This window comes from Aphis gossypii, chromosome 1 (genome assembly GCF_020184175.1).
Source record: "Aphis gossypii isolate Hap1 chromosome 1, ASM2018417v2, whole genome shotgun sequence".
Taxonomy (NCBI): domain Eukaryota; kingdom Metazoa; phylum Arthropoda; class Insecta; order Hemiptera; family Aphididae; genus Aphis; species Aphis gossypii.
Window position 1 is genome coordinate 77,990,334 of NC_065530.1, and position 144,179 is coordinate 78,134,512.

The 144,179-nt window shown below is 30.7% G+C and overlaps 9 protein-coding genes and 1 long non-coding RNA gene across 15 annotated transcripts; 6 read left to right on the forward strand and 4 right to left on the reverse strand.

The window, feature by feature from the left end:
- Nucleotides 1-885: 885 nt before the first annotated feature.
- On the forward strand, nucleotides 886-4,062 carry LOC114127989 (protein arginine N-methyltransferase 5-like). Its single transcript, XM_027992382.2, has 2 exons — nucleotides 886-1,227; nucleotides 2,117-4,062. Coding segments are annotated over exons 1-2 (1,776 nt in total). The 5' UTR covers nucleotides 886-1,225; the 3' UTR covers nucleotides 3,891-4,062.
- A 521-nt stretch (nucleotides 4,063-4,583) lies between these two features.
- On the forward strand, nucleotides 4,584-11,054 carry LOC114128000 (cell-death-related nuclease 7). 2 transcript variants are annotated; one of them, XM_050198192.1, is made up of 8 exons: nucleotides 4,584-4,794; nucleotides 7,745-7,924; nucleotides 8,354-8,531; nucleotides 9,510-9,753; nucleotides 9,823-10,020; nucleotides 10,189-10,294; nucleotides 10,363-10,507; nucleotides 10,588-11,054. In XM_050198192.1, the coding sequence occupies exons 2-8, from the start codon at nucleotides 7,800-7,802 to the stop codon at nucleotides 10,690-10,692; spliced, it is 1,101 nt and encodes a 366-aa protein (XP_050054149.1). In that variant the 5' UTR covers nucleotides 4,584-4,794; nucleotides 7,745-7,799; the 3' UTR covers nucleotides 10,693-11,054. The 2 variants fall into 2 exon arrangements, with proteins under 2 accessions (XP_050054149.1, XP_050054148.1); XM_050198191.1 differs by lacking the exon at nucleotides 4,584-4,794 and having other exon boundaries at nucleotides 7,484-7,924.
- A 1,501-nt stretch (nucleotides 11,055-12,555) lies between these two features.
- Nucleotides 12,556-19,861, reverse strand: LOC114127948 (cytosolic 10-formyltetrahydrofolate dehydrogenase). The gene is given in 17 exon segments (XM_050198188.1): nucleotides 12,556-13,189; nucleotides 13,338-13,410; nucleotides 13,486-13,685; nucleotides 13,773-14,023; nucleotides 14,775-14,894; nucleotides 14,963-15,156; nucleotides 15,230-15,423; nucleotides 15,506-15,840; nucleotides 15,971-16,250; nucleotides 16,343-16,554; nucleotides 16,683-16,717; nucleotides 16,720-16,906; nucleotides 16,964-17,068; nucleotides 17,288-17,453; nucleotides 17,516-17,750; nucleotides 19,259-19,400; nucleotides 19,464-19,861. Coding segments are annotated over 16 exon segments (2,766 nt in total). The 5' UTR covers nucleotides 19,518-19,861; the 3' UTR covers nucleotides 12,556-13,189; nucleotides 13,338-13,354.
- A 782-nt stretch (nucleotides 19,862-20,643) lies between these two features.
- LOC114127966 (RNA 3'-terminal phosphate cyclase) lies at nucleotides 20,644-24,696 on the forward strand. Of its 2 annotated transcripts, XM_050198194.1 has the most exons (11): nucleotides 20,644-20,686; nucleotides 21,703-21,797; nucleotides 21,970-22,087; nucleotides 22,698-22,830; nucleotides 22,888-23,011; nucleotides 23,080-23,138; nucleotides 23,194-23,353; nucleotides 23,756-23,868; nucleotides 23,951-24,104; nucleotides 24,212-24,316; nucleotides 24,391-24,696. In XM_050198194.1, exons 2-11 carry the CDS (start codon nucleotides 21,759-21,761, stop codon nucleotides 24,466-24,468), a joined length of 1,083 nt encoding a protein of 360 aa, XP_050054151.1. In that variant the 5' UTR covers nucleotides 20,644-20,686; nucleotides 21,703-21,758; the 3' UTR covers nucleotides 24,469-24,696. The 2 variants fall into 2 exon arrangements, with proteins under 2 accessions (XP_050054151.1, XP_050054150.1); XM_050198193.1 differs by lacking the exon at nucleotides 20,644-20,686 and having other exon boundaries at nucleotides 21,411-21,797.
- A 5,481-nt stretch (nucleotides 24,697-30,177) lies between these two features.
- On the forward strand, nucleotides 30,178-39,624 carry LOC114127958 (ATP-dependent DNA helicase Q5-like). 2 transcript variants are annotated; one of them, XM_050211074.1, is made up of 12 exons: nucleotides 30,178-30,748; nucleotides 31,643-31,767; nucleotides 31,829-31,993; nucleotides 32,079-32,255; nucleotides 32,341-32,541; nucleotides 32,602-32,707; nucleotides 32,774-33,125; nucleotides 33,216-33,422; nucleotides 33,500-33,701; nucleotides 35,068-35,253; nucleotides 36,281-37,565; nucleotides 39,003-39,624. In XM_050211074.1, the coding sequence occupies exons 1-12, from the start codon at nucleotides 30,604-30,606 to the stop codon at nucleotides 39,098-39,100; spliced, it is 3,249 nt and encodes a 1,082-aa protein (XP_050067031.1). In that variant the 5' UTR covers nucleotides 30,178-30,603; the 3' UTR covers nucleotides 39,101-39,624. The 2 variants fall into 2 exon arrangements, with proteins under 2 accessions (XP_050067031.1, XP_050067032.1); XM_050211075.1 differs by having other exon boundaries at nucleotides 39,006-39,624.
- A 1,982-nt stretch (nucleotides 39,625-41,606) lies between these two features.
- Nucleotides 41,607-44,204, forward strand: LOC114127992 (60S ribosomal protein L39). Its single transcript, XM_050197188.1, has 3 exons — nucleotides 41,607-41,766; nucleotides 41,926-42,029; nucleotides 44,039-44,204. Exons 1-3 carry the CDS (start codon nucleotides 41,764-41,766, stop codon nucleotides 44,085-44,087), a joined length of 156 nt encoding a protein of 51 aa, XP_050053145.1. The 5' UTR covers nucleotides 41,607-41,763; the 3' UTR covers nucleotides 44,088-44,204.
- Nucleotides 44,205-47,915: 3,711 nt separating this feature from the next.
- LOC114127979 (nucleoside diphosphate kinase homolog 5-like) lies at nucleotides 47,916-49,523 on the reverse strand. Of its 2 annotated transcripts, XM_027992370.2 has the most exons (4): nucleotides 49,177-49,523; nucleotides 48,677-48,995; nucleotides 48,391-48,553; nucleotides 47,916-48,321 (listed from the first exon to the last, which is right to left on the reverse strand). In XM_027992370.2, coding segments are annotated over exons 1-4 (780 nt in total). In that variant the 5' UTR covers nucleotides 49,474-49,523; the 3' UTR covers nucleotides 47,916-48,320. The 2 variants fall into 2 exon arrangements, with proteins under 2 accessions (XP_027848171.2, XP_027848170.2); XM_027992369.2 differs by having other exon boundaries at nucleotides 47,917-48,553.
- An 11,619-nt stretch (nucleotides 49,524-61,142) lies between these two features.
- Nucleotides 61,143-61,750, forward strand: LOC126549239 (uncharacterized). Its single transcript, XR_007603384.1, has 3 exons — nucleotides 61,143-61,213; nucleotides 61,293-61,417; nucleotides 61,491-61,750. It is a non-coding gene; the product is annotated as an uncharacterized LOC126549239 (long non-coding RNA).
- A 19,103-nt stretch (nucleotides 61,751-80,853) lies between these two features.
- LOC126555880 (uncharacterized) lies at nucleotides 80,854-82,672 on the reverse strand. 2 transcript variants are annotated; one of them, XR_007606990.1, is made up of 3 exons: nucleotides 82,473-82,672; nucleotides 81,214-82,009; nucleotides 80,854-81,131 (listed from the first exon to the last, which is right to left on the reverse strand). XR_007606990.1 is itself a non-coding variant. In XM_050210820.1 (2 exons), the coding sequence occupies exons 1-2, from the start codon at nucleotides 82,603-82,605 to the stop codon at nucleotides 81,351-81,353; spliced, it is 792 nt and encodes a 263-aa protein (XP_050066777.1). In that variant the 5' UTR covers nucleotides 82,606-82,672; the 3' UTR covers nucleotides 80,854-81,350. The 2 variants fall into 2 exon arrangements, 1 of the variants encoding a protein (XP_050066777.1); XM_050210820.1 differs by having other exon boundaries at nucleotides 80,854-82,009.
- An 8,793-nt stretch (nucleotides 82,673-91,465) lies between these two features.
- On the reverse strand, nucleotides 91,466-93,457 carry LOC114127973 (centrosomal protein of 78 kDa). Its single transcript, XM_027992360.2, has 2 exons — nucleotides 92,825-93,457; nucleotides 91,466-92,260 (listed from the first exon to the last, which is right to left on the reverse strand). The coding sequence occupies exons 1-2, from the start codon at nucleotides 93,202-93,204 to the stop codon at nucleotides 91,510-91,512; spliced, it is 1,131 nt and encodes a 376-aa protein (XP_027848161.2). The 5' UTR covers nucleotides 93,205-93,457; the 3' UTR covers nucleotides 91,466-91,509.
- Between the last annotated feature and the right edge of the window lie 50,722 nt (nucleotides 93,458-144,179).

Genomic DNA, 144,179 nt, shown 5'->3' on the forward strand with positions numbered 1-144,179 from the left:
AACCAATAGGTAATAAGAAATTTTTAAAAATTCACACATTTACAAGTCAAAGCGGTCAACAGAAAGAACAGATCAAGAATAAAGTTCTGGGCAGGATCTGATGAAGTAGAGATAGACCCCCCTTGTATTGGTAGGAAATAATGCTAACCACGGACTAAGATGTATTATAAACATTTTAGTCCGTGATGCTAACATTGCTAACTTTAGAGTTATAAAAATATGCAAACCCTTCGCCCGTGGTGTATGCAAGAAAGTATCAAGCACTATCCCTATAATCATAATTTGGCTTTTATGATGATTGTAGGTAACACTGGATACCTTCTTGCTGACTTCTTGAGGTCTTTACTAGATTCGTAAGTCCAAAACCTACAGCCCACTGTTCAGTTGGTGGTAATAAACTCAATATCTACTATGTTTTTTTTTAGTGTAATAATATATACTTGTATATATTATGTATTAAATATTGATGCAATATGACAGATCTCAGACTTTCAGTATATTTCAAGCCCATAAATTACACTACTTTTTATTACTACTCATTGAGTAAATATTACTAAAAACAATAATAATAATTAAAAACACATTACCTATATTGTTTATGAAAATTTATTTTATGATTCATTTTGTCGGACCCTTCCCCCCATGAAAAATTATGCAACTGTTACTCGATGATCAAAGACCGATGCGTGATCACACCCTATGAATTATGAATTATGATAGTAGGATGTACTAACTACTAAGTAATGTCTATTTTTTGTCTTTTTGTCTTTATAATAATGTAATATTGTAGTATAATTATTGTACTATTTATACAATAAATATTTATTTATTATTATTATTATCTAAGACTGTGTGTCATATTTTGTTCGTACTATCTTACGACGACTACCGAACTCAAGCGATCTACCATCTGTATTGTTTATTAGTACAACAACTAAATATATGTAATCAATGGTGGCACCTTGTATTTCCACACATCGTCACATCAACATCAACACTTGTCAGTTGTTACTTGTTAGTTCTACGTCTACCTTCCATGGTAGTGGTAATGTAGTATTGTGCGTGTGCCGAGTCGTATGACGTATAGTCTATAGGTGCCTAGAGCGCACGTGCGTTTTCTTGAACTTCAACGATCGGCAACTAGCAACCTCTGTTAGTTTACCGAGAATATCAAAAACTTTACAAAAATTAAAACTCAATTGACGTTTCTTATCAATTTTGGTGAATGTAAGTATCTTTGAACGATGAAAAATATACATTTACAGATTCTTATATTAATTTTAAATTAATTTATTTGCATTTTGTGTGAAAAAAAAACAATATTTTCGACATTAAATTTTAGGAATAATTAATATTCTATCATATTTTCAGTATCTTCCTATATATTATAAATTTAAAGTTTTTTAAATTGGTGAAATATTATATGAAAACCATGGTTACCTATTTGTTTCGATAATAAATAATTATAGAACAGACGGTTTTTTGAAGTCTGTATCATGATAATTACTTTATTTTTGATAAATATTGGGCATTTCTATGAGTATTAACTATTTATATATGCCATAAATTCTAGTATAATATAAATAAAATCTTATACATTATGATCTAACATGACATTTATTTTAGCTGTATAGTCTTAGTCTATTATTCAGTGTTTCAGTTAGTAATTTCATTCTTCACACTGCATATTACATTACTACATTAGTACATATTTATAAATTATAAACTATGGATTAGACAGATACTTCATAATATTGATGAAGTTTAATATACTTATAATATACTATGATATATTATATTAAATAAATTAGATGTTTAATTAATTGAAAGCACTGAAAGTCTCTTCAAATTCTGAAAACTGTTTTTTCTTGATAGATTTCATACTTATTACGGTCTTGTTCATTGTTCATTTAATATTGTAACGTATAAAGATAAAATAATTTTAAAAAAAATATTCAAATAATTTCATAATTAATGTTCTGAGTTTATGATAGACATCTAATTGAAAAATTATATTTTAATACATTATTAACCTATTATTATTATTGGTATGTTTTTTAATTTAATTTTTTATATAATTAAATGTAATGACTGTATATTATTTATTTTTTTATAGGATGAATAATAACAGTATGTCTAATATAAATAAATTTTCATTAATAACATCGAACATTCCTGTTGACTTGGCATTTGATTTCATCTCCAAAATTGACGTACAGCAGTGTTTAGAATACCTTACAGCATGGTATTGTAAAGTGGGCTGTATCCAATTATTTGACCAAGAGAAAATTTTAAGTCTGGATACAATACTAAATCAGGATTTATTAATAAAAGTAATAGCAAAATTGCCAACAGTAGATTGTGAGGATTATAAACTTCAAAATGATATGGAAAATCAATTTCATCAAAAACTTATTGCATTGTATAATTTCAATATTAAAAAATTTCTAATTGATTTTAAAGTACAAAACAATTATGCTAATTTGGCTCGAATAATTTGTAAATATTCAAATAAACCAATTATGTTTAATTTTAATGTACCAACATTAGAAAATGCTTGGGACTCTTGGAATACTTTTAGGAACATGACTGGTTATAGTTTACAAATTGGCATAGTTTTATGCCTCACTAAATATGTACCAACTCATGATGAGATAAATCGGTGGATTGGTGAACCCATATGTGCTTTATCTGTTAGTACAAATCTTTTTATTTTAAACAAAAAAGGATATCCTGTACTTAGTGAAGATCATGAAACTATTTTGAAAATAGCAATACAACAAAAATGGACAATAATTTTATCAGGCGAACCATTACCAAATATGAAAGATTATTTTTATTATATAATATTTGTTGCTAAGAACATTAATATTCCATCTCCAATATTAGAGTGTGATGATCTTCTACAACTGCCCTTACAACCACTAAGAGATAATCTTATGTCTTGTGTGTATCATGTATTTGAACAAGATCCCATTAAATATACACAATACCAAAAAGCAATATATTTAGCAATTATAGACAAAGAGGTAAAAAATATTGTTATAGCTGTTATTGGTGCTGGTCGAGGTCCTCTAGTTAAAGCCAGTTTGAGAGCTGCAGATTTAGCAGCCGTTAATGTTAAGATATATGCAGTTGAAAAAAATGAAAATGCCATACCAACACTTCTTATGTATCAAAAAAACGTTTGGGGCGAATCTGTTGATGTGGTGTTTAGTGATGGACGAGAGTGGGATCCACCCGAAAAGTGTGATATAATGGTGTCTGAACTTCTAGGATCATTTGGTGATAATGAATTGTCACCTGAATGCCTAGATGGAGCTCAGAAATGTTTAAAAGACGATGGTATCAGTATACCTTGTGAATATTCATCCTATTTAAGGCCTTTAATGTCACATAAATTATTTAGTCAGACTATAAAAAATGAAGCCATCGATGAGTCATGCTTATCAAATTCAAAAGATGCTGCATTTGAACAGTCATATGTCGTTTTACAGCCCAATAGTTATAAGCCAACTAAAACCAAAAAATTGTTTACATTTAATCACCCCAAAAAAACATTAGAAAGCAATGCTCGGTATAAATGCCTTGAGTTTGAAATAACTTCTAACATGCAATTGCATGGTTTTAGCGGCTATTTCGATGCAGTACTGTATAAAGACATTATGATAAGCATAGAACCATTAACTGAGAGTATTGGTATGTTTAGTTGGTTCCCTATTTATTTTCCAATCAAAGATACCATGCTAGTTAAATCAGGTAGTGTTATATCTGTTCATTTTTGGCGGTGTTGTGATGAATATAAAGTATGGTATGAATGGTGCGTATCTTCTCCAAACCAAACACCTATTTATAATTGCCAAGGAAAATCAAATTCTATAAGACTGTAACTTATTAAATACTTTATTTTTATTATATTTGTAATATATTTATATTGTTGACGGATGTTGATCTTTTAAATTTTAATAGTCAATTTTTGCTATTTTAATGTAATAATTAAATTTAAACATATATAACTGAATATAGTTATTCAATAAATGTCATTAACTATTTATTATATTATACACTTTGTACATATTATTAAAGTAATTTAAAAATTGATTATAGAAGAAAATTATGGCACAATAGTAAAAAAAATAAGAAATTAACTCAAAATAAATTTTCATTTAAACACTTGCATTTTTTAGTAAATTATTAAAAGGTTAAACTAATTTTATATTTGTTTAAATATTATTCTTTGCCTTTAATTTTGTTGAATTTTATGTTGCCATTGTTTTAAGTGATAACATATAAGTATTTGAATAATTCCCTAGTAATTTTGAAATGGTTTGTCATTCCTACTAAGGCTCTATAATATATATATATATAGCTCTCTAATTCCTACTACTTGGCCACATTAGTATCCAATATCACCTGAGAAAATATTTAAAATTAGAAGAAAACGCTTTAATTTATCGTTTGAACATTGAAAATTATATGATATGACAGGAAACACCACATTTCTTTATTCTGTATTTCATCAATTTTAATCTTAAGTAAAAAATAATAAAAAAAAATTTAAGACAAGTAGGTGCATATTTATTTTTATATAACCTTAAATTTGAGTACATAGGTATCTGTTATGTGATAAGTAAAATCACAAGTATAACAAATGGTCGGATGGTAGTCGAGATAATAAAGAACTAAAAGAGGGAGTCCTGGAGCCCAGTGGATAGGGGTAGTTGAGATTTCAAGACTACTAAGATAGTGTTGTACATACATTTTGAACATTTTGTCGTCTTTATACTCTACACAGGTAGGTTATTAAAATATTATTTCTGCTTTAATTAAAATAGCGTATGGTGTAAACAAATAACATCAATTTTTATAAGAAACTTAAATCAATACATATTGCAATTTTTTAATAATTAAAAAAATAGTTGATTCCAAATTAATTACGTACCTACCTACCTATATCTACGTTGTAATAAACTAATTAGGTAGGTACATATTATAATTATATTTTTTTGTTTATTCCTGTATTAACTGCAAAAAATTAATCGAATTTTTTTTTATATATATTACTATTATCTACTTGTTTAATGTTCTTGGAAACATCTTAATTTTTATATTTTATAAATGTACACCAGTTAAATACAATTATTATTGGTACCTACTTATACAATAATTTATTGAAAAAAATCCTGCACCTATTTTCGGTATCTTCGGTTGACATAGAGAGTTGTGACCACTCAAATCTACGACGAAACAAAAAAATTAAATAATTTTATTATTTAGCTTTATCAAGTAGACAAGTAAAATAACTTTTAATGTATTTACTTTTTAGATTAGGTACCGAAATTTATAAATTCCAGACTCTATAAAGGTAATTAAACCCCATACACTGCAGTGGTAGCGGTAAAATTGTGTCCGGACTCAATTTAACGCTAAGTACCGCTGCAGTGTGTGGGCACCTTAAGTTAAATTACATATTATACCTATACTTATTTAACAAGAATCTAATAGCGTACATTATTATATAGGTAGCTAATTGCTTTTGAACATTCCTATTAAATCGTTGAAATTCTTCAAAAATGTCAAATTGATAAGCTTGTACCTAGTTTGAGTAAATGATATAATATAATATAGATTATATAAATTAGTGAGATATACACCGATGTACGTAGGTATATATATACCGCCTATATTCTATAGTATAGGTACTCGTTTAAAAATATAATTATAATTTTTAATTACCAATATATCTTATACCTATTCATTTAACGTTAAAAAACTGTTAGATATGGTATCATAGAATATATATATACATACATATTATATAAATAACACAATATTTTGAAACTTAGTGATGGAAATAGGTAGGTAGGTATAAAATTGTTTATAAAAAGTGTTTTGCACGTATATTTGAGATTTTTATGTTGAAGTGAGAAAAATTTATGAAAATCTATAATAACTAACACCAAATCAAAAAAATATTTAATTTTTAATTTTTTTAAATTAGGTAGGTACTAGGTACGTCGTACGTCAATACCTACTCAATATATTTTATGGTCGTTAATTCATAATTTCATTGCGAATAGGGACAAAATTAACTTGACCGTTATTTGGTCGCGAGTCACCAACATTTGAACGAAATTTAAAATAATAAAACTTGAATGTATTATTAGGTGGAATTGTGGAAATAGAAACGACTTCTTCAACTCTTATTTATTCACCACCAGCGTAATTGTTATCAAACTAATAGGTATAATATTACATAGTAAATTGTGTTATTTGTCTGATACATATTCTGATAGCGATTCAGTAGCTATAATATAATATATATAGGCGGATTTAAGGAGGGGGCCAGAGGGGCCTAGGCCTCCCATGGCCATATAGGTAATAATATATTTTAAAATACCATTATACTAATATAAGTGTTTTTATAAAAATATGTACTAATGTAAAAAAATATTGCCCCCCCCCCCCAAAAAAAAAACAACAAAATCCTAGATTTACCACTGAATATATAAATAATTGGATAATTGGAATAAATTACATTATGTTATTAAACCATTTTCAATATGATTGAAAAATCATCATTATTTCAATAATTTGATATGATCATTAAATCATATTTATGTTAATACAACAATTTTGGATTAAATGATAAAGACAAACATACATTTTAGCATTAAAACATTCAATTTTTAAAGATTTTATTATTGTCTATTACTTGATAAAATTTCCAAAATATTGGAGTCGGATTTAATCCTATAATTGGCTTAATATTTTAAATAAATTAATGTATTTATTTGATAATTGAATAAGTGAGTTAGGTACTTCCCAGAGTTTCAACAAATATCATAAAAATTTGAGAAAAATAGCTGGAACAATTTTTAAATGTATCTACCATCACAATAGGTACTAAACTTAACTGACTTTACTGAACAACACCGAATAGTCCATAATGTCGTGACAAGACTACCTATATTGTGATCTAATATAAATAGGTACCTATATACTATATTATCCTCGTGCTCATAACAGTCACGTCTAAATGACTTATCAAGCCACAATCATTTGTTCTAAATTTTATCCGCGATCATTATTATAATACAGTACCTACTACCTAATTAATATAAATTCTAATCTCGTAATTAATTAAACGTTGAAGTGTAAAAATTCATTTTGATGAAATTGGATGTATTATTAACGAAAAAACATTGTTTTTAAAAAATTTTATTATTTAGCATATATTCAATAATTAGTTTAAGTATTAATTATAGTAAATGGATTAGGTATATTTATTATCAATGGTTTAAGCCTGTAAAATGTTATTATTTAAGAGATAAGCAACAATTGACCGAATTCATAACCTAAGACAATAATATTAATATTATGGTAATTTATAATGCGCGTAATACTCGTATTTAAATTGAATCGCAATACTTTTACCGTAATGAATAGACATGATTCTATAAAACTAATACAGGAAACTTTACTTTAACGAAATGTTATTTAATTATATTAAAAACAATTGTTTTTTGTCGATCATATGACTCTATATAGTATGAAAATTCGGAATTCCACTGTAATTGTTAATTGTTGACCCTTGCATGTCAGATAAGAACGTGCGATTTTGTTACCTTTAGATATAATTTTTATTATATAACCTATACTACCTACTATATTAGTATTAGTATCTGCTGTGACACTATAATGTTTAGACTAACTCTATTTTTTTTTTATCGTTTATGAAAAGGCTTACGATTGCTGGTCTCATTGCTGAAGTCGTCAGTGTGACTGTTTCAAAATAAATGTCTAGTCACAAAATGGAACGAGCATTTTCAACATTTGTGGTTGTCTCGATGACGGTCATTATTGTGATGGCGTCGGGCGATCGACTACAATGTAAAGACCCGAATGGACAATCGGTCGACTGGTAAATAAAACCGATTAAGTTTTTAATTATTTTAGGTAACTTGTATAATTTATTATAATAATAGTGTATATATGCAATATGGATTAATTTCTATCCATGTTGAACATCGATGAAAATACATTGTATGATATGTTGACAATATTGAGTGGCGAAGAGTGAATTGCACATTTATAGGTAATGTCACACGATTAAAGTAAAAGTAAAAATCATTATAAATTATATAAAAAAAAAAAAAAAAACCATAGTCAATATATTATTTCAGTATAATATATGTATAGACGTGAGTGTCATGTATGAATGGTATACCTACTCAAAACATTAATAAATAATGCTAATACCAACTAATAAAACGTTTTACCGAAATTAATTTCTTATACTATATGCGTACTTATTAATTTTTAAACATTTATTTTAATTTATTAAAAAAAGGTTTACCGCTATCAAGCTGCCAAAACTCAAGTCAAGCTTGTCAAATGGGACCATTTACATCTATATGGACGCCAAGAACCCGGAATGGACCTACTCTACAGGGATCGTAACCAAAGAAAAGTCAGCTATCGGACACACTGTGTCGCAGATGTATACGACCAACCAAGCCTATAACGAGGTAATTTTCTCAATAATATAATAACTATTATTATATTTATTTTTCATCTGTATGCATTTATTATTGAGTAAAGTTTCGTATAGCTACGTAAATCAACAACTTAAATACGCGTTTTTGGCATGTAACTTATAAGCAAGGCCGTAGCCAGAGGGGTTTAGGGTTCAACCCCCCCCCCCGAATTTTTTTTTAAAATAAGACTGAATAGTTAGAATTTCATACTTTATTACATAATTATATGACATATTAATACATTAACCCTCTTCAAAATATTTTTCTGGCTACGGCCTTGCTTATAGGTACATATTTCATATACAAACACAAAGTTTAAGGGTATTTGATTAACATCATAATAATTAATTACAATTGGATTCTGCCGATTCTGGTGATAAAAAAACATCAAGTATAATTGTTTACACATTTTTGTTTTGAAAATATTACTCAATTTTCTTATATCATCGGGTTTGCGATCAAAGTTTATACTGTCATAAAATGTCTTTGAGTATATCTTTTTGATATAATAAATATCAATCGATGTATAAGATTGTATTTTAATCTGTTTGATATTTATTCAACTATATACGCATAGAATGTCTTTTAAATATATTTTCTAGGATATGAGGTTTGTGAATCAATAATTTTGAACCATTTTACAGTTTTTAATTGGTTCTTACGATTGTTCACTTTGAATCCTTTTTTATACCTATTTGTATGATGAGCTTTACTACCTACTCTAGAGTTTATAGTTAATAATTAGGTAATATATTTTATGCACGTTTGGTGTCAGATTTAAAGAAAATACACCGAGTATTGTCATCCTTTTTGTTTAATTACCTATTATATGTTTTGAAATTTATAAAATTACACGATGTCGTCACCCTCGAGACCTAGAGTTAGAGATACTTATTATTTTTGGATAAATTCAGTATCTACCTATAGTATAGGTCCCATACTATACCAGCACACCCGTATATTTTCCAGTCGATAATGTGGATTGTGTACAACGATGAGCCGACAAACGGTCCCGCGACGTTCACAAAGGGTCACAGCAAAGGTACGGTGGTGGCCGACAAAAGTTCGGGCTTTTGGTTAGTGCACAGCGTGCCCAAATTTCCGCAGTTGCCTTACCAGAATAACAACTCTTATACGTATCCCAAGACTGGTATTAAATACGGCCAAAGTTTTCTGTGCATGTCCATGACGGCTGAGGAATTGGACAAGGTAGGTGAGTATTTATGCCCATTTTTATCATTACATATTTGGACGGTGACTTTGTATTTTATTAACCCTGCAGGCAATCAGTTAATTAACAACGAAGTGATGGTTTACGGCAGTCACTTCGGAGGCGATCTGAAATCGACGTACCCGGACTTGTACAATGCCACTCTGCCACACAAAATTGTGAAAAATGGCGGAGTAAGGTTACAACCTCTTCGCTCTATTGAGGGCTTTGAGTTTTTATCCATTTCTAAGAACAGACATTTTGGAAAAGGTAAACTATGCATGTGTCCACTTCCTATATTATGTTATTTTAATATGTTTTAACTTTATTAATATACAGAACAAAAACCACAATCTATAAATAGCAGTCTTATTAATAATTAATGTAAAATCGTTTATTTCATCACACAACTACTAGTTATTTTTTAAAAAATTGTAGATTTATACGATGGTTATATCACTCAGATGGCACAGTCAAATGTGTACACAGAGACATGGTTGAATTCGCGTGATAGGTTGAATTCATCGTGTTCCGGCCACTACAAGTAAGTTGAGGTAGAAATACACTAAACGGATAGTTAGATTCATTTTTCCAAATAATAATGGTTTTAAGGACTATGAACATTAAGTCGTTGATCACGAAGGACATAAAAGGGTTGGAAAACGTATCGTATAAGTCGGCTTTGGACCATTCCAAATGGGTTGTGACCGGAAAAAGTTCTGTACCTTGGACTTGCATTGGTGACATCAACCGAGCTGTATGCTTATATTTTAAATATGTTATAAATATAAATTTATTAGCACCTATTATTTAACTTATAAATGTTAATGGTTTTAGAAAGAACAGATGAAACGTGGAGGTGGAACAGTATGCATAAAATCAATGCCTATATGGAATCAGTATAAACAACTGGTATCAAGTATTGAAAAGTGTAAAGCTTAATGCTAAATAATTATGTGACTCTTGCCAAAGTATTACGACTGTTATTGAAAATGTCAACGTTTAATTTCTTAAGTATACTATTTCAATTTTTTTTTCGCTGAATATGAACAATGGTCAATGATTATGATTTTTAAATCATTTTTAAAAATTAAGTTTCATAAAATATTATGTATAGGTACATATAGGTTAGGTATGGTGTATAAGTAAACAAATAATATGTATATTGTGTTCATTTCAAAAATATACTTAATAATTTTTTATTTACATTTAAGAAATGTTTAATTTAAAAAACAATTTATTCAAAATTATGAGCTAATGTTTTTTGTAATAAATTGATCAAATATAATATTGTGATTTATTAATTTTTCTGTTATTCAATTATAGTGCCTTAAACTAACAATGCTATATGCCTATATATATGTATAAAATAAACCGTGTTATGGACACACTTCTTGTGTCATTGAAAAAAATGTCAGAAGTTTATGAATTTGGATCATGCTTTAACAGATCAGTTGAACTGAGGAATCAAGGATGAAAAAGCGGTTAGGTATTTTAAGATGAGTGATTACATTTTTTTTAAATTGTGTTAAATGTAATAGTGTCCATGACAAATCAGATCTTATTTGTCTTGGTAGGTAGTGTCGAAAGTGTCGTAATAGCAGCTACCAGGTGGTAACAAATTACGTAAATCAATTTCAAAATCATATTAAAGTGTTATACTGTTACTGTTACATCAAGAACAAGATCTAAGTGTGAGTTATCTAGTTATATTCAACAAGTTGTCAACAGCTGAATTCATCTTAGTCTATTTCACCGAGATAGGCCAGAAACGCTGAACACAGCATCTTCTTTGTCATTAGTCCGGGAGGTGTGTCACACAGAAGCATGTTCAGCTAAAATGCAATTACAAAGGCGTTGAGGGTTCAAAATGTAAAAAGCAAGGCTATTAAAAAAAAAAAACCTATACAAAGTAACATTTACTGTAATAAACGTTGAATATGATGAGAATTGTATTGAGAAATATTTATTTGATTTAGTTCTATTGAAGGTTAATTTTATTGAATCCTATTATTTTTTAAGTACAGCGACGAGCGTAGAACATTATAAACTTATAACAATTATAACACATTGCTATATAAATTGTTAGGTACTTATATACGGTATACGAATGACCTTTGTAATAGGCCATTTGCACACAACTCGCTATAAAAAAAAAAAAATTGTAAATCATTAAAACAATATTAAATAATAGTCTTTTGAATAATTTCGTTTATTATTTATTATTTACAATAAAAAAAAAATTATAAAAATATATTAAATTGAAAATTCGAGTAGGTATTTATTGTATGATTATTAATTATTATCTTTTTATACCTGAGCCAGTGTAGAAAATAACCAATAAGTTATACAATAAATGCATGCAAGTGATAAACTATTATATATATATGTAGGTACCTCGATGGCTTGATACCAATATTAAGTACAGCCAAAGTTTTCTGTGCACGTCCATGACGGCCAAGGAACTGGGCAAAGTAGGTTATATCAATTTTTATTAAAATATGTTTAAATGACAACTGTGTTTTATTGTTTTATACTTTACTGTCTGTAGGTAAACATTTTATCAACAATGAGGTGTTGGTATACTATGGCAGTTACTTTGGAAGCGACCTGAAATCAACACACTCTGGAGGTTCATATAACATCACTACAACTCAGCCGCACAAAATTCCAGGAGTGCAAAATAATGGAAGGTTACAGTCTTTTAATACTACTAAAAGGTGTTGAGTTTTTATCTGTTTTAAAGAACAGATATTTTGAAAAGGGTAAACTATGCAAGTATCTATATATATTATAAACTATCTATTATGTATTTATAGTGTTTTAACTTTATTAATAAATGGAATGAAGATACAAACAAAAACAATAATAATAAAAAAAAAATTATATAAAAATAAAACACTTAACAAAAATTTTATTCAATAATATGTACTTATAAAATGAGTTGAACTGAATCCAAGTATGACCAAATCAATGTTATGAATGAAAAATTATAGGAATGCCCAGGTAACAAATATAAGTGAATGACTATTTATATGATGATGTATTTAATTTTTTCTTATTTTAATCTGTTGATTACATCACACAACAGTTTTAATGTATATAATATACAAAGTTATACATTTGTACAGATTTAATAATATATGTGACACAGTCCGTGTGGACTTAGTTAAATACTAGAGCTCAGTTCAATTCATCATGTTTCAGTCAGTACAAGTAATTTGAGGTAGAAATATATTGAGCATATTGTTTTATTAAATAATAATGTTTTGAGGGTTATGAATATTAAACTGTTGACTATAAAGGACATAAAAGGGTTGAAAAACGCATGATTCAATTTGACTGTGGACCATTCCAAATTGGCTGTGACTGGAAAGAGTTCTGAACACTGGACTTGCATTGGCAACATCAATCGAATTGTATACTTATATTTTAAACACTATAATATGAAAAAAATTTTAATATTATTTAACATAAAAATATAATGGTTTTTAGGAAGCAGTGACATGAAACGTGAAGGTAAAATGGTATGCATAAAATCAATGCCAATATGAAAACAACATAAATAAATAATAATTGACACTCACTTGACAATGACTGTCATTTAATATTCCACTGTTATGCATTTAGTTTTTAAATATTCATTCAAAGCTTCTTCACCTAATGCAGACAATTAATAAAGTGTAAAATATATTAAATAACAAATTAAGCTAATTCAAAAAAGGAAAAACATACCTAAATCTTTACCAAATCCAGACTTTTTGAAACCACCAAAAGGTGCGGCAACATCAGTTTTATTATAAGTGTTTATAAATACAGTGCCAGCATCAATTTTTTCAGCAAATCGTAATGCTTTGCTTATGTCTTTTGTAAATATGCCGGAAGACAGACCATAATCAGTTGAGTTTGCTCGCTTGATAACTGCATCAAGATCACTAATAGATAAACAATATATTGAATTACAATTTAATATTAAAAGATTTTTATACTGTTCTATAAATATACAAAACTTCTTTTTATACCTGCTACTAAATTTAGTTATAGCCATAATGGGTCCAAATGATTCTTCTTGAGCAATAAACATATGATCTTCAACTCCTGTGAACACAGTCGGCTCAAAATAGTATCCTGGTCGATCTAGACGTTTTCCTCCAATTTTCAGTTCAGCTCCTTCATTCTTTGCTTTATTACAATAGTTAATTAATTTTTCCAAATGGGCCTTATGATTTTGAGGTCCATGATGAGTGTCACGTTCTAACGGGTTTCCAATTTTCTAACATAGTATAAAAAACTATTAAACTATATGCATTATCATAATTCATAACTAATATTAAATGTACTAAATTAATTGCAATAAAATAACTGAAACCAATTTTGATTAAAATTTTTTTTTTTAAATATTAAACCTCAAAGTTACTTATTATTCATTAATAATAAATAATATTAAGTACGTACACTTTTTAAATTTACTTTAAATATAATATGGAATATTTTTATACAGTAATATGTTGAGTATTTTGTTTTAATATAAATTATAAAATTGAGTTAAAAGTTGCTTAAGTATTTTTTAAATTCTTTCTTCATTTAATCATCTATTAAGAATTTATTCTTTTTATTATTACTATTATAAAACAAAAATTGCTATATCTACTTTCTTTACACAAAGCATGTGGTGGGAGCACAGAGTTATAATATGTTACATATATTGACATAACATTAGATTATAAATATGTATAGAGCAAATGAAAACATTTTTTTTTTTACAAATTACAAATTTACCAACTTAAAAATTTAAAAGATAAAAATAAAATTTTAATAAAAAAAGATTTAATCTTATATTTTAATAGTCAAGATTAATTAATTATTATCAATTTAATCAAATGATGTATTTATATTTTTATTCTAAAATTGTTTTCGGATGTACCAATTTTGAAAAAATATTGATTATTAACAAAATAATCATGTGCCTAAAAAGAGAATTTAGGGTACTTTACGTTAGTTTAATAATTTTCTGACGAACTTACAATTTTTTTTACTTCTTCAATAACTTTTTCGACAAATTTGTCATGTATACTTGAGTCAACAAAAACTCTACCTGCCGCTATACAATTTTCTCCTTTATTGAAGAACACTCCTCCCATGCTCTAGTAACAACAAAAATTAACTGCTTACAAAATGAATCAAACGCTTTCAGAGAAACAAAGAAACATACCATTCTAACAGATTTGTCCAAGTCACAGTCGTCGAGTATAATCAGAGGGGATTTTCCACCAAGTTCTAAAGATACTTTTTTGAGATTTGATTCTGCTGATGCTTTCATGATCGCATGGCCGGTTGCCGTGCTGCCAGTGAATCCCACTTTTCTGATGTCTGGATGTTCAGCTATTGCTCTACCAGCCTCAATACCTAATACACCGTAAGTGTTATTACATTACAATTATAAAACAGAATTATTCACTTAAATCTACTGTAATAATACCAAGTCCAGGAAGTATATTAATAACCCCAGCTGGAAAACCTGCTTCAACAGACAATTCGGCAAACTTTAAAGCGGTGAGGGGTGACACTTCTGTTGGTTTCATTACCACTGTATTACCCGCCGCTAAACAGGCTGCCATCTTCCAGGACAACATCATTAAAGGATAATTCCACGGGGTAATTATTCCACAAACACTATTTTCAAACAAAATCATAAGATAATATATAATAATATAATATCATAAATACTTAAAGTTGCCATTTTAAACTAACATACCCAAATGGCTCTTTTTTTGTAAATGTCAAATTTCTATTGGGTCTAGCATGTGATATTGGTATTGTTTGCCCATGTATCTTATCTGCCCAACCGGCAAAGTATTTCCAAACATCAATAGACATGCCAATATGAGTTTTTAAAGCTAATGTGTACACTGCACCAGAATCAATGGACTCTATTGTTGCTAATTCTTCTCTGTTTTTATCTAATAAATCTGCTATTTTATACATGACAGCTCCGCGATCTCGGGGACTCATTTCAGACCATTCTCCTTCAAATGCCTTACTAGCTGCAATAACTGCTTGATCCACATCAGCTTCAGATGCACATTGAATCTAAAATAATACATGTTTTAATAATTTAAACTCAATAAACTCTTGTGATTTATAATATGAAATAATACATTAAAAAAAAAAAGTTAATAATATTCACTATTTATAAATAAACATTGGGAGCAATTCTTACTGAACAAATAACAGATTCATCAGCAGGATTGATGCATTCCAAGGTCTTTCCAGACTCTGAGTCTACAAACTGTCCATTAATGAATAACTGTTTTGCAAACTGTAATTTCATATTGTTGACTTCAACCACTACTGGATCATATTCTACACGAATATTGTCATCGGTTGAACCTCTAGACCTCTTTACCAAAGTATTACAGAAATCAGAGAAAACAGGAGACATGTATACATCATCATTCTTGAGTGTTAATTTCAATTTATCTTTGATCTCTTCAATTAACCTAAATTATTTAATCATGGAAACTGAGTGGTTATTAACTAATAACTAGTTACAATAGTTACATTGTAAAATTAAAATTACATAATTTATTACCTCACAACGTCCATAGAACCTGCTCCAGATTGAAAGAAATGAGTATCCTTTGCAATGTCCATGTTAAGGATATTTTTCCAAATGGTTTCCACTACAGGGATGTATGCTTTCTCTTGATCTGTATAATCAATAGTTTCTTGGGCTGTATCTGCATTACCGTAATTTGATGCGGCTATCATTTTGCCATCCACAGACAACCTCTCAATGTTTATCTAATAAAATAAATTGAAAAATTGCATTCAGTGTATAATAAAAATGCATTGTATTAAAAAAAAAAAACAATTTTTTAGGAAGATAAAGTTAATGCCTTCTATTAAATAATAAATAATATCATATTTACTTTTAGACCATCATTGCAAGTAATCAATAAACCTTATCATGAACAATAGCTGGAATTTGAAGTGTATCAACAGTTACTTGTTTACCAGTAGGTGATTCATTTTTCCAAATAGATGATTTGAATAATTTTACTTCTGTTTCATCTATGATAGTCCAAGCACCTGGAGAACTATCTAACCCTCTAATAAAGTTCTGAATATCTACTCCACTTTTGGACCAATCTACCTAAAATTAAAAGTGATAATAAATCCTTCAAAACTGTAAAATGTATGAGGGTCTTACTTTCTGTAAAGCCTTTTTTCTAACAGATGGTTCAAAAGAAGACCCTTCTGTAGATTGGGGTATAACTGGAGCTGTACCATTAGCCACCATATCAACAGCTTCAGCCTAAAAAAATATAATATAATTTCTTTGTGTCAAATAAGTCAAGTACATCAATTATTAATTGACAGTGTCCACACAAATCCACAACTGTTTATTATTATTAAAAATAATTGAAATAGATAAGATAATAATATCATAGTTACTATTGTGTAGTCTAGTTTAAAAAAAAAAATAATAGAAAAATCCATTATAATTTTTTTTTTTAATAAAACTCATAATTACCATACTTTTGATGCCTTCAGGATATAGAAATCGATTATACAAAGAATCAACAGTGTCGTCTGGTAAAACTGGGCATGATTTTTGAGACAATATTGGACCAGTGTCAAGTCCATCATCAGCCCAAAATATAGAAAACCCGGCTTCTTTGTCTCCATTTATCAATGTCCTACAACATTATATATTTAATTATAAATAAAAAAAAAAAAAGAACTCATTATACTATCATACCAATTTATAGCGCTAACTCCTCTGTGTTTAGGTAAAATTGAAGGGTGATAACATATGCTTTTATGTTTTGGATGTTCAATGACCTCCATAGGAATAAACTGTGAACAAAACGGTAGCACATTCAGTTCAGCGTCAACTTGTTTGTACTGTGCAACAATTTCAGGTAATGCATTTTCACCTTTACGCCATGATTTAATTTTAAATACTGGAGTATTGTTTTCAGAAGCAATAGCCGCTAATTAAAAAATAAAAATAACAACAGTGAACAATTATGTATGAAATTTAAAAAAAAATTTCACAAACACACACATATGTATATTTGAACCATTAAAAGCAGTCTTTATTTAACAACCAACTACAAAATTATAAATATAATTAATATAGATCAACTATAACAATCATACCTATACTTATACTACATAATTTAGTGTTTATTTGCTATAGTACCATAATTTATGATATTAATCAGTAAGTCAGTACCTACATTCAGTTTTTGATTTATTTATTTTAAGAGTAAGTCTAAAGGGATAAACCTTAACAATAACATTAAATAAATATTGAGTAGAGTTTAATATTTAATCACATGTTGTAAATCAAATTTCATTTTTTAAATAATTTTCTTTTATATCCAATCTTTTTATAACATGAATATATTATGAATTTTTCTTTTTTTTTATTTAAGTTAATAATTATGTATACAAATCATGTAACTACTGATAACTGATAAGTATTCTATTTTGTATGCAATACATAATATATATTACTCACATGTTGTGAGTCTAAGATATTGAATTTTATTTGTAATATATTTACACTAGTATTCTTTGTTGAAATAAACTAAGTTTATTATTTTAAAAATTAAACATAATTAATTTTAAATAGTTTCTATAATTAATAACAATTATTCCTATTAAAATTATAATTGAGAGTAGTTCAATTAAATCTAACTATGTAATATTTCTTCATTGAAACAGAACAATTTAAAATTGAATTTAAATTGTCAACAATAGTTCAATAATACTGGAGGATTTATTTTATATTAGCATTGATTAATATTTATAATCACTGACAAGTGATATTGGTTCTTAAATGAAACCAACTAAATTTATTTTATACTTTTATACTTGATATATTAAATATTACTAACTGTAAAGATATTTGTTAAATTTAAGTTTGAACTAATTGAACTAAATTATCAATAATGAGTAGTTAGTACAAAGTTTAACATTTGCAATTTAAATCTAAATATATTAATACTATAATCTTTGTAGATATTAAATAGTACTAATAGATAAGCAAATAATTTTTTTTTTATTATTAAATTTATTTAACTGTTATCAGACAAATAGAAAATTATTCCTGAGAAAAATTTAGATAGAAATAGCTTACTTATTTTATATGTTTAAAAAAACCAAACAAATTTAATACTTAGTAGCAAAATAAAATTAATAGGATTAGGTACTAACTTTTTGTAGTAACATTAAATGAGAAAAAAATTAAATAAAAAAAAATTGTTAAGTAGGTTATTAAATATTAAACTTGGATAATAAATATATATTATATTTTTTGCAAATAATTTAATAGGTACTTTGTATACCTGAATAATAATGATATTCTTTTTTTAGTTTTTATACTTTCACACAAATAATTATTAATAATATATAAAAATAAAAATAATTCCTTATTTTTTTTGATAATTTAAGATCAATATGGCATAACTATATGAAATTAGTTGATACCTACCCAATGGATCTTGCCGATTGCCTTTGTCTAATATGGTAAATACACCAACTACGCGGTGACCGTTTTTCAATAACAATTTATACACTTCAGCTGCAAAAGTACTCTGACCAATTATGGCAACATTTAGGTCTCGTTGGTTGATCTGCAGAGAACAATAGATCATTAGAATAATTGAGATGACTGTTATTTGAAAAATCATACTTACAAGACCAAAACGGCTTATTGGTCGACATTTTACAAATTTCTTGAGCATCAGCATACTGAAAATCGCTAGCAACCACAATGGCCCAGATAAGTACTCAACTAGTCTCAACTAATAACTATTAAACTGTTTTTAAAAAAAATTATATAAGTTAATTAGTTTTTTTACTTAATCCTAAAGAAAGTGTACTTTTACAAAACTACTCACACGTCAGTGGTAGTTTCTAAAATCTAAATACTATATCTTTTTTTATTTTATTACTATAGTATTTTAATAATCTAATTTCAAAGAAGACGACCGAGTTTAAACTCTAAAAGTCGGCATCCGGCACTGACCACTGACCAGTTGTGGGCACTGGGCAGTGACCACCGTTAGTGCCTTAGTGGATAATACGATTACGATAAAGAAGATGCACATGATCTAACTATAAATATAGTTATAGTTATAGTACTTATTAAATTATCAGGACGCACACGTGGATGTGTGATTATTAGATAAGGTTTATCAATTTATCACGACGAAGACTCACGACTTAATTTAACTTCACATTTCGTTAGCTTTTGGAGACAGAATAATTAATAAATAATAATACATTGTTATAAAAATGACTTAGCGATGAACGACTGTGTTAGATCATGGCAGTAAATAATCTATTTTGAGCTACTTATTTTGTTTTAAAATTATTCAAAATTCTTTAACCCGCGAAATTAAATTTTCGAAAAAATGTCCAGAAATTTTCTAGTATAAAATATAATTTGGTACTTTTTACCAAATTAATTCATTAAATAGTTAAAATATGTAAAATTTTCTACAGATTATAATTTTCAAACATGTTTTGTTTTTGAGGTAGGTATTTATAAACATTTAAAGTTTTCGTTTTTTTTTTTTTTTTTTATGAATTTCAATAAAATTACTTTTACAGGATCAAATAGAAAACATAATAATAGGTTCCTCATAACCATAAGATTTTATTTACCAATTAAAAATAACGTCATAACGAAAATAGGTATATAGTAAAATAATTTTTTTACAAACTTAAAGTTTTAACAAAATTTGTAAGATCTCGAATATTTTCAAATTATTTTGTAATTAGATATTTATAAAAGTTTTAGGTTCTGAACGGAGCTATGAATGTAATGATTTACAATGTGTGTTTTATTTTTTTTATCTTAGTTATCACCTTTAATAAATACCCAGTAAAAATGCTTCGATTTTTAATAATACAGGTAAGTTTCACGTAGAAAATTGGATTTAGTTAGATGGTTTTATGGGTAATTAAAAGTAAAGAATTATCAGTACTTTTTTTTTATAATCGGGTAAAACAAAAAATAATTAAGGTAAAACTTTTTTTTTATGAAAATCCAACTTTTGAATTTTGATAACATTTTCACCAAACGTTATATTATTATTTACTATTTGCATTATCTATCACTATTTGCGAAAAAATTTTTCAAAATATTCGACTTATTTTGAGCTATTTATAGACATAACAATTTTCATTTTATAAAAATTGTTTACTATAAATGTCGATTAAAAATCATTCAATATTTCAAAAGCATTGAGAATTTTATTTCAAAATGTAACATAAGTAAATCTTACATCAGTTATATCTGTATAAAAATATTGAAAATACGTAAGCACAATTTGTATTAAGAATTATATCAAAAACCACAGGGTGACATAATTTTGATTGACCAACTAAGTTAAGATTTCAAATCTATGAATTTATTTTACATTTAATGATTATTTAATTTATTTATAATATATTTAGTACTTTAGTAGTAATAGTAGCATATTATTTACAATCGTTATTCAAATATAAAAATTGCAGTAGAAAATACATTTATCTGATTTTAAATGAAACTTTAAAAGATAATGAATGGTAATGTTGTGATAAAAGATAAAAACACCGCTAACAGTTTAATGTTATTGATAAATCATAAACAAGTTACAAGATTGAAGATTAATAAATTTCAAATATTTTCATTCATAGAATTTAGTATTTACTAAATACTTAGCTACTTTAATTATAGTTTTAAAGTTATAACTTATTGTAAATTATTAATAATAAGCGTACTTATAGAATTATAGATTATTGTTAATAACTACTGTGCCTATATGAAATTAAAAAAATAGTTCCGATTCTAGAGCTGTATTGTTGTAATTTTGGTTCACTGTTCAAACTGATTAATCATCATTGAAAACTTAGTTTTTATTCCATATTTGTTGTTTTGGTTGACAGTGTTTTCCAATTTTGATCACTTGAGTAAAGATATTGCTCTTGTATCTGAAAGTAATATGTCAGTGAAAATAATTGATGGCAGTGTATTAGAAGGTGTAAGTGATTAAAATACTATCTATTTATTATTTTATAATACATAGTATTATTACTTATTAGTTTGTTAATTACTATTTTAGAATTTAATTGTTGATCACTAATTTTTTCTCCAGACCCAAAAAATCAATCTTACCTATTTTTGTATTATTTATATTTATAATATTTTAATAGGGTGGCCAAATTCTACGATTATCTGTAGCATTTTCATGTCTTTTGGAGCAACCTATATTAATTAATAAAATAAGAGCAGGTCGATCTAATCCTGGTTTGAAACCTCAACATTTAGCTGGTAAGTGTTAATAAATAAACAAAAATTCTTTTTAACATTAAAATATTGGTTTGCAGAATAAAAAATTATTAGTAAATATTTATTTTATAGTATGATTAAAATATAGATAACCCCTAGGTGCAAGAAGGCTTTTAATTCTTCAATTAGATTTCTTTATTACTTTTTTTTTTTTCGTTAATATTTATAAAATCACTTAAATTTAAAAAATAAATAATTTGCGACATACCTACCAACTTTTTTAAATTTGGCTTGCATATAAAAACAAAAAAAAATTGTCCGACTCAACTTAAGATCTAACTATAACTAATTACCAGACTTATAAAAAAAAAAAATGTTGTTAATTTGTACCTATCTATACAGTTGATACATTGATAATCCATAAGTATTCTTGGATAATTAAATTAAAAAAAATATTTTTAAGAGTAAGATACGGTATAAGATTAAATGCATAATTTAAACCTATTGACTTTTAACAATGAAATCAAATCATGATATTGGTTAGTAGATTAGTTAAACACCTAACTTAATTAAAATATGTATTGTTAAAATATGTATACATTTTTGTAATTTTTAATCAATATGACAATATTCAAAAATAATTATATTATAGGAATCCAATTAGTTAAACAAATGTGCAATGCAACTACAAATGGTGACCGGCAGAACTCTTGTGAATTAACATTCCAACCAAAAACTCTAAAAATGGGAAATTTCAATTTAAACGTCAATTCTCAAACTGCTGCGTATGATTAAAAAAATATTTTCAAATAAATTTGTAATTTTAACCATTTATTTCATAGGAGTATTCCTTTGATGATACAGTCGGCTTTACCTGTAGCAATATTTAGCAATCATAATTCCAGTATAACTATGAAAGGAGGAACTGATGTTAGTTTTTCTCCTTCGATGGATTATGTTAAAAATGTAATACAAAGAATTAGCTATTTCTATTTCTATTATTTAATTTTAATGTTATAAATTTTGCATAATAGGTTTTATTTCCTATTTACAAGCTATTTGGTGTTCATTGTGAAGCATTTATAACTAAACGGTAATATATCTTTAAGAAATTATATTATTTTAATTTAATTTATTATTTATTTTAGAGGATTTTATCCCAAGGGTCGTGGAGAAGTAATATTGACAGTAAATCCTGTTAATGAATATTTAAAGCCTGTTGAAATTAACAATTTTGGGGGTCATCCGTCTATTAAAGGATTTGTATTTATAGCTGGACCAAAACATCAAAGTAATAAAAATAACCAAGTATGTAATATTATTGTTATATTTTATGCACATTTGTAGGATTAATATATAATTTTTTTTATAGTAACCATATAGGTAATTACTACCAACTAATAACTTTTTTGAGAAATTTTTATAAAAAATATTGTTTCATATTTAAATATTGCTATGTTGCTGTGTAAAATATTGTTTTTTTTATAAGAGCAAAATCTAATCTATCATAGTATATGGTTTATGTACCTATAGTTAATTCAAGTAAAAAATAAACATAGACTAGTTGCACAATTGCTTAAACTATTTTTTTTTTTATAGAAAAAATCATTATGTTCCATTTAAAATAATTAATTACCTTTGTTTAAACTTAATAAAGTAAATTATTTGAGAACATGTTTTTAATTTAATAGTAATATTACTAATATTTAGATAGTTCAAGATATAGCAACAGCTGTCAAAAATAAATTAAACCTATCTGGTTATCATAAAATTACAATTGAAACGGAGGTTGGAGATTCAGATGGCTCTGGTGGAAGTTTAGTGTAAATTGAAGAATTAAATTAAAAATTAACTTTTAATATTTATGTTTTTTATTTTATAAATTAATATCTAACATATTTATAGGTTGGTTGCCGACTCTGGAACCTGTTTGATTGGTTCATCTGCTCTATATGATATGAGAAAATCAACTGTAAATAGTATCACTGATGAAGCTTGTGACAAACTTTTATTAGATTTGGAAGTCAAATCATGTGTTGACCCAAATGCATTGGATAATGTATATATTTCTTAAATACTTATCATTTAGATATATTAGTCAATAGTCATAATATTTTACTTTAAGGTTAATGTTTTTAAAATATTAACTTATGTCTTTTATTAAAGCTCATTATTTTTATGGCACTCGCAAATGGGAAATCAAGAGTAAAATGCCGAGAAATCACCCTGCACTCTAAAACTGCTATTTATATTGCTGAGCAATTTACTGATGTAAGTTAAATTATTGATTTGTAGTCTATAATTTCTTTGATATATTAGTTAATATTATAAGATTAATTTTTCAGGCTAAATTTAGTATCAACAAATTGGATGATGGTTTAAATGAAATCATTTGTGAAGGTATTGGATTGAAAACTTTCTAATTCTTAATTTCATAATAAAATAATGTAATTAATTAATAATTTACAAAATATTCTATAATACTTTTATAATTCAATGCTAAATTTTAATTATTCATAAACTCTACAGACTATGTTAAAGTTTTTGTTGTACATAAAATAAGTACTTTTGTATTTTATTATTAAAAAAATATATAATATAATAGAACTTGAAACAAATTTGCTTAAAAATAAATTTATTATTTAACATAATTTCTATCAGATTTTTGGTTTTTTAATGTCTGTATAAAAATTTGGTCTCCAAACAGTAGTACATTTGTAGATCATATCAAACGAAAAATGTATTGATTTTGTGGAAAAACATCTTAGTAGTAAAAATATATTTAAAAGAATCCCATTGGTCCAATTGTCCGTATCCGCAAATGTAAATTGTTTATTAATGATGAAAACTTTAAGATATATTAAATCCTGGTTATTACATTATTAGCCAACTATGAATTTTACGATGTGTAAATATTAGGTAGAAGTTATATTCATATCATTATATTATTATATTTTGCCCGGCTACCTAGTTAGTGTATGTTTTGTAATTTAAATAATATCTTTGCTATTATTTTCTTCTTATTACCTATGATTTAAGTTTAAAGAACTTGGCACAGCAATTTGTGGTCTTTTACAAAAGTACATTTAATTGAATGACAAATTTATGTGAAACTAGGACCCAGAAATAAATAAAATACCTACAAGGTGTATTATTTCCAGTCATAAAGATATAGGATGTAGGAAATTAATTGTAAAATAGGTATGTATTTTATACACAATAACGTCAATAATTTCATAGAATTAACCAATCAACTTGAATTAGTTCTATTGTTTTTGTTATCATAAGGTACCCTGATTTCTAAAAATCCTTAGTACCTAAATAGTTGCCAATTAATAGGGCTTGGGTTTTAGAACATGCTTTTTAAAAAAAAAGTAATATGAGATATAAATCTAATTTTTATACATAAATTCGTTTCGCTTCATTCTGATTCCAAATAACCAATTTTTATTTTTGCTTTTTTTCAATCATTAGGACTATGGATTTTTATATGTTTATTATGTTATTGTAATAAAAAAAAAAGAAAAAATAAGAAATGTAAAAACCTAGAATGCGGAATAAACGGTTATATTGGATTATTATTGTTTTCGCTATCGGCTTGTTTATTAAATATAATAAACGTATAGATTATCGATTTACATATTATAGCCTGCATTAGCAGTACCTATACAGTCTATACAGTATACAGTCAGTATGCCTTTAACATCGATATCGATCGTTTAAAATTTAAGATTTAGTGTTATAATTTGAAACTTCTTGTATGAAGTATGTACCGATCACTTCAGTGGACATACAGAGTTCGTTTTTTATGTATAAAAATATTCTGTCGGACAATAATCAGTTTCACTTCTGAAAATCTAGGGAAATTCATGGTAGTTAATCCTTTTTTTTAATTTAAATTAATTTTTCAAATTTTTTTATTCATGTTAACTTTTGGTTATGCATTTTTAAAAAATAAATATCCTTCTCTTTTGTTCTTTTTAAAACAACCGTGAGTTTTTTAAGTTGCTTATTATGCTTTAAAATCCGAGCCCCAGTGCCCTACTTATAAGTACTGAACAGTTCTCGTTTAGAATGTTATAAACTCCGTGATATTTCGAAATCAAAATAAGTAGTATCATTAAAATGTCAAGCAACAATTAGTAAGGGCTTAAATGGCTACAACGTCTATTCTATTCATAATAGTTTATTTTCTCATCAGATGAAACCTGAAGGAATATCAGAAACGCGATTCGCGATACATAATATAGTGATTTACGATATAGGTATCTGAGATAAATTATATCATATGCTATCTACCTGTACTTTGATCGCGTTATATGTTATCTACCTTTCGGGTGATATCTACTTTGTTCGGAGATCAATATTGGCTATGTGCATAAAACTGTAAACCACCAGCTCCACTTTATTGATCCAGAAACAGGGGCCAATTCCCTATCTATAGAGTCTACCGTCTACGTGGAGACGTGTCAAATAAAATATGGCATAAAAACTAGTGGTGCCACTAACTTATTGGAACGGCAGATGATGGAAAAGTGGTGGCGTTCACTCAATGCACCAAAGAATCTTTTTGACCAGATTTTTGAAGACATTAAAAAAAGTTCTTTAACGTAATAATGCGCAGATGCCCAGACGACACCTACAATCTACAGATTGCGGGGTGGAAAATTGTCGATAATATACAACGCCAACGCACAATCGTTGTAGAATGGTATATATATATATTTCATGTAGATAGCATACGACGCGAATCCCTAAATATTTTATCGTGGACGTAATACTGTAGTCTGCAACAGTGTACAATACCAATACCGTTATTGTCCCGTTGTTACAGGGGTAGTGGTTTATGGTTTATGGTTACTGCTGGTTACTTTTGCCAGGGACCGAGGGTTCGCTGCTATTATTATGTACGATTATACGAAAATTCATTTGTACCCCATTCAGAACATGAAAGTAGTTATTTATTACTTGTTATATAGTTAATTATTTTACGAGGTTTTCCTATGTTAATATTACTAAGTATTATCTAAGATTTTAAACGGAGTGTTGAATGTATTGATTTTACAATGATGTAGTATGTGTGTGTGTACACTGAACACGATCAATTTTCGAAAAAATGCTTCAAATTAAAACTATAGTCGTGGTTGCCGGTAGAAAATTGAATATCTTTGGTGCATTATAGCGGTCAAAATTAAGAAATTTTCAGTAGTTTTCAAAAGCATCTGAAAGGCCAGAAAAACCACAAACAAGTGACGGAAAAACGGAAGTTTTTACTCAAATTCAAATATTTATATTCTAGCTTTTATTGAGGTATTTATGTAGACAACAATTTGATTTTTCTAAATAATTTTTTTTGAGAAGTCGATAAAAAATTTTGGATGCTCAAAAAAAATTGAAAATTTAACACTATAAGTTTCTCATAAGTTGTTTTATTGCAGTTTAGAAAAAAAATCGTACCTAAGTCATTATTTTATTTTATAAGTTCGGAATTCAAATTTTTTCGAAATCGCGAAAATTTACAAGTAGTTTTGTAGTTGAAAATGTATACAATTTTTAGTATTTATATCTAAGGTTGAAAATTCAATACAAAGTTTTCCCATAAGTTTTCTTTCATATATAAAGAAAACTCGAGCATCATTATATGGAAAAATTATGGTGTAGTCTAGTCGTCTAGAGGGCAACAAAGTAAGGAGCCTTTTCTCTTGAAGCTACATTGTTAATTGTATTTTGTTTTATGTATAATATTTTTTTTTCTTTTTTTTTATCAGTTTTTAGGTTGCATTTGATGTCTTGGAAAAATGTTGAAATAAAATATATAGCCTATTGCATTATAACTTACAGTAGCCAGTAGGTATAGATTTTTAGTTGAATAAAAATGTTTTTAAATAGTTTCATGTACCTACAGAATTTTCAAACATTTAATATTTTTCATTCTCATAACTCACTAAAAATAAAAACATCGTAAAGAGCCAACGACAGAACACAGACACAGTCACACAGATAATGTTCTTACTAAAAAGTTTGTTGATTGGATCAACACTCTAATTTCAAAATTCAAATCACACTATATTGAAACTATTGAACAAAAAATAAACTACCTATGTCGTGACGGAGACAACACATGGGTCGATGTCCTCATAAGTACTTTATAAAATATACATCACAATGGTTGTATTGAGCGCTGCTTATAGTGCTTACGAATTGTATCCCATATAAAAAGGTTTAATACTAATTGCTTTCCGGGTTTTTCTCGAGCCCGGCTGTATTGAGCTCCCATTCAACCTATACTTGTGATATCTAAAATGTATAAAGGCAAAATTATTGATTATTATCAATTATTTTAGTATTTTTGATTTAATAAAAACGATTACGTTAAATTTTTTTAAATGTTAATATTATAAAATATACCTACATACAAAACCAAATTTTGCCAAAAGACAATAACGACAATATTTTTATACAGTAACAATTACAATTAATGCAATAATACAATAATAATATAAAAAGCAAAAACAATATTTTTAACCTACTTATTACTTATAGTACTAGTAATAATTATTATTATTACATATAGTTTTAGGTCTGTATAAGAATCGGAAGGGAAATATTGTTTAGTTTTTAAAATATACAGGACGTAATTATTATGTATTGAAAAAAATTCGGGACGCAACTGTTATGAGACAAGTATGACCCTAAAAAATGCCCGGGACGCAATTCGGCCAGTGACATAGCCAGGCCTGTCTCAAGGGGTAGGCAACATAGGATCACACCTAGGGTAGCATTTAACATTTTTGTATTGTAGCTAAAAAAAAAATATTTGATCAAAAACCAAGTTTGCCTATAGGTGTGTTTAAACACTTGAGCCGGTCCTGGGTGTAGCACTGTAGTAGTTAGACACTTTTTCTTGGATAGGATCGATATTTTGATGTAATAAGGATTATCAATGAATATTTTTATTAAATAAAAAAATAATACGATATAAAACATTCATTTTTAGAGAAAAGTGGGTAGGCCCTACTAAAGGCCTAATTTGCTGGCTACGTCACTGAATTTGGCAATTCTAGCTTTATTGTTGCCACGAAAGTTCCAATAGGTGCAACTAGGGGGGGGCTTTGGGGGCTAAGCCTCTCCTCCAAAATTACTCGTAGCCCCACCAAAAAAAAAAAATATATTTTACCTCTGGTTTAGTTTTGAGGTGGGGATATAAACAAGAATAGCCCTTCCTAAGACTTAGTACTAGTTGCGCCACTGCGACAGAACTCAATAATTCATAAGCATCCGTAGACCGTATTAAGAAATGCTTATAACTTATAAGGCATAAGCTATGGGTGTTTCAAACATTTTTTGGGGAGTAATAGGTATAAAAGGTAAAATTTACAATCATGCCACTGAATTAGACAAAAATAATTAATATTATATATAAATATTTAGAATATTAGTTCAAATTCAACATAATTATTATATCATCTATTCATTTCAATGATCTACAACAGCTCTACTCAACCTGTGGCACGCGTAACACTCATAAGTGGTATGTGAAAAAAATCACCCTTTATAAAAAACCATAAACGTATACATTATTAATAAGCAAATAAATGGTCAGATACTCAGGTGGCACGTAAACATTTTCCAACTGTGTAGGTGGTATGCGAATATAAAAATGATCTAAAGTATAATGCAGGTGTAAGGTGTTTACTGGTTTCATAAGTACCTATTAAGATTTTAGGTATAAATATTAGAATAGGTACCTATAAAGTATAAATAGGTACTAGGTACCAAGTAATAATAGGACCACAGGGGGTCTTCAACCTTTTTAGGCAACGGACCATGGATTATTTTTTAAAAAATCTCTCAAGTCGTATTAGTAATAAAAAAACATTCACTAAATGAGTAAAATTTATTTTACACAATAATGTATTCAAAAACACATAATATGCAGGTATGACTCAGTATGAGGTATGCTTAAAATGTATTCCCTCCAATAAAGCCGATCCGGCCGGTCAAAAACCACAGCTGATGTATAAATGTAAATAAAACATTATAAAAAAAATACAATACAATACACACAATACACATAATATGTAGCTTCTAGAAAACATAATAAATACTGAACAAAATAATTGCATTATTTGTATATAAGTATAAATTGGTTGCCGACAAGTGCTTTAATTTAAAATTTTAAATTCGACTTAGTTGACATTAGATATAGTGACTCTAATTATCAAGGTATAACTCAAGTATCTCATACTACTTTTCTTTATCATTCAATATAGCCCTCAACAAACGTATTTTATAATATAGGTGAACATTGTGATAAAAGTAGTGATGATCGTGTTTTCGTTTTGAAAAATGTAGTTTTTATTTTAACAAAATTGATTTTAATTTTGCTTATTACTAAATTAGGTCTAAGTAAATAATTGTAACATGAATTATATTATTTGTCTTAGATTAATGAGAATCGTACAAACCATTTGAGGTTTGAAATCAGTTATCAATTGATTTGAGTATTATTACAAATAAATTAAACCAAACACCTAGGTAGTAGATAAAATATTAAAATGTCGGAGGAAACACGAATAAATTCTGAACAAATGGTGTCGAAAATGAATCTTCATACATTGCTTGAAAAATTGAAGCATTATTTCCATCATCAGGCCTTCAAAAGTGATTTGCAACAGAATGCCATTATTACAATATTAACGCGTAAGTGTATCACAATTATTATTTGTTGTTAGTTAAATTAATTTCAATAAGTATGAAGTTATAATATTTATTAGTTATTACATCCAAATAATATAATAAGATTAATTTGTCATTATTTTTACATAGCGTGTACACATATACATTAAGGTAGGCCTACTACTTTTTTAAAATCAAATTTAGGTTATTATAAATTTTATGACATTAGGTACTTTATTCTAAAAAAATGTTAACACTAATAACACTGGTAATAAGTAATAACTGATATTATTATTTGTTGGTACCTGGTTAAATTGTTAGTTAATTAATTATTAGATCCATGCTTAGGTTTACGTTATATTCAGAATCTCATATCATCATTTGGTAGAAAAGTATGTAAATGTAAGACTATAATACAATAATATATTAGTTTAGAAACAATATAAGTAATATTATGATAAATATTTATGGAGGTATTGTATAATATTACTATGGTAAATGGACAATTTCCCTTGGCTGTTTTTTATAGAATAGGACATTTTCCCCTCAATTTTTTAAAAAATATATACAGAAATTTAAAGGAGAGACATGTCATACTACTCGACTAAAAATTTCTGAGGAAAAATTGGCTTACATTCTACAAGTATAATAGGTATGGTGTTGTAAACATTTATAAGTATTATAAATACAAAATGTATGTAAATATTATTTTTATTTATAATTATTAATTATAAACAATTATAAACAAACATCAATAAATACTATATTTTAAGTACTAATAAAATTACACTGAAGTAGTAAATATAATTAAAAAGCTACATATAAGTTCACCGATTCATTACCATGAAAAATAACATATATTATCTTATCATCAGCTAACACTTAAAAATTTAATGTTTGATTATATATTTTTTATAGGAAAATGTGATGTATTCGTATCAATGCCAACTGGATCTGGAAAGTCATTATGTTATCAACTACCTGCTGTACTTCATTCACCTAAAGTTACAATAGTTTTTTCTCCTCTTATAGCTTTAATGAAGGTATAAATCTATTTTCTTAGATACGTTTTGAATGAAATCACAATTTTCTAAATTTTTACAGGATCAAGTTGATCATTTAACACGTTTAAAAATTCGCGCTGAAACAATTAATTCAAAAATGACTGAATCAGAACGAAAACGTGTTATTAATGATTTATATTCTGTACAGGTGTCTACTTCATTACTTTATGTAACCCCTGAACAAGCAGCTACTGACTTCTTTAAGGTTGGTAAATTAAATGTTGTAACAATTTATATTATTTAATAATTTAATAATAAATAAAAATTATCAATATAAATTTAATTTTCAGGGTTTATTATCCTATTTAGTACGAAAAAGTAAACTTGCTTATATAGTGGTAGATGAAGCACACTGTGTAAGCCAATGGGGTCATGACTTTAGACCTGACTACTTGAAATTGGGAGTGTTAAGGAAACTTTATTTGAATATTCCATGGATTGCACTTACAGCAACAGCTAGTGCAGATGTAAATTATAAAAATAAATATTTAATGAATTGAATAAACTATTCTATAATACATTCTAAAAACAATCTTAAATTTATTTGTTTAGGTCGTTAAAGACATTATGGATGTATTATGTCTTAAAAATCCAGTTGCAAAGTTTACTACACCATGTTTTCGATCAAATTTATTTTATGATGTTATATTTGACGATTCTATTGGAAATTCCTATCAACATTTGAAAGACTTCATTGATCAATGTTTATGCGATGATTTAAATTGTTTGGAAAATACTCCAAACATAAATCCGGTAAATATATTTTTAAAAGTATAATTATTGAAATAAAATATTAATTAAAACATATTTTAGTTGAATCAACCATGTGGTATAATATACTGTAGAACTAGAGAACTAACCGAAGAAATAGCCACAGTTCTAAGTCGGAAAGGTGTTTCCATTGCCCCGTATCATGCTGGTAAAAACATATTATATCATGTTTAATTAATTAAAATACTTAGGATACTATTATGATTTAATATAGGGTTAAAAGATAAAGAACGACTTGCGGTACAAGAAGCATTTATGAGTGGACATATTCAAGTTATAACAGCAACTATAAGCTTTGGAATGGGAATTGATAAAGCAACTGTGAGGTTTGTGGTACACTGGGGTATACCATCTAGCATTCCAGCGTATTATCAAGAGTCTGGTCGAGCTGGAAGAGATGGGAAATTAGCTCGATGTCGAATTTACCATTCAAAACAAGCAAAAAATTCATTAGATTTCATTTTAAAATCTGCAATAACTCAAGCTAAAACTCAAGATAAACAAAAAAAAGCTAAAGGAAGTTATAATATGTTTCTTAAGATGATACAGTTCTGTGAAAGTGTACAGTATGTTTTACAGTGTATTTTATATAATTTTTAAAAACTAAATTATTTACGCATTTTAATAATTGTTTAATTTTTTATTTGACGAGCTAGATGTAGACACGAGTTTTTTGCTGATTATTTTGGAGATGACAAACCCCAATGTATCGATAAATGTGATGTATGCTCAAATAAAGAAGCTGTAAAAATAGATTTGGATGTATTTATGTATGGAGTAAATAACAGGAATTATACAATTGCATCAAATGAACAACTAGTATCTAGTGATTTTTATGGAGGAGGACGCCGTGCTGTTAATGAGTATATTTTACTCCTTACTTCAAAGTTTTCAATCACTGATCTAGTTTTTAATAATATTATTGTATAACTTTGTCCAGGGAAAATGAAGAATATGCACGTGAAGGTGAAAGAGCAGAACACAATAAAAATTTAGAGTTAGAATTAGAAATAAAACGACAGTTTGAAATTAGACGAGCTAATATACAAAATATTATTAAAGAAAATGAAGAATTGGTAAAAAATTCAAAAGTTAGAGCAGCTGCGTCTACAATAAAAAAAGTTAATGGTTTGCAGCTATCAGTAAGTATTTTATTTATTCTCTTAACATTTTTTTATGAAAATATATAATATAGTATAGATGTATTATAATAATATAAAAATTTAAAGTATGATTATAATTTGAATTTAATACACAATCTTAGAACAGGCTATAGACACTGTGTGATGTTGGCCAAATCGGGTAATTTTGGCCTTGAACACGGTCTCCAGGAAGAAGCGGCATACATTATCACTTAAATAAATCATATTTATATTATCACAGAACAATAAATTTTTATAATTTATAAAATTATAATATTATTTTTTGAGCAATAAACTAATGTCAAATAACAATAATACAGTAAAATGCAACTATTGCAATTTCAAATTTACCCATTTTTAGCAATATTAGATGATGTCAGATATGACGTTACCGGTGGTCAATGGATTATTTTCGTTTTTATAATACCGTAACAAATAGGGATTACCAACATCTAGTCAGATTACAGATACGGTTTTAATTTTTAGAATCCAATATTTCATACCGTAGGGATACAGTAGACCAATTAGCTGATTGAGTGTCGCTTCTATATTGTTCTGTGCTTATAATAAATTCTTTTAATTCTGAAGGTTAGAAAAGTCAATCATATTCTAACTGTATTATAAAAATCAATTTATCTATGTATTTTATACTCCTAAACGTTTAAAACGTTAATTACTTAATTCTCAATAATATTATTCTCATCTGAATAAATATAACTAATGTTTGTTATTTCTGACGATTTATGAGCAATTTATTAGAGGTCATTCTTGAATGGTTTTTAAAAGTATGTAGTAAGCGTCATAGTTATTCCTTTTAAAAAAATATTCTAAAAATGTAAACTTAACTTTTATAAAAGAGAATATATCTATTTAACAAAAATATTTAAAAAAAAAGAAATTCTTCACAACATTTTATTTGAAATTTCATTAAGCTTGCCAATTTTACCCCTCATTTAATATAGTCTTAATTAATTTATACTTAAAACTGTATATTCTTTTGATCTTACTTTTGATGACATGTATTTGGAGATTCAAACTTATGTTATTATTTTCATTGCTGTGTACCTAGGTGCAAACTTGTTTTTCATAAATTATTAAGAGTGAAATCCATTAAATGTAATATAATGAGTATTGTTTTAAGTGAAATGAGTCATTCTGTGATTGTAATTGAAAACTAAGAACCATTAAAATTTACTGTTAATTTAAATATTAAACTAACAACTACTTGTACGTAATTTAAAGATATGATTTTTTAATAAGGATAAATTATTTAGTTAATAACTTAATTATAGTTACCATTTGTTAATATTAGTCTATAATTTAATGTAATAATTTATATCTATATATATGAATTTATTTAATTAAGGTAAGAGAAGAATTATTGAGGTTCATTGAAGAGTATTTGGAGAAAAATATTGAGGCATGTTCTTTATTTGATTCAATAACAGAAATAACAAAAGATGATGTTCATAATATTGCAGTGGACTTAGAATATGAAGCGTTTACTAGCTCCAAAGTTGTAGCTGTTTATCGGAAAAAAATTGCTAAAACAGTTGAGTAAAATTTTTTCTACATCTTACATTTTAACCTATCCTAATCGCAGCAATCTCCAAAATATGTTTTATAATGTCTTTATAAGAATATTTAATAACTATGGTCTACAAATAAATTTAAAACCAAACTACAGTGTTGACTAAAATGTGATTACAATTATGTCGATTGTTAATTAAGAGATTTAATAATTCTGTTGAAATTTGTATTTGTATTATGGTAAACACCATAAACAATTTTCTATTTCTTATATATAGTCATTCTATGATTTGGGGAAGGGTTCCCTGAGAACACCTAAGTTCGAAAAGAAAGCTGCGATCTAATATATTATAGTTTGGGAATTGCTGCTATTAGTATTGTATAGTATAATAGTATTAAATGATTTCTTAAGTTAGTTGGCTAAAAATATGTGGATGAACTAGTAATTTATGGTGTACCTATTACCATAAATAATTGTTGTATACAATTTTTTGTATGTAAAAAATATTTTCTACAATAATTTTAGTATAATTTTCTATGTACTGTTTAACTTTTAAATATGTATAAATAATAACCTATTCTTTATTTAAACAACCATTGTCTGTGGTAAATTATAAAAAACAGTTATTTTAAATTTTGCTATTCAAGTATGGTATATTTAAGAAACATTTTTATCATTACTATTATTATAAAGTATTTACAAATTTAAAATAGCTAATTGAATTTAAAAGTATTAATTATATAATTCTAAATTTTTATTAAAATTATTCTGTTTGCTGATAAATATCATGAAGGGAATGAAGATGATATAATTGACATAATTTTGTTTTTATAATTTAAAAAAATTTTTATATTTAATAAAAAAGAATTATTTAATGTTTGCAAATTATACATCTCATATATTTTTTTAATTTTTATTTTAATGAACTTGGTTCTTTAAAATAATTGTAGGATTAATAGAAAATTTAATTTTTTACTTTCTGATAATATGAAGTTGCAAATAATTTTTCAAATGATGGCATTAAATATTTTTTTTTGGTTTATTCTAGGTATCCCTTATCAAAGCTGAAACAAGAGCATCAAACATTTTTGATAAAATACAAAATTATACTCGACCAGTGAAAAATGAAGAATGCAAAGTAAATTCAAACATAGAACTCCCACCTATAGTTACAGCTTCAGATCTTATTCAAGCTCAAATAAAAAATCAAACGCCAGAGCCAAAAATCAAAAGAGGAATTAAACGAGATCATTTAATGCAGCAGTCAATGAAATCATTTGTACTTTCGACTACTACTACTATTACTACTACTACTACTACTACCACTACTACTACTACTACTACTACCCCTTCTACTACTTCTGTTACAGAGAATGAAGAATGTGTTATAAAAAAACCTAGAATAGAGAATACTGATAGTGATATGGAAATATCTTCAGATGACGAAGTTCATATTATAGAAAGTACTAATATAAATGATCCCACACTCTCTCAAACTCCAATTAAAGTAGAAGAATTATATCTTGAACAGCAAAAAAATTATCCGTTTAATATGGACCCCAAATTTAATGAACCAATTTATTATCAAACTACATCTACTAATATACAAGTACCTAAAATAATTATGGCTTCTAATTTAATAAAAAATAACCATGAATCCAGTGCAATTTATGATTCATCCAAAGATTCATCAAATGTTGAAAGTGAATATTCAGCTATGAACAATATGCCACCAACTAAACAAGATCAAAATATTCTTTTTACATCTAATAACACATGTCCAAATAGTATAAAAAATAATGAAAATGGTTTATCACATATTCAATCTAAAAGTAACAAATCACTAATATCAGAAAAAAATGTTTCTGACATTTTTAAAGAAATTTCAGAAATTATATCTCCATCAGAAAATAAAAAAGATTTAACTGCACAACAAAATGAACTTCCGAAACAGCAAAAGCAAAATGATATAAAACAATTTGAAACACCTGCAACAAAGAGTAATTTGAATAATCTCTTTGGCGAAGACAGTGATGATGAATGTAAATTAGCAGTAGTTGATGTTAAAAAAAAATCTTTAGGTGTCCGACTTGGTATGTCATCAAATGTAAATATTACTATTAAAGCAAACAAGAATTCACAAGAGTCAATGAAAATAAATAAAAATAAGACTGAGGATCCAAATAACAAACAAAAAAAATTTGAATTGTCAAATCTGGTTGTAAAATTATTAAATCCTTACTACAAAAATAATTTATTTAAAACTAAAGAACTATTTAAATTTATGGCAAGACAAATTGTTCATAAACTATTGGAGTCTACTAGTCACCCAGGTAATTTAATGTATTTAATGCTAGAGAAAAATAAAATTATGTGTATAAAAGCTTTATTGTGACAAATGTTTACTAATATTTTAAAGAAAATTGGTAACATTTAATTTTAAATAAATAAAATAGTTGCATTAATATTTAAAATGATTTAAAATAAGAAAAAAAATGATTAAGTATTTTATAAAAATATAATATGACATTAATATGTAATAATATTCATCATTGAATTTAATTTTAGATTCTGAAAAAAGAGATGAATGTATTGATTTTATAGTGATGCGTGTTTTGTTTTGTATTGTTTTTATATCTGTGTATAGCATAACTAGTCAAATTAATGCTTCAATTTCTTCAGGGGTGGTTTCCAATGGCAAAGTGAATATTCTTGGTGTATTATAGAAGTCAAAAGAAGAATTTTCCAACAGTTAGATTCTGAACGTAGTGATGAATGTATTGATTCTACAATGATGTGTGTTTTTTTTTTGTTTTTGTATCTGTGTAGAGCATAATTAATCAAAATAATGCTTCAATTTCAAACTTCAGGGGTGGTTTTCGATGGCAAAGTGATAGCGATAGCCTTGGTGCATTATAGAGGTCAAAAGTAAACATTTTCCACAGTTTTCAAAAAAATCGAGAAAAACAATAAAAAAATGACGGAAAAACGGGAATTTTTACGCAAAACAAGTTTTCAACCAAATCAATCTTTTTATATGGTTGTAACTCAAAAACTAATCTCTCTAAATACTTGAATTTTTCACCACATGTTTATATTATCGTTATTAATATATTGCTAAATTTTCAAAATATTTTGAATTACTTTGAGCTATTTATAGACAACTGAAATTTTCAATTTTTTTTTGAAGTGTCATTAAAATTTTTTTGGCCCAGTCAAAATACTTGAAAATTTAATACAAAGTTCCTCATAAGTTCTTTTTATAGTGATTAAAAAATTATAGTAATACATAAGCATAATTTTTTTTTTATTAGTATTTAAAGTTCAAATATTGACGAAAATTTGTCAAAACCATGAATACATATTTGCAAATTATTTTATAGATATAATTCAAAAAAATTTTTGTGTAAGTAGCTAAGAGTTGAAAATTCAATACGAGATTTTCCATAAGTCTAGCTTATAATAATTGTATAAGAACTTAAATTTTGGTGTATTCAGGCCATTAAAACATTAACCGCTTTTTTCACCAACCATTCAAAATTATATCTTAGGTTATCCACTTGACCGACTTTTTATTATTAAGTTATATAACTTAGATAATTTGATGCTAAATTATAAAACTTATATGATTATGTAGTTAAATTTATATTTATATTTTATACCTATTTACAAAAACAATTATTTTAATAGTTTTAAGTTAAATATATATTATTTACTTAGTAATTTAATTGTATTTGTATAAAATAATTTGTTAATAATTTTTTTTTCAGAAGAGCAAAACATCAAATTAATTATCAGAAAATTATTTCCAAAGGAACAGAAAATAAAGATTGAATCTGAAGATCAAATATTGAAGTTATTAAGATAAATTCCTTAATATTTCATATTTAATTTTTTTTTTTATAATTGTTATGATGTTTTTGTTGAATGTGTTTGTTCCTTATAATTTTACTTCAGTAAGTGTTATCAGATTTAAGTGATAAAATTAAGTTTATTTTTATATATTTTTTAATTTTATTTTATTTTGCTGAAAAAGACTTATATTAGTTATATTTAATAATTTTTTTTTTGTAATGGGAGTTAAAAGAACCACTTTAAATATTTCTATCGTTTTTTAAATAATCGTATTTTATTTATAAATTTGTAATATTATTATGTGACTTTTGAAGTTTGAATAGTTGGACATAATTTATGTAATATATCGAAATATACCATGTATAGGTAAATTTTTAGTCAGTCCGGTAATTAATTGATATTGGTAACATGGACATAGAGTCTGTTTTAAATATGTTTACATTTAAATATCTGTATATCAGTTATCCTGTCTTACATATCTATATGAATATGATTTAATAAAAATGAAAGCATCTTCCAACAGTTTTTTTAAAAATATTTTGTCATTTTATTTTATGGACTTATAGTCAATATTTGTTTATGTTAGTATTAATTGTAAATTAATATGAATCCTGATTATCCTATTTAAATGGTTAACATTTTTATTTTTATCTTTTTAGTTATACTTGTTAATGCATATAAAAACAATTTTTGTAACAAACAATTTTTTTAGCTCTAGTAATCTGCACGTCATGTATTCATGGAAGGCATAAATCATGTTTTAGTTAGTTTACTGTATTTTATGCCTTAGGTATAGTTACATCAGGCCCATAGCCACGGGGTGCGAGAGGGGGATTTGCCCCCCCTAAAAATATTAGAAAAACATTGTTTTTATACATAATGCCTCCCAAAAAAAGTTTACTTTGCCCCACCTGAAAATTTGATCTGGCTACAGGCCTGAGTTACATACAGGGTTTCAATGGTGTCAAAATAATAAAAATTTTCGAATTTATAGGAATAATGTTGTACTAATAGTAAAACAAACGGAAATTTTTGAATGTTGACAACTGTTTTTATATAATTGATATGGGTAGTACTATTTTTTTTTTTTAATGGACTTATACCAAAAAAGAGGTATCATTCTGGGGACCTACTTTGTTAGTAAAAGGTAGCATTTAGTATTACAATAAATTTACGTTTATTAATCATCCAAGTCCGTATCCAAGTGTAAGCTATTTATAGGCACTAGGCATGCATGTAGAATAACGAATCGTATCACAAAACATGTTTTTATAATGTATTAAAACATTTTTGTTATAAAAAAAAGTTTTTGAAGGGAATTGTTATGAACTTCGTGAAAGTGAAGCTAACACATTTAACGCTGAAACGCCAATTGTCAACGTGTTGTAGACAAAACGTATTCGTTCTAAACGGCGGGCGTCAATGGAATGTGTTTTTGTTATATTCATACCTCTCTCAAAGTCACAATAATATTATAATACCAATAATACTGCACTGTCCACATTACAACAAGAGCATTAATTTTTCTTGCGCTGCCGCTTAAATATCGAAATTATTAAAAATTCGTCGTCGTTTGAAATTCCATGTATTTTTCTACCATTATCGTAATAAACGAGAGATAATCAATTAATTGTAAATATATATTATTATACTGTCATTTTATAATATAATATTCGAAATTTGTTCCACTATAGGTCCCGTGTAGGTATACTATAGGGAAGTCCAGAGGCCAATACCATTTAGTAATATAGCGGTAGGTATTATTCTATGGGCCATGGGCAAAACCTACCTATATCATAAATACGGCCCTATCATCATATAGGACATAGGTATACCTACCTAAACAAGTATAAAATTCAGACTATATTATATTTTTTTATAACAATGTTGGCTTTTGGCAACTTTAACGGGTTTATAGAGGCTGCAAGTTCGTACATACTACAAATTACAATAATTCTATAAAAATGTTTAAAAAAAAATAAGCATTAGTTTTAGTATTACCAACAAATTACAAATTGTAGATAAAATGTTCAAATATCTATTTTTTCTTAAATGTTTTGTATTACAAGTGTTTGAGGCTACGAATCCATACAAAGTACAATCGTAACTTTCTTTTTATTTATTTTCGATTTCAATAAATAAATATATTGATTACAGATAACAATTTAGATGAAAATAAGCATAATTAATAGGTATAAAATGTATGAAATACCAATTAACATTGATCGCATATTTTAAATTATACTTAATTAATATTATTATTTTCTTTATTTGACAATATGTTATGTCAACTAATGAAATTTTTTATAACTGTAAATTACTCTGTAGTAATAAAATATTTATAAAAAAAAAAGAATGATTTAAATACTTAGGTTTTGTGTAATGTGCTGTTTATTTTCAGAAATGTAGAATAAAATTTGAAAATTAAACGAAAACCGCGGTTTACGAATTATTTAACACTCAAAAATGAGAACTGCAGTGTTGCCAACTGTAAAGACGTAATTAACTGTATCGCTTTGTCGGGGTTCACTGTGGTCTGAACGATTAAAACTCTAACATAACCTGTAAATTGACGTATTAGATCTCGTTCTTGTATTCTCAATTTCACATTACGTTCACGTTGGGGACATCCAAAGGATACTTGGGTTTAGCGTTTCCAACGTTTCACCCATCATCATGGTAAGTCAAATGAATTTATTAAACATTTAAATTATTATTGTTCTATTTTCAAAACGATTATACACCCGCTGAATGCTAGTTTAATGTCAATATATCAAAATAGCACAATAGACGATTCGTCGTACTAAAAACTAATGTCACATGTGTTATTGTTTTCAGTCGTCGAAGAAGACGTTCAAAATCAAGCAGAAGCTTGCTAAAAAGATGAAACAGAATCGTCCCATCCCACAGTGGATTAGGATGAGAACTGGCAACACGATCAGGTATAATTTGCTATATCTATGACTAATTTCTTTAGGTATTGGAAAAAAAATTATACTCTGCATTACCTACCTTGTTTATTTTTGGCTATTTTAGTGTATTCCTATTATCATTGATAATTTTTATTACTTTTGTTCTCTGTTGCATGCTATAATTTATTCTGTTATTGCTAATCGCTAACTTACCACAGTCATTGAGTTATAAAATAAACTATCGTCAGTAAAACGTTATTGTAGGGTTTGGACTCAACAATGTTGTATTTATCTTGTTACGTCAACTAAAGTTATTGGGATATATTTCTTAAATCAATAATTATCTAAATTAAGAATACCTTTTAAAATAGTTACCGTTGGTTATTTCTCCAATTAATTTATACTTGTTGATTTTTTTGATGTTTTTTCATCCTCTGTTCTTTAATATTGTTTTGTTGATTTTATTTTAAATCAATTTCCTAATACATTCTTCAAGTTTGATTGGTATATTCACAATATCTACACTTTTTGATTTAATAGGCACAGAATTAATGCAAAAAAATTAAATACATCTCTTTATTTTATATAATTCATTTACAATTTATTCACATATAGAATTATAAGTGAATGTGAGGTGAACCAGTTACATGTGAGACTTTGGAGGAAAGAAGCCACCTATTAGTGACACTACTTAGTTTGAGTATTAAGTTAGTTTAATGATCATTAAGTAGATAGCTACACCATTTTTGTTTTAGCTATCTTGGGGAATTACTTGGTAGGTATAAGGTTGATGAAATTTTCTTAAAGAGTTAGAATGGAGAGGTAGTATGATACAATGTTTTTTGTAGAGAAATAATCTTTATACAGTTTTATTGTTATTTTTTAGTCATTATGTTGTGTGGGATTAGAAACAGAGGGGTGTAAGATATTTTTCTCAAAGAAATTTTTTTAAAAAATTTGAATTTTTCATATGTTCAGTTCTTTGCACTGGCCTGAATTTGAGCCTACAAGTCCAGATTAGTTTTAAGGAAGTTTTGTATATTACCAATTTGATTTTTAGGCTTGTGTGTATAATAGTGTGCTTAGTATATGTAGGTGATTATTGACTTAATGTGTTTGGGCTTATGTTAGGTGACAATCTAATCGAAGTCTTAGGTACTTTATAATTTGGTAAAAGGGAATTTGGATTCCATAAAGAGCAATGTTGGGACATAGAGACATTTTTAAAGTAAATGTAGTGAGATAAAATTTATCCTGATTAACTTTGAATCTCCAGTTAGTATACCATTTTTTCATAAGATGCAGGTGAATTTGTAAATTTATAGATGCTATCAGAGGACTTATCTTATTTAACATCCATCATTTTAGATAGGTACAAAATGAAACACATAGTTATATTATTTTAAAAAAAAATGTCCGAGTTTGTATCTGATGCTCAATATTGATGTGTTAACATCTAATATGGGCTCGCCTTTCCTTTGCCGCTGTATAGTGCTCTCTGGAGATTTAATATAATATTGTATTAAAAAGATATTTTATTGTAATAAATTATTGGTGGGCAACCATTAAACTTCCGTTAAAATTTTTTGTGACATCGAATTTATACCAATTCACTCTAGAAACCCATTTTGGGGGGGGGGGGGTGGCTCGTAGAGATGTTAACATATCAAAAAAAAGCTTTTTGAACCCTAATGATAATTATTATGTTTTGTTTCTAGACCAGTAGTGTATATAACCATAGACTGTAGATAACCCAAAAATGGTGTACTAATCCATCACAATTAAAACAAATCATTGTTTTGACTAGAAATTTTTTTTTATAAATTGTTTAAAATATTATATGAAAGACGTTTCAAACAAATTAATAATTTGTTTCGTATTATTTAAATGAAAACTTATAAAATAAATAAATTCATTGCTTAACTTGAAATCTAAAAGTATAATTTTTTTCTCTTATGATACCAATATATCTAATTTTACTTGACTTATTGTATCATTAAATAAGTTAATTTTTATTCATATCATTTTTTACATTACAGATATAACGCCAAGAGGCGTCATTGGAGAAGAACTAAGCTCAAGTTGTAAGCTCTGCTGATTCTGCTCTACCATTTCCGCGTGGGTACTTCGACTATTATTCAGATGGATAATAATTATGTACAATGTTTGATATATTCAATAAAACTTCAAAAATTAACAAAATAATTTTTCGTTTAATATTTCCAACTGTGTTTACCTTTGTACATCAAAATTTTGTATTCCAGAATAGTTCTGATTTTTAATTGAAATACAATAGTGTTATACTGTGGGGTATGAAATTTTTAAATTTTATTGATAATTATAACATTCATGTATATATTTTATCCACTATGAGAAGGATAATTTAAATGTTATAGTTATAATAAGTGAATAGTGATACTAAGTTAGTTTACAATGAAGTACTTATGGATTTGCTATCAACGGCTTGCATTAATCTGTTAAATTTTAATGTGTGTTATTGAAAAATAATGTAATTGTACTGAAATATTATGACATACACAATTTACATTATTTTGGGTTAATATTGTTTGCTAGTATATTGTATCTGGATATTTGGAGTTTTATAGCATTTTATAACGTTTGATAATATATTACACCTACTATAAGTGTATAATAATATATTATATTAGTTTAAAGGTTGAGTGGTATCTGTTTTTTATGAGAATGCTAATTTCTTAAGATGTAATAAGAAAAATAAAGGAACTATGATTGTTATTAAATTAGTAATTTTAAAGCAACAGAAGGAAAACAACTTTAAAATATCCGAAGTATATTCTATGTCATTGTAAAGGTTCTATTAAGTTTTTTTTTATTTGCATTTCATTTATTTGGTATTTAAAATTTTAAATCTTCTGGACTATAGAAATTACTTGCTGACTACTATTATTATATATCAGTATATGTATAATACATGTGGCCAAGCCATAGAGTAGGTAATATTTTCACAGACCACTGCTTACCCTTGCCTTGTATTAAATATAAAAAAAAATATATTAAAATATTTTAATTATAATATATTAATATGTTATTTTTATATATATTAAACTTAAATATTAAGTTAATGATTTTTGATAGCTGATAATAAAAAAAAAAGTTAATTTAATTATGCCAACTTAATTTAGTTATTAGATAAAGAAAGCAATTTATCGATATGTACATAATTCTACTCAAATAAATAAAACTAAAAAATAATTTAACAAAATATACAAAATAAGTTAAATAATACATTTTTTATTATTTATTTTAAACTAAATAATTTTATTGTTCACATACAATTTATATAACATAATAATATTATATTGTAGGTTTTGTTAATCTTAAGCTTTAAGATTGCTGATACATTTTTTTTTTTTGAGAACAGTATATACAATTATTATCATCGGGTATTTTTTAAGGTCGACAGGGCTATCAAAGTACTAAATGTAAATTAATAAATTCTTATAAAGTGGAATTTCCTGAAATCGTCTTCAATTGATTTTCTTTTAATACATTGTATAATGCTGTTTAAAATTGAATTTTTTTTATCTTTTATAACTAATAACTAATAATGTAAATGGTTATTTAAATTATATTTTAAGTGTCTGGAATTCGATGATTTTTATTGATTGTTTTTAATTGTTGGTATCTAATTTCTTTATGTATACTTTCAAAATTGAACTACATAAGTTAAACTATATTAAACTACCAAGTTTTCAATTATTTTGTTATTTGTTTGAATTTAAGTTTGAATATTTTAGAAGTATGCATCAATATTTTAATACCTATCAACAGTTGTTACTGAACTATATTTCATATCATTAAGACGTTATATTATGCATTTACTTTTAGATAAGCTATATTATTTCTGTTACAATACACACTATTATTCAGCGGCGATCGCTTGATGTAGTTGCTGTATACAACATCGTAGTGTTAATGAAGTAGGTACTTATATTTTAACTGTGTATACTTTACTTTATGCTAATAAAAAAAAAAGAAAATTTGTCACCAATTACATTTTACTTAGCCCTTAAGCTCTAGGGTGATTAAAAATCAAAAGTTTAAAAAACCTATGTAATGAGTCAGACATGTTAAAATAAGAAATCAAAATACCATGTATACCTATTGCCTATACATGATGCCGTGTTCCCATTGAAATAAAAACATAATATGCATAATAAGTGAGACTTATAAACTAACTTCGGTTTTTGATTATATTTTTAAATAAATCTAAAATTAAAAATTGATAATCAATCGTAATTTCTTTAACCCAGTTTACTTTAGTTTTCAAAGGACGTGTCAACGAATAATAAAGGTTCAATTTAAGTCATTTCACATTCAGCATTTGTATCCATAAAATTATTGTTCTTTTCTACTCAACCACGTGGTCGGTACAATTTTTGAATTTATAGGTACACTTTTATATCATTGTATACATTTTTTTTATTTATACACCAATAGGCTGTGAAATTTTTATTTTTTTAACAATAAACTATTATAAAAATAATATTCGAATAAAATAATATAGATATTATTGAACCCCATAATATAATAACATAGAACACTATAGAAGCGACACTCACCCCTCCACTTTTATTCGAGGAACCCTTAATAAAAATACCTAACTGTTTTTTTTTTTTAATTGGCTTTTTTTTACGATTGATTTTTGAAAATCTGAGTGCTTCATATTAAGGTTTGATTTATAAGACCCATTTCTTAAAATTTTCCTTGAATTTATATATTGACGTATTTACACCTTAAACTACTTAGTGCTATATATTTTTTTATTTATAGGAGAAAGATCGTTAGTTGACAATTGTTTCTTTTTGTAAAATTAATATTAATTTATTATGATATAAATAATAAATATAATGAAACTTCCATAATATAACAAAGTCACAGAAAGGGACAAACAAAATCGTAATATAGAGGAATTCGTTTAATAGAATTACATTTTTTTTTTTACATAATTACATATTTCATATTCTATATAATGTATTAAAAAAATAAATAAAATATTTATTATATTTAGGTATCTATTTAATTTATTATCGAGAAATAATATAATAACTGTAAATAATGTATTATTTACAGTAATACGAATAAATTATTCGATAACAAACCCGTTTTTTTAAAACGAAATCGAAACATTTTACAAAAAAGTAGTTAATAAAAAATAATAAACAAACGAAACTCACCAATTATTTCTCGATAATAAATTAAATAGATACCTAAATATAATAAATATTTAATTTATTTTTTTAATACATTATATAGAATATGAAATATGTAATTATGTAAAAAAAAAATGTACCTAATTCTATTAAACGAATTCCTCTATATTACGATTTTGTTTGTCCCTTTCTGTGACTTTGTTATATTATGGAAGTTTCATTATATTTATTATTTATATCATAATAAATTAATATTAATTTTACAAAAAGAAACAATTGTCAACTAACGATCTTTCTCCTACAAATAAAAATATATAGCACTAAGTAATTTAAGGTGTAAATACGTCAATATATAAATTCAAGGAAAATTTTAAGAAATGGGTCTTATAAATCAAACCTTAATATGAAGCACTCAGATTTTCAAAAATTAATCGTAAAAAAGCCAATTAAAAAAAAAAAACAGTTAGGTATTTTTATTAAGGGTTCCTCGATTTATAATTACTATATGATAATAGTATTTATTTTAATTCAGTACCTTAAAACACATGTTTAAAAAATAAACGAGCACTGGAGTTAACTTGCATTTGTAACGAATAATGGTTCAACTAATTTACTCGTAAATATACTTACAGGTTTTCATCTTTAGGAAAACGATAAAATGTTATTTTGTGTTGACCTTCCTTATTTTTGCAAATAACACAAATGTTCGGCATTTTGTAAAATTACAAAAAACAAGGTAAAAAATAATTGCAAAAAAACACATGTAAATAATCAAAAAGCGTAAAAAACAACCGTTCAGACCAGAGTACAAGACATGTGTCATCGAAATCGAATACCGCAGTTCGCAATGTTGACAAAACAAACAATTAAATTTTTTAATTAACAGTGTGACCCATAAACATAAAAGACGGGGCGTATTGGTGGCGCTCCTGGCAAAAAATTTTGAGTGCGCCCTCCTAAAAAAAAAATTTCTAGGAAGAAGGGTTATACAAATCTTATTAAGTGGTAATATGCAGTGACATTTTTTAAAAAAAAAATTGGCGGGCTGATCTCGAGCAATGCATTTCGATGTTAAAAGTGTTCCGTTCGTATCATGCCTTACCGCCAAGCTTACATCATTCTTGTCGCTCCTAAATGAAGAAAATAAAAGTGGAGGGGTGAGTGTCGCTTCTATAGTGTTCTATGATAATAATATTCACTATTTGCCCTTGGTTAACAACCAATTTCCAAACCATCTTAACGGGTCTTGGGGTAGAATGTTGAACATTTCTGTCAGTCCTTCGGAAATCGTTGGCATCATGGTATCCTTTATGTACTGCACTACGTCGTCGTCTCCACTGTCTATGGTCGAATCCACTTTGCCTTCAGTTAAACACGATCGTATAAGATAATGATTAAATAATTAAAATAATAATAATATTAATAATGAATTGTAACGCGTAGTCATGATAATATTATAGAATTCTGCAGTGCGTAATTGCGTACTATTTGGGAAAAAGAATTTTATTTCTCGTTCAGCTGCGGCCGGAGAATCGCTGCCGTGGAACGCGTTGGCTACTGGGTCTGGTCCTAGTTCCGTACCGTAAATGGCTCGCAGACTGACCGGAAACAAACGTTTAGCGCGAGAAACGTTTGCCGGCCCAATCAGTCGCAGCCATTCTTCGACGCAATTTCTTTTGGACAACACGTACACCACTATTGGGACCTCGGACATGTGATCGACAAGTTTGGCGAAGTATGGAGCCAGCGCATGCTCGTCGTAGAACTCCGCTGCCTGATCTCGGGATAAGCGTAACACTGCTTTCTATTAAACGATATAATGGTGAGTATGGTGCGGGTGACTTAAAATTACAATATTATTGTTAATTTTTATTTACCTACTATATTTTGATAGATTTAAATGCGAGATATTGGATTAAGTTATTTTACTTAGAGCCCTCCCCTTAAATTCACCATTATCTATGTGAAAAGAGCGCATCACAAACCTCTTTGATGATAAATCCATTTTGCGCCATTATGCATTCCACCTTGTACATTAGATTGGCGATTTCTGGTTTGATGATGGCCAACGTACATTGGAACGCTCGGTCTCTGTCATCTTCGTCTTCATTGAAAAACGACACATCGGAAAGTGAGACCGGAAGTATTTCATGGCTTGAGACGAGATCGTATGCAGTGTTTTGCTGTTCCGCGATTGTGGAGCAAACCGACGATGATGACCACGACTGTTCGCGTCCGGGTAGTGATCTCGTGCCCAGCGAGTCGGAGCCGTCTCGAAACATATTCAAATCGTTGATTTTTCGTTATTAACGATTTACACTCGATCAATGACGTTTGCCGTGGTGGCGGCGAATAAGTCGTGGAATTGTTGTTTGTTGACAGATCGCTATGCCACGACGTATTCGTCGATTTAGAATAAACGCGTTAGAAATAAACAGCAACGATAACGCCTATATTCGTGAGTATTTTTTAATTTCAGATAATCAGATGGGTACTGAGATACACATAAAATATCTAGCTATATAATTCATGCTAATCATATTGTCGATGCTTATGTATAAAGGTATTATGTAGATATTTATTTACGGAAGAAATTGTTTGTAATGTCAACATTGTCACCGGTTGTAGCGGTACATACCGGCCTTAAGGATCTAAAAACAAAGGTCCCTGTAAAACTGTTATGTTTTAGATGTACCTACTTATGCTGATCGACTTATCAGCTATCGGTTATTATTTTTTTGATGAATTTATACAAAAATTGTTTATTGCTATTTGTTGTTTCAAATTACTTACAAATAATAGTTATTGTACCATATATGATTTTTTTTGGATGGTTAGATTAAAATATTTTTGTCCGATGCTTCAGCTGCATCTAAGGACCTAGAATTCTAGGTTTATGCAACCCTAGGTCGAGTTCACGATCGCGCGCACGCCTATAAATAATAATATAATACGGTGACTTTGAAAACGAGAAATAATAATATAATATGTGATAGGTAATGCGATGTGAGTATAGTCGCCCGTCATCGTTGAATTGCCTCGTGGAAAACGCCCGGAGCACAACGTTGCAATTAAACTCGTCCGCACGCGGCAGAGGGCTCGAGCGAGAGAGAGAGAAATAATAGGTTATACCATATAATATATTATATTGCGCACGTATGTGGAGAGATCGTCGAGTTTCCCAACAACCACCACACCTATCAGTGTATATTATGCAAATTCTGTCGTAAATATGGAAATTATCGGGAATAATATGTGCAGCGCGCGCGAATATGCGTTCCATTAAAAATTGCGACGAGCAAAGTGAAATAATTGTTTTTGATACAGACCTGCAGGAGCGTATAGTTACGAGTGCATACATTATATTATGTGCTAATAAAATCATATAGTACGACGACTCGGTACAGTGTATTAAAAATATAATTATTACAGGCCTATATACAGGCTTATTACAGTACCTACATAATATACATTTTCAATATATAGCACTGCACGCGGACGTATAAAACATATTAATATTATGGACGTGTTTGGCCGCCGGTCATCGATCGATAATGCTCGAGACACCTATTTGATTGCCTTTGACGCGACGTGCGTAATGCAATCATTTTCCGTCATGCCGTTATGCAATGTTGCGGGACGGTTTGCTGTTATCAGATTTTCGGTATCCGCGATTAATATTAAACGAAAAATGCTCTATAACATTGTACGCCTACCTACAATGTTCGTTGGAAATAGAGCGACAAAGTGGTCCGCCAGCCTGGCATCTCAAATTCTATATTTTAAAGTTTTAAACGCACTTTAAAAAAAAAAAAAAATTCAAAATTGGTAACTCAATATTCTTTTACAGTAGGTACACAGTTATATTCGAAGAGTTACAACTTATAATATTAATTTGTACATTTCGTTGTGTTTTTCAATATAGATGCCTATTACAGAATGATTTTTCAAGTCTCACCCCCTCCCTATTTTTTTTAAGATGCCTAAAATTCTAATCAAATTTTGAAATATCGAGTTAAGATTTGGGTTAGAAATTTTTAATTTTCGGTTATAAATTGTTACTTATTGAATAAGTACTAATGAATAATGGTTTTAAAAGGTATAAATTAAACATTTTAAATTTTAGTTGCTAGTAAAACGATAGCCCAGAATACCAAAAAATAAAAATATTAATTTTGGTAACATAAGATCAGGGTTAGTTTTTTTTAAATAATACAAAATAACGTTTTTTAAATTTATATCTGTACTTGGTTTCAAGTATAACATATAGTTTCATGAGTAAATTATAAACTATGCATTACTTTAAAAATACCTTCAATTTAAATTTAAATTATAAGAGATTAATAGAATCAAAAATATTGCTGTTTTTAGATTCTAAGTGGAGCGATAAATGTATTAATTGTTTTTTTTGTATATTAGCACATGATAAGTTGTCGATAAAATGCTATTATTTTCCAAAATGGAGATGGTGGATATCAAATAATTGAATCTAGTTAGTATTTTTAAAAGGTCAAACTTAAGAATTCCCAATGGATTTAATTCAAAGCTCCTCATTAGTTGTTTCTCCTATTTCTTAATTAAAAAATATTAAAAATCAATTTTCATAATATTTTTTTTATAATCGTTTAAAATTGGAATTTTTATAAAATTCATAAAAACTTTTGTTTTTGTTTTTAAATTTTGAAGTTCATTATAACATTTTTCATAAGTAGTTTAAAATGAAATCATAAAATCTAAAAAATGTTTAAAGGCAATTATTTTTCATCGACATGAAATTTTAAGTTTCAATTTGGATGAAATTGCTTATTTAAACGATAAATATTGATATGTTAAGTATTTGTCAATGACTTAAAACATTATTCGTGAGAACTTAAACTTATATGTATAAATGTATTTATTTATTTTATTTTACTATACATTTTATTATACGGAATAACATTTTTATTTAGTTTACAATATTTACTGTTTTACGGTATTTATAGAAATATATTTTAAAATTTTACATTAAATAGCATAAATATATACTTTTATAATAACTAAATACTATAATAATATAATAAATGCATAATTTTCGAAAAAAAATTGTATCGTCCTATTATAATACTTAAAGTAAAATAAATGACTTTAATATCAAATAAACATAATATCACTTAGTTATAGGTATAGGCTGATAGACTGTTTCAGCACAGAATAACTTTTTATATAAAAATATAAAATACAATTTTTTTATAAATATATTATTGAATTCAAATTTAAGTAATTCAACACATTTATAAGTAATAAATAATAATAATAGTGACTCGCCATTCAATGTATAGCGGAGCGTTACTCACTTAACAATTTTTTTTTTTAAATGTCGATTAAAATGTTTTAAACATTGATTGGAACACATTCCAAGCCTGCATTTGATATTCAAACTTATAACATAGGTAACTATTTACATAGAGTTAATTTTTTTATTTTACACTCTACAGTGTGATGTTGTTTAATACAATAAAAAATACAATAAATTATAGAAACGAATAATGTAATATTATTATCTTCGAACGTGACACAATGAAGTAAATTAAAAAAGATAGACTCTCATAAAAAATCTCTGTATTCATGGGTAACGAATAACGATATTATTATAGGGGCGCTATTATTTGAGAAAATTATATCTGAAATATAACATATTTAATATTTATATACCTTCGGAACAATACCGTGGTTGGGGTTGAGAACGCCCCGTTGATATTAAAGTATTATGAATATTGACCGTGAAGTGTTTAGTGACCGGTCGTTTGTCACCGCAGTTCCGGTCATAGATAAAAAATTATGGTTCCGGTATAAACACTGAATTCAGTGCGAACGTTGGTCGGAGGCCATAAAAGTCTCAAAGTATCGTTCTCCCTCCATCATTGATGACGTATTCTCCAGAGGCTTATCATCTTTCGGTCGGCAAGCTACGCCACTTCTCCACCAGAGAAGGGGGTTAAAGTCTGACATATTTTACGCTCTCAGAGCACAACGCCGCAAGTTTGCATATCGCCCAAATTGACCGCGTTCGTCGCGATATAATAACGCCCCAGGTCAGCAACAGACAGGACGTGAAACCTCGTTATTTTTTACGGATTCCGGACCCGATTTTACGATACGACCGTAAACCATTACGAACTGATTTGCCATATTGAAAAATCCCATTGAAAAGAAAAACCGACAAAAAAATAAATATGGGATTGAGGGTGCGGATTATGAGATCATACCGGCACGAGGTTTTCCGCTTTATTGTAATAACAATGTATATATATGTAACACTGATTTATTTATGGACGAAAATAACGACTTTAGAAAAAATAAAAATAACCACGGTTTATGGACAACATATTTATTGACCCAGCGCGACGTCCCTGTGAAATTTTTTTGCCTTAGAGTTCCGTTTCCGTGCCGCAGCAGATTTTTCGAATATCTGCGTGTTACGAAACTCATATTTTTTATATAGCTGTTCATAATATGATCAGTGATCACATTCGATAGTGGGACGGGGCTAATTAAATATTTTCCAATATTATACATTGTCGGAACTGTCGGAACTATACCTGATTTTCATTTAGTTTTAAAATTATTAAGATTCGACCAAATATTGGGTATAGCTGACTAAAGTACATATAATTATCATTCCAGGTCTCTTTAAACAACTTAGATAGGTATTGAATAACAATTATTTATTTTTAAATAAGTATTAGCTTGTTTAATATATTTTTCACTGTATTACAAAAAACATTCTAAATTCCTAATACAATATATTAAATAACAATAAGTAAAACAAACACAATATCATGTAGGTTTCAATTTATATTATTTTAAAATTATTTTTCTTGTTCTACATACTTATAAATATGTTACTATAGCAGTGTATAGGGTACTAGGTACACATTGAAAGTTGAAACAAACGTTTATCTATTGTAGCGTAGGTCCTAACGAATAGTCTGTTTTACAAATATAAATGACGCGCATCAAGAGTTTGTAAAAATTGGGAACAAAAAACGGACATGTGCGTTCGCGACCCAGTTCAAGCTCGTTCGGACTTATAAAACATTTTCCGGACAGCAAATTGTTCCCGTAAAAGCCTATCGGTGGGATTAATGTATATACATTAATATACGTTTCCCCTCGCCATTTCTGCGCGCGTAATAAAATATTTAAAACGAGCGTCCTGTGTTTTATATTACGTTTATTCATATTCGGCTATAAATATATATATATATGTATGTGTGTATGTAATACTGGTCGGTGTTGTAGCACTGACTGTTGCAGGAACGGTTTTATATTTTCTGAATATTCCCGCGACGTTCCGACACACTAAACGTACATAATAGTGTATAACTATAAAACACAAAGCCGATTCAGGTGCATGTACGCGCGTATATTATATTGACGACCCGAGGAGCGTTTACTACCGGAATAGCATACGATAAAATAGTATATACGTATATCGGTTTACGCGTATTTATATATATATATATATATGTATATAATATAGGTCGTTTAATCTACGGCTCGTAAAACTAGACGAGCGTCGGTCGCGCACTAATCGCGATTTACGGCATTTAATCGAAATCCGAAAAGGCCACCGCGTTGCAGTGGCATCGGACTTCCGGTGTGGACACGTATACAGATGAGAGAGAGAGAGAGAGAGAATGAGAGAAACGACGCCAATAACAGTAACAATAAACGCCACTGCACATAGTCGACCCCGCACGCGCGACACGGTACGTTTGTTTTAATTGTTTTGGCCGCAATGGAATTATAAACACGGCAAAGGCGTTACGGTACCGTTCCCTCTGCAAATGTGTGTATATATAGTTATATTGGATATTGTAGGTATATATTATATTGAATATAGTCGTGGGCGAAAATCGTATTATCATTATTATATTGTTATTATATAACGCAGGGCGAATCATCAAACACGTTCAGCTCCCCTATTTTTTCGTTCGTTAATGATTTTACCAAAATTCTGATTTTTGGAATATTTTAAAATTAACGTATTATTTTCAAAATGTTGAGATTTGTTTCTACATAACGAGTGTTTTTTTGAGATATATTATAATTCCATTAAAATACGAACCCCCGGTTTTACTGTGAATTATTAATTCGTATTTTTTATTTTGCAAAATTTATATTGCACTTGATTAACAATTTGAATCGAGTATAGTGTTTCAGTTATTAAAAAGTTAATGTTAGAGATAATAATTTAAAAATAAAAGTTTATGTAAATATAAAAATAGAAGTAGTAGGTATATAGTATATTTGACTTAGAATTTATATTATATACTATTGTACTACATTTATGAATTATAATTTATTGATATTGGTAATTTCATATAAATTAATATACCTTTCATTTTATATTATCATCCCATAAATTCATTATCATGGACCTACTACTTACATTTTATATTATCCACTGTATAATATAACTTATTATAAAAAAGAGGTGTTGTAATTTGATAAACAGGAGTTTGGGTTTCCATAAAAAGTATCATTAAATAGTTAAAAAAATGTTAAAAATTTGAAAATTTAGTTACTAAGTATAATTAAAAATTCTAAAGATAAGTTTTTGAATAGTTGCGTTATTATGGAAAAACATTAGATTAAATCAACATGCTTGGTGAATCTCATCCAGTATAATTATAGGTACATATTGTATAAAAGAGTATTTTATTTTTTATTGTGATAGAGTTATTATTTTTAACAAAAACTGAAACGTACAGGTACATCGATTTGAAATGTCATACCACGTCGAAAACCGTTGGTGTTTAATTTTTTTCAAATTATTTAATGAAATTTAACTACATTATAGCAATAGTTAGGTATTTTATGTATATTTTAATAAAAAAGTATCGATGAAACAAAAAAAAATCTTTTAACGGGACCATTATAAAAATGATCACTGAAATTGTGTAATATAGGTAAAAATGTATATTTAAAAACTAAAAGTTAATATTAATAAAATATATTATTATGTATCTACTTTTGCAGATTCGAAGTATGTTTTAAAGAGACATCTTCTTTTAGTCGAAAAATAGTTTATTTAAAATATAAACTAATATTTGTTACTTATTGTTAGAGAAGCAGTAGACTGAAAGAGAAATTTTGAAAGAAGTAAATGATAATAAATAAATTAACCTATTTAAGTTTTTAAAGTTTAAATAGGTCGAAAATCGTAATATTAATGTTATTAATGCATAATAAAGTTTAACTCAAATAGTGCTCAAAGCTTTGTTGACCCAACCTAATATGAGTAATATGACAGATAAAAATGTATTCTGAATAATAAATCAAACAAAAAGTATACGTATATACTCGTATATATATAAAAATAATAATAAAAACTAAAAAGTAAACTTCATTTAGTATAATATTATAATGACAGTGCATTTCCATCAAAATAATATACATACGCAGAATGAAGCATCCTATAAAAATCTACGAAGAGACCATTAATTAAAACCAACATATGGAATTACGTTGAAGATAATAATTTTTATTAATACAACTTACTTCAACGTTTAATGTATAAAATATATTATATTGTGTCGCGTTTTAAAAGAATCGCGTCGGAGGTTTACGGATGCTATTGTGAAATATGCACTCGACAATAACTCTATACGGAATAATACACACGAAGTATTATATTTTTTCGAAATTTCATTTTGTTATTTCTATTTTATATTCGGGTACCTATGTCCTATATACAATGTGTGTGTGTGTGTGTGTATATATACAAACAACAATGGCCGTATAAAAATAATAATAAAAACTAAAAAGTAAACTTCATTTAGTATAATATTATAATGACAGTACATTTCCATCAAAATAATATACATACGCAGAATGAAGCATCCTATAAAAATCTACGAAGAGACCATTAATTAAAACCAACATACGGAATTACGTTGAAGATAATAATTTTTATTAATACAACTTACTTCAACGTTTAATGTATAAAATATATTATATTGTGTCGCGTTTTAAAAGAATCGCGTCGGAGGTTTACGGATGCTATTGTGAAATATGCACTCGACAATAACTCTATACGGAATAATACACACGAAGTATTATATTTTTTCGAAATTTCATTTTGTTATTTCTATTTTATATTCGGGTACCTATGTCCTATATACAATGTGTGTGTGTGTGTGTGTATATATACAAACAACAATGGCCGTATAAAAATAATAATATATTTGTACGACACTAGAGTTACGTGGACCGGAACCGCAGAACCGAAATCTTTTTAACCGTTTGCCTTTGTGAAAATAAAGAACCAACTCGTTTTTCCCTTTTAGTTTTTTGGCCCTCCGCTATCGGTGCGGTATCGGTGCAATATTGAATTTTTATTGCCGGAATCCATTAGCGATCCCTATTCATTCGCGTTGTTTTTTTGCACAAAATACGTAATATACTAACCCATAGCAGAGCAGTAATTCTTTACATAAAGAAAATCGTACGATATGCTAAACGACGAACGCTCGAGGGGCTGATTCCAATTTTTTTTAAACGAAAAAAAAAACAATGCAAATTTATGAAGCATAACAAAAATATACATACGCAAAATACGTGTGTACGATTTGAGCAAGTACGAATTTATTTCCATTCAAAACATCCAATCCTTGCTACGTGGTAATCGTTTTTGTTATTCTATTATTATTTAAAAGAAAAATGTATTCTTTAGTCATTTTTCTGTTTGATTAATTTACCATAGCCATTATTACCTAGATTCTTGCTGTGCACATATTATGCATTCACGAAGTACAAAAGTTGTGTACTATAAACGTAACTTAAAATTTTAAATTTTAAGCAATACATACCTAATGTGTTATGTGTATAATAATTATAATAATTAATTTTAGGTGTTTTTGATACGAAACCTATCATATCATTTAGTAATTTCGCAGTACTCTAAATATAATATGTACACCTGTTTATGAGTTAAAAAGCTTATGAAAATATGAAATTTTAGAATAACTACTTAGTTTTCCATACAATAACTCAGTAACACATGCTATATACTCAAATGATAACATATGAAATACAAAAATCATAAATACAGTTTGGAACCGTTTAATACACTATGTACTGTAGGTACATGTATTGTGATTGTAATCTGAAAATAAGGGCGAAATATATTGCAATTTTCATAATATTATATTGTGTTATAATGTTGCAGAATACCTATATATTACACTGTCAAAGGGCTTTTCATGTCATCATTTGGCGCCAATTCGTATGTAGTCATATAGAAAAAATGTTTTGTCGGTGAATCGTTCGATACGGGATTTTCTATTACCGTCGTTACGTCCGTCTTACGGTTGTATATCAAAGGAAAGAATGTGAACGACAAACGATCTAGAGGGCTTAAGGAGATTTGGCAGAGTCGTTGCATAAATAAGTATTACAGTGGCGACACTGTCCCGCGAATTGCCATAACAGTGCCGAATTACTCGGTTTCTTTTCCGGAACGTTTGATACGGTTCCGAGGGCCAAGGCGATTCCATGTCGTATGCAAATGGTCCGTGGGTAGAGGGCGGGAGGGGACACTTAAGGAAAAAAAATCCTTAAGCCCGTTATATTAGGCAAATCCGCGTTCGTTTGGCCGCCAGAACCGTATATACATGAGTTTTACATTTTTTATTATTATTATTATTATTATTTATTCGCGTCTGTGCTCGCCGTATATGAGGTATTTAGGTGTTCTTTTATGGCTCTCGCGGCTTATATTCGCCGCGAAAAGTTATTCGTTTTGATTAAATTTTATTGTCCGCACAAGTCGTTTTGACCGATCCGAACGATAAAAACAACAACAACAGCAAATCCGCTCGTTATTATTACGATGAGCGTATATTTAGATGATATGTATGTTATATATTTACATTCGCACAGCCCCCTCGAGCAAACTCCACTCTGGCTCTCTTCATCACCGCGGGATCTTTTCCTCTTAGATTGAGCAGGCCATGGTTCATTTTTATAATTTGTTTTATGCATCCCGTTCTAATTCAATTAAAATTCGTACGGAGTGCATTCGTGGAGTGCATTCGCATGCAGTTTATGTCATATAATTCGATTGCATATAATAATATGTGCGTCTGTGATCGCATAGTGCAACGCTCCCTCTCACCCTCTTGCACTACCGGGAACGGTTTTAATACGATTTGGATTGCGAATAGTGCATAGTCATCGGACTCGCTGCAGTTGTCCGATCAATAACCGTTGCAGCCTCATTTCTAGTCAGTCGTCGTCGTCGTCATAGCGATCATATAATAATAGCGTCACTGCGACATTATTTTGAAAATTGAAAACCATTAAGATTTGCATAAGAAACGAGAAAGCGGGTGAATGTCATTTCGATTTGTCCCCCGAAACGGTTGTTTTTACAAATTAGGACCGTTTGGCCACGAAAAGTTAGGGAGAGGGGATGACCGTTATCAGCATAATACACGCCATGTTGCCATCGTCTTCTGAAAACGAAAGCTTAATATTAATATTATGTACAAAAATCACAAATTGCTTTGCCTGAGATTAAGAAAACAATTCATGATGCGAACGAACCTGGGTGACTCTAAATTGAAACGAACGAAAACGCATTTGTTTTTATATTTTTTGGTCTCTACCATTCACGTGAAAGTTTCTATTCTATTATTTATATAATCGACTTCGTTATTTTGAATTTCACTCCGAAGTACTTGTAATGTAAACTCCTCAAAGAAAATACCATTAACATTTAACATTGTTAACTGAAAACAAAAAGAAGAATACATCATAACATGTAAAATATTACCTTTGGAATGCTTAGTTTTTTGTTTCAAATATTGGTTCGAATATTTGAAGCCCGAAGACATAATATATTTACAACTATATGTATATAGAGGTATGCGATAAATGATTTAAATGAATGTACTACAATTTCGTTTCACGTACATGCACATTATAAATAATTGCTAAAATTATATGAGATGTGTGAATGCGAAGAGAAAAATCCAAGTGACTTTTGAAGTAAAATAATATGATCTGCACCCTTAATTTATTCCGAGGAGTACTCTTGCAAGAAAACTCGATTCATTATAGTACGAAAACGTGACCCTTACAACAATTTTATTTTAATAATCCGTTACACTTTTCCATTTCGATGTTTTACCCTCTTCGAATATGAATCTCTTAACGAGCGACTATTTGTTACTTTTAATTAGCGAGAGTTTCTTTTTATTAAATAAAAAAGAGTAATATAATAATCATCTGACTGTTTGTATCGACTGAGATTTTTTTTTTGTTCACAAATTACAACGACCCGTGACATTCCAATTAATCGGCTTCGGTAATTCTTACTGAATTTATACATATATTTTTTTTCATTTTTTTCCACCCTTATTGTCTCATTAATTTTCCCCATTTATTTTGAAGATATTAACTCAATTCATCAGACCTGATGTCCGCCGCTCAGTCCCTATATTTTGACTCATATTTTCCACGTCACTTTGTTATATTTTATATCAAAATTCATTTTTGCACTCCAAGACATTAGTTGTTGCTTTTATTGTGCGTACACAAATTAAACAGTTTATTGCAGATTATTAATAATAAAAATTACTATTGGTTTTTAAATTTTATTTTACCTATAACAATAAAAAAAATTGTTGATAAGTATATAATATCTACTTGAACAAAGCTATTATAGTGGGTAATATTTTCAGAATTTCTATGTAATTATATTACTTTTAAACTTTATAAGAAATGTAGTTCTATCGCACCTATGCCTAAACAAGATTAAAATAATCAAATTTATTTAAACGATTAAAATGTATTATATTATAAAATTAATAGTTATAATACAAACATTTTTCTTTGATTCAATAAGACAATATATTTTAAATAATTGAGTATCTAGGTATTTAATAATGATTGTGATTGTTATTATTTAAATAATTTAAATTTATACTTTATATAGGTATGGAAATTATTTGGGATATCCAAACAATAATCGTAAATAAATTACTCAATAGAATAATTCAAAGTTCTTTGTTTTATATTATGTTACTCAAAAGTCTTATTGTTTTTCTAGATCATAAAAAATGCAATAAACATTATTCAGTATTGTGTGCTTGGTGCTTACCCTAGCACTCCGTTGGACTAGTTTTACGCTTGTCCCCATGTACATGATCACCGGTGGCATTACACTAATTAAAAGTATTATTTTTTCATTCAATTTTTTTCTTTGGTTGTAAAAGGGAATTAAGTAGTGTAACCCTCTTCCCTACAGTTTTTATAACCAGAAGCTTTTAAATATTAATCCAACGGTATTTATGTCAGTTGTCTGGCGATTTTACGACCGCAACACAAGCGTATTAGGGACAAACAAAATTCGAGAAAAACCTTTGGTCTCGTAAAAAACTAATTTCGAAGAATCAAGACACATGAAAAACTTTTTAACAGCCTAAACTCTCAGTTCAAGAGTGAGAAGTTTTTTAATATCTTTTATTATGATAAATAATATTATATATTTTACTATAATAAAATCAAATACACAACAATACAATTGTGTAATGCGACATTAATTATTAATAAATAGTGGACATAATACAACGGTACATTTCAAAATGATAAAAAGTGATCATTTTGGAATAGTAAATATTATATTATAGCTAAGTCAATAAGTATTGATTTTTGGTTAATTAGTCGTATCGTTTCAAATACTCATTACGCTATTTTTAATCTGATTGTTACACGGACACATCATCGAATTATATAACCCGACAATATTAATTCGAGCGAAATTGATGAACATCGGGGGATAGTCAATTATTGTGGTTACACGGGACTTGAATAGATTCATGATTTTTTTTTCTGATGGATTGTAATTGAATTTATTTCATTTTCCAGAATAGAAGATTTTGAAAAAAAATGTCAGCTACATTTTAAATGTACGTTGCTAATTATACGATTATAACAAAAGTTATCAAACAAATAAAATGTTATAATTACGATAATAATTAATAATTAGGTTACTATTTTAATTACAGCTTGTGAATTTGCATAATAATTTTGTTTATTTTAAGTTCAAAATTGTTTCATCTCTAACAAATAAATATCTAACATGTATGTATTCAATTAAAATAAATATATTTATTAATCAACCACATAGTGATTGAGTGTCTATAGGTATTACGCGGAAGTCTGAAGGATCTTCTGTGACACAACAACACTTCAAGTCTTCAAATAGAACTGAAGAAAGAAAACGCACAAGTAATATTTATATATTTGCAACATTATTAACCTAAGTAAGAAACTGTAAATAATTCCAAATAATATAAATTCTTTTACCTTTTTTTTTTATTTACAAATGTAGAATATTATTCCGTGCTGTCGTAGCCTTGATATCTAAAAAAGAAAAAACATTTATTCATTTTCTAATGACATTTCGTTCGAACTTGAAAAAAAAATGATTTTTAACAAAATATGTAATATTTTATACAAATCATATTTAACAAGAGAGCTAGTAAAGTGAGATTTAACATTGCTGTTAACTAAACATTTATAAAATGATTGTAATTAAACAGGGTAATAACATATATAATACGTTTTCCATTTTTATTTCTTACTTAAAGTATTTATTAAAATGAAACTTGTATGTTTTTTTTAAATGAGCATAGTAGATGCCATAATGAAAAAAAGCACCATAAATATATATTATATTATACTATACTACTATAGTATATTATTTTCATAATATTTACTAACAATGCGTTCAACAGTTTGATTTGTATTTGCCTTAAATAGTGTAAGGACACGCAAGTCATTAGGGGTGTAACAATATTCCCACGATTTTATCCCTCGAGGCTACCTTTGAGAATACGCTAAAACTTCACGTATATTTTTCGGATGTTGAAAAAACTGAGTAAAATTTATGTGTTTTATATTGCCCACACCTGTTTAGATATACGTTAATAACAATTATTATAGATTGGAATTAATATGGGGTTGAACGGCTCCGGGCTTTTTCCGGTGTGAATAAAAGGGAACTATTAAGGATATCATAAATAATTAAATAACATTATTTCCGTGTCCTCTCAAATTCTAAACTATCGTATGGTAAAATATTATCGTTTTTTTTTTTTTAAAAAGAACTTTTATGACATCGGGTTTTAGTTTAATTGAGAATCGGGAAACACACCATATGTTGAAATGTCATTATACTTAACTATCATTCGATATTTGAATTTTAATGTTCGATATTGTATGTCCGCATAGCCGCAATAATAGTAAGATAATTTATTGGTAGTTAATATGAACTTAATTTAGAATATAAGTACAAAATGATATATCATTATTATTTCTCTAAATGCATAAGTGCATAAGTGCATTATCATAATATATTAATGATATTATTTAATCTAATATTTCAGACTTAAGAATCTCATCGTCCTTCGTATTATATGAATATGGAATAATATATTATAATATTTACTATAGTTAAATCGATGTTTTATTATAATTCTGCGAGAAGTACACATTTTTGCTGAGTACAAGCCACATAGTGTATCTTCTATAGTCTTATGGTTATTTGATATAAAATGTTTTTAATTGCCCACAGAATTATACATGTATAATATAATATGAGACAATTATCAATAACATTAGTCGTGCTACAACAAGATTTCTTAAGAGCATATTATAATATTTTAACTATTTAAAAACGAGCCATTATCATTAGTTAATATACGAGTTATTTAAAAAAAAAAATAATAATCTTTACTTTTTAATAATAATTTATTACCTATTTAATGTTCTCAAACACGTGTACTGTGCAGTAATTAAAAAAAAAAAAAATAATAATCTTTACTTTTTAATAATAATTTATTACCTATTTAATGTTCTCAAACACGTGTACTGTGCAGTAATTAAAAAAAAAAAAAATAAACGTCGAAGAGTTGGGTCCGTTCGTTTTACAATATTATTATTTATTAGTCATTATACATGGACGAGTACCTATATATTTTATTTGCTTGGCAATTAATATGATAAGTGATGCACTAAAAACCCGAGTAATGTATAATAATATAGCGTTTATATAATATATATAACAACGTTTCGAGTACCATACGTCTGTTTACCGGTCAATAGCTTCAAAAACCGTTCTTTTATATAGAAGTAACGGTCGTAACCACTTAACCGTCTTGTTAAGTATTACCTACGCGTTTATCGGAATTTCTCTGTAGTTGAAACAAAAATCTACGTAAAAACCATACAGGCAATTAATTTGAAAACAATCAGTGTGTGTGTGCAGATCCATACGTGATGTAAATGTCCATTTGAATGCACTCTAGAAATCCGCTGGAATAAACGCGTATCCTTTGTAATAATAAATAAAATACTTTCGACCTTTTTTATGGTTGGAAAACCTTTAAATTAAATTTGTTTTATACTCGGCATTCGTCATGTTTCCTGTATCCCAGTCAATAATTAAATCCAGCATGCTGCACATGGACACTAAATTGATTCAGACGTATTTTATTTTATATTTTAAAAAATATCACGTCAGTTTGCCATTCGAACCGGAATAACCTCGTTAATTCTATTTTGCTGTAGTGGGGTTGTGTATATGCTAATTAGTGCAATGCTCATATTGTGATCGGAAACTCGGGGAAAACCGTTTCACTTGCATTTTCAGAAACGTGACCCATAGACAGCAGGGCGCATAGACTGGACATATTGATTTTGTTTTAAATTTCATTACTGTTATAATAATTGCATAAATTAAACACAATCCAAACGAATTGATATATGTATACTATATGTATATAGAATTAAATTAAAAAAAAACTCGATTGCTGTGTTTTGTTAAAGACAAAATAATATTTAAAAACACTTTCATACGTCCAACAATATCGTTTAATGAATGTTGCACGGCTTGCGCTAAATACATATTTTAGGAAATTTATAGTAAATGTATTTGCTTGGACAGAATATTTTTATATATTTCATATTTTTGTAGTTTTGTTTTCAAATGTTTATAAAATATAGTAATGTATTAATGCTATGTACATTAATATATTATATATATACTGATTTTTGTCATGAGTTTCATTTAAAACTAATACTCTTAATTTTTGGTCTTATAAAATATATTTTTCTATAATTTATTTATCTACTAAACAATAAATTATAGTGAAAATGAAATAGTGTAATTGCCAAAGTTAATGTATTTTTCTTAGGGCTTAGAACGACTCCATGTAATCACCAGAAAACAAACCATGATTTTTTTTTGCTTCCTAGTAATTGATATGTTGAGAACATTTGAAATCTACGCTGCTGCGCAATATGAACCGATTTGTCATATTTTTATTGTGCTCGAAGAATGAAAAGTCGACTCCACTTTCGGCCCGAGATCAAAACTCTTAGATATAAATAACGACGGCAATAATACATATATTGCATTTTCTATGTACAAATTGCTATCACGAATTCCTCTTGCGGTTCCCGGTCGATTAGACACAATTCGGTGTACGCTTAAAGAACAAGAACAACGAAGAGGACGAATGAGATCGGCAGCATAAAAATAAAAGAAAAACGAATATTATGTCATCAAAAAAAAAAAAAAAAATACGAGGGTCTCCTTTCGTAATGACTAGCATTCATCAACCAGTGCTGTTGATCATTATTATATACGTAGTATTTGTCCTTTTTGTGTTCGCGGAGGTGGAAAGTGTCTACCCGGGAAAACAATTTTCTTCGAACATTTTTCTCGTGGAAAACCCGGAAACGTTTCCGCCGAAGTATGTCCAATCAATCCCTTGGGTCAAAGCAGGGAGTATAATGTCGGACTTCCCGTCGAGAGGCTTTTAACTTGGAAACGCCTAATGGCATTTGTCAAACATAATAACCACACATAAGAAAAATAGCGAGAAAACGAAAAAGTATTATTATTTGTGTCCAATGTCGAGAAAACACAAAACTATAAAAAAAAATAATAACCAAAAGAAAAATAATCGTATCATAAAATTTATTAGAGGTGATTAATTTATTTTAACTGTCAGTAGGTATTGCAAATGTGCTTATCTAGATCTTTAAAATGGCTTACCTGTAGGTAAAGATGCTTTAGTTCTCATAACGGTTTTATAATATTTTTTATTTAAATTATTTATTATTATTTACTTGGAGTTTGTTAATTTTCAATAAGTATCTAATAAAAGTATTGAAAATGCTTTAGGGTTTTTATAAAATTTAAGTATAGCACTCGTATTAATATAAGAGTGATAACTATATTCAAACTGTTTAAGCAATATACTACCTATTTATATTAATATATTATGTATGTGTAGATACTTAAATAATATTATATTATTATAATATTAAGACTCAAGAGTTAAAATTTTATGAAAATTAAACATTTTTTTTTTTTTTTTTAGTATAATATATACAATACTAAATTTAAAAACGAGAAAAAGAAGTCAAAAAAAAAAAAAATAATAAAATAATGTCAAGATAAGTAGTTATTGTTATTTTATTTTGAGTAATAGTTTGTGCGTAAACAATAGGTTACTTAGATATTATGTCAATTTATTATGTTATTAAGGAAATATAAAATAGCTAGAACTATACGGTGTATTAACTGGTAAAGATCAACTTAAGTAATAAATGGGCTGTCTAAGTAAATATTTCCCAAAGGTATAGTTTATCATAAAGAGTTACAATATAGTTTTGACCCGTGCTTTATGTATAAAATTGCCATTGTTTTTTTTTTTTTTTTTATTCGTGCGGTATTTTTTTCTAAATTCAACATGCAAGACATAATAAATGAAAAGGGTCGTGTTCAAATTTATGAAAATAATATGGGATGTAGGGGGTTGATGTAAAGTTAAACAAGGTTATGGAATATGTATAAACTTCATAAATCACATGACTGACATCGCCTTGAGCTGGGTACATAATGATTGTTTAAACAAAATACTGATAATATGAAACGGTACATGGAAAGTTTGGTTTAAACCATGAAATCATGAACATAAAAACATAACAAAATATTTATTAATTCAAAAGAATTAAATAAGCTTTGAATAACTGATTTAGTAATATAATAAAAAGAATAATTTCAAAATATTATATTTAAAAAAAATACTTTAATTTTTAATAGAAACAAATTAAATTTGTATTTTGGTCGTACTAATATTATGTGAATAATAATAATAATTTCATATACCTACAGTTATTTAAGTATAGGCCACTAAAATTTTAGAAAAAACTTTAAAAAATAAACTTTATATATATAAAAAAAATAATAGATAATCATTTGTAGTTTTTGTAGATTTTTATAAAGAAAATATACGCTCTTTATTATTAGTTAATGTTTATTACAGATTTTATATAATTTAATTTATTAAAAATGTTATTATTATAGAACCGTAAAAAATTTATTCTAAGGTACTACAGTTTAAATAATTTTGTTAAATTATAATATAAAACGAATAAAAATGTTTAACACGATTTAATGAAATAATATTTGCAAACACTATACATTTTATGGAATGAAATAATTTAAGATACAAGAAATAAAAATAGCCAGTTAAGATAATAGGCGGTATATAATATAGTTTCCCGGCGGTCTACTTACTATGTAATATAATTTCTAGTACAAAGAAAACACGATATTTAGAGTGTACCATGTGAACCGTTTATTATAATACACTGTTTATCTACAACATTGCACATACAACAACGACAACAACAACAACAACGGTGGTGTAAAAAGGTTTCGAAATGTACGCGTATAGTAGTGGATGATACTCGAACCCTGTCCCTTTTTAATCCTTTCGGACAGGGGGGCCGCACGTGTCTCGTTTTGTTTCGGTCCGACGACAAATCGTTCCAAAATAAAAAAAAAAAACAAAATAAAATAAAACACTGTGAAAAATGCAAATGTTTTCCAAAATGGGAACAATGCATGGGAAAGGGATGTTAAATGAACTGAAAGACGGAGAGAGAGAATGATAGAACGAGGAGGGGGTTCATGCGGCAGCGACGGGCGCAGGAAACGGAGTCCTTGCTCACCTTCGTCCATTAGGCCTATTGATTAGGGAGCGCACGCGGAAACATAATATATATATGTGTGTGGGGTCCAGCATCAGCAGCACGTGTGCCGAGCTAATGATTGGGTGCCGGTGGTCTTGTATTGGGAATGTTTTCGCGTTTCCGGTTGTGTATATATATATCCCGTTCGAAAATTCAACCAACTCGCAATGTTTATTACGATACGCGTTCGTTTGTATTTTTATTTTTAAACCGGAAACCCATTGTCCGCTCAATAACTGAATCCATATTTTAAAATTTTGAACAATTACTGTTAAATTCTTGGCGCAAGAGTAATGGCTTCCGATCGGTATACATATTATTATATACATACGTATGCAACACGCGCGCGCACACAATATGCAAACCCTCGAATCGAACGGTAAACCGGCACGGTGCGTTGTAATGGTTCCGACAAAATGATTTAAAAGAAGGGCTGAAAAGGGGTTTTCCAAAAGATTCTTTTATTGTGAGCGCTCTGTCCGAATCGAATTCGAGTGCAATTAATAAATTGTACACGCGTAATAAAAACGGGTTTTTATATGTATGTTGCCGGTGGTATTCGCGGGCACGCACTACAATGTAAAAAGTCAATATGTTCAAATTTGTTGTACAATACTTTCAAGTGAATCGCACGCAATTTGACAACATTATTGTGGGGTGTATTTTTTATTTTTTTCGCGACAATAGAGAGTCGTCGCTTACTATCTAAATCTATTAGTTTCGCTACCTACCGAACATCAGTTGTAGCTATTGAATATTTACAATTTGTACGCTCAATATTTTAAAATGTCGATTATGTCAATAAAACTATTATGTCAAGTTTAAATTAGCACATGCAAATATGACGTGTTTCAATGCTAATAAATTATCAAATTAAAAAATACCATATGCCTATGACATTATTCGTACGATCATATTTTAAACATTAATGTGTATATTATATGTATATACCTTGGAGGTTCTTCATATAATGAAATAATTTAATGTTTTTAATTCAGTGAACGATGTAACATTTAAAAGAGTAGCGAATAAATTATAGAATAGTGCTATAAATTTATAACAGTGCGCATAACCGAATTGGAAGCTCTAAATAAATTTTATACCACTAATTGTTAACGAGGCATATGCCTTTTAGGGTGGCTCCGTTAAAGGAATAATAAGTCGTTTATTCTAGTTAGTTTATAGCTCGTGGGTTCGTCAGACCCAATATTAATAACATACCAAACACACAACACACGTTGTGAAAAAAAAAGGAAAGGAAAAGTATAAGGGACATTCTTGACTCCGGTGGATTTTTACGATCGAAAATCCCGATGCACAGCGATCGTAAAAACTGTCAAGGGCGTCTGCAAACGGAAAAGACAAAACTTGTAGGTTTTGCGGAGGAGGTACAGACGTAATGAGGTGGACCGCTGCCACCATCCCTTTCACCGAAGGTTTTTATCGTCGATCGTCGTAAAAGCCACCGGCAGCCCTTTTCTTCTCTCTATTTTTTCCCGGACAATTGGCCTCCGTGTTTATCTGCGACAGGGCAGATCCGTAAATTATTCGGAATTATGGAGTTCACGTGGACCCAACAGTCAAGCATCTCGATCGAGGGGAGATGTTAAGCTTTCACAAGAAACATAAATGACTAAATGGAATAATCCAGTTGACACTTAAACGTTACCCGACCGTCTGATAATGTACGAAGAGTGTGTCTGGAAAATATTCTTTAGATAAACCACGTGCAAGTAACGAAATGTGATACAACAATACACTTATACACCGCTAACACTCTAACAAAGTAATAATTTTGTTTTCATTAAAATAATTAAAATTTGAACTATACTAAATTTGATTTTGGTTCAATATTTAAGATATATAATATAATTTCAAAGAACGAAAATAAACGATAATTAAATCATTATATTTTATAAAATATAATAACTTTTTCTGGGGGGAATGTATCAAATAGGTACACCGATCGATGAAAATAATGTTGTGTTTGTCAATGGTGCCGATAATTTTTAAATCATTTAATTGTATGTCTACAATTTATACACAAATAATGTTTAAATATTTTTTTAATATTTTCCTCATTATCTATGGTTTCAATTTCATGTGTAATGTGATTGTAAAAAAAAAAAACCATACAGTTAACCCAACGTTGTTAACGACATTTATTTTTATAGTATCATATTTAATTTTTTAATTATTTTATATTTTACATAAAAATTAATATTGTACGTATACAGTTTAAATTAAAAACATTATGAATTTAAAATTTTTTTGTACTAAATTTATTCATGGCACAATAGATATAGTATCACGAAATTCACAACACAATAGTTATAATATATGTATATACATTTAGTGTAAAACATTTGGCGCAATTGACTGACGTCTATTTTTTTTTCGATTTATAAATTTGAAGTAAATATACCACGGTACATCCATCAATAGGTTTAGGTTCATTGGGATTTTACACCATCATCGCATAGAAGGGTTAATGTGGTGCGGTCACAAAACCTTTTGCGTTCAACGCTGGCGAGGCAATCAAATCCGTGATGTTTACCCAAAACCCGTACGTACAACAAGTACACGCCCGGAATTAATTCGCGTGACCTCGATATCCACCCCCAAAGGCATATTATGCTACGTGTACAGCAGAAGTGGCGGCTGTGGCAGCAGCAACAGCAATATTATAGAAGCAATAGTGGTAGTAGATTCCGAAAACCGCCTTCATTAATGGTACTCCATCACGTTAATTTCGCCGGATTGATAGGGAATTATTGTAGCGAGACAATGGGATACACTTTTATTCCCTCTCGATCCCACCGCCGTCCTGATGATTAATGGTCGAATGTTTTGACAAACCCTCTAGTGCACGGTTCTAATTGAAGGCCGGCTTGACTTAAGGGTTACGGAGTGCTGGTAATATGTGCTAAAATCGTCTATAGTGTTTATAACCGGACGTAGAGGCGAAATATGGGTGGGAAATATATTTTATGTATAAAATACGTTTCATATACCTAAATGATAATATAATATTATAATACCCTATTCTTTTAATTAAATACACACGTGAATCATATTTATAAAGTATAATGTGTATATTATATTATGTACCTATATACTGTATATTACGGATCAAGTCAGTAAACGATTTCTGTTTAAAGTATATAACGAATCCGTCTTTTACGATCGCTCTGTATTCCATTTCCTGTATCGACCGTGTAAGATGAATTGCAGAAATTCGCCAACCCTGCTGTACGTTATTATTATAACACCCGTTGGTGGTACAGTACGTCGTTATGACACGCCGTCTTGAAACCAATAAACATTGTCTGTATGACTCTAGTATTTTATTCGGACCGATCTCCACTTATCCCCCGGGGGAAGGGCAAAGTGTGCATCAATGAAATCAGTTAATAATAATCCTTAGTGGGGCTGAGGAGGAGACTAAATGACCAGTCATTGCACAGATGTTGATTATATGGCTTTGAAAGAGTCAGACAGGTGACGCGCTACTTACTATAGCCAACAATCAACCAGTCGGGTATGTTTTTTTGTTGTTGTTTTGATTAATTGACGAACGGATTAAAAATATTGTTTACTCATCGTGATGAAATATACTAAGTATAATGATATTTGAGGTCAATACCCATATTTGTTCAATACAAGTTGCATAATTTATGCAACAGGGTTCATTTCCATTACAATGCATTTGTTTTTTTCAGTTCAGTACCTAATCAATTTGTTGTATATTAATTTATAGTATAAAACATGTACCACATACACACACACCACACACATATTAATAAATATTATTTTATTAACTAGTTATTAATTGACAAATAATATTGGTTTTCAATTTAAAACTGTTACTGTAGCAAATGTATGATGGATATGCAATTAACTAATGCAACCAATATATTATGTTAATATGATTCACGTTATAGAGAAATAACAGTTAAAATTTAAAGCAAATCCTTGGTATACACACACAAAAACACACATTATTGTAAAATCAAAACATTCATCACTTCGTTTAGATTTTAAAAGGTAATTTAATTTTTGGAAATTTACCCCCTCACTCCCCTACATGACTTCTGGATCCGCTATTGGCAGACAACTAATCTACTTTACTAAATAACTGATAGTATTTTGAAGAAATATTTGAAGAAATGCAACTAAACCTTACCTTACCTAACATAACCATAGATTATTATTAATTTATAATATATGTATGAAAAAATCAACTCTGCTATAGAAGTAATTCTAATTGAAATTAAATACCTATCCTATAAAAGGGAAAAAGTTTCAATTACAGGTTTTAAACAAATTAGTTGAAAACAATAATATTCATTTACATAATATATAATATTAATACATTTTTGACCATATTCCTTATTAAAAAAAAACCTGCAGTCTCATTAAAAATACCTAAAATCAGAACAGTATAGAATGACTTATTATATTTTATTAATTATAATTATAAACATGTCGTTAAAAGAGGGTAAAAACTACACGAAAAAAAAATTAATAAATAAATAATAACAGAATATTATACGGAGACTCGTGAACAAACGACAATAATATAATATATACTTGGGCTTAAATTTTGGTTACCAAGACATTTTTTTTACGAATTTATTCATTAAAAATCAATATAATAAAATAACCGAAAAAATTGAGCACAATTACGATACTTCCTTAATTATTAGTAATAATGCTATGAAAAAATATAAAGACAAAGAAGTTATTAGATGCTATTAATTAATAAAAATAAAAAATAAAATAATAAATTTTAAGAAACAAAATGGAAATTTAATTTTTGGAGTTCTGTGAAAGTTATCTGTTTGTAGTGACTTCTGAGCAATGTGAAATATATCTTATTAAATAGAAAACAATATAACTGTGGAGGAAACGAAGTTCTAACCTTTTTTAGTCGTTGTAAAATCAAACGTTTTTTTTTCACGATATATAAACAAATATGCATAAATACCATCGTCCGAACAAACCGATGTTTGTGAATTAATCGTTTAGCGGTCTTCGTCGTTATCTCCCACATTCCTTGTCGTCCTGTATAATTATAACGCATAATATACATATTACACCGACCACCACCTTTGCCGACCGAGAGCACTATTTCGCCGCTCTTCGCAGTCGCCGTATCTCCACCCCTGCCCCCGTGAATCATAATAATATTAATATAGACGACGTTCGAAATATTATTATCATATACACACGCAAACACGAACACGCACCCATATAATACGCGTTAAACGGAGACGCGAAAATAACGACCTGTTTAAAATATGCGTGTTCAAGTGTCTGCGGAATGGGCGCCGGTCCGCTAACACTGTGCGTGTATAATATTATATTTAACATAATATTATAATAACAAATAACAATAATGATAATATTCGGCAAGGATGCGGGTGCGCGCGTTTGTCGTCTTCGTCGTGAGCGCACACGTCGTTTAGGGGTTGACCGAGTAATAAAAAGTATACGGAAAAAAAGTCATTGTTTCGCGTTTTCCGAGCACGAAATTATCACCCTCGAGCCCGGTCCGACGAACGGGTTATACGCCACGATGACGTCACCGTGCCCGCATCGGTGCGGTGGAGCGCGCGAGAGAATGTGCAAAAGGGGCGCGAGTGTGAGCGAGAGAGAACGAGAGGGTGTGAGATGACCGAGCGGGAGCGGGTGAGAATGGGGTTGGCCGGTCGCCCGCGGCGGATATCCGAACTCGTGCGAAAGGGTTAGGAGTTTTTTTTTTTTTTTTTTATTTTGTCTCCTCCTCGGAGCGGTAGGAAAAAGATAAATATTAATAAAACGGTTTACTCGTCTGAATAACAGACGACGACGACGACGACAACGAAGAGAAAGGCTGATGCTGTTATTTTTCTGTCGGGTTTTATTGTTGTTATTATTGTATTTTTTATTCCACCACTGCGCCTTGGCGAGACGCGACGTATGTAGATCGCGGTTTTTTTATTACTGGCGACGGTGGCGAAGAGAGACGTCTAATCGACGCGACGAAAGGGTGAAAAATCGAATAATCGTTCTAGCGTTAAGTTTATTACTGTAGCAACCGTGAACCTATATACGATAATAATAATAATATTATTATCATAATATATGAATATCGAAACCTGCCGGTCACTCGTATATAAATATATTTAATTTCAGAATAGCAAACACCCCAATAGGCTATGGACACAGAGTACTCCAAGTTGTAAATTAAGTGTGTATAACGGTAGTTGATATTAGTTGGTTTAAGGATATATAAAAAACATAACAAAAAAATTATTTGAAATAAATTACACGTTTCAATGCACAAAAAAAAAATCAAAATGCTATTTTGGTGCTATAAGTTATAAATACTTTTTAAACAATATTTCATAAATGATCAGAAGTAGAGACTTTAATAGAAATAGAATTCTTGATAAAAAAAAATTTGATTTAAATGATAAATTTGGAACTTTTAAGGAGATGAAAGATAGCATATTCGGACAATCAATTTTAGAATTTAGTAAATTATCACCCAGCCTAAATCATTAAATTATTTTAAAGTATTTATATTCAATTTCATACCTAATTATTTCTATGTTAATTTATAATATATACCAATATCATAGAGTAAATCGTTACTAACTATATTGGTCTTATTACATCGGCTGAAAATATAGTGATGTGACGATGAGGTGATATTAATTAATGTTTCACCGGCCTCTGTAATAAGTGACGTTTAGACGACGGTCTAATTATCATTAATTGATCGAGATTACCGTTTCTACGTGATTGTAAGATGTCCGTCCGATTGGGTTGCCGGCGTTCCCACACACATAACACATAACAAGGGGAGACAAAAATTATTAGATTTCACTGCCGTAAGCGGTACCGGCATAGCTTATAGGGTTCTGCACACCCACACACTCACAACACGAGTGTCTTGATTCCCGCACACAATTAGATTGGATTACCAATTTCACAATAAATAAAGACGGCGGTGGACACGTATACGTATTTTAGTTACATATTGTATTGTCATACACGAGACACACATCATTATATTATATTATATAGGATTACGGAATACCATCAGGCATCAAGTGATTTGGTCGTTTGTCAAGATATTTAATCCAGCCACCGCCAATGTAGGATATCTTAAGTCCAACAGGGCCTAATTGTAATCCGTATATGAACCGAGACATAGACATACAATATATTTTACGAGGTGATCCATTTAACCGTAAGACATTCATTTTTAAAGAAAACACTAATGTCTTTGAAAATATTTCTTTTACATAATTACAAGACAACATTTTTAGAAAAAAAATCATTTTTAAATGACAACATTAATATTTATAATTTAAAAAAATATATCAAAACATCAGTATTTATTATAGATTCATACTAGCTAATGTGCTTGTGTATCTCGAAAACTCTATACCTATCGCCAAGTTTACAATCAATTTGCATTTCAATTAATAGGTTGTTGACGTTTCAATACAATATTTTGATTTTTTCAATGATTAATCAATCGGTTTAAAATCCGATAGTTGATCATACTGTATTAAAAATTCTAATCAGATAGTTACGATAATAATTGAAGATTTAATACGTGTTTTACTAATAATACTTGTAATTTAAAATTTTTGGTACTTTGACAAAATTTATAAAAATTTGAACTTCAAACGCATGTAAAACATAATCGTGCTTTTATATTTTTTACATTTTTATACAGGTATAAGAATAACTTACGTGGATTTTATATTTTCAAGAATTTTTACTACCTTTGAGGCTAGCTGACATAGTGACATACTCACAACGCATAGAAATATACATCGTAGTAAAATATACATACATCGCTCCACTCGCAGGACCTAAAATCACGGCAATAAAAAAAATAGTAAAAAATTATGTTTTTTACGGTTAAATAGTTTTCGAAATGTTACGTGTTTTATATGTTAAATGGATCACTCGATATGTGTCAAATTCGTGCGGTTAGCTTCTTATTAGATTGCGGTGTGAGTGCATAATATAATATCGTTGTGTGATTGTATTATATTATTATTATTATAAAATTATACGAGTTACTGATGCAACTGCCAAGGTGACACGGCAGACGATCTCCCGCAAGACGCCTCCACTATACCTACACACATTTTTGTGTGACGAGTACCGTGGCATACGATTTTGGGAGTCAAATACATTCCGAAAATCCCATTGTGTTCGTCGGCGCGTGTAGAACTAAACCGATAATAGTAATTAATAATCGGCTGTAAAATAAATCACGACGAAACGGTAAATTTGTTTCGAACGGCTCGTGTGTCTTGATTTATCGTTTCATTTAGGTCCGCTCCGTAGTCAGTTGAATTTACATTTTTAAAAGGTTCCGACGATGTGTCGAGAGTACTACAAACGAAATGCGTTACTAAATATAGGAACGAAGAAGCGTTACGTGTTAGGTAGATGACATATTATACGTACGTACGTACGCTTTTCGAATAGTATCTTTATTGGCGACGTAATGGATTTATTTGGTCGGCTAGCGGTCCGATGAGATGATGGTTATAAATGTTATCATATACGTCGTCATTACGTCTATTGTATTAGTTTCATCGAGTGCGGACGCTTTATTGTGCAGTGTTATGAGTATGTAAAAGGAACGTTTAGAAAATTTGTTTTTAGTCGTACACGATATATTACAGATTAATATAGCTATTTTTTCTTCTTCAATTATTACGCTCTTTTTACTCGGCCGATTAATATTCATTTAAGCGTATTGTATAAAAACCGTGATGATAGAACAGCATCTATAATACGTCTCGGCCGTTTAAAATAGGATCACATTCTTTAATTTTAATAACGCGGTCATATCATCAACACCGCCTCGGCTGTCCGCGTACCTATCTAATATGTTGTATAATATTACATATTATCTACTATTTACCGTTTCGACGTACACGCTTTCATTACGCGTTGTTATTTATGTTCATTTTTCCATTTCCCCGGGAAAAAAAAAAAATAAATAACAAAACGAGAATAAAACCAAAACGAGCAGAGTTAACAGGATTACTTTTGCGCACGGCTGTTGTAGTACAGCGTACTATGTGTTTTCGCGCCGGAACACGTGACTTCTCGCAGCATATTATGTAAATCGTCGTCGCAATATCCGTAAATTCGTCGACGACATGCCCACCTCTAAGTACGGTGGTGTCTGTGCGCCACCGATGACAGCCGCCCGTCTTTGTTGGTCCCAATTTATTGCCGCGTAGACGTCACGCGCATGTATGAGTGCACCACGGGGTGAACGAAAAAAAAAAGTATAAGAGCAGCCAGCTGATTTAGAGTCATTTGAATGCCTAGTCATGGAATTTCTGTATGAAAAAACGTCTCTTAAAAAAAAAAAAAAAAAAACAACAACGGCATCTCGATGTTATTATATCGAGCTCGTATATATAATATAATATATATACACGGCTTTCGGTCGTATCAAATATTCATGGGACATCGAATCTCGTGCGACTGACGAGATGAAAACGAATAACGAGAAGTGCACGTATAAACAAGCAAAAAGCCTCGACGCGGCTAAAAGCCCTACAAAAGACTACGCCCGTGTATATGTATAATATGTATGTATATATAATACATACTCCTCGAAATCATTTCGTCTTACCCTCTAACCGTAGTGTTTTATTTTATTTATTTTTTTTTTATATACATATTTTCGGCAACGCTCTATACAAGTCGGTTTACAATACTGCGGCGCGCGATATGCCTGCGTTGTATATGTATATATAATATTATTATTATTTTCATAATAATATTTCACTCGATTTCTCTTAAAAGGTTCTCTTTTTCTTTTCTTTTTTTATATATATGCGTAAGTACATGTATATGCATCGCAGTGTTCATTTTTTTTTCTGGACAATAAATTTTACCCTCGTCCATATATATACACGGCGGCGTCATAGCGGCGTTCGATTTATCGTAGCAAAACTTTTGCATAACGTTCGCGAGGCGCACGAGGAAAAACGTATTTCCAAAACGAAAGCTCTTAAGTTTCCGGTCCGGAAATGACCCGGAACTGCGATAAACAGCGTCAAATATAGCGGGAATAGGTCGTCTTCCTATTTTGCACCCCCTTCCCACGGTACTCACCACATCGTAATATCACACTGGATCCGACGCGCCGGGCGTTTCTTGTGACCTTTCAAAAACGTATTTCTTCTGCTGATAAGAGAGAAGAAAAAATAAAGACCGGCAAGTAAAATGACCCAGTCGAAACGTAAACGGCAATAACTGATATCTCTTTGGCATCGGTACCTATATATTATAGTACTATAGCGTATAGTCAAATATTTAAAGCTGAAAAGTTTCCGTAAACTATTTTTTTGACGGTTCCTTAGAAACCGATATTGTTAGGCGCGAGAAATAACTTCTAAACATTTACAAGCTCAAGTCATAATGCAAGTGCAGTATATCGTGCAACTCTGCCGTATGTATCAAAACACTATTTGTGTAGATTCCATTTTCAAACCATAAAAAAAAATCGAACGATAGTACAAAAAATGTTTTTTTTTCTAACACACATTTATTTGAAAGGGTTTAATAATAATATGTCAGGGAAAATGTGTTAAGTCATAACCGCGAGTGTCGTCTGTTCGAAGAAGGGGACACACTATGTGCGTTTAGAGCATTATAATGTGTATAAAGATTTATCTTTTTACTTGTAAAAGGGTAAGTACAAATGAAAACATTCCATGTAAATAGAATTATACACACATTTTTTTTTTGAAGTAAGTTTTATAGAAATGTATTCAATATTTTGCCGCTGCATTTTTGTGTGTCACAACTAATCCCCTTCACAATAACGCTGTATTATTATAATATAATGTTATGTTCTCGAACGATTTAATCGTTTGAATCCGTTTTTCACTCGTCGGATTCAATTTCACCGATATTGTATATTTTATATTTCACGTTTTAAATGCGTACGCAATCCAATTTAAAGACAATTTCAAGTTCCTCGTTCTCTTCATATGCGAACGCGTTATTACGGAAAAATAAAACGTAACCGCGCACTTCCTATGTATATGGTAACCGATGATATTTAAAATTAACATACATCGCCACCGATTTATCAGTAAAACGTAGGGTAGTAAAAAATAAATAAAAATAGATCGGTGCACTGATAAAAACACAGTCAGTTTTGTAATTTGCGGAATTGCATAAGTATATATTTTGTTCATTATTTATCGGTACCTATATATATATTTTTTCACGTGTGCAAAACTTGAAGGGGGGAATATCCGAAATTATTATCTCTTTCTCTCGCGTATTTATTTATTATTATTATTATTATTATTTTTTTTTTACAACTATACTGTCGCCGAACGTTGGAAATTTTATTGCCCCCCGCGAGTCGCGACTATCCAACCACGACTGATGAAAATAATACCACTTCTATACGTAATCGAAACACCGAGATCGTATCAAATTTTATTTAGAACGCTAACAGTAATATGCAGTACGTATATTATGCTATATACGTATATTATACTCCCCCGAAATTATACTCTTTCCCCGGTGTCATTATTATTTACAAATTTCTTGTTGCAATAATAATAATAAAAAAAAAACGTCGGTACACGTATGCAATAAAAACGTAATGGGCTTTATTGCGCCCGGTACATTGTATAATATATATATATATATATAATATGCATTATTAATATCTGGCTTGTAAAAATATTTTCATGCAAATGATATATCGTACGCTCTTGTTGTACGTTATGAATTACGCAAAGTGGTAATACCCGCAGAAATCGCAGCCATTCGTATTATACAAAAATATAAAAAACGAAAAATAAAGATTGTAAAATATTATGTATAAATCTTTGGGGTTTTTAATATCAATGCGTAATAAATTTTGAACTCGAACCTATACATATACACACACACACACGCCGCCGCATTAATGTTCCCCTCGTTCGAGTGGAAGCAGTCAACTGTTGAGTAATTTCGTTATTGATGGAAATTATAGATAACGGTTCACCGTCTTAGCTTTTAAAAATGTAGGTACAGTAGTGAACACAATAAAATAATAAATTTGAATAAATTGACGTTACGGAATGCTCACATGCATTTCATATCAGTATGGTACTCGAGAAAAATAATAATAAAAGAAAATAATCGTACAATTGGAAAATGCTGCATGTTATTATTGTTAGAAGAGAAGATTTTCTAATTTATAAATTTTATACGATGTAGGTACCTATAATCAAAGCTGTGAATTAAATGCAAAAAAATTGTTTGATATGAATGCGTCTTGCATTAATAATATTGGATATAAAAAAAAATATGTAAAAAAGGAAAACACTTTACAATTTTATTGCAAGCACAAAACTCTTTTTTATTTTTAAATATAGGTATTTTATACATACTATCTATATAAATTATTAACTTATTATAAGTAAATATATTTATTTAACAATATAAAACTTTTACATTAAAATTATTATTTCATCGTAAATAATATTTTTTTTTTTTCATTGCACATAATACGAAAAATTAAAATAACGATTGCAAGATAACATTTTCTATTGGCTATTCCTTAATATTTGAAATGATTATAATTTAAAAACGTGATTAATAAGGAATTGTAATAAAATGTAAGCTGTGAAAAATTAAATAGTATTTATATTATTATTACACATAGACCGTGATTGTTTTCACCATACTTGTAATAGTTTTATTGTGTTATATCAGTCTCCAGCTCTAGTCCTTATCTGTTTTCTATTTAAATGACTAGCATTGGTCATCTTTTATCTATTATCTAGATAAATATTTTAAGTATCGTTATTATCTTATTTCATCATTATCTTATTTGTTTTTATCTTGATAATTCAAGACCTTACCACGATTCTGTCTGTCGGCTGGGATTGGAACAAGTGGTTAGTACGATGGAGTTGTCACGACAGAGCATTACCCAATTGCCCGGAGTGTGGGCTAGGGTAATTAAGTAGTAATGCAACGAGGATTGCAAAATAGGATCTTACGCCCTTCTGTGAGCTTTAGTACATCTGTCGGCGGAACGTATCCTCCATCTGTCCGTCGACGTCATTCGCAAGAATCCTTTGGTGATAGGATTGTTGGCTGTTGGGGCCTTAGGCATTCGTGTGGATAACGTGTATACCTGCCATAACGTGCCAACGGTAGCCCCTTTGTCGGTTGCTGGTTCATCCTCTATCTTACCGTAGCATCTCCACTTCTTAGTCGAGTATCTGGCGGTAGTCGGCCTCAGATCACGCCAGCCTACGGTCCGAGTCCGTGGAGTGAACGGTGCAAAATGCCCCATGGTCAGATTCGGGTCAATTGTTTGATCACCTATTTTGGTCATGGTAACCGCTGGCCCCGTGGTTCTGCAATGGGTTGTCAAACATTGGTTGACCGCGGTCGGCTGGCTTTCATCGTTAGACATACCATTATTGATGTCTCCAGCACTCACCTTTTCCATCGCGGACGGTTTGAGTTCAAATTGACGATTATCCTGTCCAACAAATTGAATTATCGATTTCAGTTTGTTTTTTTCGGCCTCAAACCAATCCTTCTTACATAATCTTAATTTTTTCTTAATCATTATTGTTGTTGTTTCCAATGCGATGTTTTGCACCTGTTCACCTGGTTTCCACATATCATCTTGTTTGATCATATCTATTTAATATTATGAAATAATCATAAACTCAGTAGTCTTGTTATAATAATAACTAGTAAGACGGTCGTAATTATTAAACAATCTGATATTGAACAGTTAGTTTGTAATGACAAAATATTTTATGATTATTATAAGACTCATAATCAAAAAATACGCTTAATATTAGAATATTAACAATTCATTGTTCTATTTAATTATTATAATATGATTAAATTTAAATGTAAAAGATATTACATAAAAAAAATAAATTGACATTTTGATCACTGACTGCGCTTATTCGAAATAAGTATTATATAATATTGTATGAAATATTATTATACACATGATACACGAATGAAAATTGTTCGAAATAAAATAATAATAAAATAGAAGTACTCCAATAAAATAAGTAAACTACGGTTTAATGATGAACGTGCACTTTTGGGAAGTCACAATTACAAAAAACTTTGTCATTGTTTTTACCAGCAACGTTCAACTTCATGTTGGCGTATCCACGTGATGTGCTAAAGTCAGTAACCAAATTTTCTTCAGTCTTTGTAACAATATTGAGTAAAGCAAGGAGAAAAATTTCCCATAATAATTTTTGTAATATCATAATTGCTGTTATATAACATAAGCTAACAAAATATTTGACTGAAAAAAATCAATTAAGTGTTAAATAATCATTATTGGTTCCCATGGATGTCCATATAATTAAAAAACATATACCCAATATAATATTTAACCAAAATTTTAGTATCATTTTTAAATTGCTATAATAGTTGTAATGTAAAAATAAATAATTTTACTAAGCACATAAAAAAAATTAAAAGAATTTGGCAATAAAATTGAATAAATCAACTATAGACAATAACCAAGAAAAATGAATTCTATCTTACAAAAAAAAAAAAATCAAAAGAGTTTGAACACAAATAATATTGAAAATCTCGTCACAAAAAAAAATATATATTATTTAGATACCGATTTTATTTAAATATAAAATAAGCAAAATAATGACTTGCATTAGTTTTATCTAGATAAATTATTTATACTTATAAGTTTCTTAACGTATTGTTTTAGGTTATTCGGGGAAAAATTCCACGCCCTACTCATGCAACTCACATATCAAACATCGATATGATACAAGAATATAATTAGTATTTCACGTATATTACAATATACATTACGTATACATTTAATATTATTTTATATTATAGTATAATAACCATATTTAAAATACGTTCGTTGTTCACGAAGCTCGTGCACTTCATTAGTTAAACAGCCTCCGGGGACCGGTCGTCGATCACATTACTATATGTATTTTGTACAACGTATATACATACTACCCTTTCGCTACTGTTTATCGTGGCGAGTCCGTGTATATCACGGTGCAGTATAATAATTGTATTACCGTAATGGTTTTTCGCGAATATCTCAATTTCGCTGCGTTGTTATAAGGTCATCAGCAAACAATATGCGCGTCCCTTTTCGGTTTTCGGGTAAATCATTCTTCTCCCCCACACCCTCGCACACACACACCCGACCAACCCGGTTCGCAAACAGGACACGGATTATACACGCGATAGGTTTTGACCCCGCGATATAATTTAATCCTTATTTTAATTCAAATCGTAATGGACCAAAACTCTCGTGTATACAATATACATGTATATAATATATGTAAACATATAATATTAATAATAGGAAGTGCGAATACACGTAATAATGTACATTATATTATATTCGCGCCGCATATAGTAAGTTTTAGCTACACACACGCATGGTCTATCCCAACGTAACGTGGCACTCGACCCACATCCGGAATACGAGAGTATACAATATAAAGTTTAACACCAACTCCCTCTTCCCCCCTCCCCCCGAGTACCCACACACATACATACATATATCTATGTTATATACGTGGAAATATTGTTTCACCTTGTTAATGGTCACGTTAATACCGTATTGTATTGACATTGACCGGAATCCTTCGGCACACCTCTCGCAGATCACTGGAGATCAGGACACCGGACATCATAAAACGAGGCTATTCGTTTTCATGTGTGAGATTATAACAACGTTATTATAATATTATACACTTAAACATCAAATCGGATATGCGTATATATCATGTGGAGTTAAGTATCATGTGGCCGTCGACCGGAAAAACATAAAGGCATAACAGTTCATTTAATTTTGTGCCGTGCACTATAGCTGATTGTATAGCGGCTCATCATACTAACTTTAATTCATTAATTGTGATCATAGGTAGCATCGGATAGGAGACTAAACAAAGTTTATAGGAACCATGTCTTAGATTTTGAGTGGAGCGATGTATATTGATTTTACAATATTTTGAGTATTTGTTTTTCCTTTTTTGTTAAATAGAAAAATTCAATCATCAAATTTTAATGAAGAGAGGAAGTCAAAAATTAAAATTCACAGTATCTACTGTTTAAAATCATCAGGAAATATCATAAAAGTTTTAAATAAGCGACTTGTTTTCGATCTGAAATAGTTTAATTGCATGATATATTATAGCCCAACATTTTTTACCACTGCATTTATATTTAAGTAACTACTACGCATACTAAAACTTTGGTTTCAATCGATAAATGCCCGTTAGGATGTGAAGGTCGTTAAAAGTGGTATCCCCACGGATCAAAAGCTTAAAGTCACTCCACTGACTCGCAGGAATGACGCGACTGTAGTTACGGTTTATACGCCTGCTTAGACGCATGGATATTAAACAATAGATTTAGTGCGAAATTTAGTACACGAAATGGTCTCGATGCGAGTCTCGTCACTTTTATTGTATACGGGCGGCTAAGAATGTTATCCGTGCGGTTAATTGATAAACAACGTCGAAGAAAAAGAATAAATAAATCGTTAATTTGCGTTTACGCGTACGTACACATTGGAACGTGCGGACGGACGAGACTGCATCGATAAACTGCGATCGTATCGGCGAGTAATCTGGTAGAAAAATATACAAAAAAAAAACTCTCGGCCCCCAAAACGGGCGAGGGAGAGTGAGTTGTTGAGAGAGAAACCCATTAAAGATCGAACACCCGACACCTCTCTTCTTATATAACTATATATATATTCACACACGGAAACGCGATAACGTGATTCGAGTGAGAGAAGCTCAAAGAAGCGCCGTCGTCGATGAGGAGATACCGACGGAAGTATGCGCGTTATACGTATCTAGAAGAACGCGGGGATGAAAAAAAAGTAATAATAAATAATAATACGCGGCGGAGGATGAAAAAAAAACCACTCGGGACGTTTTTTAATTACACCCTTTGAAGCTATCAAAGAACTCGGTAATCGGTTAATTGAACCGCCGTGCAGACACATTAATGTTTCATGAAATCTCCGCGAGGACTTATGTGCACGTTAATAAGGGAAATATTCCTTTCAAGTCGACTCGAGTTTTTACCACCACCATCACCACCACTCCGGTCCACCCGGCCTTTTGTAATTTTCGCGCCTGGTGTGTGTAGTGTAACCGAATAGCTTTCGCGCCTCTTTTGTGCTCCGGCGTTAAATTCGATTTCAGCTTTAATCACAGTACTCGGTTAATATACGCGGCAGACGTGCAGAGCTTTCAACTCTGGCGAAAATTAACTGTCAACTACTTTGCTTTGGGCTTTACGGTTTTTTCGCCCCCCCCCCCCCCCCCGACCGGTCGTTCCTGTGGGATGTCGTTTTTATATGTATTATTCATAGAAACGTCGACGCTACCGCCCACAACCACCACCGACCCAACCCCGACCGTTTACTAAAATGTGTAATAACACTATACGCATTACAAGAGCATTACAATTAAGTGCGATCTTTAATGAACGCCTGTACGTAGGTACTATGTAATTATAATGTCAAGTGTTTATAGACGGATCGGATTACACGGTATCTTTAAGAACTGTACAAACACGATTTTTTTTTCTAATCAAATATTCCCTTGGAAATTACATATTTTAATAATTAATCAGGATAAAAATTTAATAATTTAATATGCAGTGTTTGTTCTCTTACATAACCCGCTCACCCATTGTATACTGATCTACTCATCGCCTTCTTACTATAAACTTTAAAACATCCAATCCATGTTTGAATGCTTCATGTAAATATACTTGTAATTCGTCTTTAAAATATTTACACTTGGATTAGCTCTATAAAAGTTGGCCATTCTTAAAAATTAAGAAATATTTAATGTTTTAATTTTTAATCAGACCGAAAGCTGTATTTCATATTTTTTATTTAACGTTAGACACTCTACTGCTGCAAAGACAAACTAAAGTTTTTTTTTTTTTTACATTATTTTAAGATTTTAAAAACAACATGTAAACAATTATAAGTTTTTGATTATTTTTAATTTTTTTTTTTTACTTTTTTTTAAATATAATATGTATTTATTTTTTTTAATTTTTTATTTCACAGCAAAATATTATGTAGAGTATTTTTATTGATAAATATAACTCGAATGATGTTCCGCTTTGGAATAGTAAATTAAAAATGCATATCTATATTTACTTTAAAAACAGCAACGAATTATAATCATTTAAAAAAACAAAAACGACCAGAAATAACGAGTGTCTTATATGGTTATAATATCTTTACGTTGGACGGATCCCTTCAGTACAGGTGTAGGTACTTCACGGTTTTGTAACGAATGCGGCGGTTCCTTAATACTGCAGATATCGTTACAACTAATAGTTCGGAACGATCTTCGACTTCGGGCGTTTACATCATAGTATGTTGTATAATCCTCTCAAAGTTTTCAACATACATCGCATATCGTTACCATTAAACTAGATTGAAAATCGAGGGTCTCGAGAATTCTGTGTTGGGCATGGCGTTTCACGCAAATTCCTCTTGACGTTCGGTTTCCATCAAGCCGCTGACGAGTAAGTACCACGGTCGTCGAGCGGGTGTAACTCGGAAAAACAACGGACCTCCGCTCGTTGAATAATGATATACAAATGACGCGCAATAAACTCGCCGGGCCCACATCCCGCACAAAAACAGATAACAGTTTACTACTCTGCTATTACTACCACTATTACTGGCGTACCATATAATAATAATACCTACGCCGATGCCGCTTTATTTTTATTATTATTTTTTTCCGCGCAACAATATCTTTCCCCGGGGTAGTAATACGTATGTATATGCTCGTGTAATAGCACCCTTTACTTCCTGTTCGACATATGCGTGTATCGTTCGTGCTCGTGTGCAGTGTGTATATGTCGATCGAGCCGGGTTGCATAACTAATTCCGTTTAATAGCGCCGTTCGTCGTAAAACGGTACGACAACGACGACGACGCGATGCACTTGCACTGCGCAGTGCTGCTCCGGCGCTTCCGGTACGAGGGTTTTTCTGGTGAAAAAAAAATAAATCGCGTGTGAGGGGCAGCGCGCGCGCGGAATGAGTGAGTGTAGAACTGTAGAACACCTAAAAAAAAAAAAAATAAATAAATAAATAAAAATAAACGAAAAATACGTTCTTTTTCGTGAATAATTTATTAACGCGTGGCGGCGGGCGGAGGCGAATCCGATTTGAACGTCTGTTCGGTTTATTTGAATATATCACTATTACTCTCACCCCCACACCACGCCGGTCCCGCTGTTATTTTATTATACGCGCCGGATGCTGCCGCCTTTGCCGATACCGGAGAAGAGCGTGCAAATGATCGTCGAACTCGCGCCTTACGACGATTCCGCACCATCGAGCAAATGGCGATCCATCGTCAAATAATAATATACATAGTAAACCAGCATTATAATATTATTATATCGTGTCGTTGTCTGTGGCGAATCACACGATGTGTGTTGTACCCGACACGACTCGGCAATGCAAATTCGACGTAAACGCCATTCGGGTCTCCGCGGGGGATCATACCTCGGGCGTGTGTGCGTGTGATTTCTCGCGTTTATCAACGGTACGACGACGACGACATCCATTTGTTACAGGAGGGGCATACGCGGTGTCATTGTTGTAACAATGTTGACGTTTTTTCGAATTTCACGAAATACATCCCATTCGCATAATGGCATGCAAATATTAATCCTAATGGCGTCTCGATAAACATCGTTTCGTACACATAAATAATAATAAAAATAGTGCGCGTGTATAGCGATATTATATATTATTATTTCGATGCCTCCTCGTCGTCTCTTATATGTATTTCTGTTTACGCATAAAAAAGTTATTGAGGGATGTTGTGAAGTAACATATTATTATATAGCCTTATATTATTGTTCGCGCCGCGTTCTGTAAACATACTTTCTTTTCAACAATAATAATAATATATTATATCGTTGCCATATTTTTATTCGATTCATTTTTTTTCTTAAAATTTATTTTCTAATCGTTTAGCAAGAAATATAAATTATTATTCCTATTACCCAAGTATATTTTGATAAGTTTTACTTTTTACTTATAGTGGAGAGATTTAAATTACTATAGTGGGACGTTTAAATAATATAGTAAACGGGTAATACATGATATAACATACATAGAGTTGGTGGTGAATTCTAACGAGTTCTAATTGAAAGCCGAAATCCCTTACAGATTTATTTAATTGATAAGATTGAATCCTTTCAAAGGTAAAATACCACCCTTAGACTATTATCTGTATATTTCGATTTTGAGTTCAAACGCGAATGTCGTCTCCATTGAGATGGAAACACGTTGATAGATTTATCATGCCTACACAAACATTTAATATATTTGCAACCTTATAAGGTCATATCATTCTGTTAAATAATCCAATCGACGTTTGTGATGTATTAAGTAAAGTTACAGGGATAGTTGTTGATTTAATTCACTAATTGATAGAGTGCTATCGGCTTAATTTTTTCTCGTGTATATTAAAAATGGTTTTTTGATAATTGTTCATATTTAAATATTTTATTTATTAAAAAAAATATAATATAATAAAATATAGATAATATATATAAAAAGTACCTAAATTATATATATATCAATCATCAGCTTCTAAAAAATCTACTTCCAAATACTTGTTACCTCATTAATATCAATTTGTATTCAACTTTTTAAAATCTATAACTTTATCGTTTCTAAGTTATAACTATAGGTTGTTCACATTTTCAAAATTTTTATTTCTCTTAAATATTAATTACGTAGAGTTAAGTGAAGAGTCGAATATGAATAACAATAAAACATAATATTTTGGATTACTCGATTACGTAACATATGACTCTGGAGTTCTGACATATAACATAATAACAATAATAGTTAATTGATTCGGCGGCATGTTGAAAGAATCGCCCACGCGACGACTTTACTGCAGACACGACCACCGTCATCATTTCAATAATGATCTATAATAACGTATACACACTTGACCATATTATTATAATATGTAACCCGATAGAAAAGAAGTATACGATTACGTGTAGAATCACGTCATCCGGAATATTTATGATGGCGGCTCGGCGGCGTCCGTGGCAAATTGGGTTTATTGGACGATTATAATATTACGGCGGCGGGGCGAACGCCTGTAAGAAAAAGCCGAAGGTTTTTCCTAAACACAAAGTGTCCGACACGCCTTTTGATTTATGATGCGAAAAAACCCCGCCAACCCCGAAACGTCGGCCGAGGGCGGCAGTGGAACTTAACACTTAGTGCACGACCACGTACCGGCGGGACGCTTGGCAGATGAATGATGAACGTTGTAGGTCCGCATCGGCAGCGGCGACTATTTGTCATCTTTTCCTCGCGGTGTTCTCGAGGTATATTCTCCGTCCCGGTTATTTCCTCTCTCCGATATTCCCGGGCACGGTACACGGCCGCCCGCACGCGTTCGCCCGAAAATCGCGGGATGCACGATTTCCTCCGATACATCTGTCAATGTCGACCGGAAGACGTGACAATAACAAAATCCGCGTCGGGGTCGTCACGTATATATACAGTACTATATCCGCCGGTTTTCGGTCGAAAATATTATTAAAACCACGCTTACACTACGTAATATAGTTCGCTGTGTTGTCAAAAGCTCCGCTATAAACCGTACGTAATATATAAACTTTTCGAAAGTACGGTGAAAAAAAATTGAATTGCATTGCTGAATATAGTATGTTGGGGGTGTAGAGTGGGTGTGATGGAGTTCGGAGTGCGGGTAGTGTCGACCGTAGGGTCTATACTCTTTAGCTGCAGAAAGAGTGAAAGACCATAGTTTACTCGTGCTTATAGGATGTGATTATTTTCGACGCACGCAGTGTTTCCCCGGGAGTATATACACGCGGTGGATTTTCCGAAGAAATCAATTACTGAGGAATATGTCGGACACAACGGATTTAATCGAAACGCCGACGGAATTAAAAGCAAACAACTGCACGGTCTTGTGTACACTGAGGAAACCAGGCCACGTCTTGTGCAAACAAGTGGAAGGGTGTTCTGTCCGACGACGGATAGGTAATTGGTTCCGGTCCGGGTTGTTTGTATCCCTCATCCCGCAAGTCATCTGACCACTGTGTCATTCGTCCGAAAACAGACGTTGGAGACACGTTCGATTTTGATTATCGAAAAGTGGTGTTCATATTATAGGTTTTACTTTTCTTAGACGTTGTCATAGTTTATTCAATATTGTATCTATTGTTTAAAACATAAACATTATTGTGTGTAGTATTCATAAGACAGCTTATGTAAAAAAAAGATACTGCAGATTATCCGCTGTAGTTCCTTTATTATTAATTTTACATTCAATTTGGTATAACATTTTAAGATAATTTACATTTTTTGTTCTATTATTTTGTGTGATATATTTTTTTATTTTATATGTATATATATATATTATGTTATATTCATAATTCGTTTTAAATTAATATAAATAAACTTTTAAAAGCTTATATATCTCGTATACATTTTCATAAATTATTTAATGTAGTGAACTTAATACAATAGTATCTATGTATCAATCTCAGTTAATAAAAACCATCGTTTAGTACAGATCAATCACGTTATAAGAGGTAGAACAAATAAACTTATATTTTATATTGGGTAGTATGAAAAAATAATATTTTCACCACATTGACATGAATGAATTGTTAGTTTAATTTCTATCAGCTTATACTATTTAATAAACGAACAAGAATTGGTTTCTTGGTGTATCAGGTAGTTTGTGTTATAGTGTTATCTTTTCGATTTGTAAGATGAGAAATGAATGGAAGTCGAAAAGAGAATATTTGTGTGTGTGTGTGTGTGTGTGTATACATTGCCATTTGGAACCCTTAGGAAAAAAGAGAATTGAAAGCTTTTAACAGCAAACAGTGTGTCGAATTGAATCAACGTATTTTCCGGACTGTTAAGCTCGTGGGCGGGTGGAGGAGAAGAAGAAATTCTTCGATATTTTCTTTTATTAACTTTTCACGGGAAATCCGTTTTCTAAACTCTATCGATAAACTATCCGAATGCCGGAGACGCCAAAAATAAATTGAACAGCGTATGTTATGTTTTTTTTCTATATTTATTTATGTTTTTCGTCGGACTTTTTATCGAGCCAATAATGTGCATGACGATTCATATACGTTTTCCCGTCCAAGCTTGGTCCATTTCCACTTTTTAGTCTCCGTTTTTTTGACGTTGTTCTCGTACAATCTAGTCATAATCGCCTCCAACATGGCTGACGATATGTTAGAATTTTTCCTAACGTCCAACACAACCAACGTGTCGTTGATCATCAAAGTGGACAACGCCAACTGAGCACCACGATCGGTGAGCCCGCAATTCTGCAGGTCCACAGCTTTCACGTAATAGTCGTCTTTTAACGATTCGAATAAGTCGGCAACCCCCGCGTCGCCGATAGCGGTGTTGTCGTTGAGCGTCAACCTCCGTAGCCCGTGCATGATATCCGGATTGGCAATCCGGTGCCGAAGCGAGTGCGCCCAACATTCTTCGTGCCTCTTGACTTGTTGTTTTTTTATCACGTTAAGCAGACCGGAGGCGGCCGACTCACGGTTCAAGCAACACCCGGAAAGATCCACGGACCGGATATTCGGTTTGTCCCTGAGTGTCCGACATAACGTTAGACAGGCTTCGTTCCCGATGCGGCTGTAGGCCAGGGACAAGTGCTGGATCGTTTGGTTGGTGTCGATACCGGCTATAAGAGTTTCTAAAGCTTGTTCATCGAAAATCACGTTTTCCAGTTCAAGGCAAACAAGTGCGGTCGTGTTGATCAATACTTCGTGGATGGAAGTTGCGATTAGGCGTACTACATATACTGTGGTCACAGCAAGAACGTTTCTGAAAAATGATCACGAGTAGTGATGGCAATAATAACAGTAAGTACAAAAAAATAATTGATTCACATTTGATGCGCAAATATAGTATATTTCCTATAAATAATTTATTTTTTTACCTTCGGGTTAAGATATATTGTATATGAAATTTTTCGATGTGCTCTATTAAAAATAATTTAAATGAAAAAATCATTTTATTTATGTGGATATATTTTTAAAAGCAATAAAATTCATTTTTCTAAAAAATTTAAAAATATTGCAATAATTACTATATAATATAAATATTTTATAAACTAATTGTTGATAGATATTTCTAAGAATATTTTTCAGTCGAGTTTTGCTTATTCTATCCCTGTATGTTAATATGGATCACGAATTGATTATCAATTATCATATTATAATTTCCATGTTTTCAAAGGTTGGTTATTATTTAAAACATGTCAATTATATTTTGTATTTATTTTTATTATCTTTAATTACATACTACTATAGTATTGGATATATTTACTATAAATAAAACAATAAACATTTTTTTTTTTTTTTTTGTTTCAACTCGAATAACACTCACTTGGGAGCTCCAACGGCACTATTGAATGTTTCGTAGTTTTTCGCCAAGTGTTCTGTATAGCGTTTATTTTTTATGCGTATGTAATGGGTACTGGTATCAGTGCTTAGCGCTTCCATTGCGGCTAGCCATTCGTCAGTTTTCATACGATCGCCCAATATTTCAATAGAGTTTGTCTTACCATTACATTTCACCCACGGTACAGGTCGCGTGTTATACTTCTCACAAATTTCAACGTATACCAATCCAAATTTGTGTTTTGTTGAACTCTCGAATGACTCGTTAGACTTAATAGTTGATAGCGATGGCTTACGTTTTTGGTTAAGATATGACATTCTAGATGTACTCGATTTTGACGAATTGCACTGTCCGAAAATCGACATTGTTAACAGTTTAGTATTTTAGTTCGGAAAAATTTGAGTGATATCTCGGAATAATAAAACTGAACATGTGTTATTTGTTCATAAAATAAGTTTTGAATAGTGTTCACAAGACAATAGAATCAATAATATTATATTATAACAATTAAAGTTTACATGTTTAAGTCGAATAGACGAAGAAACAATACATTTTACGTACTATGACAACTTATAAAATATAAATATACTGAGGAAATATTATAACTCATATAAAAAAACAGATAAATATTTTTTTTTACAACACAAACATGTAACTATGGCGATAAAATATTATATAAATGGTACATATGCCGCCAAAGAGTAAGTATATGAATTAACTGACAAATATAACTTGTGTTATGCTGCTAACAGAGCATCAAGTTCGCTCGGAAAACTTCGAAATAATATTATATAGTACAAGTTCGATGTCATAAAGCATGTTTTCTTCTTCTTCCGCATAGGTACAATATATAGGTATTGGTTTTGTTTCGGTTGATCCCGAACGGCGTTCAGCTGCTGTTCACTATGCATTTTTTATCGTCTTATTACCGCTTTAATAACAACTTTCAACAACAAATTTCACGCGACGCTTGGCGCGAGCCCTTTTCCGGTGTGCAATTTTCGTGTGAAACACGCCACGCGTTTCTTTCGGGTTTTATTTTTTTTTTCAAAGACGATTTCCTTCGATATTCCGTACCACGCTGACAACCGGATTACATAATTTTCAACGGAAACCCCCGCAAGACCCTTAGATCGGATAAAAATAATACGACGAAAAAAAAAGAAAGAAATAATAATAATAAAACCGAGACCGTCTTATCTTTTTACAGCCACCCTATCATTTTGCGTTCATCTCTCACCAGCACGCATCAACGACCACCGGTTCTTCTCTCCACCGCTCCGCTCTATATTATATTATTATTATTATACGTCATGTACTATAATATACGAACACTTTGGCGGGCCTTCGCGTAAGGCGTGTGTGTTTTTTATTCTTCTATGCATAATATATATACTCTTTTCCACCTTGCGCATTTTTTATTTTATCGCCAGAAGAATTTTAAATTATAACGTTCTTTGTCGTTCAAAAGGGTTTCATTTGGTTGAGAAAAAAAAAACTGTTTTCGCAAATACGAGAAATAAAAAAATAACAGACTGTACTCCATACAGACTCTTTCTCTAAACTCTCTCATCCGAGTAATGCATTTCCATAATTTTGCATTCGGTATAGTAAATGACAAATAAATTTGACGGTGCTCCGTGTTCTTGGCACTCGAGCGCGTACAAACTAATGCCAAAGAGCGTATCATTATTTAGTCAGACTATATTCAGAGTACAACAGCGTATTCGCTACACGCACGTTATGTATACACGACCATTTCCACCCGGCCGTTAAGACGTTTTATTGAAATGGTTTTACTGCGTGTATAATGTATATACGAACTTTCAAATTTCAGTAATCTCACAAACTGTTATTGCTTTGTAACGAATGGAGTTTGAATAGCTTTCATATAAAATATGCTTTACAACGGATTGTTTCTAAATATTAGTATAGTACTTATATTTAACTGTTATGTTTAGAGAATAACTTCTAATGATAACTTTCTGTTCATTGAAATAAAAAAAAAATTATGATTCTACTTATTATATGGTTTATAATTATTACGAAACGACCACAATTTGGCACGATATTCAATAGTTCTTATAGTATATTATTTCAAAAAACTACGACACCCACCGACAAAATTGTATTTATTTTATTTTTATAGTGCTTTAGATAAAGACACATTCGTTTTGAGAACGTTTGCGGAAGTATTTTTCCTTATGTTGGATAAACTTTAAAAAATATCATTTTACAGAATAAAACCGATACGACCATTAAGTCTGTCGTCGCGAAATTACTGCACGTATATTTTTACTTCCACTAATAATTTTTCAAAATTGACATTTCACATTATTTTTTAAAGATACTATTAGGTACCTATTATAATAACTACTAAAATGTACGTTCTTTTATTTCTTTTATTGTGTGTTTTGTATAATATACTAACATAGAGTATAGTATAGTATAGAGTATATACTGTGGAATTCATCAATCATGCTTATCGCTATTTGTTCATTTGATAATAAATTAATTCAAATTATGAGTTTTGGAATTTTTGAATGTACTTAAAGATCATATTAGTAAACACTTGAGATTTTTATATAGGTACATTTTAAAGATTGACATGTGGTGATACAAATATATATTTTTAAAAAAATTGAAATAACTAATTCAGAAATTCAAACTAGTAGTTTTCAGTTTCTAAAATGTTTATAAAAAATCTAAAATTATTTGATAGTAAATCGATATTTTACGAGTGAATTTTGGATTTCGTGAAAATTTAAACTTAAGATAAAATTTTTTTGATTCAAAAAGTTCATTTATAATTATTGAAAAAAAAAACATAATATAGAAAATCTTGTATTAAATTTTCAATTATCAGCTACTTATATCAAATTGTTTATAAATTTTAATTAAAAACTAATTTGCAACAATATTTAAAATAATAAAAAAAAAATTTTAAATCACTAAGCCTTAAAATAAGGAAACTATATTTTGTTACCAATAGTCAAAAATAATAATGACACTAAATGAAGAGCGATATAATAATATAGATTTAAAAAAAATTCTTTATATTTAATAAAGAAAAAAAACCAGCGTGTTTGATAAATCGTCTTGTGTAAGATATAATGCTAGCAGGAGTTTCTGTTCATAAAATTTACTTACAGTGGATCACTGTCGATGGTTTATTACTACCCATTTTGTTGGTTATGATGTCGTAAAACCAATCAGGTAAATATGCGAAGTTTCGTTTACTATACAATACTGCTGTACGCGCTCACGACGTTAGTGCAATAATGGTGTGGTGAAGAAAATAATGTGATCGTACGTATAATGTAATAATGTGTTACGGCGAAGTTAAAAAATTGTTTATATTTCGACGTTATCGCAAATTTCGAGTCTAAAGTTTGGCGTTTCGCGTACACAGTATCCGATACCGTATACACACACATTACACCTACAATAATGATATGCCATTGTCGACATTACGACGACACGATGATAGTATATGCGTAATGGACGAGTAGCGAGACGAAAGCTGACGCGTACGTTTAATTTCCTGGAAAAAGCGCAATGCGATAATGACAATGCACAGTGCGTATACGGAGCGCGGTCGGCGGTATCGCGCCATACAACACGTGACACACGCAGAGAACGATTTCGGGACGGAATATTATAATATAATATAAAAACGAAACACCGCCGTCATCTCGTAATACTTTTTCCCGTTGGTTTTTTCTCGATTTTTCTCTTTTACCCCAACCGCCGCCGACGTGTGTGCCTCGGGAATCAATCATACGCGCGTCAAACACATGTAAAACGGTTTTAGATGGTACCGACACATTCCTCTCGTCTTCCGAGGGCGCAGCGGTGTGCGCCTCTACGTGCGTGCATATATAATATACAATGTGCATCTACATATATATCCGAAAAAAACGCGTTTTTATCATCTCTTCTTTTCCGTTTAAATTTAAAAAGACGATCGATTCATCATCGGCGTCCGCGCGCTCAGAGGGCGTGAAAAAGTCACGGGCTCACACTCGCTTACTCCGTCACTCTCCCTCCCCCCCCCAACTATAAAGTCTCTCGCGCCGAGGTGAAATCACGTTTATTATATTTATATGTATACACACACACACACACACACGAGTATGATGATACATATATATATGACGCCCGCGCGTAAAAATCCTGAGGGTTCGGGGGTTGTTGTTGGTCTGTTTGTTTTTTTCCCGCAGAAGGGCCACTGTAATATGACGAATGTAGTCGAACGAAATAAAGACCCGGCGCTGCAATAAATCCAACGGTGGCGTTTAAAAAACGGGTTGCGCGCCGAGTCCTCTCTCTTTTTCCGGACGTTTTAACTCGATAACTGCGCATAAATCAGCGTCTTGTACGGTGCAAAGATGTCACAGACGCAATCGACCAGAAAGCATTACAGCACCCAGCACACACACATATATATAAATGTATAGTGTATATAGTGTTTTCGGTTAAATATAAGTATAAAATGTCGACGCACGGCAATCATATCATCATCATCATCGATTACCTAATGAAATTTCCAATGATTTTTACGATTTCGAGGGTGCCCCTCCCACCAACCACCCTCCGAAAGTATACGATTGTTCCCGGTCGTAGGTCACCGGAACTGAAATAAACGGATTCACAGTGCAACAATAAGACGTCGCTGATGATAATTGAATCGTTCACGGTAAATTTAGTTTAGCGATCGAGAAAAACGTCGACGAATAAAAAAAAAAAGATACCTACCGTTAAAACATATGACAATAAACCATTATTATTATGTTGCAGACAAATGGAAATTCGCGTTAAACGGACGAGGTCACGACTTAAGATGCTCATTCATCTGTATACGATTTTGAAACATTTTGTTTTCAATTACCTATTGGTTTTTAGTCTTATTCTCATGAAATATTTTAGTTCGTACAATATACATAAATTATTAAATACGTCGTATGGATCGCAGGTTGGTCAAACAATGCGATGGGGCGTTTAAGATATTATTTTAATAATAAACACGTTAATTATTGCTCAGTCAATTAATAACTATATGCGGGTCACGCCATTCACAAAAACTAATGAATTTACCCTATAATTATTGATGTTTGATGAAGTGTAGAACATATAATATTTCTCGAGCCAGAACAAATAGAGTATCAAGTTTTAGTTTTGAATAAATAATAAACTGTAAATATTTAGGTAGCAATAAAGTTTGAATTCACTATTTTGCTCGACTAGTTATTGAATTTAAGAAATACAATATAGTTAGCGATAAAAAATCATTGAAATGTCGTGAAATTTTATTATTATCGTTATTTAAATCGTGCATATTAACATAGAGAAATAAAATAAAATCTCCGACATTTATATTCAGTCTATCTCCACACCGTATTCAATTATATTATTATGTTCGAATTACAAAATATACAAATACTATTCCGTTTTATGATTTCGTATGTACAATCAATTCCCAGGCGACCATAATATTACGCATACAAACAATAATAATAATAATAATAATAATGACAACGGTTGCGATTCATTTTAATTTAATATAGTTCACTTTGATGCAGAAATGGTTTTTCAGCCGTCATATAATTGTATGAAGTTAGGTATATCTTGCCATGTATATATATGGCCACAGATTTATTTGGATTTTACGTGTCCCCCGTCCAGCGCGTTTATACGTCCGCGATAACAAAACGACTACAATTTATTGAAATTATACCGTTTGTTTGATCGGTCATTGCCGGCAATCGCATTACGTTTAAAATCCCATGCCAATCGGCCTAATGGCCGGCGGACCGTAACTAAAACGTGTATACTACTAGACCTTATCTGCATTTAAAATATACTCCTGGCGGCGGTGCGACTGTGTGTACGGTGTTTTGAGGGGGGGGGAGAACTGCACTTTACGTAAGCCACAATTAACGCGATTTACATTAATGTTATTATTATTATTATTATATCGTTTTTGCCGGACCCACACACAACCCGTTCGGTTCAATTGACCGTCGGACAATTAAAATTGAAAAAAAAACGCATCCCCTTAATGGACAATGTACTGCACGACGTATGTATGTTTTAGCCGAAGTGATTTATCTGAACTATTATATTATTTTATTAATGTTAATTTTTTCAACGAGGCTTTAAAGAAATATAAATCAACAGATATGGTGATTATATTGTATTCTATACACGCATATATTCATTGTTATAGCCAATACGGCCGAGTTTCGATAAAATAATAATAAACATTATACGCCGTGTAACAGGATACGAACTGAGAAATGTAATTAAAACCAATATTAACTAAATTGTAATAAATGTTTTTTTATTTTTATATTGTCTAGTATAACATAATTTATAAACGCAGTAAATATATTTTTTTAAATGTTGATTTTAACAAATGTTATTACGTATAGTTGGTTAGTTTAACAGTTCTTTTAATGTATTTGATATCTATCATCGACGTATTTACTAAAAGTCAACAGTTATGTCATTATGATCGTTATTGTTATGATATTATTTGTTTTCGAACGGGTATCCTTAGGAAAAAAAGGTACGACCTAAACCTTTTTTTAGACGCAGGTGTGATTGTATAGGGTAGTGATGGCATAGCTTAGCGTCTCTATACCTCGGCATCATATAAAAGGGTTGAAACGGGTGAAATCGTAGTACGTATTTTTTTTTTTGTCACTTCGAAGCGTTCCGTAAAACAGGTGGCGGGCAATACCGTTTTTAATAAATGTACAGTCCTCGGGGAAAGGCAAATATAACGAAAGACAAATGGTTGTTTTCCGTGTAAGCACTAAGCACACACCGCGTGAGCAGACTGCAGTCGTCGTTTTTCGAGTTTTGCACGTCTCTTACCGTACTACACCGATGACGTGACGACGATAAGTATTGCGGGGTGAATGTCAACAAGACGTAGACCTATATATATATATAGGTGACGGTTCTCTGAGTTCTCTCTCCCGTTTCTATATTACAATAATAACTATTATTATTATTATTATTATAATCGAAAACTTCGTCAACACTCGTGCAGTGCGTGCGCTCGTTTGCGCACATACAACGAACTTCAATTAATTATTATCGAATGACATTTCTTCGGCGTTTGTTTTCCATAATATTAACATATTAACCTTTGGCGGCGGGCCTGAAAACATACAACTATTCTTATAGCATAGTATATACTCCGCTTTCCACGTGTGGCGGCCGAAATGTTAACGAGTCAAAAGATTCGCGCCCGACGTTTTTCGACGCGCTTTGAAGACACGGAAAAACAATATTATATTATTATTATTATTATATCGCGTACGAGGGGGACATTTTAATAAACTCCGCGTACGTGTACAAGTTAATAGGACCCGAGCGATATATGTTAAACAGCAATTAGTAGGAAAATATGCCATTTCCACCGTATGTGTACACGGCGAGTATGCGACTTTATTATACGTATACAACATTATTATAATGTGTTCAAGTCACTATAATGGCGTAGTCTTACGTTTCATTTTTGCTAATAATACCGTGTACCTTTTATAATACGCGTCAAATTAAAATTTATCAGCACTACTCATAAATGGGTGCATCATAACCGAATATATACTTGTATTTTTAAACATTATGTTTCAAAAAGTTTCTAATGTTTATCGAGTCGTGCACGATGGTAAAATTTTGTACAAACACCTAACGCATATTAGTGTAGTAGTAGTCTAAATTCTTATATATTATTATTATCATCAAAATTCATAATACCATAACAGTAAAATATTAGAATGTTGTCGTCAAATGCAAGTGCTGTTAATGTTGTAAAGTGATATATTTTTCAAGGTTAAATTATCTTTCCGAAAAACAAAAACATTTCAAAATTTGGAAAATAAAATAAAATTTTGGTAGGCACAAAGTTATTTTCTGTAGATAAAAAAATATTGTCCTAGGATTTTTTTTTTCAAAACTGTATAATATATTATGGTTGTGTACATTGTTTGTTTAATCTGGCCAGGATAAATGTATTTTTATATTTTAATAAATAATTATAGCCGATGAAATATATATATGTATGTGTCTTCTACAAGTTGCGGAACACATGCCGTTTCTGTTTGCATAAATATAAATATAATATATTATGTGTTATGTCATTATTTTTAGTGTAACGAGTTATTGCGATCGTTTTTTTGGCCAATACGCATAATATTATAAATCATTTTGAAAATTACACACGAACGACAACAACTGCTATCCAGTCACTTTATTTTTTTTTAATCCGTAAAAAACGCGTACAAACACCATAAATATAATTTAATGAAAATATATAAATATAATGATATTACGTTTTCGGTATATCGTATGTGAATATTTTTGCTATAAATCAGATATCGACGTGGGTAGGCACTAGGGGCGAAAACGAAATACGCGCGCCGTGTCGTCGGACCGTCTATTATTTTCACATCAACGAATATTCACTACAATATTATTATTGTTTTATTGTTCATATTATAATATATTATGGCAGCGTGTTATAAACCATAGTGTGCTCATGCGATTTTTGAATTAATCCAATGAAGACACCCGCCGAAAACATGGAAATTAATTCAGTTCATCACGACAAACCATCATTATACACACTCCGAAGTATCTTGCAATCTCTTTTTTGTGCCATACGTGTGCAGTGTGTATTATTATAGGCGTCTATTTTTTTTCCACTTCGTCAAAAGGGAGTGACGCTCTGTTGGGTATATTGACATTATATTATGCGGTTTGACGATTACCATGATACACACGCACTCGCACCTGCCGTTCGAAATGAAACAACTGTTTTACTTCACAGACAAACAGGTTCAAAGTTATTTTGTAGGCAGAAAGCACTCGGCTATTTTTTACACTCCTGGCTGACACAATGGCACATAAATCGAATAATAATTGTACGTAAAATAAATATTATGCTTATTGACATTATTCGAATTTTGAAGTGAGTCACAGGTCCTATAGACCAACCGATGTGATATTGGGGTAAGGTCGAATTTTACTTATTTTAGTCGAATTGCATTTGGGCTTAAAAAAAATAGTAATGACCGAATATAGTGCTTCGACCAAGAAAGACGTTTCAACAAAAATTTAAAAAAATAAACTTAATTTAAACGTTTTGAAAATATGAATTTCCATTTTCACTGAAAATTTAATGATTGATTATATATATATATATATATATATATAAATATTTTTATATATTTGTCATTGTGTACCTATAACTTTGTAGTATATATTATTATTATTATTTTTATTATATTATTTAATTATATTACCTTTGTAGAAATTATAAGAAACTGAATTTAAAATGTAATATCAAAAACTGAACTGAATGCACTGTACATAAAGGATTGTGTTCAATTAGTAGCCAATTTTTTTAATTCTATTTTTATAATTATTATTACAAACGATAATTTCAAATAATAGTCACAAATTCAAAAATTTTAAAAATACTTTCAAAATAAAGTTATTTCATATTTCAACATTTATACTTAATAGGCTTATAGCAAATATATAAAATTATTTTTAACTACGCCAATGGTCCAATGGTTAAAACTATTGTCAGTCTCTTGTCTGTAAGTGAAAAGACAAATAAGGGTTTTCAAAACATTTAAGTTAGGATTATTTTTTAAACATTTTTGTTGAAACACATTTTTGAATAAAGTGCAGTTTGATCATTATTTTTATTTTCAACTCGAGTGTAATTTGAACAAATGGACAAATAATTAAATAATTTAGAAAAAAGTGTAATTCGACATTTTTTCGATACTGATATACACTTATATTATGATACTCACACTTACCCTTAACTATCCATTTGCCTTATCATTTAATGTTACATGCATTGTTTTGTCAAATTCCATTTAAATAACTGCGATATTTTTCGACAAAATTCCTGTGCTTGTGTCCTTTGAAAGGGTTGATTTAATATTATAATAAAGATAGTATTATTTCTTTTGACCAAATCCAAACATTTATTCGTTTAAAACAACAAAGGAATATTTCTACTGCTGAGGTATTTGGCATTTGATTTTAGGGACAAAAATGTAAATGTGAATGTTGAGAAAACCTAACCCCAGTGACGCTAATAACAACCATTTAGAAATTATGTTTTGAAGTAAGTAATTGTTGTCGTATATATTATAGCAAACTTTTAATCTAATTTAAGCCATTAAAATTGTAGTTAAGAGAATAACTTTTGAAATAAACACATTTTTTTCGGGTTCAAATCAATTTCGAATCATTAATTTGTGAAAAAAACCTTTTCTCGTATTTCACGTTTAATTCTTATAAAGTTTCTAATTGCTATACAGTTGCATTGGTTTTATTTCTTAACTTTTTACTCAACGAGACACATATTATAAAGACATACTTAAAAGTTTTAGCGATTTAATGTTTCTGCATCGTTGGTTCTTATGAAAGGAATACATACAGTTTTATAAAATAGTTAATCTTTACAAATATAATTTACAGTTTTAAGGATCATTTGTCAATTAAGTTACGATAAGAACCGAAAATGCGGGTTCAGTAATTAAAAACAGTTTGTATTTAATAATTAATAAATAATGTTTTTTTCTCTAAAAAAAACCAGCATCTATATGACTATATAATGTCCGAAAATAAAATAAAGATCGGAAGATACGAAAGGGTTCATGCCCTTTATTTGTCTGCACGGTTTAGGAAACTAATTATTTTCCTTAATAAACAATAGACACGTGACGCTTAGTGGACAAACCAGATTATGATTGACGTTAACGTAATTGGATCAAAACCAAAATGGATAAAAAAAAATGAAAACACTAACTAACAACATCCGATGTTTTCTAAACGTTTTGATTTTTCCAATTATTCGAATGATACACTGATTAACAATTATTAATTTTCAGTAACTATTATTTTAGTGATAAAGTAAAATATAAAATTTACTATAGAGTATAAAACATGGTTAAATATTCTTCTAGTCGAACACTTAAATCGTCAAAAACAATGTATTCGAAATAGTTTTTACACAATACATCTTTTAAATCACTTTAAATGCTTGTAAAGTTGGATTTATTTAATAGTTTTTCTATGATTGTTACGTAATAATTTAATACGAGTATAACGTGCATTTATCGATTATATTGTACTTGAATGCATTTATTTATTTTTATTCTGTACGATCGTAAGTTTTTATACATAGAGTTATGGGGTTCCACTTAAGTCACTACATCGACCCCGGTCCATCGAGAACGTGACTTATTTTCGCTTCTTTAACGGCTGTTTAACAAAGTCATATAACACGATCACGATTCGAAAATTATTATTACACACACTTATTACGACTTTTATACATTTTATATTTTTATTTTATGATCGCCGGTGGTCAAGGAGCTATACATAGTTTTTACAATGAGTACATATTATATATATATATATGTATATAAACATGCTCTAAACGTCAATCGGCCATGAATTTATTTATTCCCCTATTACATTGTGTGCGCCGCAGGCGTAAAAACTGCAAATGACCATTGAATATTATCATAACGACCCCGCAGAAGTCGTAAACATCGGAAGAGTGTATCACTTGGACAAAGTCACTTGTTCGGCGATAGTTTACGATTCACCGTCAACCGAGTGCTGGACGGTGATTTTTCGGACGCACCGTAAACAATAAAGTTAAATATAATAAAAACGAAATTGGGGGAAAACAATAATGTCCGTTCACGTGATAAATCGAAGTGCATTGTTATAACAAACGTTTGTTAAAAGTAAATCAATCAATCGTTGTCGCCCTGTACTGCTGTCACCGAACGATTTTCAGAAAAATCGAAACATTAAAACAAATGAATAGTGTACAGTATATAAAAATATAACAGTGTAAATAAAATTAAATGTACAATATTTAGAATAGGTATAATATACATATTGTTGCAATATTCAAACATATATAATAAGGTCACACTCTGAAATTTCTATACAATTATAATTGAAACAATATATTATAACAAGATATTGTCTGAACCGAGTCACGATTAATGCAACTGCAGTAATTTATTACTGCGCTTGGCGTTCCCCAGTTTAGTAAACAGTTAAATCAAAGAGAAACCGAAGTGTACTCGATTGTCATTGCAGAATGTTATATGTGCGGTACCGTTGACTATCTCTATGTGTTTTTCATTTGAGCTTTGGGTTCGGCGGAAGGGTTCAATTCCTCATATACACGCACGCACAAGTATAATATACTGCAATGTTATATGCACCACACCGCTCGGTTCACTTTTAGGCGCACAACAGATGGCCGCAAACGGATACTAATCCCCTCGATACAGCTCCTACAATAACTTCTAAAGGATTTGCGGTTATTCGAGATCACTATCAACGTTTATCGTATACATAAAGGAGACACGTATAGTATTTAACTGGAAATTTATAATAATTATATAGATGAACGTTGTATAACAGCGAACGGGTTCAAAAGGTTTTCATACGAATTAATATCAACCGCGGGAATCGCGTTAATTCAAATTCTATATCGGTACACTGAATATCCTGATCTATTTAAAACAAGACACTCGCTAAAATAAGTGTGTCAAAAATATAAAGTTTTTGAAAATATTTTTTATACTTGATTATAAATGTAACAACACTTTTTTAGAGAAATTATATCTTGACTCTATTCTATGTATTTTGTTATTCAAAAAAATAAAAGAGTAAAAAAATAGTAATGGTATTAAAATTCAAAAGCCGGGATGGGACGAGATAACGCGCAGTGTGATTCAAAAGTCACAGATAATAAACACGGTCTCGTCTCGTATCGCACGATATAATATGTGTACGTACAAAGGTTTAATTTATTTAGGTCCAGGTGGGATTTTACTGATTGCACGAAAGCCGTTTGAAATTCTAAAACGACTGTACATCGATAGGTGTATAATATATAAATAAATATGTAGTATCCGATATTGCAGTGAATGCTGTAATCCAATATAATGCAGCAATACGACTTACTAAAAAAACATAAAATGAGTTTCGTTTGATTTGATTTTGCGTATTCTGCATGATAATATTATTACTTAACATATTATTCGGATTGAAAGCATTTCCCGTTTAACGTCTTTACATGTCGCTCGTGCGCACACGAATTCGTATAAATATAAATAGATACACGTGGGCATTGCGTATGCATACACCCGTAATTCGCTCGGTCATAACTCCGAGCCATCTCATTACACGTCCCCCGCGTGGAATCGAAAAAACTGTGCCATATCAATGTGTGCATATTATATACACTTAGGAGAGTCATATATGTCTGGCGAGTGCTTTGCATGTAAATTCATCTCGTATAACTCGCACGCGCCGATAAAACAGCGACGCGCATCTGATAAAATTAACTAAAAGAAAAACGGAGAATCCATTCCCCGGGTTTTTTATGTATTCAAACGGGCCGGTGATAAAAAAAATATAACAGAAAACATCGCAGCAGCCCCCTCGGCGGCGCGGCTCGTTTTCGAAAGAATTGGATTTCCGGTTGAAAATTTCGCGGAATTTCAATTATTTCATCGGCTAAATGACACACATTTCCACTCGGTACTTGCCGACGCCGCGGCGGCGGTGGCGTGTATAATAATAATACGATTCGATTGAACATATGGGATGGTTTTATTTTTCGTATATACATATATTTTTACGAATAATGCTTCATTTGCATCTGCGACAATTTATTGACAATACTCCGAGCTCAATGGACCGATCGTCATAAACACAGCCCGAGGGATCGATTAGCTATCGGCACATAAAATATATTCTCCACCCACCCTTGTTTACGTTCCGGAATGAATATCCGTTGAGAGAGAGAGAGAGAGAAGTTACTCTTTGTTCGGTTATTGACTTTTGAGTTTTTAAGTGTCGTCGTCGTACAGAGTTTTTTTTCCTGATATTCACAATGTTCGAACAAAAAATAATTCGAGTCGATATAACTACGATAATAAAGTATAACGAGTTAAGAGACGCGTCAAACGCAAACAATCCTATACCAATTAGTTTTCAACCAAGTAGTTATGGGGAAGAAAAAAGAAAAAACCAATCACGTGGCTGTACAAAAAGTAGGTGACATATTACTTTAAGACGAACCAGCATTTATCTATATAATAATAATTATTGCATTAAACGTATTACTATTATTCAAATTAGATTTTATTAGCGAGCTAGTGTAGTTTGTCTATAGATTTTAACTATAGTGACTGTGTGTGTTTGTAAAAATAGATAACATTTAATATTTATATTGTGTATTAGCTATAAATTATGTGCACATAGTATCGTGGACATGATATTATGATGATTAACTGCTATCGATACGATAAAATATTCATTACTCACACACAATTAACTGTACATACGATTTATTGTCAATTTACGTCATGCGAGAACATATATTAACAATTTACATTGACGCCATTCGTATAAATGAACTTTGTGCGATTATGAAACTTTTGTAAGACTCTATTTACCTAAGGTAGGTAGGTGGTACCTACTTTGCAAGTATTTAGTAAGCAAAAAACTGAATAATCATTGAAATTGACTTAAACGGTTATTTAAATATATTTGAGATTTTTCATATTTTTTTATATTTACCTACATTATCTGACTCTGTCTACTGTAATTATATATCAGCTGTACCTGTCTATTTTAGGATATCTTAAATAAGTCATAATCGGTCAAGTCCCATCACTCCTGATCACATTACAGCATTATATTGTCTAATATTATATATTACCTACGCGTATACATTCGAAGGACGCTTAGCTATTATACTCTCCGCAACATCCGAATAATTATTGGCAGCAGCTATACGCGTATATAATATACCTATAATATCACACGCGTCTGAATAATTCAGCCTCACATTAATTATTATCGTGTAATAATTCATAGGTTGTTAGCCGAAATCCTTTTTGCGATTATTCAAGCCCGGGGTCGGGGTGTATACATTGTTCGGCACACATGCAAAACGATGATGTATGTGCGCAAATAGTATATTATTATTATTATCGTTGTTGTTTGCTATCTATTTGGCTCATTTCGATCGGCCGACGCCGCTTGTTTGGATTTATCGGTTCATTATTAATATTCATATGCACGTATAGAGGGCCCACCAAAATGTGAATGATGCATGAGAACGCATGCAATATCCAGAGTAATTACAGTTATTATTACGGTAATCATACTAAGCGCACACAGCGAATAAATTACTAATGACGTATCGACCAGCGCGGTTATTTCAATGGATTAAAAATTAAACATTTTTTTGTTCTTTTGCTATTTAGTCCCGACGTTAATTTTGATTAATGCCATGAAATGATATAATTTTTTTCATTCCACTGCGAACTACGGTTATTACTAGAGTGACCACCAATTTTCAGTTATAAATTGGTTCACATTAAAATGCAAACAGTGTTAGGGTTGATTATACACAAATAATGATAAACAAGCGAAAACGCAGAGAAGTGTAAATTATTCTGTATGACTAATATATAGTCACTATTCTCTATTATAATATATGACACCAGGACACCTATACGAGTTTGCTCCCAATTATTACAAAATTAGTTTAAATTTATTTTATTCTAATTTATTAACTGTATTTAAATTATAATTTTCAACCAGCAACATTTCCCTTTCCATTTTGCACAGATTTTAAAGTGTCTAAAATACCTAGATCGTTTGTTGGCGTTTCAGAATAAATTGTACATTGTATGTTAAAAAAGTTTTTCAAGTTGAATGTTTTATTTTCTATACACTACATAGCAGATGTATATTACTATACACTCTTAAACGTTTATCGCGACGTCGCCATAGGAAGTTAATGTCCGCCGTAACGACCGGCTAAAGGATTCCCAAGATTTCTTCGTCGTCCCAATAAAACGTCTTGAATAAAAAATACGACGATACATAATATCCTTTTCAGCTTTTCAGACCGTAAAAAGAATTCTTCATCATAAAACCAATGTTTTACGTTTATGAAACCATTAGACATAATGTTTAGTTAGTGATGAATACGGAAATCATATACATATATATATATATGAATATTATATCCCTGCGTGTCTTATATGATAATATATAGCGTATATTATATATTTTTTTAACTGTTGTCATGATATTATTGCAAATAACGAATTTTAATGTGGTGGAGGGCCAATGTTACGACTCGCCGGCCGCCGCCGCGTTAATGCGAACCGGGTGTACAGCCGTTAAATGGTCGCCAAGTTATCTTCGTTTGGGTGTTTTATGATTACGCGAATTAACTGCCGACGGCAGTTTCAGTGGAGAAAATTGCACTTTAACACACGTCCCCGACGACGACGGCCGTTAAACAATTGACTCTCATTTACCGGGCCTTTTCTTTTAATATATATTTATAACTCTGGGACTGCATAAGAGGAGGACGGGAGGGGAGCGTCGTTTTATGAATACGAGCGACGTTCGTTCTTTCCCAACGAGTAAGTGAGCGAGAGAGGGCGAGAGAAAGAGAAAGAGAGAGACGGATTGCTCTGTTGATGTTGACTTCTCGGATTCGACAGTAAAAAGACGTCTTTAAGTGCCGACGCTAAGAGAAAATTACCCATTAACCATTGACGGGGTGTTTATGACCCGAAAGTCTGGATCTGTTGTGAGTCAGCTGCAGAAGCAAGATAGCGAAAATTCTGAAAATTTCTACGCCTTGCGCATACGAAGAAATCGTATAATATTTTCTATATAGGCAATAAGTACACAATAGTGTATTGTATAATACCTAATCATTTTTATTTGATTTAAAGTCGACGAACGCGACGGATTTTAAAAATGAATTCTTATATTGTCAATAGCTTGTCGTTGTAATAGGTATATTATATTGTGATAATACTCAGTGTCTGAACACTAAGCACGTTTTATGAAATAATCAGATTCGTAAAAATCGAGTGTCCGTCGTAAAAAAATGTGTTAGTCAACTCTGATAGCTATAGCCTGCTATAACTATGTTGTACCTATTAGAACACGAAAATAAAATCGTTGGTCGAAATAACACGTAAACATGTCGTATTTATGACTCGGGAATGCCCGAACGCATAAACCGAAATATTAGTATACAGTTGTAGTCTCATGTTACCGATTTGGCTTGGGGTCACGACGACTGTGGCGTGTTTAGTCAAATCGGTCTCGCGACGACGACGGTTGTTTTCGGGTTTTCGATTGGGGTGAGAAATCGTCTTTCGACACCGGCGAGGTCGGTGCTGGATTTTTGAATACCTCAGCTCGACGTGTCCAATCAATCACGTTCATCACGGGGATCGGTCACGGCGGCATACCGATGTCAAATTAACTATTCCGAAAAACCAACACGACCCTCTCCTCCCCACCGTCGCGGTCACATTGCATGTGCACTGTTCCACGCCGACCTTACTCGCTCGTCGGGGCTACCCTTTCGATACAATTGTTGTATTACCGTAATATACGCACATACACACACATTTATATATATATATTATATAAATACGTTGCAGTACACGCATGATTCGGGTGTTAATCCGAAAACCGACTTTCACCACTTGACTAGAATACGAAACGATGATAATAGTAATATGGTAATACGCGACTGAAAACGCATGTAACAGATGGCCGATTAACACGTCTGGCCGCAGATGGATGATGCGCGAAAAATATCCAACGGCGAAAAGGGTTGACTCTGGTGGTGTCGAATGATTGACAAGTGCGGAAGCGGAACAACGAAATGTATAGCGCTACAGCGGCGTCGACGACACGACTTCGAAATCATTTTTTTGTTCTATGTATATATATTTATTTATTTCCTATTTCCCGTTTTCAAAACGATTCCGCACGGAACCCTATTCTCTATTATACATAATATAATCCGATCTTTTATGCGCGACCGTCCGAGCAATTGTACACATAAAAAAAGGGTTGTAAAAAACGGATCATCTAATAGTGAACGCTTCACGGGTTTCGGAAATGTCCGGGGCCGGAACGGTTCGCATCACCGGCGAAATTTTGCATGCATTGAGTTCACGTGTGTATAATTCACTTACGTACATAATGGAGCCAAGACATTTATTAGCTCTAGACTAAAAGGTTCGATGGATACCATTATTTTTAATTTCTAGCCAATATAACGCCATTGCATCGATGTCCAATATCAAATCAAATATAAATGATTTGTGTAGCTCGGCATAATCAATAAAATATATATTGTGATCGATTAAAATTGGAATGACTTTTATTGATAATAATATTATTGCACGGCGTGCAGCTGTATATTATACTTCGTTGAAGCCGAATTAGAATTTGGCAAACTATTGTTAAAAAAAAATCGTCCGTTTATTCTACTCGGCAGTCACTCGAATACCGTATTTTTTGTGTGACATGCCACTGTATTAATAATTATTGCCAAACTAATAAAAAAGTACTTTAAACCCGAGAAAACGATTATGTATTTCTGTATTATTATAATGACTTATATAAGTAGTAATATTGGAGACGAATAATTCATAAAACAATTTTTTTATAGCCAGATTTAATGTTCTGATGACATTCCAAGGATATTATTCATACGCCATATAATATTATTATTGGCTATTACTTTGGTTTTAAACTTTTGATTGTACGTATTATATAGTCGTAGACCTGTAGTACATGCAAATATGTAATAAGTAATAACGATGTTTTAGGTATAAAACAAATATGTACAACGAATTACTAAATAATTACATGTACGACGGATACAATCAAAATAGTCTTCTGATTGTACTTATTGCCTATTGGGATTCAGTTCGATAATATAGTAAATAGTAATTTTGAGGTATTAGAAATGAAAATTAAGTACCTATGGTTTTATTTCACTGTTTTATCATTTATAAAATATATGATATAAGTATACACTAATAACCTGATATTTTTCTTCATTTTTCCAGTTCAGGATATTCTATTATTTAAATATATTATTAAAATATATAATTTAATAATATATGTATTCTTCTCAAACGAGTTTTCTTATACTAAGATTTTGAAATTCATTTTATTACTCCCTATTTGAAATTTAAACATCACATTAATTTACCACCATTAATAAAGCACTCTAAGTTTTAGAATTTATAAAACATAACACTAAAATGTTACTTTTAGTAATCTCGTTAGTATACTTTATTACTTTGCTGTAGTTTGATTTACATATGGTTCAGCTATTTGAAATCTTTATTCGACCAAAGGTCAAAGATCGTTTAAAACTATTACGTGTACAAAATAGATTTCTTTTTTAATATGTTGTAAGTATATATACTAAAAATATGCTACTATCTGTACGATCACCTACATACTCACTAGTCACTCGATGGGTCACACTTAAATAATACATATCTATTATCATCTTGTCGTTGTAACTCTAACGATAGAAGTTTACTTTTTCCTTTCTCAACTGCTAATCTTTGGATGTAACTGATATTTTATCGAGTATATAATTTCATGTTCTTTCCAACTATTCCAAAAATCAAACACTTATACCTTATCATTATAATATACTTCGTATAAAATAGACATGAACATTCATCTTGCTTCATTGCATTAATCATTATTAATTCCTCATATCTGTATTTAATCTTAAAAACTTAACTCCATTGAGTTGATTTATTATTGTGTATTGTGTTATTACAAATAATTGCGCTTTTCAGTTATTTATTATTATCTAAGATTGGTTTTGTGATATAATATTATGAAACTATGTAATTTACTTATTAAATTGCCGTTTGACGTTAATAAATAAAATAAGAACAAAATTATATTATTATATTCAAGGGGCTTGCGTTTCGTGTATCGCTAAAGAATTTACTAGTTGTGTATAATAGCTTGTTAATTTTCTTGACATTTTTTTACGGATATCATTGAGTTAACTTAGAAATTGGTAGATGGACGAATTATAATCTTTACGAAGACAAAACATGTACACAGTCAACAGGAACCGTTGGAACAGCGTAGGTACAATATTATAATTACACATTTTTACCACGAAGCGTATACAATGTAATACAATGGTTGATAAACTTTTAACGAAGGGCGGGGCGTCATCGTCACTTTCTCGAGAGCACGGGAATTAGTTTCCTAAGGGAGTTTTTCCATTCCGACGGAAAAACAACTATGGTATACGTTACTCGAGTTTTCTGTTTTTTAAACTCCCTCGAAATATTGTTTTTTAATTACACCACTGTACACTCGATATGTATATATACTCTCGCCAGAGTTCCAAGCGTCACGACGACGATGACGGTGACGACGACGAGAGGGTCCGATTTCCGTTCCGCCGAGCACGATAATGGATTTTAATTAACCTCGGAACGATCGCCGCCCCAGTGTGGGGGCGGATGGAAGCTCCCCGCAGTCATATATACGTATCTCTATGTATATAGCCTGCTGTTTTAATATTGCACCGGACAATATTGACCTATTCCCCCCCCACTGCTGCTGCTTCTGCTGTTACCTCTACCACCTCGTCTATACTTTAATATGATAGCGTATAATATATATAATACGTGCTGAACCATAAAACATATAGGTACAATATACGATGACCTAAGCTCGGGCATAGGTGAATTATGGCCGCCGTTCGACGTATTGCTATTATTGTTGTAATAATATACACTCGCGCACTGTGTACGCGCGGTAATGCATAAATATGCGCTGTGCGGGTTCACTTCCGATTTGGAAAATCGCCGAACCGAACTCATCGCGCAAACAATACGCGACGGCGAATCATCGGGGGGGTTATAGTAGGCGAAGCGCCCGTCTCTGTGTATTTCCTACCCGCGAAGTCGAGCGTCCACCTGTCGGAAGCAGTGGCATGTGTCACGCGTGGTGTTTTTCGACGCGAGCTAGTCCCCGACGGACGAAAAAAGACGATTATTTCGCATGACGTGTTGTGACAAGCGAAATGGATAAATGAAAGCGATGAAAACGAAAAAAAAAAAATAGAACACCACGACTACCGCGCGCGTATGACATTGTAATGTCCGTCGATACGTGACAGGGTCGGCGGCGCATTATTGTTTAGGAATACTGTGTAACTTTTAACGCGTATGACACGATCGGCCGAGTTTAAACTAATTTCATTTCATTTTTTCCTCTCTCAACAGCTCCCGGGGTGGTTATACTACACTATAATATAATATATATATATAATACACATATACTCTGTCGCCACACCACGCGATCGACCCCAACTCATACCCGCGTTGGCAGCATATCTTTTCCACCCTATTTAAAAAAATAAAAAATAAAATATATATATATAATATTACTCCCCTCCCTCAATGGCAGTAGTTGCAGTAGGGGTTGTTAACACCGTCCGCCACTGTCGTCGTCGCATGCACTAAGGCCACCGCCGGTCCTCCGTCCAGTATAATATATTTAATTAGTTAAAAGCCTCTTGACATACACCGACGACGACAATATAGCGGAATTTAAGGAGGTTGCGGGTGAGGTTCCTTTTTAAATTTTTCGCTACAGTAATTCGATATACCGCGATCATGTGATGACAACAGAGTAGGTAAGAGATATAAAAACAAAAAAAAAAATGTCAAAATACAAGTATTAATAATTTAATCCGAGATTAAAAAGAAAAAAATGCCTGCAAAGAACTCGTCTTATTATTTTAATTAGGAAAAATATTTTGATTAAGGAATCGTAACCTAACACGTGTTTAATGTTTATATTATTATAATACACGAATGTTGTATATATAATATAAAATAATAATACTGACCTAGTTTTGAAAAACAATAACTATAACTACATTAATATAACATGATTATTATGTACTTGAAATATTTTAGTCTTTACATTTTAAGATCCTTTCATAATATATTTTGTGCATTTAAAATTACGGATTAAATATTATTATAAATAATACTTTATTAATTATGTAAGTTTTAACTTTTTAAGAATGTACATACATATTATGTACTTAATTTATATTATAGAACACCTAGTGTTTTAGGCAAAAATTAAATTTTATCGAAGCTCGGTTAATAATAGATTATTGTTGGTATATGTTTAATCCTTAGCAAATTTTGCTAAAAATTGTAATTAATACTAAAGTAAAAGAAATGTAATAACTAATAATATTATATTGAATAAGTTAATAAAACTCATTCTGTGAACTTACTGAGTACCTAGTTTTTAAACGTATTTTAATACAACATAATGAACTATTAAGTATAAGTAATTCAATACAACTAACTGTTTACAGTGACTACGCACTGGTAACTAACAGACGGTCGGACAAATTTAATGAACGGACAGATAGAAATAACAGGGACCTGAGGTGTTTAAAGTTATATGTTTAGAAACTTAAAACCAACGCAAAAGATTTTATAAACTTATTTTTTATACAACAAACTTATAGAATACATTAGTTAAGTAATTTATACGTATTCACATGTATATATGTTAATATAGAATTTAATTCAATTAATATTTACGTGTTAACGGGACAGATATGAATTGTTATTAAAAATTTGAAATTATCATTTGGCTTGAAGTTAAGGAAAATAATTATTTACTTAAAATACAGAAGTAAAAATAATAAAACATTATGCGTCAGACTTCTCTGAGTATTTACATTAAGTACCTAAAAATTGATTAAATTATTTTTGTTAAAGACAATCTGACTCGAGTTTGTGCTTTGCATGTATAAAATTCGTGGTAATACTTGTTATTTTCACAGTCGATGAATATTATATTAACAAAAACTATAAGAAAGTTTTTTTTTTATTTAATAATTCGTTATTGGAATAGAATAATACAGCGAGCAGCGACGTGTAAAAACAAAAACCATTTTTACGTTGCACGCAGTAATTTTCTTATCTTTCCGGCTCAATTTGTTCAGGAATAATAAGAGAGACGAAAATGAATATCAGTCGTTTTCCTCGGTCGACCAGTTCACAATATCATTTTTGTACTAGGTCGTTCTGCCGACGACGATCCAAAACCTCTGGACCATGACTCAAGATCATAAAAATGCCAGTCTTTCGCTCGTCAGCAATGTCTTCCCGTGTTATTAGTTTTCGCCCCGGTCGGCCTCCCCCGCGTACTATCGCCCCTGCCACGCCACCTACACCCGATTCCGCCGACACGACAATAATAACAATAACTCGGGCGACACGAGTCCTATGCGCGTTGCAGAACACACACCCACCCAAACGTACACAAACACAAGTCCCGTTATTTGGGGCTGCCGAATTTACGGTCTTCGGGTAAATGAGCCGACACTAAGGGTTTCGACGCACGGGCCTGTCGATAAAACGCAGGCTATCTTAAAAACTACTACCGCCGCGTCATCACCGCTAAACCGGTGTACAACGATTTGGGCGGCAACGAGGGAAAAGTGGTAGGCGTATATCATCCACTTAACTCTTTTGGAACTATAATCCGGAAACTCGCAAAAACTCCGGACGTAGGTATCGTTAGATATGTACATACGCGCAGCAACGAACTCTGATCTACTGTTTAGTGCCATCTGCAGCAGTTAGGTGCACATATTCTGGCTCTGGCCTACGCCTTTAAAATAAATATTATTAAATAAACGTATTTATCTATTTATTAATAATAAAATAAGAGTAAAATATTAGTAATAATAATATATACTAAGATTTACTTGACAATATTTTGAACGTTATACTATTGTAAAGAGGTAATAATAATAGAAAAGTATTCATAATTATAATAATACACATATCTGTTATAGGTGTGTAATTAACTATGAAAGTCGTGAGGATGGATACGTTTTAGTCTACGTGTTGATATGGAATACGGATGATGTGCTTTAAGATTATAATAAAGTACCTAAACCTAGGGAGTTGAGCAGTGATCCTTGATCATTTTCGGATAGGTATTTTGATGTAGTCTTCCTTATATTTAAGTATACCCTAAACAAATATTAAATAGGTGAATAATAAGTATATGACCTATCTTAGTTTATAACTATTTAAGAAAAACACATATACAGAGTATAATAGGTAAGAATAGGAATAGGTAAAAGATCATAACCATTATATTATAGTATAGGTACTTATATATAGACATTAAGTCATAATGACGTTAAATTATATTTTGAGATATAGTAATCATGGAATACATTTATTTTATTTAATCACGAAAAAAATATTACACTACCTATTACACATAAAAATATGTCATAGTTACTTATCGTTACTTAGCATATATCTATATGATGTACATTATTATGTATATAATGTTACAAAAGTCTAGCTTTATTATTTTTTTATCACCGCCTTTAACAGAAAATTCGGGAAACCTAGGAGGTTAATATTACGTTTATATGCGTGTATAGTACGGTCATATTACAATCAACTTTATTACTATAGCCTCTATTGTTTGGAGGACAAAACTTATTGTTAAACTGTTTGACATAGAGGCTATGAGTAGTTACTTGCATTGAGTCAATACCGATGCGTACTTAAAGGCATATATAATTGCAAAAATAATCAAAGTCGAATATTTTTTGTGGTATACGTGGGAAATGGTATACAAGACGAGTTTCTAAAATAATTTATTATTACTAAAACTCGATAAACAAAAAAAAAAACGCATAATACAATATTGTTTGTAATCTGCATCAGAAGGGAGTGTACCGCGGGGCAAAACGAATTTTAATTCGTAAACGTTGGTGTAAATCTTCGTGGAGCCCGCGGGTCCACGTGTTGACCGCATTCAAACAGCCCACGGCCGATGGCTACAGTATTGTGAATAATGATATACAATAGCGAGTGCAGTCGGTGTGATAATGAAAACACGACTGTAAACTTGGAGTGACGGCTATATAGCGAGGGATGGGGTAGTGGTGACGACGGGTCGGTGGTCTCGTTTGCTGTTTGTCTTATCATTTCGCGGTTGAAAAGGTTACACGCCGGTTACACTTTGCCACTTTCCAGTAGCTCAGACTCGAGCTGGTCGGTAATAATATCGTACACCGCGCTCGTAGTATATATTATGAATAGGTACGTCGGGAGCTAAACGCATATTATATAACGGTAATAATAATAATTATAATATTCGTCGACGTCGCCGCAGCCAACACCACCGGGCACAAACACGCAGTCGAGTGAGTTTCTCGACGGGGAGAGAACGGACCGAGGAGCAAAGAGAAAACGACTACATTATTATACACATAATACTACCAATATATGTGTACTCGGGGAAGCTAATTTGTCCGAAGGGTCTTTCGGCCGGTTCACCGGAGCGTGCCGTATCGTATCGTGTACGCATACACATCGCATAGCCCTTCTACGCAGCCCGTCCCGCCGCCACGTAAGTTCTATATAGTCGGACACGCCGCACACAAAAGACGACGGCTGTGACGACCGATGCGTACGGAATAAGTCGTGTCGTCTATTGTCGGGCTCGCGAGCGCGCGCGTGTGTATGTGATACCTGGCCACAACAAACCCAATTTTCCCGTCCTCGGCACCGCCATTTACCCGTCCCCTGGGGGCAGAATCGCACCGCCTCCCCCGGTAGTATAGTATCGTCCCGAAACATCGTCATCCGGCGGCGGTAAGACCACCCTTTGTGTGCCCGGCTAGTGCGCCGCCGTTTTCTTCCGAGCCTCCGGGCCGACCGTCCGACCGGAAAACGAGTGCGGTCCGCTGCCGTCCGGATGTATATATACACATGTATACACTTACAATACACATTGAACACGATCGAAAAACGTTTAAAACAGTGCCAATACCCAGTGCTGCAGCGGTGGTCATTCCGACGGAAACGATTCGTATTACGGTACCGGACACAAAAGAGGGACGGTCCGGCTATATCGCGATGTAGGTATATTAGGGAGGTAAGGTATCACTGAGACGGAGCCGCGTATTGTGTCGAATTCACTATGTATCGCAGCATTCATGCGATACGTTTGATGTCTGACGATTTTCCGTTTTGACTGATGTATAATAATATGCCGTTGTTGGACGAAATGAATGGAAAACAATCAATGTTTGAGAACGAGCGAGATCTAAAATACTGACTCTTGTACGATTATATAAGTTGGGCCATCGATAAGTGTTTTATCATTATTTTAGATTTTGAACGAAGTGATGAATGTATTGATGTTACAATGATGTATGGTTTTGCTCTCTATTTTGTGTATTTATTATTTTTAACTATTGGTGACGATTTTAACGTTATTCCTACTCGGTTTGGTAAACCCCGTCTCGATGGTAAACCACCCTCGACATCGACGGCATCGATTTTCATGGTCAGTGTACACGAAAACCTGCAAATAGGAAAGTAATGATTTACTGAATACTTTTAAGTTAAATCAAAAATCACCAAATTGTCCAAATTATTAAATTGTTTTTTACTAAGGATAATAATAGTCATATTATTATATTCAACAATTAATATCTCATGCGTTCACCGGTTGTCACGATAACAAACAAATTGTGTTTAAAAGCTTTTAAAAACTCAGAACCACTTGTACGTCTGTATAGGCGTCGTCGATGTAAAGAGATGTTTCGACTAAATAAGCTCTCTGAGGACTAATTCCGCTGCTCTTCTCGTGCTGTTTGGAGTCAGTGCTACAAGAGAGCTTTATTAGAAGAGCGTCTTTTTTTCTTTGTATCGTGTATAACTGCGTTAGACTTATAATAAACATTAATTATTTTCTTTTGAGTCGATTTAATTGATTTTAATCAACAGGTAATTTCGTGGTTCGATTTTCGGTGAAGACGTAAAAGTTTTTGCACTTTTTGCACTGTTAAATTTTCAAAATATTATGGCTTTTTAAAATCTTTATAGACAATAACTGACATTTTTGATTTTTCTAAGTATTTTTTTTTAAAATGTCAATAAAAAAATGTTGGCTGCAAAAACAAACTTGAAAATTTAATACAAAGTTTCTTATAGTTGTTCTTATTGTAATTAAAAAAAAAAAAAATAAAAAAAATCGTTTAACACAATTTTTTTTAAAAGCGTTTAACGTTCAAATTTTTACGAAATATGTCAAAATTTCGAAAATTTGTCAGTAATTTCGTAGTTGAAAAAATTCATAAATTTTTTAGTATTTATATATCTTATAAGGTTGAAAAGTCAACACAAAATTTTCAAGAATTTTTCCTTTAAAGAACTATAAAGTAAACTCGACCGTTATTATAAGAAAACATTTTATGTTCATCTACATTTTAAATTTTCACGAAATCGCATAACGATTATATATTAATATATTTGGTATTATTCAAAAAGTATAAGTCATAGTTACTTGAAAACTTCACCAGTTATTTAGATTGGAATTTTATTTTTTTTATTTTTTCAGATCGTGCAAAACCTTTGCCCTGTTCTATTTAAAACTGAAATGACGCCACTGGCGTTACCCACTTGACTACCCCATTTTTTTTAAATTGACATTATGAAAAAAAAAACCCATAAATTATTTAATAAAATACTGCATCTCCTTGATTTTATATAAGTATTTGACGCTGCGCACTTCTACACTCAAAGCCGTAATGTAGATAAGAGTCATTCTCTGATTTTTTTTACTGCGGCCAAATGTAACATGTGTACGTTTATGCTTTCCCTCCGCTGTTTCAAACGCTAATTCATTGAATATTACATCACATAATATATATATATTTTGCTTTTAATATTATTATAAATTTTATTTTTCTGCGTTTCGTGTGTAATTACAAATTTTTAATTAAAATATTTATATTTTAATAGTTACTTAGGTACTCTTTAAGTTTATAACCTAGGTTGTATGGACAATATTAAATTGATATATTTTTAGTAGTTTTAAAATTCTAAAATCCTTCTAGGACTACAATATTATAATATTACATGTAGATATAGATTAATATTAATATTAATAGTAATTTATTTGAGGAAAGAAGGTTATCACATTCACCTCCATTATATTATTATTAAACACAATAGGTAAAAGGTTAGCGCCTAACCTAATTTAAGCCACTGCTGCGAGCAATGACAATGTCGATACAATTTTAATATAGTATTGGTATTATGTATAGAAGGTACCTATCGGGTATTGTGCATTATCAAGTTATAAGGTTTGACACGTTAATTTATAAAATTAATGTAGATACTTAAATTATTAAATCACATTATAGACTCAAAAAATTGAAAACGCGCATAACTATAAAAAAATATAAACTTGTTTGATTGTGTACGTTATATGCAGCATGTGTTTTATGGATACTTCATTTAATAAATTGAAACGGCCCGCAAAAAAATTCCGATTACGAAACAACCCCGAGCCCCATATGTGCGGTAGGTATTAGTACCTTAGTAGTGATTGACGCGTGAGACAAAATTTATATTTTATATTATTATTATTATCATGTATATAATATACACTCTGTAAACAACTATTGTGTTTAACAAAAAAAGTAACAATAGTATTGTTTACGAAATATTCATTTTGTTGCTATGCAGCCAGTTGAGATATTTAACGTACTCATCGTTATGAAAATCTATAACGGGGGGTTGCGATAGGTGTGCGTATCATAAGTAATCGACCACAGCATGAATGGTTCAATGTAACCTGTAAATGTAATTATGTGAGGTCCATTTTTAATGTGGTCGAAAGCAAACAATATAATTTCGTGTTACCTCATAAGCTCTCCGACTAAAAGCCATCCAACCATTTTCTCTTAGCACAAAGACCCCCTGCGTAGTGATATAAAATGCATTAAAACCCATCCCGACAAATTGCACTAATATACATATTATTATACTCACGTATCTATTGCTGTATGAAATTGAAACCAAACCAGTTTAGTATAGCGTACCTATAATATGTCGTCTGATAATGAAGTTTTAAATCTGTTGATGGAAAATAAAAATTGCGCAAAAAGATATTCTAAAAATTGCGCAACCCGTTTCAACGACGCTGTGGTGGTTATCTCGTTTCAGGACTTCAGCTGTGTAAAAATAGTATCATATACAAAATATAAAATGTAGGAAAATATTATTACTAACGTTCTTGACTAATTTGCGATAAGTAATAGGATGAGTAAGAGCGCTGTGTATAGCTTCAGCCGCTTCAGGTATTATATATTATATTTATATAATTGATAATGTAATTATTCGTGTTTTAGAGACCTTTAATTTAACTCAATTGATTCATTGAATATTTAGAGAGTAGTCTATGTAATCCAGCATAAATATTATAGTAAATGACTGCATTGTAAAGGTTGTCATATACATCTGGATTGGAACGGAATAGAATAGAAAATTTTCAATTAAAATAGCAGTCGAAACCGAACGAATTTTATCAGAAAATTATAAGAGTAATTCCAAATCAAATGATGGAAATAATAACTTTAGTTGAAAACATTTTTAGGATGTTTTATTTTTTAATTGATTTATTGTGTGATTTGTATATATAAGAGTATAATTGAAATATTATAAAAATGTTAACATTAACGATAAATATAAATTTGTTAATATTTTATAGTAATTTAATAAAATAAAAATTATTTTTTTAAAACCAGTCAACGGTCAAGATTAAAATCATTTGCTTTTAAAAAAGTAAGAAAGTCCGTACACTTTGGAATCTGTTAAATATATTGTCAGATATTAACTCGATTTGATTCTGTTATGATATGAACTAATACGGATTAGAATGTCCTATTTAGTATTAAAAGTTTTGTTCAAAAATAATAACCAAAAAAATATCTAGATAAGATAATATAATATGATATTTAAAATATTTATTTAGATAATAGATAAAATATGAGTAAATTAATTTTAATAAAAACGAACAATTTAAAACTCATATATATATATTTATATATTTTTTCTATAAATAATAAATATAATAATGTTAAATATTTACTTTCGTAAATACGTATATTTTAAATATGTCCATTGTCCATCCATCTCTGTTTACAACGAAAATTCACAAAATACCAAAAATTAACTGCACAACAGTACAAAACAAGTAATAAATAAATATAAAAGAATCGAAATATCATGAAAATCAAATCAAATAAATATGCTCTGTTCAATATCTTAAAAAGATGAATGCCTCACCCCCCCCAAAAAAATATATGTATTTATAATAATAACGATTGAAATAATTTGTAGGTTATTACTTTATTAGATATTTCAATACTTGATTTCAAATAACAATAATATTTTAGTTGAATTTATAGTTAAAAAAAATTCTAATTATTTTTTTCTAGATAATGTACAACACTAAACATATTTAAAATAAGAGTATACATTTTTTCAGTTTCATCATAATATGGACTCTTGTCCGAAAAGTGAATGACGACCTTATTATTAAACACTACGTAAGGTTTGTTATTTTCACCCAATTTATTTTGAAGTCACCACTACATAACTAAAAATATTATTGTAATCTAAAAGAGTTATATCGAGCGATGTTTAATCTAAATGATGTAAACAATTTAACTCACAGTATGTTTTTAATTCGTTAACAATATATTGGTGGACATTGGACATTACATAGGTACCTATTGGATATTATTACTGTGAATATTTTAAATGTCCATGACAAATTATAGTAACAAGAAAATAGTCCGTGAATTTATATTACGATTTTAGACATCTGTTCAGTGGCGCCGAAATTACATTTCACTAGGAGAGATGATGGAATCCAATATCCATAGAGTACCAGCATTCAGCAATCAGAAGCCCTCACAGCCTAATATTCCACTGCTAGTCGTATACACTTAGCGTCCGCCCAACCACCAATTCGAAAAAATTAAACGGTTTCCTCCCTCGGTACATTGTGATTCGACGCCACTGCATATAAGTAATAAATCATAATACCAGACATTTAAGATCGACCTTATCGTTATAGGAGTAATAATAATATTATATTTAAATCGTCAGCGGAAAATAACAACGTTAGTTCTTGCAACTAGATGGCGTTGTGTAATACAATTACACGTAAAACGTTTCCGCTCCAATAACACCACACGTTCCTCATGGTATTATTATGTGGGATTTTTTTCCTATTATTCCCCAGAAATATTATGCCAGTGTTTTTGGGGGACATGGGAAATTCACTTTTCGTTTTTCGGTGTGCAGTCACTTTGTAGCCAAAAAAAAAAAAAAAAGAAGAAGAAAATCGTCCACGGGAAAATGTGATAAACCAATAATCCCTATTTTCACTCTTGGACAGGAAACCGTCTCCAATTTGAGGGTCGGCTTGTCGTCATCGTCGTCCTACACCGGCCAAATCCGTTTACCGACAACGCGATTGACCAAAAAGCGTAGAACCGTAAAGTTATTGGAGAAATTCGATTTTCTATCGTCCGACCATAACGCGATTTTGTTTTCTATACTGTCGTTGAACATGCGCGAGTTGCGCAGTTGTAAGCAAATATAATATAAATATAATAGTCCAAACAGAGGGTTGGGATTTCGTAACAATAAAATATTTCATTATATTATATTTTGTATCTTTCTTTGAAAACGATAACGCACTGAGTATATTTTTTATCATCTTTAAAATAGTGCACATATATAACTATGATTAATATTAAATATTACATAATACATACTGATATTAGTTATGCGAATGATTTCGTTGAAAAAAAAATAAATTTAAACAATAATATAAAAATATATATTAGGAAATATTCTGGATTACTGTGATACTTTTAAACAATATAACAAATGATTGAGAATTGAAAGTTTTTAAAAAATATACAAGGGCATGTAGGTTAATATAGGTGAGAATAATTATTTAAAATTACTAAATACCTACTAATAGGTAAGTACTTTGTAAAATAACATGAAATTACATTCACGATCTAATGTAGAGTTCAAATATTTTAATTATAATATTAAAATATAACAACATTTTTTTATTTTATCGTTTTCAACATATTATTTTAATAAAATTATATGTTAAATGGTATAAATATATAATATTATAATATTAATTATTAATTGAGAAATGGGTTCATTTTAATATATTAACTTATTTCGTATTTAAAATATTACAAATGACTTATACAACCAAACAAAACGTCAATGTGGGTATAAAAATGTTAAAAATTAATAAGGAGTAACAACAAGTATATGAATAATGTAATGTAAAAATTGAGTACCTATTTAGTCAATACTTATAAGTAGGGATCGGATTAAAAAGCATATGTTTCTTTTTTTATATATAAGATAGAAATCTAATGGTTATACATAAATTCGTTTCACGTCATTCTGATTCCAAATAAACCAATTTATTTTTGCTTTTTTATTGTTTTTTTTTTTTTTTTGAATTATTCCAGCTGTGATTTTTTTATATGTTTATAAATATTTAATATAATTTATATATGTGTATTGTACAAAAAAAAAATTAATAAAAAATGTAAAAACCTAGAATGCGGATATTCGGTTATTATTGTTTTCGTAATCAGCTTGTTTAATGAATATATTAGACGGATAAGTTATCGATCTACATATAGCCTGCAGTACTTGTACGGTCAGTATGCCTATAACATTGATATCGACCATTTAAAAATTTAAATTTAGTGTTGTAATTTGAAACCTTTTGTATGAAGTATGTACCGATAATTTCAGTGGGTGTAGAGAGTTCGTTTTCTGTGTATACAAATATGATTTAGGACAATAGAGGAAGTTGTACTACTGAAAATCTAGGTAAATACATGGTAATTAATTCTTTTTTAAATTTAAATTAATATTTCAAATTTTTTTATTCATTTTTCAAATTAGTTCATTTTAATTTTTTATCGTTTTTTTTTTTTGATTTTTTAAAAAATAAATATGTTTCTTTTTTGATTTTATAAAACAATCTTGAGCTTTTTTAGTTGCTTGTTAAGCTTTAATATTCGAGCCTTATTTATAAGATTTTTGATAAAAAAACAAAAAAAAAACATTATTATAATTTATAATACAGAAGGTAAATTATACTTATATAAAATATAAAAAATTTATTTTTATGTGATATACTCGCAAATTATAAATTACACATATCCCATAAAAAATATTATTCATTACCACATGAATTATTGCATTTTATTTATTTTGCTCGTACCTATTACTATTTAATATTTGTAATACTATTTAACATGCATTATTTATAGATAATAATTTAGTTAATAATACGCACAATAATAAACATGAGCTTTTGGAAAAAAAAATAATGTAATTAAGTAAAAAAAAAAATAATGTATTGTCTATTATTATTGTGCGGTACAAGTTATTGTTGTTAATCTGCTGAGCACTGTACATTACCATTTCGACCGATGTCCATCAATCATTGTCGGATGGGGTTTACAGAGATATGTGTCGTTGTGGCCTTCGTCCATTTATCAAAAGCATCCGAAACTGATTCGATTGTCGGCGAAAGGGCTCTCTAAAAGGATTAAAGGCGAGTGTTTCAGGGAAAGGGGGTACTGGTCATTTTAATTTCACGCCACGCCACACCACGCGTCGATCATGTACACGCGAAAATCATTATAAATATATGTATTATGCACAGATTCTACGAAAAAGAAACAAGGGATGATAAATAGGTTAGGTTATATTATAAAAAGATAATATACATACGATCGCACGAAATATTAAATTGAATTTATTTTGAATATTTAACTTTAAGACTACATAGTCTAGATTCCTTAATATAAAATTACAAATCTGAAATTGGTATATTCAGGTTAGATAATAATATTACTCCATTGTTATTTAATACTTTTAAATATAAAATATACTGTTGATTATTAAAAAAAATATCTATTGTGAATTTTCTCATTAATCAAAACAATATAATAATTTATTAAAGAATGGACTTGAATGCAAACATTATTTTTACAATAGTACAATTTTCTATTATTGGTGAAAAGTATAATAAATATGTTAAGTTTTGGTTAATGCTAATTTAATATTGTACAAATAAAATAAAATTATGATTTTAAATATATTTATTATTATTATTTTTTTTTTTTACATTTAATTAATATACAAAATGAAAAAATGTTTAAATTATTGGTTAATTTTTGATTTTATATGCATGACTTATAAGGAGTATGCTTGATAAACAATACTAATTTCCTAAATGATAACCTATTATCTTTGTAACCTGTTTTAAATATAATACTATATTTTTTTATATACATATATATCTTGATTATCATTCCGTTACACTAATTGAATATTTCAAATAGCAACAGCAATTATTATTATAATTGATTAGTAAACTTAAACTTATATACAATTTGTGTGTGTGTGTGTGTGTGTAGAGTCCACACTGTGGACATTTATTTACATTTATATTAACCATCACATTTTATTACAATATAATGCATTATGTAAATTAATTTTTTTTTGTCACAAATAAATCTGTTCCTCCGTGATAATATAAATTTCAAAGTTGATTAATACTTAAATGCGATGTATCAAGAGACTTACCGGGGCTTATAAGAAAACGACAGAAACAAATGGTTGAGTGGTTGTAGAACGGCAATTCCTTAGGCAATCCAATTAGCCTCCCAAGCTTTGTACAAAAAAATACAAGGGAAAAATAAGATCCACGGAGACCCGGAGGCAGATATTATTTTAATCGAATATCTAGTCACCGGTGTCCCGATAAAAACCTTACCATCCCACTTGGTATAGTATTCTTCCTTTACCGAGAACATAAACTGATTATCGACATTAGTCGGGCTACCGAGTACGGGAAACATAATTATGTTTATAAACAGATTCTTGGGGATGTAAAGTAAATTAGGTTTTCAGTATAAGCTTTTATTTTTTAATTTATTTCTTTTTTTTTTGGTATATAGGTACTCTGTTCGAAAAGGTCTTATAGAAAACTCGAACAAGGTAAATGCTCCGTTGACCGTGACTTCGATTAATAAAGTCAAAAGGACTGACGAAACACGAGGACTTTTTAATGAAAATTCTTTTACGTTAAAAGTCTTTTAGTAAATAATGGGCTATTCAGAGGAATACAGTATTTTACGGTGGACGAATTTAATCATCGAATTAGTAAGAGAAAAAATGAATGTTGTATATACAGGCATAGTTTATATAATATATATACATATATTATTTGGTCGTCGTTAATTTTATTTAGCTATGATGTTTAATGTTTATGTTTTTAGTGAATTATATATGTATAACTTTTTATGCTTCAAAAGTATTAGTTTCAAAGGAAACCATTCCTTCATTTTTACGTCTAAACAGTGAAGTACCTATATATAATTTGAACTTTTTAAAATATAATTAAACATTCAAAAATTAAAATGTTTCAAGTTAATATATATGCGACTTTGTCTTTCATAAATAAAAATAATTCAACTGCGCAGTAAACTATTTTGCAACGTAAGTTTCATATTGTTACGTTTTCGGAAACAAAATAAATAGCGTACTATCGTAATACGAGTACAAATAAGTATCAAATCAATTTAAAAATTCATTATAACATTTATTTTTCAATTTACTTACATGAATATCGTTTAGCGATTATTCGGATAAAACGTTATTATTATACTAATAACTCATTAGACGTTAACAACACGCGTGTAATAATGGTCATAAACACGTTATGGATTACAATCGGTCATATTAAGATATTATTATCGGGTCGGACCGATAATATTATATTGTGTCCTATTATGTACCTACTACCCGTCTTACCCCTGGAAAAGAGGTGCGCGTGACCTCGGCAAATGGAATTTCGAAGATAATGACCGCGTTTTTTTCACCGTCTCTATTTTCACCCGAACACGGTCAGGTCCGGGAATAAAAGATCGGTTCGCCGCGGGGGGTTGGATATCGGCGGCGGCGGCGACGACTATAGCAAGTCTTTTGTGTCCGTGAATATGCCTATACGTACATATTGTAATATAAACAGCTCACAGTCGTATATATATAGAAGAGAGTTGAACGCACCCCGAACACTGCGTATTATGCAAATGGACGAGTGCCATATAGAACCGGAGACGACGTGGAGTTAATAATATGAGGTGAGAGAGAAACAGAGGCGGAGAGTAAAGAATACAGTAATGATAATAATAATAATAATAAAAAAAAAAAAAATCCTAAACAAACACTACGCGAGGTATATCTCTGGTATATGAACCGCGTGCGTCTGACCCCGGTGTCACATTTATATAGGTGTCTGTCACTGGACGGGCATTTATAAGTCCACACACAGCCCCCGGGGCCGCCGCCGTGTGCTTGTGTTGTTGTTGCTCGTCGTCGTTATTCATCAACGTCCGAAATCTATACGTCGTGTATATCGGTGGTGGCGGCGGCGTCGGCGGCCGAGACTCCCCGGATGATGCGCCCATTGTCCCGGGCCGTCCGCCCAGAAATCGGTGACAGACGCGTGTGTGCGTGTGGATGCACATTAATAATAACGACGAGTGAAAAAAAAAAACACCACCAAACCGACCGGGCGGACAGGAGGAGTAAATATAAATAATAATAATAAAAAAAATTAAAAGAAAAAAAAATATGGAACGGATTATAGTCGATTCGTCGTCGTAGTTGTCGTTCTCGTCGTTGTTATATCGCGTGTATGTGTATGTGTATGTGTGTGTGTGTGTGTGTGTGTGGTGTATGCGATGATTGCGTAAGCATCGTGTGTCCGTGGAATGCGACTGTTTTTTTTTTTTTTGTACGGCTATTTCTCTCGTCTCTGTGACCTATGAACCCGACGGGAGTTATCGTCAGCATCGTTGTGGGGGGGGGGGGGAGAGGCACCACAAAAGGACAAAATGCATCTCGCCGCCGATGTTGATCCGTGACGATTTTTAAATGCCGGCCGCGCTATGTCGTCTCGGCCGGCGGTCTTCGGCTCTCCGATACGCGCACGTCCAAAACGCGGTCACCGCATGTTGCTCCATTTGTTATTTTTACAACGACCATTTGTTATCGGAATAATAATATTACGCCATAAAAGGGCAAAACGTTTCCAGAGATTACACGCACTCACTAAGTGTACTTGTATAATATAACGAGCCCAATAGCGGGATAATAGAAAATTAATCGTCCTCGCCTCGTTCTCTCGGACAGCTCGGACAAAGATGGTATGTTATAGGTGTTGTTTGAATCTTCAGAAATTTTCCTCGGCCACCCGTGACTCGTTAAAATCGAATTTAACAGAAAATGTTTGAAAACGAGTTGTCGAATAATAACGTTTGAAAAAAAATGTAAATGGGTACTACAGCATATTGTATGCCGATACTTTTGAAATTCGACAAACGCACCGCGAATTCGAGGTTAAATTTTTCAAAAGTCGATAAATTATTATAAATAACAATAAGGATCGTTAACCCGTAACACGCCTTTTTCAGTGGTTTTATTAAAGGCGCAATTAGTAAAAGACACGGGGCAATAAGTTGTAAACGCGAGGCGTATTAACCTTTATATAAGACGAACAGTCGTAACTCTTTACCGCGTGTTGTACACAATATTATTATATATACGTAGCCACTTATTACACGTATTGTACGTGTATACACCGAACAGTAATTACATCACCTCACGACGGTGGCTTTCAATGGGGAGGCGTTAGCAGCCGCAGTGTGCTACCAACGACGAGATCTTAAGAGATATCTCGAGTGACAAATTACAGGCTTCTGTAATGAAAACACTCTATGATTTCGGTCGGAGGTATATAATAGTTCTTGGGGCGTACGGCAGATTATGCGGGCAAAAGGGGAGTGCAGTTTTATTACGAGATTCCGCATTATATCTCGGGAGGGTGGTCGGCGGAGGGGGATGAAAAATATTCCGGAAAATATCATTCTCGTAGGCTCCGAAAATATAATAATGTGAATCCATCACGGCCGACTGGCCGCGTCGGCGGATATAATTGGCGAAACGTTAATGAACCGGGTCTCCATGGTTCGCTGCGCATTTTTTCCTCTATGCCCCCGGTACACAGATTATGCCGTGAGGCTGCTGTAATAATAAAAGCTCTCTTTCTCTCCAAAGTCTCGTGCGTATATTTTTTCCCCGCCGACGCCGCGCAACTTGTCCCGAACGTATTATTATAAGTTAGCGACACTCGTCCCTTATTATTTTTCGGCGACGGAATTCTTTAACGGCAGTGCTCAAAGCGTCAGGAAGGAAGTATGAAATGATATCTCTCTGGCAGCGCGCGTTTAATCAAAAGTCGTCGTAACGGCGACAACCGACGCTTGGATTTATATCAATACCCCGAAGTTACAATTGCTAATAATAATTGTATACTGCGCCCTAAGCCTAAATAGACATTCCGTGAATACCGCGTGTGTATATATATATATCGAACGTTTTGTACTCAGACCCCACGTGGATCTACATTTCAACATTTGCCGTCAGTTTGTGCGATTCTATTATAGGTTCTTCATGCATGTCCAGTCCTTGGACATTGGGTTGACAAAAAAACGGGGTTTAACGTTTGTCGACAGTTTGGATATCACAATATTTAACGAGCAATAAGTGTTCGAACAGCGTTTGCTTCGATTTTTCTTAGAACTGCAGTGTACAAATTGACTATTTTCAATAATATAATGTCTACAAATAATTATTTGCTTGTACATTTTTAATAAATCATGAATAATATAATAAATATAATATTATTTTCATGAATTTTTTTCCAATATTAATAATAAATGGCCGTGTCGAGAGAAGATAGAAAAAATTGATGTGACAAACGTCTGCTAAAATCGAATAAAATATTATATACATAGTGAAAATAGTATAATATAATAGCTACAAAATACAAATGTCATCACGTTAATCATCGACGACTGCAGCATCGATGTGATTTAAAGTCGAGTGTAAATATTAAAATAACAATATATGACGATTATGTGTGTACGCGTGTGTGTGTGTAGAGGACCACTCGCACGCGTTTCCTGGTCGGCGTTTCCGCGTGTAGATAGAGTAAACGTCTTCGGATGACAATCGGTTTTTCGGAGGCAACCAGTATTAATTTTTCAAAAGAGGGTCGCTCGGCCCGCGGCGCCAAACACCGTCGTTTACTACTGTTGCGATCGTCACTCGGCGCGTCTATATTGTCGCACTATACCATGCGATTTATATACATACGACGTATCCCGGCTCGTTTTACAAATGACTAGCAGTTTCCTCCGACGCTTTTCCAACGACGAAAACGGTGCCCGCTATAATGTGTGTACGAATAACGTATATATACAATATCTGCCGCACGTTTAATTGGAACTTATGTCTGATTAATAACACCCTCGGCCCGGCACCGAACGATAATAATAAAGCGCGGCGCGCGCTGCAGCGAGAATACATCGTCAAACCGGAAACGCCGGCCGGCGGGGCGAGTTGACTTTGACTGAAGACCGTGCAACATCCGGACCGGGCGATTCGTTACCATCGGCGGCAGTCGTCGGATTGTCTATATAATATTTATACATATATAAAGTGAACGTGCGCCGGTGGTCCGATTATATGAGTCACGCGTCGCATCAAACGTCGATGCGATGTACACGTAATGTGCGTGTGTGTAAAAAATGGTGCACAAAACACATACGCACAATGCATTATTATTATATTATATTATATTAACGTACGCACGCGCGTGCGTGGTTCGCATGATTATCGTCATCATTATATTGACACGGTTGACGTTTACATGATGTATAGTATATAGTGGTACTATAATAGTGGTAGACACTGGTAGTAAATAGGAAGAACAATAGCCTTTGTATAGTGTTTGAATTTTTTTACTACTTTTTCGATTCGCCAATTTTTCCCATATACACAGCAATCGATGCTGTAAAAATACAACAAGATCATTTGGCGAATTTTCATAAGTGTTCGTGTTTTCAAAATAAATCGAAAAGTTAATAACAAATAAAAAATAGTTTAAACATTTAGTCGATTTTTAACTCTATAATGGACGAATGACGTGGACGAGAGAATATTCATAGTAGGTATAAACTGAACCCACATACACAATGATTCACGACAGATATAAAATGACAGTGTTCTAATGAAATTTACTTTTCAGATACTCGCCGTAACCGAATAAATAAAGGAACCACCGCCGCCGCCGCGTGTCTTTATTTTACTAACAAACGCTAAAAGCTTCCTGCTCGTTTTACTCTCATGTCTTTGATTCTTCCTTACTGACTATACACTTTATTTTATTTTTTTGATATTTACACAAGTCCGAACACTGACTTTTATGTTTTAACATATATATTTTCCCTTGTTCACTATATTGACGGGGTTGTTTTATTTCATTTAAAACGTTTTTTACTAAATGTATAAGGGGGAGGAATATCTACATCTTGTTTGACAAAATACACGATACGCCTACCAGTTGAAGGACGGCCGTCAAAGTTCTATTTACACAAATTCTCTTCAGACATTATACGCATTGTACGAAATTATATCCGAACTGTCGTATGGTCATGAGTGTTTAAAGCCTTCACTTGTTTTGAACACAATTATAGGCGAAATACACGAGTATACTCGTACCGACCACAATTGAAATTTTAAAATCGATATCATTATCCCCAGTGATTCAATTGAATGGGCTTAAATTATTTTTAAATCTCACTATTTTTTTTTTTTTTTTTTGTCAAATCGGTTTTGTGTTTTATTTTATAATGCGTAAAATGTACTGTATATAATATACCAAAATATTTTCGGTTTATTTTTGAACTGTAATTGTTGTACTTAAATAAGATACATATACCATTAATCGATAGCATAACTATAAAATTATATGTTTATAATGATCCTTAAATATTCAGCTATTATACATATTATATAACTACATATTCAAGTACCTGATATTTGTACATTTTTGTAAAATGAAAAGATTTTTATAGAATTCTAATAAATAATGGAATTATAAGGATCCATACGCAGAGGTGTCAAAAATAATTTATTGGTCGTTACTAAATTTTAAGCTGATATATACGATCTGGCCAACTCAGCTACGCAGTCTTACTAATTATATGCGAGACGAAGGGGGAAAATAAAAAGGAAACCAATATGTATTTGACGTGTGCATTAAACAATCTAATTTATTAGTATACTTGAAAAATTGTATTTTTAGAACTGTAAGTAGGTAGTTAAATACTTAAATATTAATACGTCATTAGTAAGTTATTATCGTACCTATAGTTTTAAAATGTTAAATATAATAGATATTGAAAGTACAACAATTGATGATTCACTATAGTATAATAATTAATATCTATAGTCATCTGTAGCATCTGTATAGACTATAGAGTATATTAAATAATTTTGTACTTGTCACTATCAAAAAAAAAAAAAAAGTTAGTTATTTAGAATATTGATATGCAAATGAATACCTCGTTTGATCGAGTGTATATTCACATATTACTTTTATATATACATTTTAATCAAGGTACCTACAGTCCGGTTAGTAGCCCGTAACCAATATATAATAATATATGGTAATTAAATCACCTATATTTACAAATATATTATATACTCGCGCACACGTGTATAAATCTGTATATATTATATATATACGTACATAGTATACATAAAAACGCGATTTTAATTAAAACTAATCATCAATTGGTCGCGCGTAATACGAGTCTGTGTGTGTGTGTGCAGTGTACGTGTGTGGTGGTGAAGTCTATACAGAGCGTGTTTACCAATGTTTGTCGTTTATATAGGTACTATGTGTGTGTTTTTTTTTTGTCGAGCGCACTTCATTGTAACGTCCCAAACGCCTATCAAAAGGGTTAGCGAGGTCCGACTGTCGCTGACTACTGTGTGCACGCGATGATGGTGTTGGCATGGGGTGGCGCGATTTTAATCAGTGGCTCCTGGACCGGGCGTAATGGAAAACGCAATAATTGACGCGGGCCGACCGGGATTTTTAGGATTTCATTGACCGCACACAAAACGGATATTATAATAGTGGTGTGACAGTGGTCGGCTACAGTGTTGCGAATATAAGCGTCCGTCCGAATTGTAAGGGAGGGGGGGGGGCGGAGAAGACTGGTCGTCTGACATTTGTTTTCGTACGCAGTCCATTAAACCCTGATTAACATACGGCAGCAGGATGACGGACACGGTTTTTATATTTTTTTTTCCATCATTATTAATAATGATAAAGACTGGAGAGTAAAAAAAAATTTGATTAAAAGTTCTGTCAATAAGGCCGCGGAAGAATAAATGAAAAAGAAAAAAACAAACGCTTTTGGTTCTGACCAGTGTCCACGTGTACGTGTGCACAAAGCTTTTACATAAATTATACGTTAACCCTGCCGTATTATAAAGGCCGCAGGCGGTTTTGCGACGCGCGCGCGAGCATATTATTATATTATTATTTTGTTGCTCACGCGTACGCTCATGCTGTAATTAAAAACGTCTATACTAATTTCCATTATTTTAATATCGATTGGTGTGACTTATAAAGTTTCCTGCGTTTGTTTGTATTGCTACCTGCAGGAGTTACGTCCTATACGTATTTAGAATGCGTAATTCCGAGAAGAGGCGTATATATTGTCGTCGCCGTTGAAACAACGAACAAACAATAAATGCGAGCTTAATGCATTTGTGTACCGCATACACACACACAGGACTTGTGACCTTTTGTTAATTCTGTTCATATTTTTTTCCGGTTCTCTCTCTGTTTTCGGGAAACACGAATCGGGGCGTACACGGAACAGGAAACGTTTGTTTACTTGGCGGTACCGGCACTACGAATAATATATATTTAGCGCCGTAAGTGCATCACGACACTTTGCAGGACATACGACGATGACGATGACGGTGAGTTTCGACCGCCACTGTAGGCTTTTAAAAAGGGGTGGTGTGGGTAGGAGGACTACCTAGAGCCAAACTCGGCTTCTATAACGTACGAAGGGCTGTCAGAGAAATGGTTTCATTGGAGAAGTTTGGTCGAAAATCCCTTCTTTGTTTTATCGTTTTCACGATAAACGTTTAATACAGCGTGGGAAGATACAATTTTATATTTACGACCCCCCAAAGAGTAATAATTATTACTACCATCGTATTCATTATAATACGTATATACGGCATACGCGTACATGTTCAGCTATAGAAACCTTCAATAAGGACAATGCACTGTTGCAGTCTTATAGGATACGCAATATAAGTTAAGTGAATAGTAATTAATTCGATAAGTCTCTTAAGGATTACTTTATTATACTTTGATACCTGTGTTATGTAAAGAAATTTGGTATGATAATGTGTATAAAAAATAAATGATTTATATTTTAAAATGTATAAGGAGTTTTAGAATAATGTCTTTAATCTATTTTTATATTTTCAACGATTGAGCAAAATGTTCTTCAGTGATAAGTGTTAAGGGTATACGTCGTACGACAGATCAGACAAAATTAAGTTTTCAGAGACTACCATTGTCAGTATAGCTATTCAATCGGCCGCCCAATCATGACGGGCACAGTTATCAACGACAAATATTGTCCTGGCCGAGGTTTTTACGGCAAACAATTGGGAAAATCGCCAAGTGGACTCGTTTTCGGATTATGTGAGATAGCGGAAATTGGATCGCCACCGTACTAGTATGGAGTAGACGTCGTGACAAGAAGAATTTAATCTTGACAAAAATCCTGCTGAAATGTCTATACGTACAAGAGTATATACTTTTGGTTCTGGTTATAATCGAATTTACGACAAGGACCTTTTAAACATCAACTCGTCGAGGGAGGGTTTAAGAAGCCCCGCGAGACCCTCTCTCTGTGGCCGGACAAATAGTGCACGTGCATGAAAAAAAAATACTTTTTTTTTTTTTTGCAAGAGTCGTGTTTTTAAGATTTATATTCCATTTTTTTTTCATGAAATAATTACCTATTTACTTAATGGTTTCAAAGAACTCTTTTAATAATCAAATTATAAAAAATAAAAAATAAAACACTTAAAGTTTATAATATTTTTCAAATTTAAACCCCTTTTTACTTTTGTATAAAAGTATTTAAATTGATTTACTGACGAATACGAAACTGCCTTTTGGAAAACACTATCCAATAAAGTGATAAATGCTACTTAGCCTGTTTGCTGTTTTAGGGGGTTTTCCAGACATAAATCAGAAGTTAACATATTATCTACTTTTAAAAGATTTAAAAGATCGATGAATATATTATTATTATATAAGAAGCCTAAAACGTTCATAAAAATGTGCTCTGTATGCATATTAATAATACACTTAACTAAAATTAGTTTTATTTGTTTAGGTAGTACATACAAAAATTATACACTTTTGAAAGGTAGCGATAAAAAATAATTATATGATTGGTACCTATAATTATTAGTGTATCATACACTGTACACTGTACACATACATTTAATATTAAATAAAGTGTATACAATTTTAATATTATGTTTTAGTTTTAATTAAATTTCCTAGTAGGTATAATAATTTGAATAATGCTTTTTAATTATAACAATTAATATTTAAATGTTAAGGTTTTGTCTAAATAAAAATGTACGCAGGAAAGTATTTGTGTATTCCGGTATTCGTTGTGATATTATTTGAATAAAATTGTACTTGTAGGTAACTAAATAATTATAATATATAAGTAGGTATATAATAAACCACATGAGTATATTGTACATGATATTCAATAGCGTTAAAAACTTCTTTTAAAATTGCTTTTGAACAATGTCACGGAAATGTTAAAATCGTGTTTGTACAGGTGATAAATAATATTCTACCCTAAGGGGTTTATTTACGACACACACACACACACACACACACACACACACACACACACACACACACACACACACACACACACACACACACACACACATACACACAATATACGTTCTTATGATGTCCCAATACGGCCTAACGGCTGTATAGCAACGAGGATTTGTAATCAATGATTTCGTTAATAAGCTTTTTGTGATAAAATAAATATAAATAAAAAGTTCATTTGAGAAAAATAACTCCATTACACCTGATAACAACGTGTGTGAATTTATCATTCAATAATACGTACTGTAATGTTCAAAACAAAAAAAGTAATACTCGTGTTGATAAAACAAAACATTTATTATCGTCGAAGGTTCGAACGGAATATTATTTTTAGAAATTTACTGTTATTACTCTTTCGTTGTACAAGCGCGAAACCCGTAGGTACGCGAAACTAAAATGATGAAGCGCAGCGTGAATGACATATATGTGTTATGCGTAGGTACACACGTAATAAAAAAAAAAAAAACGATTTTTTTTAATTTTTTTTTTTTTTAATCAACATCATAATAACATTTAACTATTTAAGTATTGGTACCTCTGTAGCGTAGTTTAATAATTGTTAACAATAATCATATTACACAAGTGCCACACATCCACTCGGAATAAACTACCACTAGCTATATTATAAAATATAAGTATAGATTCCCGCGCATTTTATATTTTAGTGCGGTTCGGACTATCTGCGCCCGCGTCCGTGTTCTTTTTTACTCTGCTTCGTACCCGCTGTGTTTCAACTGTTTCAAGTCTCGTGTGGATATAATAGTGCACACCTATATATAATAATATATAGTATGGTATATGTACAAAGGAGCAGGAACTATTTTTCACATGGGGGGTAAAAACTATAGAGGGTGTTTTTTTAGATCTCTTCTTAAGGCCCGTCATTCCCTCTCCTCCACTACACAACACATATAGGAGAAGGGCTTAAACTCCCCCCCTATCTGTGTTGTTATTTTTTCTTCAGCCACTGTTATCGAAATGTAATGTTTACTGAACCAGAACACGTCATTTTTTAAAATATTTTTATTTTTTTTATTTAAGTAATCGAAAAAGAATGTGTATATAATATAATAGTTATTAGATATCGTTATCGATTATCTAAATATATAATACATACATATTACAGTATGTTTACATAAAATTTGTCTGTATTAAAGTCCATTCCGAGTCCTGTCTTTATCACATCTTTAATAATATCATTAAATTTCTGTAGATACAAATCATATTACATTAGTACACAAGTATATACAGCATTCTACAGTACGAAGATTTATTTTTCTAGTATATATTATTTTAAAAAAACTGTTGAAAAAATGTAATAAGTAGTATAGATATAAAATGCCTAATTAATAAAATAGATACATTTTTTTAGTTCTAATTCATTGTATTTAAAATTTGTTGAAACTTTCTATCAATAATTTATTATGTAATACAATCGTCAAATATAATTTTATTTATTAGAAATTTGTATAAAAATATTTTTATTCTAGGGGTGATCGTAATAACTAATATTAATAAAAAAAAGTAATTTGAATATTCATTTTTGTTATTTTTTTTTTTTTTAGAGGGTGAGTGTGGGCGACGACGCAGTGTTGGCTTTATTCCATACGTTTTACAATGAGACAATTGCCCTACATTGTTCCTCTGATTATAACATAAGTATGTGTACACGTTCTATCTTCGTCGTAATAAAATTGTTATTGTTATTGTTGTATACGTTCGTTGTACGCACATAATATAGGACGATTGCATTTACCTACAAGCGGGTCTATTGCGCAACGTCCTCGACGAGTCTCTCTATCGCCGACCGACTGCAGTAGGGACTGCATCCGCGACCTGGAAGGACGGGGGAGGAGGTGCGCCTACTGCGGAGACGATAGAGAAACGAAAACAGAAATGACAAAAAACAAAACAATATAATAACAATACCGTACACAACGCACACACGCGCATCGAGCACACAGGGGATACTCGCGTTGATTTAATTAATGCGACGGACAACGACAACGACGACGACGACGATGATGATAATAATAATAATATGTCAATAGCTCGCGGGGACGAGTTAAATCCCGCCGCGAATCAACGCCACCGCTGCAGCACACAAAGTATGTTATTATTTACATTTTGCCGTTCGGTTTCACTTTGTCACAGAGAGATCATTCTCAGGGCTCGCCATCGCCAGTCACCCGCGGGTTTCCCGGGGCGAGGCGTACATAATAATCGTAATTAATTAACAAAAAACGAGTGCAAACGTCATCGAATCGATTATGAATGATTATGCACGGCCAGTTGGACGCTGTTGTTTGACCACACATAATATTATTGTGTGTATTATTTGTTTGATGTTCCGTTCATACACACACTAAATAATATATATATAATATACGTATACCTATATCGCTAGTATGTGTATTTTGTCCGGCGGCGGAGGCATTATAATAATATAATATGTCATCATACCGCGTCCTGTGCGTATATTATATCATATTATTATATTATTATTTGCATACGCGCGGAGACCCCCCCCCCCTTAGTGTCCGGTTTTTACCGCGCCGCATTCGTAATTATGACGAAAAGTAAAATAATAATTGCAAGCGATCTAATGCGCAAATAAAACCATGATAAAATGTTTGCACACACACATACGCACACACATGGAAATAACGGCTTAAAATATACGCAGTGAAATATTTGCATTTCACAATCGACCCACGTACGAATGGCGACCATTGTCATCGTGTTCATGTAGATCAATATAAAAAAAAATAAATAAATTTCATAAAAAAAAAAAAAAAACATACTGGTTGACAGTTGCTGTGCAGTGTGTACACATTATTATCATTATTTTTTTATGCTATAATATAATCTGCAGGAGTTTCTTATGAACTTGAAAATATTATACAAAGGACATTGTTTGATTAATTAATTGATAACTATAATTTCCGTCTCTTTCTGATGTATTAATTTGTTATTAAGCTGTAATAAATCGATAATATTAATATTATCCGTACACAAATACTTATAAAGATAATAATATTTAAATTGAATTTAAATAACCCGGGGTTATGAGTTTATTCAAAACTCATAAGCCGTTAGTATTATACCTATTGGTCGCAACAATGTGCATGCCAATAGTTTCAAAATGTAAATAGTTTTACTACGATATTATCGTTTACGAACTAAGTAATTAATTTTTTTCGAACTTAAACAATTCTATTACTTTAAACCCATATGTCTAATAAATAGTTTCTAGTCCAAAGGTTCGTTCTAACTATTACAATCCATATTATATTAGACTTTAGAATCTGAGAGGAACAATGAATGTATTTACTCTACTTAAGCATCGAATTTTAAATTAACTTACCTATCAGTTAATAAACAAAATTAAAATGTTAACATACACTGTCATTATGTCTTTTAATTCATTATATTTATAGTATCTAAAAGTATGTACCAGTGCCGGTGCTAAGTTTTTCGCTGCCCTGTGCCAATTACCTATATCCTATAAAATTTCGCCCTTATATAATTTATATATTATTATTAATAAACAATGCCGTCCCTAAAATTCTAAAAAAATTTTCCGACCTGTGCAACCGCACAGGTCGCACATGTCTTCCGCCGGCTCTGGTATGTACTATATTATTTTTTCACACGACGTTAAAATATTAATTATTTTTAGCAATATTATAAACACATTTCGAAATTTTGATAAAAAATATTTTTAAGTGACTTTTGATTTATTTGACTTATTATTAAAAATATCTTAACATAATATTAAAGCGGAATACCTAAAATAAGCAGAGAAAAATATATTTCGTTGGAAATCATATTGTTATTAGTTAAGTATATTGTTTAAATATTATTTAATTCAGTTTTTAAATGCACCGATGAATACATATTATAAAATTGGGTTTCAAAAAACCAAACAACATTAACCAATTGAATATGAAAAATATATTATAATCATCCATTGTATTGTACGAGTATTTACAATCGTATAGCTTGTATTATGTTGAAATAAATGAATTATAATGATACGTGTATTTGAATAGAATTATTGTACTTGCTAATGTTTAACAAATCATAAAATCAGAGTATCAACAGACACCAGAGATAAAAGAACGAGCTGCTTTTTTTTTCGGAAGCCATTGTCTGGGGAATAAATTCTAAGTAAACCCACTTAGTTACTTTAATCTTTATACTTAAAGGTTTTTAAAAATCAAAAAATTGACTGCTACAATATAATTTCCGTTTGAAGTCTTTGTCATGTGGCAAGTGAGGGTACAACCCTTTTGCTCCTATTGTGATTCTCAAAATGTATACTCATATATATATATATATACTACCAATAGATTATGCGGAGACATGTCACATATATACATAAATAATTCTCTGTGTGCGACAACGGTGGCCGTCATCGTAGCCTAAGGTTTTAATCTTCTGTCGTAAATTTTTAAATAAAACTCCTCCGGCAGCTTTCGACAATTAAAAGCTCAAACAACACCGTCGTATCGGCTAGTCGCCCCTGCCGTATTTGCACCAGTAATTGAGCGTAGTGTACTGAAAAAATGGCAGTGAGAAACCGGGACATTCACCCTTTGTGGTTTTAATTCTTTAAATTTCTAAACGGAATTTTATCGGTTTCAAAAATATCCGACCTCTCCAATCTGTTGTCACTAGTTATTAAAAACCTAAACTATTGAGTACTATAAGACTTCTTTTATTGTATTATATTATTACATGCTGTATAGGTTATACGATTATATTTACGATTTATTGTTTACTTATTTACCATTAAAACGTTTTCTATTATCACTAATCGCAACTGATAAAACAAAAAACAAATGTTTAAATTGTTTAGTTATATCAGAAAAAATATAATTTAGATGCATTGTAATTTGTAAGCTTGTTCTAAATTTTGTTTTTTTGTCATTATTTTTATTTTTATAACTGAGCTGTAAACTCAAGAAACAGTGAAATAGTTATTTCATTGCTATCAGAAGAGATTACAATTTTCTAGTGTTACAGCATCCGATTTGTTCACTGTTATAATTCTCTAATTTATTTATAAATTTATAATAGTCTATAGAAATGAAGTAAAAAATAAAATCTGAAAGTAACTGCTGGTACTACCGGGCCAAACATTGTATTATTATTATTTTTTTTTTTTGATTTTTTACAATATTTAAATCATTTGTTTTAAATCGTATCACATTTAATCAATTATTCAGATAACTCCATAAAATATATATGTATAATATGAATACCTATATTGTACGATACATATAAATCGAAATATTATGTTTGATACGGCCGTAATATTGCAATCGGTAATGATCGGTAGTTTTAAGCAATTGCATATAACATTAGAAGTCGAAAAAAAAGTACTCTCGTTTAACAGTATAATAATAATAATACATAATTATTGTCTCGTGCGTAAAGTTTTTGTTTTTTGACGTCCACGCGTTACGTCCTCGCTCTCAGCAGTCACGGGGAGGGTCTTGGGAATCGTGGGAATCAGTTTCGGTGTGTTCGCCGACGAGCAAATACAGCGAGCAGTGTACTTCATATTATACAGACCACTGCAGGGTCAACAACGCGCGGCCAGCATTATATATATTTATTGACGGACAGGTATTAAACAATGTGTGCGTATGTGTACATTTCATTATTGTACCAAATATACCGTGCAGGACCGTGTAATTAATTGAACCCGTCACACGTAATTCGACGAAGGGGGTCGAAAAACAGAAGCGTCGGCGGCGGCTTGAGTTGGTCCTCTATATATATATATCATAGAAGGCATATTATTAAATATTATATTGTGTGTATGTGTGTGTGTGTGTGTGTGTGTGTGTGTGTGTGTGTGTGTTGTGTGTGTATGTATATGGTGGTAATACACACGGGTGGGAATTGTCGAATAGAAATGAATGGATGGCCGTTCCGAAATTATACACTACGATAGATCTCAATTATTGTGTTATGATATGGAATTGACAGCCGATTTGTAGCCACTGTAATTTTAATTAACGCGTTTGTCCGGTACTTTTTAAACTTTGACGACGACGTGCAAGCCGAGCGATCATATTATGGTGATGTACGAAGGTTCGCGGGGCACAGATCACTTTATAGCTAATATAATAATATAATATTAAATGATTATTACTTTCTAGTTTTATTTGTTTTAAATCAAAAGACACCAATGTCGAGAATGTCGTTTATTCAACTTTCTCACCCGTGTAGTACAAATTTATGTGCACTATAAATGTACACAAGTGTGACGACGATACACTTTCATACTAAACTTCGGTTGATATACGACAAAGTTTGGAATTTTTGAGTTAATATAAGGAAAGGATAAAGGTTTGTTTAATTTTTAGTTAATATTTTAGTGGTATTAAATGTTAATAATCAATACATGTTTCAAACTTAAAAAAATGGTTTATAATAATATTATACTACTACGCTATCTTATTTTTTTTAACCAATCAATATTATGTACAGTATTACTATATATAAGTACTTTATTGAAAAT

What these genes read in the sequence shown, in the direction of transcription:
- LOC114127979 (XM_027992370.2), bottom strand. Translation starts at nt 49,473, where the DNA reads ATGTTTCGAGACGGCTCCGACTCGCTGGGCACGAGATCACTACCCGGA. An exon ending in ATGGATTTATCATCAAAGAG is followed by an intron (nt 48,996 to 49,176) that starts GTTTGTGATGCG and finishes ATCGTTTAATAG; the next exon opens with AAAGCAGTGTTACGCTTATC. An exon ending in AAAATTCTTTTTCCCAAATA is followed by an intron (nt 48,554 to 48,676) that starts GTACGCAATTAC and finishes GTTTAACTGAAG; the next exon opens with GCAAAGTGGATTCGACCATA.
- LOC114127973 (XM_027992360.2), bottom strand. Translation starts at nt 93,204, where the DNA reads ATGTCGATTTTCGGACAGTGCAATTCGTCAAAATCGAGTACATCTAGA. An exon ending in AGTGCCGTTGGAGCTCCCAA is followed by an intron (nt 92,261 to 92,824) that starts GTGAGTGTTATT and finishes ATCATTTTTCAG; the next exon opens with AAACGTTCTTGCTGTGACCA.
- LOC126555880 (XM_050210820.1), bottom strand. Translation starts at nt 82,605, where the DNA reads ATGATATTACAAAAATTATTATGGGAAATTTTTCTCCTTGCTTTACTC. An exon ending in CATGAAGTTGAACGTTGCTG is followed by an intron (nt 82,010 to 82,472) that starts GTAAAAACAATG and finishes AATATTAAATAG; the next exon opens with ATATGATCAAACAAGATGAT.
- LOC114127966 (XM_050198194.1), top strand. Translation starts at nt 21,759, where the DNA reads ATGTCAGTGAAAATAATTGATGGCAGTGTATTAGAAGGT. An exon ending in GAAACCTCAACATTTAGCTG is followed by an intron (nt 22,088 to 22,697) that starts GTAAGTGTTAAT and finishes ATTATATTATAG; the next exon opens with GAATCCAATTAGTTAAACAA. An exon ending in AAAGTAATAAAAATAACCAA is followed by an intron (nt 23,354 to 23,755) that starts GTATGTAATATT and finishes ACTAATATTTAG; the next exon opens with ATAGTTCAAGATATAGCAAC.
- LOC114127992 (XM_050197188.1), top strand. An exon ending in AGAACTGGCAACACGATCAG is followed by an intron (nt 42,030 to 44,038) that starts GTATAATTTGCT and finishes TTTACATTACAG; the next exon opens with ATATAACGCCAAGAGGCGTC.
- LOC114127958 (XM_050211074.1), top strand. Translation starts at nt 30,604, where the DNA reads ATGTCGGAGGAAACACGAATAAATTCTGAACAAATGGTGTCGAAAATG. An exon ending in CAGCAACAGCTAGTGCAGAT is followed by an intron (nt 32,256 to 32,340) that starts GTAAATTATAAA and finishes TTATTTGTTTAG; the next exon opens with GTCGTTAAAGACATTATGGA. An exon ending in CATTGCCCCGTATCATGCTG is followed by an intron (nt 32,708 to 32,773) that starts GTAAAAACATAT and finishes GATTTAATATAG; the next exon opens with GGTTAAAAGATAAAGAACGA.
- LOC114128000 (XM_050198192.1), top strand. Translation starts at nt 7,800, where the DNA reads ATGTCTAGTCACAAAATGGAACGAGCATTTTCAACATTTGTGGTTGTC. An exon ending in TCGTGTTCCGGCCACTACAA is followed by an intron (nt 10,295 to 10,362) that starts GTAAGTTGAGGT and finishes AATGGTTTTAAG; the next exon opens with GACTATGAACATTAAGTCGT. An exon ending in TTGGTGACATCAACCGAGCT is followed by an intron (nt 10,508 to 10,587) that starts GTATGCTTATAT and finishes TAATGGTTTTAG; the next exon opens with AAAGAACAGATGAAACGTGG.